The sequence below is a fragment of the Leptonotus elevatus genome, chromosome 9, assembly GCF_054856555.1.
Source record: "Leptonotus elevatus isolate MCC_2025b chromosome 9, RoL_Lele_1.0, whole genome shotgun sequence".
NCBI classification, from domain to species: Eukaryota; Metazoa; Chordata; class Actinopteri; order Syngnathiformes; family Syngnathidae; genus Leptonotus; species Leptonotus elevatus.
In genome coordinates this window covers 16,024,667-16,168,845 of record NC_141247.1, presented here as the reverse complement: position 1 = coordinate 16,168,845, position 144,179 = coordinate 16,024,667, and the positions used below count along the sequence as shown (strand labels likewise).

Below are 144,179 nucleotides of genomic sequence, written 5' to 3'. Positions count from 1 at the left end.
ACCTAAACAGCATCCAAATCACAAAAAGTAAAACTAAACTGATAATATGCGAAAAGGGCAAAAGCTGAAAGTGGTACTCTAATATTACTATAAACAAAATCAGCTCCATAAATAAGCACTGATGTTGTTGCCATAGCGGTTTTAACAGAATTGGACATTAAAAGAAAAACAAAAAAGAATACTGCAGGCTACATATTTGGTAAGGTCTCTATTTAATTGGTTCCTAATTAATGCAACTGAAATAACTTTCACCCACTCGCCACGTGTGGCTCGTTTCTGACATTCAATAGTTGAATTACTTAAAAATCATAAATTATGGAATAATCATTGTTCCTTTCAATGTGGAAGTAAGTAAATCAGCAGATCAAAGATGCGTGACTGTAGTCAACTAGTTAACTTTATTTGGCAGCTAACTGAAAAGTTTTTGTTGTTGATAAAAGGTAATCCAAATGTAGGCTATTTAAAGAACCAGCTAATTAGAGTTGCATTTTCCCGCTCGTCTTCCAGGCCCGCAAAACAGCTTGTGAAGAGCGATAATTAAGTGTTCTGTTTTGCCCTCCTATTTGTAGTTTGCTCCAGACTTAATTGTGGCTAATTAGGCAATGGTGAGTATTGATAAGTTGTGAGGTGACCTTTCTGAGGTGATCAAAAGACGCATCAGAAGCATCACGAATGTGCACAACTAATTTAAAATCTGCTATAAATCCTAATTTCCTTCCTATGTCACAGCCATCCATACGTCCTTTCAGTTTCGAAAGTGTTTGTCCCCATTTGAGATGCAGGGGAGCAAAATTCTGGGATGAAATGCAATAGTTAATGCCATCTTTACAGATTCCACATATGCTCTGTAACCAGTATTTTGTTGTGTTTATATTAGAGCTGTCAAACAATATATTTTTTTTAAAATCAGATTAATCACATTTTAGAATTTTGATTAATCACGATTAATCACTTAATAAAAAATGGCTTTTTTAATTAATATTTTTTCCCCACCAAATTGGAAGAGCACCGGTTATGTGTTAATTCTTTTGACATTTAATGTTATGAGGACGTCTTCATCATTTTTTGATCCATTGCACACACTCATCCTCCTCTTTCTAATCAATGAATTACTTGCATAATTTAAAATGGGGAAAAAATGACTTTGACATAAACAAATATTCTAAATGTCATACGCAAACATTTATTAAATGCTTTACTTCAATGCATGTAATTATGTTTATTGCTCTAACAACCTGTGCTACCTTAAATGTCATCGCCATCCGCTGTCACGCTAAAGGATAATCTATGGTCAAAATTAATAGTGCGATTAATCTGCGTTAATTCATGATTAATGCGATATTTTTTTGTGATTAATTAATCAGTTAATGCTTTGATTTTGACAGCACTAGTTTATATATATGATGTACTTTGCTAGGGTGACCAGATTTTCAAAATTAAAAACAGGACACTACAATTTCACAGAAAATCAAATATGCAATACATTCTCAGCAGGAAGTACTTATAACAATTTTAATCGCTAGTCAATCCGGTGACCTGTCGATGTGTTTCTTTAGCTAATGCTAAATGCTATCACTAAATGTGTCAACGCACTCACCTTTATCCAACCTTTTTTGCTAGGTCTCGGCAGCTATGGAAGCTGACTGTCATTTACCTCACGATCCCAAATTGTAAAAAAAAAACTGAAACGCGCCGCCAGAAATGCTCAGATTGTGTTCGTAAGTGTAGCATTAGGCTAGTGGGACTGCATTTCCCATGATTCTTAGACATGGAAGCAGGAAGTAGTTCTAGTTTGGGTATGGTGAAAACATGGGATGCCTGCATCCTTTTAAGTGATTTATCGTGTGAATTGGGCCAAACAATTGGCTTGCGGACTGGACTAAATGAAAAACGAGGACGGGATTTGCGTAAAAGTGCTGGCTGGCAAAAAAGGGACACAAGCCTAAAAAAACGGGACTGTCTCATTTAGACCGTAACATCCGGTCACCCTTTACTCTGCACAATGAACAAAAGCCTTACACTGTGATTTCATGTATTTTTTTTTTTAATAAGAGTCGATCATAACCCACTATCCACTTCCAGTGTATCACAACTTTGGCACATTTTTCTACTCGCCCATGGAATGTAGGCGGATGCACCTGAAGACATAACGGTTTGCTAGTGTGTGTGTATGTTTAGTTAGCTACCCCGGAGACGATCCATCAGCACAGTGCTGTGTACGTTGATGTAAACATTCCGCCATAAACGGGAGACTAATTAATAGACAGACAGGATGTTGTACATAATCTGACGATGTACAAGGCAGTTCCGTACAAGATAGATGGTGGATGATACTTGGGGGGGGGGGGGGGGGGGGGATTAAGACTCTAGGTCTGTTCTCCTCATTATGTAGCAAATTCCCCATTATACTATGGACAGCAATATTAGACTGCCTATACATACACTACATATATTTATAGATAAATGCTGATATAACAAATACTTTTTCTGCAGTAAATTGTTGCCGTCTTCTTAAGGCACCAAGTATCCCAAAGCCCACTGTGTGTTGCATCGGCTGTATTCGATATGTGCCCACACCTCCCTCGTCAGAAGGTTAGCATAACGCCACTGCCATCCTCCACTTAAGATCCCGACTAAAAGTGGGACGAAGAGGGTGGCAAGGGATCAATGTTTACCCACCTGGCCAATTATAAGACAGAGAAAACTACAAGATGCAGCAGCCTGCATCCAGTAGTTGGTACTGTTATGGCACTCGGCAGTTGCTAGGCAACACTATCTATTATTGAGCAAACTTGTTGTGGGTATGGCTATTATATGTATAAATCACTGTAGTAATCTGCAGTTAAGATAAAGCGCCACAGTTGTTTCTGTGAGGGAGAAGAAAAAAAACAGCAGTCTGGTTTTGTTTATTCTTGAAAAGCGGCCAAAATTGATTAGCACGCACAGAGACGGATCAAGTTATGTAAATACATTCCTATTTTAAAAGCCAAAGTCGTGGGGAAACGGCACGTTTTAAGCCAGTGTCAATTTATCAACTATTTGCTAAGTTGTCCTGCGCTCCCCGTTTAAAGCATCAATCTTGTTTGAAAAATTCGGCATTGTGGTTAGCTCGGGGAAAGATGAGCTATGGGCCTCTGTCAGGAGGTGATCTATGCACCGCTCGGCCGGGGGATGCCGTGTAAGCTGAAATCACAAGTGCATTGACACTTTGGCATGCACGGTGAGAAAGGTAATAAATGTGCAACTGATTTCATATTCTCTACCCACTGTATGTATTTGTGATGACAAATGAACTGAAAATACTACAATATGTCAAGCTTTTACTTGTGTACGCAATTTATATACTGTAGTATTTGTATTGTTTAAAATGGGATCCCCATTAGTTTTCACCTTCCTGGGGTCCCTCACAGAAACTACAAATAAAACATCATTCGATTCCAAAATCTGAAATTAGCATAATCAACATAATTTACCTAAACAATCCCAAGTGCATATATAAAATTAAATAAACAGAAGGAGCCTGTAGCTAACATCCTAGAATCACACTGTACTACCAATTTTCATCACATAATTCATTTATATACAAAGTTATATAACATCATTCATAATTTCTTTTTCAATTATTGCGTTTTTTTTATTTGCTTTTAAAACTTTGCGTTTTAACCATAACAAGCAGGTATGGGGAAAGATGGTTCCAGTATGAAATTGCTCTATACATAACTGTTCTTTTAAGTGCATTAGTTATGGAAATAGGCAAGGTTAAGTTATTACCCAGCGATGCTATGTAAAAACAAGATGCCAGGTTTACCCAAAATGTAGATATTTCTTAAAAACTAAATAAGTCGACATGCCAGTCTATCATCCAAGACAGTCTGATATGCATGCTGTCAACACTGCATCTAATGAAACAACGGAGGGCCAAACGAGCCGCTCTATTCGGAATCATTTGAAGCTTTGTAAGATCTTGTTTTGATGCACTCGATCAAACTGTTGGGCAGTAGTCCAAATGAGACAGGACTAAAGATTTCATTAACAATTTATCTAAAGTTTCATTTGACAAGTAGGTACTCCTAATGTTTGAGATATTTCTGCTCATTTTAGACACAATGTCATTGATGTGAGCGGACCAAGATAAAGTTTCATCAACAGTAACTCCCAACAGTTGAGCTTTCCTCACCTGTTCTATGACAGCTTTTAGCATGAATGGCATATCAGTAACACAGATGGAATAAAGGAGAGGCCCAAGGCACTAAATCATCAGGCACAGACACCGGTTTTGAACATTTGTCATCGTTTTTTGTAAATAAATAAATACATAAATAGTATCTTGTTTGTGCACTGCATACAGAATTTTTAAACATCACAGTGCCGCTTTAAAGAAAGCATGTGTTGTAAAGATTTTTGCTGCGATACATCGTGGTATCAAATACTATAAATCTTGTGAAAATGTACATTGCTTCATTATATTATGGCCCGTTAGTGGTGCTTTGCATATGTGAGATATTTTCTCCATTGGACTTTGTCATCAAAAGGAAAAAACACGGAATGTGTTGAGAACATGCTGGCTCGAAATATTGTTATTTGCTCTTTGACTTGATCACTCTTGCCAAAATGAGCAAGCGAGTCAAATCATTTTCAATTGACGGTGTTTTGAAGAGCTCAAATGCTGATTTTATATCTTGAATATTGCCGACAGCGTATATGCAACCATTTTAATGACATTAGCAGCACTAAGCTTACTTTGCTGTTAGAGTGAAGTGACAGACCACAATAAAACTTTGCATTATTGTAAAGTTGTGGTAGGCGTTTGTCAGGAGACGATAGGAGTGTCAACACTGAGGGTGTTGGTCTCATCAGAAGACGATGTGTCATTGTCCTCTGTCGCTTTTATTGCCAAAAAGAAGTAACAGCACCTCGCTGATAGAAAACCTTTCCTTAGAAGTCGTTTGAGAGAAAGTAGGAGGACAGAGCAAATAGAAAGAGAAATGGTCAAGCAATGCGCTTGTGAAGAAATTGCGACTTTTCCCTTAAACAACAGCCGGGTTAACATTTTTCACCATCTACCCTGCTATATAAATTTCTCATATGTAGGACCATACATGTCGTAACTACTCGTATTTATGATACTACTAAACCTTAAAAAGCATGTTTATTTGATCCCATTGGAGTAAATAAAATGATGTATAAAGAGAAAAATCTGCTCATTTTTAGCTTGCCTGATGATAATCTTAGTGACTCAGCATCTTAGCTGTGGCTTAATTGTTTCAAGTGAAAATTCACATCTATGATATATATAAGTGCAACATACAAAAGTTTACTATGCCATTCTAATGGTGCTGACGTTGCACTCATTTATAACCGGCTCTTAAAAAGCTGGATTTATGTTCAGCTTTTATTATTGGAGTCAGACTGTAAGAATGCATTACAGTGAGGGCAACTTGCCAAATTGTCTATTAGTGCATTTTCTCAGATGTGCAGCATATACGGCGCCCTCTCCTTAGCCCATGCATATAAAATCATCACTAAATATTATATAATCTGGTGTCCGTCCTGCAGCCCACAGTGGTTCAAAAGGAGTTTGGTATCATGGCCTTCAGCCTCGACTCGAACCCACTCTCTTCTCTCTCTTTGGCAGTCCAGCGGTGCCAGCTCGGCCTGAGGCTGACTGATCGCAGGAAGGAGTAACATTTTCAAATTCACGGGAGGAGTGAGTCACACAAGCCCCGGCATCAGTCTCTGCCCGGCTTTGTGCGTTTTTTTCCACCGACACACCACTATGATTCAAATTGAATTTTAATGGTTTTCTCTGCTAAAATCATATCGCTGTCTTTCCCTGTTTGTCTCTGGATTTGTCTCCAGCCTGATAATGCTCTTTGTGTTCGTTTGGGGTATTTGCTTTGCCGACGCGAGCCAGGTATGCCGGTGGTCGTCTTGTAGAATTTACTTTTATAAGACCCGGGAATCTAATAGTGCTTTTTGCCAAGTAAACTACACTAAGCTGCATCCTGTGTATTTATAAGCTGCACATACAAGGATGAGCTATTCAAACAGACTCAAACCAAGATGGATATTTCCTTTTTCGGGCTGTTGATTTGATTATGAGTGCAGGACCCCAAAGGAAGGCAGCATTTGCCCTGCCTGAATTGAAATCCAAATGACTGAATGGACACAATTTCGCATGTGCAAGAGATGTTATTACATGGGAAATATTTATTTTGGTCTGTGAATTTTTTATTTTATTTTTTTGATATGCCATCGCCAAACAAAAGCATTTACACTCTACTCCAAAAGTATTGGGACAGCTAGGCCAATTCCGGTATTTTTAGACTGGAAAAATAACATTGACCAATTTTACACTGGCTGGTTTAACCAACATGAACACAAGAAAGTTGTGGATGGGTGGAGAAAAAACTATTATGAAAATAAGAGAAAATGGAAATTAATTTGCACAAACATTGACAGATAAAATATAAACGAGACTTTACACTGATCTGATACTGGATTGGGATCAAATGATATTTAGCATTTTATGCAAAATTTATGATCGACTGTATTGCCATAATTTGCGTGGTCGATCAATGATGTCATTGATCGAATCCGCAAAATAAGACATTACAGCAATAACAAACAGCAAAAAAAACTGAATGACCAACTATGTTCATGCATTTTTTTCCCCCCATTAAAACTCTTTTACTGCCAAACGTCATCCAAAAAACAACCTCTACAGTGCCAGCCAATTTCGAGGATTTTCACTCAAACAAAATATTGTATGCTATGACTACATAAACATGGTTTTGATACCATATGAAAGATTGGATTCCATTCTTTCATTAGAAAAAAAAGGATGTTTATATTTTATTCCGTTCTTCACTATTTGAAAATAGGTATTTTGAGTGACATAGAGTGAAAATGGAAAAAAAAAAAGGAAAAAAGCTTTTAGTAGAAAGTTACATTTACTGCACAACAGTGACTTTGACGCAAAAACAAATTTGTGTGTGTGTGTGTGTGTGTGGGGGGGGGGGGTTGTATTTTTTACCGGTAATTGTTTTTTCCAATGCATTTCAATGGGCGCCAATTATATGTGGATTTTCGCTATGGCAGAGATCAACTGTAGAGTAAATATCTAAGTTATTTAAATAGATATATTTCACAATCTTTGGATCAAATCGTTTTTAGTTTTTTTTTCAAAGTCGCTGCTTGCCTCCAAAAATCTTGATAAAAAAAACCACTTAGTTATTTAAATAGGCATATTGCTCCATTTTCTGATGGGATTGGTAAGTTATCGTTTTTCTTAAACCCGCTGATTCGTGAGCTGCCCCAAAAATCCTGATCATGTAAAGCCAAATATAAACTAAACTATACAATTGATTGGTCACATTCAATCCCCTAGAGCCCCAATTTAAGTTGACCGCACAGTTGAAAACATAGCCGCTAACGTGCCCCATTATAACCTTTAGAAAGTAACCATTCTCGTATATTATGCAGGTATTGACATTCTCAACTAGCTGCCAGGCCTGGATGAGGAGTAATACCTGGAGGAGCTCACCTATTTATATTCATAGATGTTCCCATACAGGAAAGGGGCAGTGCAGTGAACCTCTCTGACATCAGCCAGCGAAGGGGATTCAGAGAAAACAGCAGATGGATAAAGTGAAGGTAAAGCCCTCCTGAATTTGTGCACACAATGACCATAATCCCGGGTGAATATCACCTCGAGATGCTTCATTTAATTCCCCGCCCCGCCTAAGGTGACCTTCACTTTCTTTGTGGGTCACACAACCCCATACACAGGGATGTGTCAAACAAGCAACTCATTCGCAAGGTGGGTCTCGGTAAACAAGCGCGGATAACTGACATGATGCCGGGTGATTCAGTTTATGACACTCTAAACGGACTTTGTTCACCTGTGTTACATGTTTCAATGCAAAGTTAAAGAGGGGCATGCAAAGTAGTGTTATGCAAATTGTGCAGTGATGTCTAGGACTCCTCCATTACAAGACGCCGTATGAAAAACACTCGGGTTTTGTTTATACAATGTTCCTCTTTAATGTCACAACGACAGATTACACTGTCATTATTAGCAAAATTCGAAAGGATGTCAAATGCAGAGGTGGCAAATCCAGGTCTAGAAAGTAAAAACCCTGCCACAGTTTGGTGCTAGCTAGTAAGTTCCCTAGCTAGCTCCCCGGGTTACCTGCTAGGGAGTTAGCTAGCTAGCACCTGGCGCTAAAGCCAAACTGTGGCAGAGTTTTTACTTTCTGGACCTGGATTTGCCACCTCTGGAGATGTAATGTAATTTGTTATCACTAATATGTTGTGAAAAAAACACATTAAAATAGTCACCCAAAGTAAGATCCAGTACACTAATAGTGGACGTTAATACAACATACCGTATAACATTTATAAAGAAGAAAGTCTGGCCCCATTGTTAGCTCTAAATATTTGTTATTGTATAATATTCACAACTGCCCACCCTCTGTTTGCTCGAATATGGGCCACGGCTGAGCTCATTAATACGACCCCACAATCAAATCAGGTCAGATGGACGCACGTTTTAGCCTTAAGCAGGAGCCCGCTTGATAGCCAGCTCCAAAATGCCTTTATAATCCGTTAATTAGACATTCACTTAATGGTCCTGCAGCTATCATATCACTTGATAGTGCCTCGATAAGGTTTCGCTCCTGAAAATGGAGTGGCACAGAGTCCTCACTTTATAGTTGGTGATAGACATTGCTAATGGTATATAACTACTCCACTACTGTCCAAACTACTTCAGGATGAGAGCACTTGCCTTGGGAGATAAAAAAAATAAAAATAAAATAAAAAATGCTAATATTATATTTAAGTCATTGTGAGGACAGAAGCATGAATCAACATGAATGGCAATGCCCACATTAAGTAAATTTTGCAGCTGTCGGCTTTATCGCATTTAAGGGTAAAGATGGCGGGTATGTTAGTCTGTGTGAACGCTCAAGCTGTTCAGTTTGATGTGTTTAGGTCGCAATCTGTCATCACTCAAATTTAAGATCACCACCTGTTTTCACTTGAGATTGTTTCATACAGAAAATGATCTTTTTTTTTATGTTTGTGTAACAATTGTGACATTGTTGGCTTTAAATCCCAATTATCACTTTTAATTGCAGTTTCCTTCTATTTTTGTGTATGTTTTTTGCTTCATCTAAAGAAAAAATCGACTCCTAAAAGAAGATTGGTGAGGTAGCCCAAAGGCAACACGCCACACGCTATTCTCAATGTTCTCCTCAAATATCCAGGGATTATTTCTCCCATTGCTCTTGAATGATGGGTGAGCCGAGACGCATTAAACTGGTGTCAAAGGTCATTGAGGGCTCTGACAATTTTCAACTGATTTTCTTCGCTGCTAATCCATAATCCCTTGTTGTCTAACATGGTTATCCATTTATTTGCTCAGAAGTAACTCTTTTTGAGTCTTTGGGTCTGACCAGGCTTGTAGAGGAGAAGTACATTTAAATGGATTGCTATTAAATTTCAACTGTCATTTTAGTTTCTTGTTCACAAAGTCCAATATAAGGATAAAGGAAATTTGAGTCTTCAATAGGCACCACATCATGTCTGTGCCATGGTAAGAAATGTACTAGTATTATTTGTAAAATAATGCCATTGTAGCATTTCGCTTTAGGCCTAGTTACTATGAGGGTGCTAGCAAGCTTAGCTAACGAGGCTAGCAACAAGCTCCTGTTGGCAGCATTTGTATAGGCCTGCCGCCTGCTTTGTGATGATGGGATTCTTAACTAGAATAAACTAAAAGCTAGCAGTTTATTTTTTTTGCTTGGTTATAACTGTGAGCATTAGAGTGTTGTTTCCACATTAATCAAAATTCCATATTATGCTACTGTCATGAGGGCTATCTTGCATTGGCACCCAGCTAAGATAAAGAGGTTAGCTACATAAAAGTAATTCAAGGTTTTAAAAAGTAAACATTTGGTCTCATTTCATTCATATTTTTCATAATTTAGGAAGAAATAAAGTCACTAATTAATTGAACCCCTTCTCAGCCTGCATAACTATTCTTTGCTCCACTGGAAAGTTGTCCAACATTTTAATCCCCACAGCAGGTCCCTAAACTCTGCAAGCGCTTTAGGTCCGGTCATCCGGGGCCCATCCCTCATGGCTCCCATCTCGGGGGACGTGCCCAGACAAAGTGGCGCCCGTGGAAGTACAGGACATCAGGGGTAACAAGATAACTGTGTGGAAATAGGAGCTGGTAGCTAAGTTATTGCAATGGTAATGATGTAATTGATCACACCAAAGAAACTACACTTAATGTTTTAGCCTTAATATGTTTGCTGCATAGTGCCAAATCAATATAAATGTAATTTTGTTGGCCCTCTTTTGCCTTTTGAATTCATCACAGACTTTTACAGTAAAAATGCACAACATTGTACTTTATGTGATAAATTTGACTGTAGCTCCAAGACTGATAGAAATATTCATTGATGCAAAATATTAATAATAGATTTACATATTCTAAAATGTATGTAAATATTCGACAAAAAAAAAATACACATATATAAACACATATTTACTGTGAAAACATAACATTAAGGATGACAACATCATTATTGAAAAAAAAACCAGAAGACTGTAAAATAAAGTATAGTGAAAGTAAAGCCATGTATTGTTGTTGTTATTATTATTATTATTATTATTATTATTATTATTATTATTATAATAGTCATTACAATTATTATTAATCAATTACAATTCCCAATATACATAGCAAACCACTTCAAATCTAAAGTAAATAAATAGATTACTTTACAAATGTTACAAACAAAAGATTTAAAGGAAATAAGTCAATATGAAATAATGAATTAATACTAAATAAATAAATAAATAAAACTAATAAATTTGCTTTTAAAAGCCTTAACTAAAATACAAAAAAAAATGTAGCAACAATAATGTTTTTAGTATTCCATTAAAAAAAAAAAACTAAACAAAGTACAAAACAAGAAACTTTAAAATAAATATATTACCTAAAGTCTTTAGAGCAGATATATGTATTTTTTAAACTGTCTAATTTACATTTTGTTGGTTTAAACTTCTGTTTCCCATTTTTGAGCTACGGGTTCGTGGATACTTCCTAGTTTGTTTGTTTTTTACCTGTGAGGCGAGATTGATAATTGCTGGTGTGTTCAATCTGTTGAATACACTCTCCTACTTGACTGACACATTTGATTGGAGTTGTCATAAGCTTGTGGGCGTATGCACACGCATGCGATTTGCTATTATTCAGCATGGGCAAACAAACCAGTTTTAAAAGTGAATAATTTTTACGTGAGTCAAATTAAAATAGCTATTTCCGTTGCTATTTTCCCATACTGTCACATACTACATTACATTTCATTCGGTTTAAATATCACCTAGCTTTATTGATTATTTCCCCTTATTCCATTTGACAAAAAATGTCAAGCCCACCTGAGAGCAGTGACAAGGTCAAAGGAGATTCAGAACCCACCTTTTCTTCAGTGGCTTAAAGGCTATGCGACTTATTTGTAAATATTGGGAATCTTGCAACCTCAGGGGCATTTCGTTGTCTAAAGGAGGTACAGAAGATGGATGGATGGATAGATGGATAGAAAGTTGGCAGAACCATAACTACATTATAGTCTCGTGCCACACACTTCTCCTACTCATTTTTTTTTAAGAAAACAAAAGTTATTTTATTTCAGACTGACATTAACCATATGTTTGGCTTCCAAAGCAAATTCCCAAGCAGATGTATTATAACAAAACACAATTTCACTTGATCTACCTTATTTTTGGATTGCAACATTTTTTTTTTTTAAATATCTTTGAGAAATGGCCAGTTTATCCAATGGTGTGGATGTATTATATTATGGGTGAAAAATGGTGGAGGATAAGTTTGTTATGGCCGTCATGCCGTCACTACTTAAGCTAACATCTAGTTTATAGCTTCATGAATTCCTTCTCTCTCTCTCTCTACTTTCCTTTTTGTATTTTACGTCAGTGTGAATGCCTTGTGGCACACCACTGCCTCTCACAGGTCAGTTTTGGTACTACAACAGACATTTCGAAACTCAGGATTGCGGCGAAATTATTTTGTGTGTGATGTACGGTGTTGGTAATCTTGAGTATACCACACATAAGGTCTGTCACATTTTAGAAATAAATATATATATATTGTATTGGGTATGTATAGTAATATAGTATTTTTTTTTTTAAGTACAGAGTGACAATAACCTCAGTTCAAACCCCAACCTTTTTGAAAAGAGTGAGCTACTTCTTAGGTAATGAATAATGTGCAGAGATCCTTGATACATAAATTTGTTCAAATATGTCATTATTAATAATTCATTATATTCACTTATGTGAAGACACTTATCATGTCAATGATTCCTCAAGGAACAAGGTAGGAAGCAGATGAGTAGCAATAGGCAAGACTCTATCTTTATAAATCTGACAGTTGTCTTTGCATGATCAAATGATGACTTTGACAACATTCCTAGAAAATGTTGCATGTCCCATCGCTGTTGAGCTATTTTTTTTTTTAGAACAGGCCAGCGAGTGCCATGTTGGTGACCCCTGCTTTACACCCACCAGTAGTGGTGCAGTCATCTCCCCTGAAAAGTATTATAGATGTTTAAGTAGCATGAAAATAAAGTACAAATAACTCCAATTTGTAATATCAGCACTTGAGGAAGTGTAATTACATTCCCGCAATGGCTATAGAACACATCTGTCAGTAGGAAAAAATGTTTTATAAGAAAATTAATCACTGACAGGTTGTTGTTTTTTTTCCTTCTCCGCCAACTGTCATAGAGAGAGCGTAGGAACCAATGCCAATTTGGGGACCCAGCTGAACACAGCCATGTTATTGCTTGCTATTATGCCGTTTCTGAGCTCAGACTGCGAGCAATCACTTTGCTGTGGCTGCACTCAGTCGGGTGATTTGAGTTCACCGCTTAATAGCATTTTGGTGTCAATAGTGCTGGCGCGTCCAACGAGCCACTGCAAATCCCTGACGTGATTGGCTGATGATGCATAATACTGTAGATTTCCATTGCAGGAAAAGAAAGATTTGACTTTTGTTGTGCAGTGCAAATGCATGTTGCCTTTATAAACATACAGTAGCGCTATACTGTTCATCTTTTCTTCTTTTATGATATGTTTTAGTGTTTCTTTGGTTCAGACGATGGTTGGACAATTATGGAGCAAGGTAAAAAAATATATATATATCTCTTTACTGGTTGTGGGGAACATTGTCTGAACAGAAAATACCTAAAACCTTTATACATAATTCTGCTTCAAACTACACCTCTTTGTTTCTCTGTTGAAGACTAGCAAAGACCAAGTCCAAATCTGTTCACTGCTATTTTGTCTTAACTGAGTGCTGCTAACATTGGATGATGAATGTCATGTTTTAGAGTAGCTTGATGGATGCAGGTCAAAATCGTGTGGCTGAATAAGCAAATTAGTCTCCGATTCTTGCTGATTCCAATACACACTATACAGTAAATGCAGTGAAATAGATATTTGGCATGTCCTTTAACATCAAATGCATTTGAAATCAACGATGCGAACTTTAAATGTAGCTATTAGTGTTTGTCATTTGAGAAATGATTTTCAATAATCAGCTGAAATGTGAAGTAAAATATTGCCTTTATTTAGCAGTTATTGCCTTCTAAAATAAAATGAATAAAGTAAAGAAAAGTGGGTATTGCTTTGGAATTGTGGGCCGACCAAATTTGACAAAAACCAACATTATCTTTAAGTCAATATTTTGGTCCCATGACCAACACTGAGCAGAGCACCTAATGTGAAACTGGAGACATTGTTACGCTCTGGGGATGTTTTGCTGCACAGGGTGTCTTAAATCTCATGTGAATTTAAAAACCGCATTTGAAATGCATCCAAGCAAACTGTGAAAGCAAAGCATTGCGGGGTTTCCCCCCCAGTCTTTAATAATGATCTTTCGTTGTTGTTGTTTATCATGTCATTGGGGAAATTAATTCCAATGATCAATTGAGTAAAGTAAAACATTGCCTTTCTTTGGCAATCACCCAATGTAAAAAATGAGGCGCTCATTAAGACAGCCACTGCAATTGTTGTGCTGGTGGTTACACTGTGATTTATTCTCCTCGTTGAATAACATACAATCACAGATATTTGATTATGCTGCATTCATTAGTCTCGAGCAATGAGAAGCAATGCGTAATTTAGTAGACGCCGTCATTTCGGAAAAGATTAATCTTTTTATTGTTGTATTTTTTTTTTTATGGGTTTTCTTTATCACCTTACAAAAAAAGTCCGCAGTAGCTGTGACAGTGAGGCGCACATCTCCCAACCTTTGGTGTGTGCCTGCTGCAATCAAGGGCTGATTTTGTCACCCAACGTCACGATTGTAAAATTTGGGCAGCAGCTCAAAATCGAATGCCAATTATTGTTTTGTTGTTAATGGGGCCATGTTTCGTACTCGGCGAGAGGCTGTAATCTTTCGAGTGCGAGAGCTTCCCTGTTTCTGCTGTGTGCACCGATTTGGACAAAACAGCTGATTAATAGAAAGATAGAGTGGTGCTAAGCAGATAGCTGGGCTATTGTCCTTTTTGAAGGTCAGCACGACGCTTGTGCATTTAACTTCGAGGTCAATGATGAAAACATTGTGCAGTATGGTCACCTGATTACGATTTTGAATTATTAACATGAAGAGATGATCTTTGTTATCCTGCACGCACTGTTAATTTGTGCGTCTTAAAGGTGTATTCAAGGATTTTCTCAAAGAGTACAACACAAATGTCCGTTTGTCACTTTAAAAAAAAAAGTGCATAAGGAAGACAATCCTACCCGCTCTCTTGCTCGTCAAGGGGAAACTTTAAAGATTGATTTATTTATTTATTTATTTTATTTCAGGTGCATACCATTTTGTTTGTGTGGATCCATTTACTACTTTTAAATGACCCATACTAGTGAAGTGATGCAAAACAAGACGTTTTGGATAAAGGTTAAATAAAACAAAATAAAAAACAATACAAGTGGTCATTTTAATTGTGTTCAGCACAGTGTATTTTCCTAATTTTACTCATCTAATTTCACTACTTTTTAGCCCATAGTTTCATAGTATTAGTGGTAGTCTGCATAGTTTTTGGTTCAATTTTAAAACACACTAAAGATTTTTTGCAAAAAAAAATAAAAAATTCTAAAGCCACAGTATCACCATCAATTTAAGTTGCTCCATCCTTTTTAAACATGTCAGGAATTACGCTACAAGCTTCAAAATCCAATCAAAGTTCAACGTACTATAATCTTAATTGTGTTCATTATTAATTTGTACATACTTTTAAATAATTCAAAATGTAAACTATTGATGGTTTTAAAAAGAGCTGCTATTTACATATCATCGCTGTCCTGTGAAGAACACTTATGTCCATTTTTGTCATTTGTAATTTTTACATTTATGGGATGAAGCTAAATGCAGACATGCCAAAAAGTAAAACGTTAAAATAAGACATAAGTTAGTTAGCGACTAATGTTAGTGATTAGGCGACTAACAAAATAATCGTTTGTGGCAGAAATTTTATCATAATCTGTGTGTTTGCTGACTTTGTTTTCAATTGGATTTTTCCATGTGTTGTCATTACTCATTACTCATGGGTCGGCGTGGCTCAGTGGTCGAGTGTTTGTCTCCCAACCCAGAGGTTGTGAGTTTGATCCCATGCCATTGTGACCACGTTGAAGTATCCTTGAGCAAGATACTGAATCCCCAGTTGCTCCTCAATTTGGTGAACGAGTCGTCAAATGTGCTCTGAGGGCCTTGTTAGGTAGAAAAGCGCTATATAAATGTTTACCATTTACCATTAGGCTTTCATATCCATCCACCCTCGTCGGTCTCTTTGCTATCGTAGTGTTACAGAAGAAACCTTATTACAATCGCACGTACTGTAACTCGTTCGGATGCAGACATTTTGGACAATTAAACACTTCAAACATGAAACATAATAGTACATGATACAGTGACAGATTACATTTCCTGGCGCTAAACTTGTTTAATGACAATCATTTTGGTGTGTTTTATGGAGACACTTTGCTATAATTGTTTGTATTTTTGTTTTTTTATTGCGTCTGGAAGAAAACAGAAATATGGCATGCTTAGTCATCAAACAGTGACTCCATTCTCTCTGATGCCCCTTTTCCCAAGGACATTTCATTGGAAAATTACAAAAAAATAATAATCAAAATCTAAAGCAGGGTTGTGAACCCTAAGAGTTGACCCCTCTCTAAAGCATATGTAGAAACTGGCTGGTGGCTATAAATAATACTTGGAAGATGAGAGGCCTGTTTTCGTCATGTTTCTTTTATTGAGGTGGAACTGAATCAAAGGCGAGCCACTGCATGGCTGCTTCATGGTAGGTGAGGGATGAAAGTGATGTTTTTAAAATACAAGATGATATGGTTATTGTTATAGTTTATGCAGCAGTTTTGCTTTAATGGAATCCAGGTTTGTTTGGTTGGTTGTAAAACTGTTCCTTTTGTAAAGTCACTCGCAGGCAAATTTGTGATTTGTGGTACAGGGTGTCTCGCATGCACATGAAATAGACTTGACCTAAGAGTGTGAAAATGTATGATGGCTGTAATGAATAAGCGCTCACTTTGAACCAAGATCAAGAAGTATGACCAAGGCTCATGTCATTGAAATACGTTGCTTGTCATTTGTCGATGCTGAGACATGAATTTTCCTGCACTTTAAAAACTCTAATGTGATTTTCAGTTGTAGAAATATGGATGTCGAAGCAACACTGACTGTGCAAGGCATAGAAATAGAAAGGACCAATGATGAACATGGAAAGCGCATATAGAATGTGTCAAATTTAAGGCGTCAGAAACCGTTACCGTGTTACACAAAGTCAAAGAATCATTGAACAAGAATGGTTTGTTATCGTTATATAATTCATTGATTGTTCCATACCTGACCTATTGCATTGAAGTGCGGGGGTGTGCAGACAAAACCTACACTGAATCCATCTTTCTTTAAAAAAAAAAAATTGATATTTGCGTTGTTTGCGGTTGTGAATACAAAGACCACACTAATCTATGTCTGTCGAATAATTTTGATTGTAAAACAAAATCTTCTCATTCTATTTGTATTTTTTTTAAATGTATAAAAGCACAATTATTGCAAAATATGTATAGCACAAGGACACACAGTTGAATTATTTTGAAGAATTGTTATACTGAAAGCGTCATTCATTCATTCATTCATTTTGTGTTTTTTTTTTTTTTGGTGTTGATCAGGAGCAGACAAAACAAGTTTTACTTCTTTCATTTCTTTTACTTTTTGAAATTAATTTCAATCTTGCTTTATTTATTTTTCTTTTAACAAATAAATGAAATCAATTGAATTGAATTAATATCAATTTAATCATTTAAAGCCTGCTTGGATACAAGTATGCCAAACTATCCATCCATCCATTTCCGTCGCACAGATCTGAAGCCTGCCCCATGAGCTACATTCCGCTCACTACTTTTATTTGTATCTATAGTTTATTCAGAATAGGCACACCATCTCTGATCTTATGTTCAGTCTGCTTACTTTCCAGAGTATGAAAAACAACATCCGTGTCATATGTTGTTATGCCTAAAAATGTCCACATTTCAGCCTACAATAATTCCACTTGCAAATGTTTGTGATTTACTATGTCATACTTACATGGTGAGTCTATTAAAAACAGGATGTACTTGCCGAGGGACAATTATCGTATAGATGAGGGATTCACGAATTGTGGTACGGGCGACATCCGGTACGTGCATGAGATTCAAAATGTAATAGCAGTCTGAATTACACGATACATTGCTATCAATGCCCAAGAAGTACTAACTAACCAGTTGGCCCGTCTTCTTCTACGATGAAAATCATAGTAGCAAATTTCCACTACTACTTTTGCATAACTTTTTAGTAAAATAGGAAAACTGATAGCGGAAGAGAGTTGGTGCACCAACTCTTGTCGGGATGTTGAATAGATCATATTCCACTCGTTACACTTTTTTTATGACTATTTGATATCAAAATCAGAATATATATTTTTTTGCTGTATACTTATCCTCCCACAAACTGAGCTGCACAAAGCAAACACATCTTGCAAATAACATGCCACGTGAATTTCAATAGCTTTGAGTGGCTTTTTACCACAAAGCCATTTCCATCTCGCTGTCAACGCAGGCAGTACAAATAGTGTCATTAATTTTTTGGCCTTGCGGAGAGGCAACAAAGAAAGGAGCTTGAAAGTAGATGAGTTTTGTTTTTATTAGAGTGGTGGAGGGGAAAAGTTGACTATCAAAGTTTTATTTCGGCAGTGATGAAGAATAAATTCAAAAAGTATTTTCCGGAAAACATAATTATTTATTCGTAAAGCCTGTAACCCACTGAGGGGGGCGGACGTTTGCGAGTGTTTAGGAAGCTAGCGAACGTTTATTTTGATTTGAGATGTTTGCTAAACATTTTTAATGTTTTGAACATATTCGTACATGTTCGAACATTGAGCGAACACGTTGCATATTTGAACGAACCCTGGCAAGAAATCAACATTTGCTAGCTTGGCTAAACACATAGGCTACATTGCATTTAAGGTCGAAAAAAAAAAAAAAAAAGGTTAATTGATCATCAGAAATGTCAACACTAACAAGACTTACTCTCGCTGCTCTAATTGCATTTTGCCTTTTGAATGTTCTCATGCTTCCTGTACTTGTTTATCCCATGTTGATTTTAGGAAATGTATTGCTTTTATTATGTAAGATGTAATTTTAACTTAATAGTATTTTTGTGAATGTATTGTTATTGTTGTGCATTTTAGTTTTTTAGGGTGACATTTACGATCTGTCTTGGAACTGCAGATGAAAATTAGCCTTTTGGCTAATTCTGGCATATTTACTGAAATGTTTATTAATATGTGCTGTACCTGATTCAAATCAATCAATCAAACATTCACCCCCTTCGTGGGATATGGTCGTAAAAAACGAGATTAAAAGTATAATTTTCTTTGATTTTGTGAAAAGGTAGAAAAAAATTGCATTGTGTTGTTTGCCTTTTGGCGGCACGCTAATTGAGCGGTTAGCACATCAGCTTCAAAGGTCTGAGGTTCCCGGCTCTGGCTTTCTTGTCTGGAATTTCCATGTTCTCCCTTGGTACTTACTCTGGTTTTCTTACACATTCCAAAGCCAAGTTTTTATTATTATTATTTTTTTTTTTTGAAGACTCAAAATTGCCCTCAGATGTGAACCGGTTGTTTGTAATAGTAATAGGCTGGGCATCAGTCGGGAGTTTAGGGGAGGTCAGGATAAACGGCATAAAAGATGGCGTAGATGTTTGGGTGTTGAGTAAACTGGTGTTGAAAATAGATGAGTGGATTTTCGGCTGACCTCAGACACTACGGATATCCTGTTGGTCTTGGCAAAGATCTTGGATCTACAGAGCCACTACTATAACCATGACTGCTAGGCACCAGAATCAGTGTTTATTGTTTATTGTGACCAGACAACCACAATTGCCAAAAAAGGCCATCGGTTTGGAGCTCCTACAAAAACAGTGCTATAACATTGTTGAGGTTGTCTGCAATGATTTTTGTTTACTTTTGACTGAAACACAGAACTTTGGAAGTCCCAATCAAGATATTCTGTGTGAAAAACACTGTGGCGTCCCTGCATAGTCATGGTGGCGCAACAATTGTTTGCTGCTGGTGACTTTTAACGCATGTCACATGTAGACGCAGGTCTCTAGAAAGCTGTATGACCCCCCCCCCCCTTTTGTCCTTTTCACCCCTAAAGCCCAGGAACCGTTGAGACCCCGGGGATAATGAAGCAGCGGCACCAGTGGGAAAAGCCTCGTATCTCAGTGGAACAAAGACTGACTGATCCTGGTGGGGGTAAATCTGACCTGCTGCCTTCTGTTTCTATACAGAGAAAGCAGCAGCACTGAGACACTGACCTTTGAGACCTCGTCTTCTATGTCACCCTCTTGTAGAAACGTTCTACTTTGAACCCATGGCTGTGTTTGCCGCCCTACGCAAGCGACTCGTCCAGTTTTAGCATTTCATTCATTGCTAGAAGTCACATGACTTAAAAATAAAATGCATCAGTTCCGCATGCATGCATGCTTTTAATCTTTTGTTTGTACACAAACCCTCTGAATCTGGACTGCTAGTGTGCTGCTCTTGAAATAAACCCTCTCTTTGAAGTCCAGTTTACTACGCTATTGGGTAACTGCCATGTTCCTCAGTTTGTCTGATGATTGATGATGAAGAAGCCAAGAAAGACACAGTCAATTAAAAATAGATGTGTGTGTGAAGTCAGCAAAATATGCCAGTTGACTTCTTTTGAGAAACAGTTCTTACACACATTAGAGGTGTTTGATTTCTCGGGAGGAAAAAAAAGCCCAAATAGTTGTAGTTACTGCAGGAATGACTTTGGTCATCACATCCCACAATTGGATGTTCCATCTCCAATTCTACGTTACAGATTTTGACATTCTGGAAAGAAGTATAAAGCAATCTCCGTCATATTGCACTGCCCTATAAAACCTCTATATTTTCCCTGCTTTCCTCCACAAAAGATGGATTTCAGTTACTCAAGTGATTGAGTGATGGCCATCTTGGGAAATGAATTATTTGATCAAACTCCCTGCCCTTGAAATTTAATTCACAAGAACATGGGCAGAGGGCCGATGGTGGAAACCACAAAGGAGACCAGTGATATTCTGTCCTTTTTTATTCGGTCTGTACTTCCCCCACCAGAACTTACAGTCCACTTCTTTGCTCATTTTGCAGCAACATCCATTTTAGAATCACAACATTTGTGCATTTTATTATACACTTATGGCCTATTTCTCAATGTACCCAATTATGTTTTATATGCTTTTCAGTATAAATAACAAAAACTCAATACTGGAAAAATTACTAAACCGTGTGGAAATCGTACTACTTGTTAATACTTTGAACTACTAATAAATCTCTGGTGTCGGGCCAGAACCTTGTACCTCAAAAATCGTCACATTTCTGGAGACCCAAAAAAACGGCTTGTTTAACTATTAACATTGCAACATCAAAGAGAGCAAACCATTTTCAACACTGGTCAATAATTCGTAAAAATGACACCCACTGACCAAAAGTATAGATTTTTGAAAAATATGAAATTTACCAAATTGTGACATATTAGGTTTCGGCCTAATGAAAATAAAATGATTATTTTTATTTATTTATTTTTAACTATAATAATTATATAATTGCACAGTTAACTGAACATGTGGTGTCTAGAAAAGTGCTATATTGAGGTGATTTATTATTATTATTATTATCATCGATGCTTCAACATAAAATGTAATTAAAATATATATATATATATATATATATATATAATGTACTATCAACGTTCATATTATTATTATTATTATTACCATCATTATCATCATCATCTATGCATCATAACAATGGAAAAGGCTCAGAATGTAATTATTTTCATAAAATGATGTAATTACAAGCCAAACTCATATACTCGTGATAGGCATAAACAGGGGAACTCTACCCCAACGGTTTAGAATTTGTCTTCGCATATACTAATATTGGAATTGAAGAAGCATTTCAATTACAGGTAAAAAGTCTTCAACAACCAAGCAGAGTCCGGTTGCCTTGATTACTTTTTGTGTACCATCAATTTCTTAATACAGACTTTCGACCATAGCAATACCTTTTCTGAGCTAATAAAGCCTTCCAGATTTGTCCATCCTAGTCGTACATGTTCACTTTTTCAATCAAACTGTCATCATAATGTAAAACGAATCAATATAGTATACAAAAAATGCATAATCCATGTGAAATATGCATTGACGTCTACATAACTGCTATCTGCAAAAAGGATGGATTTTGATTAGTGAAATAGGAACAACACTGGCAGAAAAAAAAACACAGTTTCCCTGAAGAACACTGATGTTTTTGAGGAGGCTGTGTTGGCGAAGGGCTCATCCAGCTCAAAAGCAACCTGACAAGACATCGCAGGATGACAATCCAATCTCCATTTCTCAGTAGCAAACTACAGAGAATGTCTTCTACAAAGGCTACAACTTGGAACGCTTTGTGACCAACAGATGTATATATCCTCTGTTTGCTTTGTGAATGCCAGCTTGAGGAAAAACTAATACAATCGCAAATCTCTATTTGCAATGGGTTTACAGGAATAAAACAAAATATGATGAAATTCACAATCGTTGGACCTCAATAATGTTTCTCTTGCAAACCCTTTTCCTCCTGTCAGACACGAACAATTCACCCCAAAATGTCAATAATAAAGTTCAACCATTTTTTTTTATTCTTTACCTTCTTAACTTATTTGTTCGTGGACTGTGGGAGGAAGTCAGAGTGAAAGCTTTTCACAATGACGCAACAGTACTATTCGCTATACTCGACCCTCTTGTAACAAAACAAGGCAATCAAAACATGACAATATAACAGTATAACGCAGTTCAGTCCTTCACACTACAATCAAAATATTCACATTGTTATAATAATAATAACACAACCATGAATGGTGACATTATACCTCAAATGTCACTCAAGTCTCACATCCATTGATTATATTCTGGACAGCCATTTTAATGCTCCTCTTCATATCTCAATGACTACCGCAACCCTGTACTATTATTGTATTTAAGCACTACTTCAGCTATAGTGCAGCAACAAAGGCAAAAGGCTTTCAAGAGCAATCAGATCAACTTCCGTGCACACCGGTGGCATTGACACTACTACTACAGGCAGGTTATAAAAGCGACGTCTCAAACAGACGAATCCACATACGTTCCCGTATGCGAGAAGCACAAGCAACCTCAACAGAAGCTTGCCTCGCTAACCACTCACAACAAAATTATGTAGTCTTTCCTTGAGAGAGCCTTTTAGCTCAAATTACCAATACTTCAATTATAATGGTCTCATAGCCTTGACATTTAGATTACACAGACAATCATAACAATGTACCAGTAAAACAAGCACACTCAATATAAAGATTTAGAAAATGTTCCAAATGAAACATTTTAACATTCACTACTCTCAGTTCCTCCATATTACGCTCACACTGTTATGTCAGTTTTTGGACCACTTATCTCTCAATTTTTCATTAGTACTACTGAACTTCCTCACCAGATGTATGACAAATAAGCTATTTTAGATATGGACAAAATATGTGCATAAGTGAAAAATACGACATGCTCTTAATATATTTCATGTTTCATAATACATTTCTCAGTGCATGTATAAAATATATTTTTTGGTTTGCAGTGCAAAGGTCTCTCTCAAAACTGCTGACGAAGAAACCAACATTAAGTGCAAGAAGTCATTTTGTGCAATTTTTCCATAGAAATCAACTCATTCAAAATGTTAATATTATTGAGGAACTATGTTTGTTCTGCATACCATTCCAACTACGCAAAATAAATAAATAAATCCTACTCGTGTTGTAATTTAGTTCCCTTATAAGACCCGGTATAAATTAAACTTAAAACTACAGTGGATGCACACTTTGGTGCCTGCAAATTTGCATATTTGTGGACCCCCCCCCCCTCTTTTTCCAATATTTCTTAATATTTTTGATATTTCTTTCTTTTTTTTTTCTTTCTTTTTTATAGTTTTCCCCATTGTGTCCGTTTAATAAAATCAGTGGTGACTGACATTGTGGCAGTTGCTCAGTTTTGCGAACGGAAATTGTATTTGAGGGATTTTTATTTTAAGTCTTTCACCTGAATTCTCCATTATTTCTCTGAGTCTGCACCACAGCCACAAAACCCTTCCATTACATTAGAGGGGCTTGATTTTAAAATGTGCACCTAACACAGGAGCGAGAGCGCTTTTCCCCGTGGGAGAATCTTTCTCTGTACTTTTCAAAGAGACGGGTGTAAAAGCTATCATTAGCATCTCCTTGGTAGGAGTTGTGACCAAGGATACTGTGCCTGTAAAAATGCTACTTACGATGATATTGAGTGTTTGATTCTCTTCAATAATCTTGACAAGTCATACAGAATGTATTCTAGTCATGCCACTCTTGTCCTTCCCCGGAATTGTATCAGGCCCACTGTGCTATACTACGGGCCAGATTCACCCTGAATACCAGCCAAGCTAAATTATTTTTTTAATTTTTTATTTTTGGTCCCCAGGGCCCTTTTGCTATCTGCTGTCTCTACTCCCTCCACCCTTCAAGCAGGCTCATCTTTTTGTATGCAAACACAAATCTGGTCCTCTTTCTACTTAGAGCCTTTGTTTACCACAATTTCTTCATCTTTCATCCAAAGTTATGTTTAACTGATGCAATTTTACATGTAGGTGTAAGACATGGCATAAATCCAACATTTTTTTTTTAATCTTATATGCAAACAAGATCTGCTGCTGCCATCACATAATGATGATAAACTCCTCTTTTTTACTTTTTGTTACGTGACTGTTGATTAGGGAATAGCAATGGAAATTATAACATGCATCATAATAATATGCATCGATGTTGTTGTCTACGATAAAGTGGTTGTAACTGAAAAAAAACAACACTACAGATATAATTTGAACTAGAATTGTGGCATATTACATCAAAATTCATTATCAGTAAAATGGATTTCATTGTCATTGGGCATTGATATAAAAGACACGCTAAGAACTTGTATCTGATCATTTCATCACATGTTTTACACAGCTGTCAGTGGCAACATGACAAGTGGGCGCCATATCTGTGAACTTTTCCTCCTAAAAAAAATCTCTAAAAACACCTCTAAAATCCTGCAAAATATATTTGATTACTTAAGTACCAGTATATAACATATTCTTCTGCCCACACCGTTTTTTACTAATTATGTTCCAAGTAGCTAGGCTATTTACAGTAAATTTGACTCTTTTTGTCGTATAAGCTTATTGGCAGATATTTTAAACTGAAATTTGTCAGCCAATCAGAGAAGGGATTCCCCAAGTAGAAGATTTAAAGTGATTGAGGAAATATGTTGAAGTAATGAAGTTGCAGTGTTTAACAAGAATTTGAAGACATTTATGAACAGATTTTCTCTAGATCATACACAAATGTTGCCCCCAAATTTTTTTTTTCCCCCCAACAAAAATCAAAATTTCTCCAGAGAATATCGTATGATTTTCAATCAAAAAAATAAAATAATTGCGGCATTGTACTCGGGTTGACGTGACCAAATTTAACCAGACTCAACAGGCAGTCATTTATGGGAAGTCTTGTCACATTGAGACTGTCAGTGGCCATATCTCATTAAGACGAAGCTATTTGTCCCAAAGAACTGCACTGTAATGATTTTTGTCTCCCTTTTGGATTAATCAAGTAAGAATGTAATTTGGACAATATGATGGCGTTCTCATATAAAGTACACTAGTAACACAACTAACGGTCTCCTGAAATGGCTTCATAGTGTAAACGTGCCATCTCATTTGCCTCTGTCGCCCCTTCGCATTTGGCACCAGCTTGTGGTGCTTCTTGAAAGGCATTTGTTTTCATCTGTTTTCTGCCGCTTGCCTCGTTTAGAGTCACAAGTGAGCTGGAGCTTGCCTAACTTTTGGCAAGAGGCCGGGAACCAATCCCACTGCACTACCAAAGAGCAGAGTATATTAAATGATTCATATTGTCGACTTTAGCAAAGGAGAAGCACATCAATAGAAAAACCTTTTTGCTGGAGGTCACATGAGCACACTCCACTAAAGGTATTGTTTAATAACAATACTGTATGCATTCCACTGGTCCTTGTCTGATCGGAGCTTATAGTCTCCATTTAAAGTTCAGTAGTAACACAGCAGCTGCTGACTCCCATTCTAATGAGTACAGTGATGCTACTAAGTCTGCCTATTCAAAGAGCCGTGGCGGCTGCTAGGATGCCAGGCAGGTAGTGCTCGTTTCTACTTCCTCAGCTCTGTAATGCACAATTAATGAGGCATCTCACGCGGGTTCGACCGGGCCTTTGAAATGAGCACTCGCATTCGGAGTCTTTTGTCATGCCACACTAGCCGCCTAGAGTATGAAGTGTAATATGTTTATAATTAGTGTATCATGAGATCTTTATTTTCAGCAGAGGTCCAAACTGTTGACTCTTGAAATTTTGTGTTTCAGTGAACAATAATAGAGTGTTTAAGGTGGCCACAAGATGATATACAGTACTTATTGAAGTCAATTTTGGTTGAAATTGTTCAGGAGCTTTGTTTGAAGGTGAATTGCCAAACAATTGTGATAGGAACAGATGGAAACAAATGTGCCTATTTTGACCTGGTAAACTCAGAAATGTTGACTGATTTGACTCAAAACTCAGATGGTTCCTACCTTTGCCAAGGGAAGATCCCTGGAAGTTTGAAGATTTGTTCTAAGTGTTTATATGACCAAATATTCGGGTTAGTTCTAGTTTTTAAAAACCCGAATAAGAGCATATTTGTGTTTTTTGTTTACATATTTATTTATATTGGCAATATTTGGGTTTTGATGGGGTTATTGACTGCATGTAAACGTATTCTTTGTCAAGTCCGTATTGTATGTGAGGAAATAGGGTCATTGAATGTTGTTCCTTTGAACGTCAGTTGTTACATTATCTGCAAAGCCGTACACTACCTTATAAGGTATCCCTGCATATCTTTTGTCCATGGCAGATGATGTATGTGTTGCTCATGTAAAGCCATGGTAACTTGGGTGGAGGAGGGGCGACCGTGTACAGCGGGAGGTTGTCTTGGACCAAAGGCATCTGTCTGGGAGTGTCCGTAATTGGCTGCAGTGTGGCATTGTCTCATTAATATGGAGCCCAGAGGAAGGAGACATCCAACTTATTTCCTCTGTGTTTGCTTGTTTGACTGTATCGCCATTGATGCTAAACGCGGCGCTCCCGGGGCACCCCATGCCTGTTGCCTGCTTCGTTAAAACCAGGAAAATTAATATTAATGTCATTCAGAAGAGACGCTGCAGCGGCAGAACGGGGTCGTCAGTCTAAAGGGTACTGCCACTGATTCTTGAGTGAGCTTAATAGGGTCTTTTCACAAGGATCCATTCCAGCAGGAATACATGTAGCATGTAAAATGCTGTTGACGCCTTATTTACTTGTCTACATTGGATTGTGGCACATGCAAAAGGGAGGGGGGGGGGGGGGGAATCCTACGTTCAAGGTGTACAGTCCATGTATATGCTTCCCACCTACACACTTCACAAAGGCATGGGTGCCAATATTTATTTATTAACCTTCTTGAACTAACGTGACAAAACAGCATGGGCAAGGGCAGGTGGAGCAGCTCTAAGCATCCAACCTTGATCTCTGGAACGATTGTAAATAGAGTCTGTAACCACAAAGGTCATATTTATGACAGCTTCCACAGCCTGCTTTTAATTTCTTTGACATCAGTCGGCAAGCAGGCATGTCAAATCCACTCCTGGAAAGACGTAAACATCCAGCATCTCAGACAGTTTCTGACAGATGTAAAGACCAGAAGCTAAACGGTAGCTTACACATGTTCAGAAACATTTCTGGTTCAGGTGGCCACGCCTTTGTTGCCATCTGACAATTTGACCATGTAGCCAATTGATTCAATTTCCAACATTTCCTACTGAAAATCTCAAAATTCCAAAAAGAACATTTTGTTCTGAAACAAACGCAAATACTTTTTGGGGGAAAGAATAGCCTTTGTTTTGCAAGACAGAATCAGTATTATGGTCAACTATCTCCTTTCAATTTAAATCAACAGTCACAAGATGGTTAACGTAACGCGAGCCCTGCCCTGTGAGCATGCTAACCAGCGCCTCTCTAAGGCTCACTTTTGTCCTGCTCAGCTGTTCGGTGATGCACGTCCTGGGTGCTTTTAGCAGTGACGTTAATGCACCCCAGACACATGCGATACTTGTCATCCGATCACTCAGACAGCATCTGAAGGAGTCCCCGGATGGTGTCTTTCTGGCATATGACCATATTTTTTGTGTGTGGGAGGAGTGTCTTGGGCTATCATAAAAAAACAGCACTACATAACATTTGTCACAGGTGTGTAATAAATGGCATAAATATTATAGTAGTGATTGCGTTTACCTGATGACATACGTTCGTGTACGAATGTTAGGTACTAAAAAATAGCTTTTTGCCCCTTAATGATTGCTATAATAAATGGATTTGCTAGCAATCTTTACAGAACAGTGTTGCTCCTGAATATCATCGTGTGATGCTGTACTGTATATGTTGGTTTTGACTTAGTCAACAGAAACTGCAGAGTGGAAGTGCTATGTTGCTTCTGAAAGCTTCATTGGACTGAGGAACAATAGGTGATGACCACTGATCATATTTTGATTAAGAAAAAAAAAGTTGCACCGCCAGAGCTCAAGATTGGTAAATGCTACTCAAGGTTTACTCAAAGATGCCATACATTATAACTACTTTAATGCATGCCTCTGTATGGGTAGAAAATTAAACAAAAAAAATTGTGAGCAATCCGTAAGAACACAGTGCACGCTGCCTCCAAATTTGTCCCGCAATGAAAACCGGATATTTTCATTAATTCTATTACAGGGAGTCCTTGAGTTACGTCGTATGCTACCTACGTCGTTTCGACTTTACGACGCCCGGGCCTCGACCGTAGCACCTCCTTGTTAATTCATTTCCCACAGTAATCTCGCCATTTTAAAGTAATTTTAAAGTTGTGTTGTTGTTACATCCAGCAACGGACGTCCATCAGCAGGTCGGCTATGTTTTTTTAAAATTACTGTACAAAGTATTTTGATGTAAATATCGACTTTAATGGGGTTACATCGCCAGCGTAGGAACGGAACTCCGCCGTAACTTGAGGACTCCCTGTATAAAATAATAATAATAATGATACAGATGCCCAAAAATGATCTAAAAAAGTGGACCAAAAGAGGAGAGTTTGGTCGCATTTAGCAACAGTAACTAAGGATGTTGTGTCTTTGCAAAAATCCAATTCACCATTGTTCTTTTGCCATATTGTCCACTAGGCTTCTGATTGACTCAACTATTCTTAGGTGTAGCTCTGTCATATGTGCTTAACATCCTTTTAATGTGCACAGATCAAAATTTGAAAAAAAGAAACTAGCTGTGTCCACGTGGAAGGAACCTGGCACTGCCCTGCCTCAGCACGTGTGTTGCAGCCAGTAAAAAACAGAACATATGGTCTTTGTAAATAGAGACGATAATCATTTGCATTGACTGTAGCGAAATGAGGTCTATTCACAAACGCTCACTGTTGACCCATATTGAGATACTGTACAATGTAAAGCAGCATGTCTTCCCGCTTATAAAGAGCAACTCCTCTGGGTGATCAGATTAATTGGGATGTATTTTTAAAAGCCGGCTGCTAACAGGACCTGCTTTGTTTGTTTAATTGTTCTTCACCACCATACACACTTATCAGTGTCCAATGTTGTAGTAAACCATTTACATGTGTGTTAGCTGATGATGATGGGGAGGGGGAAAAAACATGGCAATGTGGGATGTAGCATTTAACACCGCGCCAGGCTAATCACTCACTGACAGCAAAAGCGATATGATCTGAAAAGATAATGAATTTGGATTAATAAGCAATTAGAATGTCATTCTTTTTGATCAAAGCAGATGCAAAATACTTTCTGAAAATGTATTTACGATTCTGGCACAGTGGTCAGCAATGATGTTGATGGTTGCACTGATGTAATTCAAGCAGCTATGCATGAGTATTCGTCAGTTTTGAGGAAGGAGATGGACCCACCCGCCTACTGTGTGTTTGGCACGGGGCTGATAAATTATTAATTGTACAATACATAGACTTCTCACCAGGGAGCTACATACCCTCAGTGCGGATAACTGCAGAGGGATGTTCAAGGTCAAATAAAATGGGTTGCAAGGATAAGGACACAGGGAAATTACCTATAATTGGTTTAAAAAGACTGCCGTCTTGAAGGCTGCGCACACTCGCCCTGCAGCCCCTCGCTTCTTTTTCCGGTTGAATTTCAACACCAATAATCAAACTTCACTTAACCATCGGGGGTCCATCTTACGTTCAATCAAAGGCTTACCTTTCTAATCTATTTTCGAGCAGTTGAGAATCAGCAGAGGTAATTTATTCCACTCCCGCCTCAGCAGCCCATGAATACCACATGGCTGTCGTTTCGGCGGCAATGTCCTTTTATCGCTGAAACCATTTTTTTTTTAAAGGGGGATACATGTGACCCCGCAGTAAACGCATCGTGCTGTGTTGCTTTATCTCTTTTTTCCTCCTTTAGGCTTTCTTCTCCATTTGTAGCATCGCAAACAGACGATAGACCCGAGGTTCTGCTGGTTAATGGGATCTGACCCCTGATGGTTAAATTATTTGAAGAAAGAAAGGCAGCCAGCTTCCCTAATTAGTGTGGCCATGCACAAACACACCGACCACGGGGAAAAGGGTGCGCGTACCCTCACGACTGCAGCAGCAGCCTTGTAGCTTCATTGTCATACTTCTCCAGGCACAGTGGAGCTTTTTAATGAGCGACCACCCTGGTTGTCCAATATTATGTGCGGCACAACTCGTCACAGCTGGACTAACATCAGAAAGACCTTTTCAATAGAATTTCCCAGTCAATTAGACACGCCACACTGTAATACGTTTCCTTTTTTGGCCATCAGATCAGTTCTTATTATGTTTTTTGGGGGGGGAAACAAACTCTCCTGAATTACTTTGTAACTGAATATGTCCATAAGTCCATCAAGCCAATTCAACAGGAACGTGTGGCGTCAAATATGGGAACATCTAGACAAACAAGCGTCCTGCATGCTCACGTTCACACTTATGGAAAATTTTGAGTATTCATTCAACCTAACATGAATGCTTTTGAAATGTGGGAGGAAATTAGATAAAACCCACAAGGCAATATGCTGCCACTTTCCAAGGCAACATGAAAAATGTTTGTAAAAAAGAAAGAAAAAAAAAAAAGAATAGAAAAAGCATAGAGTAGGTGCTCACCAGCATACTTTATTATTATATAATGTAATGTTAGTTATTTTTTCTTATTAACTCATTCACTGCCATTGACGGCTATAGACGTCATAAAATGTATTTTAACTATTTCTATTAGCAATTTTTTTTCCACTTCTGTTAATTTATTTTTTTTAATATTTTCTTTTTTTTTAAAAGAAGAAGAAAAGATTATTAAAAAATAGGGGCGTCAGCCAATTACAATTTTTAATTGTAATTAATTGCATGTCTTCACTAGTTAACTCACGATTAATCACAAATGTTATCTGTTCTAAATGTACAATAAAACAAAATTTCTAGGTTTTCATTTATTTATAGAAATGATTAAAAAAAAAGAAAAGAAAAGATTACTAAAAATTAGGGGCGTCAGGCGATTAAAATTTGTAATCGTAATTAATCGCATGACTTCACTAGTTAACTCACGATTAATCACAAATTGTATCTGTTCTAAATCTACAATAAAACAAAATTTCTAGTTTATATACTCTTGTTAACAAAAGTGGGGAAAAAACAAATAGAAATAGTTCAAATAAATTTTTGACGTCTATAGCCATCAATGGCAGTGAATGAGTTAACGTTTAAATGAGTGGCACACTGTTAATGTAATGTATACTCTATGTATAGACTCTATTGACAGAAAAGTACTTTATGTATCTATATCTATGCTTAAAGGTGTATTCAAGGATCTTTTGTCGCTGCGTCTTCCGGGTTGATCATCTTAACGATTAGTTCTCGATCCCGTCAATCTATCTGGCGTGACAACGTCGTGCGTGCTCGTTCCGAGCTGCGCATGCGCATTTTGAATGTTTGTAACATGCAGCCGCTGCGCTTCGGACTCAGCCATCGATTGTCGTAGCTCCACTGAGCCCCAAGAGGATATCTGTCTATGAAGTGAGGCCGGCTGCAGAGACTGATGGAGATGATGATAAAGGTGAGCCCGCACGTATCCGACATTTGATAGGCGTTTCCCCCGGACGAGCAGGTGAGCTGGTAGGATGGTCGTTAGCATTCGCATTTTAAAAACTGGATATTTGACTTCTAATTTTCGAGAAGATCCTGAAATACACTTTTAAATAACAATCGCTGTTTTAAATTGCATAGTTAAAAGACTACGGTTTCCATCGTCTAATTTCATCTAATATGCCACTTAATTGGTTTCCCAATCATTCAGAATCGACATGAAGTATTTGACCAGTCATTGGTGAGCTGAACTGTCGAGCTAACATTAGCTAGTTCAGGCTAACAAAGTGTGTCAGACAGACAAAAAGGAAATGAAGACGTTGCCGCTTTTAAGTTCGAGTTTCAAACCTTGCATGTTGAGTCTGACTCGAGTGTAGCCATATGACTCAAGTGCCCCATCTCTGCTGGTAACCATGAGTTGGCAAACAATTCTCCCCCCCCATCAGAATGACCAGATAAGTTAACAGTTTGCGTTGCTTTGTCTTAATTTTTCTGGCTGCGGTACATTGCTGCCTCTCACAGGTCAACATGGGTACTACATTCTGGGTTTTGCGGGCGAGACTGTGATTGATGGTGGAAAGTCAGAGGTGCGCTGTGTTGGTTATGCTGTCAAGCATACCACACACTATACGAACAATAAGATCTGACTTGAAGACACTGTGTGACTAAATTGACTATGACGTACATTAATATATCATAATGTGTCCTAGCAATCCTCAGATTCTATGTTAATATGCACTGTAGGAGTGCCATGGCATCATATCTTTTCTGCCCTCGACTTCACCTCTCATATTCTTATTAAAAATCCATCATTTTGGAATCAATGTTTTTGGGACAAGTAACTCATCCAAGCGGTTGAGTTTAATAATCCTTTCATTGCCTTTGGCAATGATAATATGCTGAATTAAGATGAGTGGATTCATATTTTTCAAGCTCATGTTTAAAACAAAACAAAAAAACAAGTTATTTCATTCCGTATTCAGGCAAACAGTGAAGCTGCTAAATTATTAACCATAGAATTCCCAACAATCTCATCGTGCGATTATCTAGATTTTTGCCGGACTAAATAAACATCTAATGACTTCAGTGCATTCCACTGCTGTTCTATTAAATAGTTTTGTCGTAGAAAAGTGAAGCGCGCTGAACGCGGCGATTGTTCCCACTTGAAAGCTGCATGATCTCATCAACACTAAATCTAATTAGTCTGACACCACACTGTTATTCCGACTGATCGTTTGTCCAGATGAAACACTCACCAATGAGCGGCAAGCCGTAGTGAGCCAAATGCTATTTGTGAGCTCCTTGGTGCAGAGGTAATAACATAATAGCATAATTGCTACAATTTGGGGGTGGTGGCGGTGGGGGGGCGAGCGCAAATGATCGCAAATGCCTTACAAACAGCCCAAAACACAATGTGCACATTGTTGTGTTTTAGTGTCAAGTGACTATTTGTGGCATTTAAGAGACCGGTGTGCAGTCTTCAAACTTAAATACTTGATGATGACTTACAGTATATAGAAATATTTTTAATCATCTTGGATCACTGTAATGTCTTGTTCTCATTGAAATCATTTAATGTGTCATTATAAGCCTTTCAAATCATTTCTTGATCATATACCATGAAAATCTACGATACTATTTTTAAATATATATGCAACTCATTTGACTTAAAAATGTAAAACAAAAGTTACCAGCTCTGCTCTTGAAAATGATTAAAGTTAGAATTTTGTAAATGTAAAGGACACGTTTTTTAATATTAAAATCTGTAGATGAAAATGTATCATTAATAATGCTTAATTTTCTGTAAAGCCCAAGTACTGTACTTGGATATATTTTAAATTTGTTACATCAGGAGGTTGGCTAGCCCAATTCAAATATCTCGTCTCCCAACTCTTCTTTGTTCTCTTTCCCCTGCCAACTGTTTCCTGCAGCGTGGACACTTCCACCGCAAACCGACTCCCTACCATCAAAACAACTGTCACAGGCAAATTTGCTTTGGTGCAGGATTATATTAATTATCATGGAATTATCGCTTCATTAAATCAGACGGAGCTAAATTATCCCTGATGAAACAAATGCAAAATAAAGACGTGAGGACTGTGCCAAAAAAAGGAAAATGTGAAACATTGCAGTGCATTGCAGGAAATGAAGTCAGCGAGTTCCAAAGAGTTAGTCCCTGAGAGACATTATAGCACAGCACATGACAGAGCAAGTTGGGCACTACAGCGAGTGAGACCACCTACCTCTTTTCGCAACTCAGACCAATTATCCTCCCCAAACTTCGAAAGAGGTTGTACATTTTCTTCACCCAAATTGCAACAATCATTAATCATGCCAAATACCAGTTTTAATGAATGTCTACATCAGCGCAGCAGTACCACCCTGGCGCCAGGCTGCACCACTGCCGAAGCAGCGTGTGAGTTCTACAATGATAACGATTAAAACCGGAGGACCAAAGCTAAAAATTAACCAACATTTAAAAAAATGAATAATTGACTGGATAAATAAATAAAAATGGATATAAAAAATATAATTCTAAAATTAAATACTAATTATATATATATAATTTTTGAATTATATTTTGTATCTGTTTTTATTTTCACTTTTAGTCATTTATTTATTTTTTAATTCTGGCGGTTTTGGTCTTCCGAAGAATCTAGTTTCATGCGTTGTTGCTGGAAAAGCGCATTTGTGCTTGGGAGAGACATGAAGTCAAATAAGTCGCTCATGACGACAGATCTGCACAAACGACACAACAACTCTCTCCTGCGTCGCTATAAAACTGTACAAACCAGGCCTCCTGCTGCCCCTATGCCATCTTTATGAGCAAACTGGGAACAATGTCTTTGGGGTGTTCAAGAAAAATGACTCACTGTTGCACATAAAACTGTTTCTCACTGCATTCAATTGTTGGTCTGATTCCAACTAAGTATTTCCGAGCGCTGTCTGCTACAGCACTCTGCTTTTAGGGGTCCCAGCTTCTTGGAATTGATTGTAGGGTCCAACCCTCTGTCAGTTTGAATCAATAGACTTGAAACATTATTCTTTTGTGCACACCTTAAAGGAGGCATGCTATCTTTTTTTTTTTTTGCAACCCACCAATCATTTATGAAGGGACATCAAAACGATAGGAACTTCGATTCGACGAAATGGGGCATCCGTATTAAACAAGTGTTAAACAGCCAGCGGCTATACTGTATATCGACAGTAAGTTTCAAAATATTTCGGCTGCATTATGATTATGTGTTTGCCGCGGGCATCCACTGTACTTTGCACGACGCTGATCTCATGCAAATGAGCCATGGCCCACCCCGGAGCTATTTGTTGAACACCATGTCTGAAAAAAAAAGAAAAAAAGTGCAAACTGAAAAATCATACACAAACTTCCATAGTAGAGTAAAAGCATTGATTTTCACCAAGTTGTCAAATGAGTGTATTTTAAATTTCAACAAATTGGTGTTAAAACAGCATCTGTGAGATTTATATACGGGTAAAAGTTATAAGTAACAATTTGACATTTGATTTAGCAATTTTTTCCAAAATGCGCCCCGCATTATGTCTCTTCACAAGATGTTTTAGGCAAATAAAAGACAAAAGGCTGACAAAAGCCAGATATACGATACATTTCCTATTTAATTTTTCTACCCCCAGTCTCAATAATGATGTAACCGCCTGCAGCTTGGCACCCCTTAATTTTTAATCATTAGAATAAATATATTTCGATGGCAACATTATGCAGTAGCGAGGGGGTCTTGCTCTCCATTGCTCAGCATAATCCACTGATGTGCAGTCGGAAATAAAGTGCGCCTATTAAGGCTCAAATACTGCTTGGAAGAGAGCATTGTGGGGGAATTTTGATTTGCATCTTTTTTATGCAGCAAATTGTGCCTGAGCTTTTATCTCCTGAATAATGTATTCCTTGGCCACATTCTGTGTCGTGTGACAAAAACAATGAGCTTTTTCCCCACCAGCCATTTATGTTTGGAGCGTTTGTTGATTAGTTGCTTAGATTTTTTCGAGGACTGTCAACGATGTCATGCTGATTGACTTAATGGGGTCTGACATTTTTTAAGTGGTAATATTTGTCTCTCTGTCTCAATAGTCGCATCATACTGTCAAGCAAAAGCAGCAAATCTGGCTGTTTAAATTGCTTGTTTGTATCACATGAACTGTTTGCAGTATCAGTTTTTTTTTCTGTAAAGATTTTCAATACTTTTCAGTTACAGTTCTATTTCGTCCCTCCCGACCGCCAGATGGCGGTGTTGACATTTTGTCTTTTTCACTTTTAAAAATGATGTGTTAGATCAAGGCATAGCTGATTTTTTTTTTTATGTAGTAATCCACAAGAGTTACATTTATTTATTAACTCATCTAATTGCTATTAAGTCTGATTCAGCAGCAATACAATCAACTATTTTACTTTATTCATAGGGAATTGTCTGCTTTTTTGACTTGCTCGTCGTAGGCCCAGCAGTAGAGGGGACAGAGTGAGCAGGAGGCAGGACCGCCCCCCTCAAAAATAATGGTAAGTGGGCCAAAAGTGTGCTAGAATTCCTGCCCTTTGTTTTATTTGGATATAAATTGGGTGGCATGGATCAGTCATATTCAAACCCAGTGGTTGTGGATTCGATCCCCTGCCATTGTGCCAAGCAGGGTGGCAATGGGTTCCATTTTTATAGTGTTTGGTATGGCCCGGGGATTGAACCCACAACCTCCCAGTCTCAGGGCGGACACTCTACCACTATTAACTATTTTATCTATAGTGGTATCAGTACCTGGCATCAGAGATGGCAAATCCAGGCCCAGAAAGTTAAAAATCCTGCCACGTTAGCCATTGATGCTAGCTAGCTAGCTCCCTAGCAGGTAAACGAGCACCATGGGCGTTAACGAGGGAGCTAGCTAGCTAGCACCTGGGGCTAAAGCCAAACTGTGGCAGGGTTTTTACTTTCTGGACCTGGATTTGCCATCTCTGCCTTGTATCGATGATTACTCAATATCTGAGTACTCATAATGGTATCGATCTGGGGGGAAAAAATGGTATTAAACATCCTGCACTGTAAAGTGTGAAACCAACAAAATCGACTACCTTAACAAGTGACGTGTATGTGGCTCATGCCATATCATGCACAGACTTAATCATTTGAAATTTTCTATTGATGTCAAAGTATTTAGCTCAAATTCAGAATTATACGACTGTTGGACTTTTCCCCTGTAATACTGCACTTAAAGTATTCTTGCCCAAGGGTTACAACATTATCCCTGAAGATTTAAAAAAGATCAATTGGAAATTGTGACCGATTCCACCTGAACTCCTTCCTCAGATCATCCTAGATCTCATTTAAAATGTGCTGCTTTGATATCGGTAAATAATTCCCCCAAATTTCTGTTGTAACTTGTGTCCAACCGTGTGTTGACTCGACGATACATAGCATTACACTGCAAGAACTACAAGACCATAACCTCCTTCTCCGCCTCCTCCTCCACGGATTGCAACGCGCTGCTAGTCCTCTGCCAGTGCGCCAGTGGAGGGTTGTTATGAAGTGCACCATTGAAGCTTGTGCAGCACTAAATCCCAAGAGGACCTACTCGTTATGGTGGCATAAAGCTTCCATAAATATGCTCCTTGGCTTTGGAAATGTTGCAAGCTGTACCTTTATTACAAGCCATCCTGTTGAATTTCAGAGGCTCCCCAGTGAGTCGGTGAGAGCGAGGTTCACTGTGACTTACATCCCCCCCACCGTCCCCTATTGTTGGCGCCATTACTAATGCCTTCTATTGTTGAAGTTTTCAGGAGCACAACCTCACACCGGCCTGCTTATTCTTCATGAGGTCATCACAAGTATTCCCTAAGGCCGTCTCTTGGACTCCTCAAAGAATTGGATGGTGGGGCTGAGTTGCAGTGTGAAGGCAAGTGAGAATGCAACTTTTCAAAAGCCATGGAAAAAAAGGGACTTCTTGTTTATACCAGAAGTGCTAATTTGCATGTCTTTTTTAACAAATAAATCGACAAGTAACTAGTTTTCCCCACACTTAGAGTTTAAAACACCTCTGACTTGACGAAATGAAATTTGGCCATATAAAATGGTGGATAAATAGATAGACATACGGTATAATACCGCCACAGTATGCATAGTATTTATTAGAGAATCAGAATGTATTGACACAGAGGGAATTTAAGAAAACGAACATTTAGCACAGTTTAAGTGTGCTGCAGTGCCCAAAAATGGCAAGTGATGTGGAGAGTCATAAAGCATAAATGGAGTGAAAATAAACAATTAGTTACAATAATTAGTGCAATAGTTACAATAATTACAATGCACTGGCAATTGTACAGATGATGTGAATAATTGTCACACAATTTAAAATGAGCTGGAAGGGGTGGTGACTAGGATGTGGAGGGTTGGCGAGAAATTTGCCTGTGCTTGTCTTGGTTCTTGAAGCATGCAAGTCCCCAAGAGTGGGTAAGTGGGTACCAATGATTTTTTTCCTCCCAGCAGTACAAACTGTCCTTTGCAGCCAGATTTTTCAGACTGTGATGGAAATACAGTAGATATTTTATCAAAGAAGGAATTCTGACAACAATTCCCATCTTTAGTTACATGCGCATGATAACAGCTTAATAAAATGGACATTTTTCTTTGTTTGTTTTCTAAAAGTTTCAGACATAGGTGCAACCGGAGCTAGTTGTATAACTTTTTATACTTCTATATATTTCTTGGAATCAATACAACATACAAAAACAAAATGTGTACCAGATGAAAGACCAAAGACGTAGGTATATTTTTGTATTTATGTAATTCTCATACTTTGTGTCAGTGTAGAGTTACAAGCCATCAAATAGAGGTAGTGAACATGTGACACATGCCCCACCAATGGGTAAGTTGTCACACTATATGGGGTAAGATGTCACATTGGATTTTGCAACTAATAAAACAAGGATACAATTATCCTTGTTCTCCTGTTTTGTTTGTTTGTTTTTACAGCCAGAGAAATTGTTTATTATTGATCTAAGAAAATTTGGCATAGTCATTGAGCAAACTTTAACATAAAATATTACAAAATGGATTAAAGTCCTTAGGAACTGCTGACATGTCATAGCGCTCAGTCTCAAATGCCTGTTTTGCCCCCCTTAAACTTTGTGATTAAATTGAAAAAAATAAAAATAAAAGCATTTCGGTTAACGAATGGATGTTTCATCATGAAACTTAAAACCAGTCCTGACATGTGGGCATAATGTAGTTCCAACAACTGCAAAATCCATTTTTAAACGATGAAAAAAACCATGGCAAATTAATTTCCTCACTCATCAGACTCTATAATCTGAAGAACAATTGGGGCATACGTAAACAGAGTTGCCAGAGGTGCATTTTTCATTGGCACATTCTTTGGATATGTGACAACAAAGCCCAAAAGGACTGAGACAAGTTGCCCCAAACTACCATGTTGACTAATACTTGCTCTAGTTTAAAGTTAGCATAAAACAGAGCAGTGATGGAGGCATGACAAGATGCTTGAATCAAGTCCACACAATTTACTGCTAGAAATTGTCTATGTACGACGCCTGTTCCAAATTATATGGAAATTTTACTTTGGGTTGTGCATAACAGATAACTGGTCCTCAACTGAGCTCACAATGTGTTTTTCTCTTCTCAGACAGTACAAAACCCCTGACCATTTATACAAAGAAAACTAGTATTCCACTTTTTCATTGCACCCCCTGGTGGAGAAGAAAATTGCAATGTGACAACTTACCCCGGTCTCCCGACACTCAGACCTACAAAAATCAGACTGAAATATATGTGAAGCTATAGTAGTTATTGATATTACTCACCAACTTATCTTTTGAACCATTTTTGCCAGCCTTGGACCACAACAAAATCTCTCTGTCACGTGAAAAAATTTGCTCTCGTCAGATGAGTTCAATCTTTTTTGGGGGGCCATAATTCCCAAAACTGTTTGGTGTAAAGCTGGAACGGAATTATGAACAGTTCAAGATAATAGCATAAAACCTTAATGTTTGTACTAGAAAGCGAAAATAATATCAGGAAAAGCCTACTAGAACAGCTGAAATTCATCAGGAGTTAATCAGAGGCACTTGGAATGGTAGAAGATGTTTGCTCACTCTCATTTAACATGAGTTTGAATGTGATTGGTTAATTTTTAACAGACACGTCTGCTCACTTGCGCAACTACATGATATCTGTTATTTATTTTTTACTCTCCTTAAAAAAAAAAAAAAGTGTGATGAGTATAAAAAGAATGTTGATCCTTGGCATGACACATACATTATATTAAGATACCTTTATAAATTGTGGAAGATTTTTTACAATATGTCTGTTTCAAAGCTCATCGTTGCATTCTGCATTATGCCAGACTGGATTAAATCTTAAATGACTTAAATCACGTTACATCGTAATTGGCGTGAATCGCATCGCTCCAGCGTAGCTGGGCCATCGTCATTTAGAATAATGTGATGGGAGCAGAATTCAAACCTTCAACCCTCCCTCACAGACTGAGCTACTGCCGCCCCCCAACTTTATCCATTTTATGCCCAAAATAGCCATTTTATACCAGACTAAAATATTTAAACAACACAATACTCAGCAGGAGGATACAGACGCAATACTGTGCTATGTCTTGTAACAAATTACATAAACCGCCTACAAGTGAGCTCGTGAAGATGCATTTGTGCTGATGCAGCTTTAAGCCACCGTGGCCGGAGTGAAGTTGTTCCCTCACAACACAATTCCATGATTTCCCTTTTGTGTCGTGGAAAACAAAACAAAACAAAACTGTCTTGTACGATTTGGACAAGTTAGGCGAAACAACAAGCATGTCCAATTTCTTCCACCAGCTGCACTCGAAGCATACACACACACACACACACACACAAACACACACATACAAACACCTGTAGTTGAAGCAAAGCTCCGGGCAATCCATTCACTTTTGTTCAGTGATTTAAATAACATAGAGAACAATAAGTTGCACGCTTTCAACGCACACGCTGCTCTAGTTTCTGCATAGCGTAATCTCTTATTCTTCTGCGCAGAGGAGTGAAACCTATTCAACACTCTTTTTCTTTGTCACAGCCTCTTCTAAAGACTACAATGGCAGTTATTTACAGAACTGTTGTATGGTTTGATTTTACATGCAAATATGATAATGTTTGCATTTAGTGTTTTTGTTTTTGTTTTGTTACATCACTTCACTTTGGAGAATGCTATCTTTAGATGGGATCATTTCAACTCATAGTTCCTTTGTGGAGTGTATAATGTATGCTACTGAGGGACGTGTAGGCCAATGGTCAAGCCATTACTAGCTATACATCTCATTTCATTTGCTCCATTGTAAGGCCTACAAGTTTTTACGCTACCCTACCCCAAATGGTCAAACTAAGGTTACAGGACAGGTCCTTACTGTAAATGCATGTTTATTGCCAGCAACCCCACGTGTTATAATTTTCTCGCTATGTCTGGACGTCTTCATTTTTGTAGCAGGGCAAGTCTAGTTTACTGTTTTGGGGAATTTGGCAGACCGCGGTGTGCTTTGTTAACAGAGGGTGTTTTCTATTAGGCGCTCCTGGCACACACAGAATTTAGACCAATAAAAGCAGGTCTAATTTGTGGCGCAGGTGGTGTAACGCGAATTTGGTGGATTTGATCGAAGTACAAGGGTCATCACATTTCATTCATAAATATTAGAGATGGACCGATGCTTTTTTTCAGAGCCGATACCAATTAGGCTGATAACCAATATTTGGGGCCGATATTCATTTTCACTAAAAAGGAAAATATTGGCGTCAAAAGAAAAAAATACAACTCTTTGCTGATTTTTTCAAACGAATGTTCATGTTTAAATGTTGTTTAAGATTTGCTAAATATTGGAGTTTTTTTCCCTTTCTTAGTCAACAGACATGTTTGTTTTCAAATTCTAACAAAAAGTTGAGGGAGTTCCCAGGGTCATTAGCATGTTGTAAATAGTTTAATAAAATCTTAATCAAGTACCTGTATATAGCTCCCCATTGGTTTCTACAGTAAATATAGTTTCCCAACGCTTAGTCTTAATTTCAAACAAAAGCAGAATGTGCAGAAAGTTCCAAGGGTCAGTAGCACCTTCTATCACATTAACAGAAAATTTCAATTAATAGTTTCCTGAAATTAAAATAGTTTTAAATTGATCTATTATCGACCTCAAAAATGGCAGATGCCGATATTCGTCAAAATGCTCAATTATCGGTCCGGCCGATAAGTCTATGCCTAATACATATAACAGTGTGAGAAAATCACTCTGAATCATTGTAGAAATTAAGTCAATTTAACAAATTATTATTATGATCTTCAAATATTTTTTTAATAGCACCCCCTGACTGCAGCATAACTATGAGTGGGTGGCTCTACATTGAATTTAAAGGGAATGAAGGGAGCCACTTCCACTGGATGTTAAATAAAGCTGGCAATATAAATGCCCCCTTCTACCTGCACAGATCTAGTAAAAATACCAACAAAAAAAAAAGAAAAGTCCACCCATCCGCACAGTTTGGATGCAGTTTGTGCTAGAATTAGTACCAAAATAGGGCCCATGTTGTTGCTATAATATTCAAACATGTACACATGCTGTTATTCGATCCCCTAAAGGTAAAAAAATGTGCGGAAAAAATAATAAGGCTGCTTTATAAACAAAACAAATGATAGCTGAGCACACCGATGGCCATGTTTATTGTTTACATTTGACTGGAAACTTAAAAGTGCCTAGAGAGATATTTAAGCAGTCTTGGAATACAGCATCAGTATCATAATAGTCGCCATTTTTCACAGTTTTAAAATGTTGTCCTACTGAGAACCCTGCTTGTTTTGAATATATGATCAAATATGAGGTCTGTGATGGTTGAAATCACATTCTTCTACTTTGGCTGTTCAAATAATGAAGCATATGAATTAAAGATGTGAAGCAGATATTGGTCTCTCTGAGTAACTCTTGTCAGGATAAGTCGCGACGCCTACCAAATACGCATCGGATGTTTTGTTCCCAAAAAGCTCCCGTGTTGTGTAACAATGGAACATCACAGACAAAGTAATAAGCTGACATTCATGACAGGGACGTTGGTGTGTTTTTTTTCCTTCTTCTTTTATGCATCCACACTGTTTTCCTTTCATCTTGCAGCTGTCTATATCAACTCTTTGTTTCCTCTGTCAGACGGAAAATACAATTTGTCACTTATTAACCAACCCTATGCGTTGCCTAGTTTTCTTCCCATAATGAGGCAAGCGCAAACCAGCACCCATGTACTGTGATAGATGCGTGGAACAGAAGAATACTGCGTTGTATAGATGTATGGAAACAATGAGGATGATGATAAAAGAAAAAAAATGCTTCACCTGGTCACCAAGGACACACATCTTTAATTATTCTTTTTGGGGGGGTGGGGGGGGGGGGGCATCATTAGGTTAAGCAATTCTGCTAATTCTAAAGATTGATATTTAAATATGTATTTATTATATAATTCCTAATTGGGTGCACTTAAAACAGACATCCCCTCAAATAAACGGCAACGAAAACGTCAGTCACTAGACTTCTGTTATGTTATGTCTCTTATGTTATCACAAAACGGACATTACAGTGGACCGCTACACACTTGTGGGTTCGGCATCTGTCAATTTGCATATTTTTTCTATATTTCTATTTATTTTTGTTTAGTTTTTTTGTGTGTGAAAAATGCTTATTAAATGTTTATCAGTGTGTTTTTTTAAAAGATGTTTCTTTTTTTCGCTATCTTTTTTTGTGTGCGTGCGTGCGCGTTCCAACAAGTGAGGCAAGTGCTTGCATGTGTCTATTTCACCTGAAACCCTTCACCCAAACCGGATACTTCAGAGTTCCATCAGAGTCTTGAAGTTGTCAGGAGACCGGAGGAAAGATCAAAGGAAGGAAAAGATGAAGCAAAGTGAAATCCAACACCAACCAGGCATGACCCTCCATCCACACAATTAAAAATCCAGAATCATTCACCAACCCCAGATACATCTGAATTCCTACAGGATTAGAGAGACATCAAGAGACCAGAGGAAGGACTAAATGAAGGAAGGAAGGATAGATGAAGCAGAGTGAGATCCACAAACGCCAACCTCCACTGATTCAGTGTTCAGTGGGAGAAGCTAATTCTTTTTGAGTTTCAAAGTTTTCAAAGATTTTTCTTACTCCCAGTGCCTTTTAATAGACGTCAATTATACACAGATTTTCACTAATAAATCCCTGCAAATAGTGGGCGAGCTTGTTTGAACTCTATTGTTAACCAAAACAGTAGCACCAAAACACAAAAGGTCTTCTTATTTATGACATGCACAGAGAGCAGTAATATATTATAGATGATACAGTATGCTGTTGAAGCTATGCTTTTTCTTTTTTAATTTCCTCTCCGAGGATATGATTCACTCATCACATAGCCTGGTCAGCAATGCTTATTATATTTGTGTCAGGGCAAGATATGGGACTGATCCACTTTTCGTGGACTAGGACTTTAGATTTCCTAAAGGCGTGAATATGCATGGTTTGATAGGTGTGATTATTTGTTACACTTTTAGTTCGAATCCTACGCACTGTTTGATAAGGCTCCAGTACTATAAAGCTAATCTTCGAAGATTGTGCAGATGTACCGAATGTTCTGTTTGAGTGCATATCCACCAGTGCTCTTTTTTCTCCACGACAAGCCGCAAAATAAGGGCGAAGTGGCCCTGAATGTGTATTCACTGATTTGCTTGGCTGAACAGGCGACTGCAAAGCTCTCTCATTGACTCTCCCGGCGAGTAATTCAATTGAACACGTTGAATAGGCAGGACGACTGCTGATGAGGGCCAGCTACAGCCAACGCTGTCAAAAAAAAAAAAAAAAGAATGTAAAAAAATTGCCTTGTGATGACCTTGAGCTCATCATCATTGACGGTATTAGCTGTGTGCCACTGAATAGAGATTTACCATAGAAGAAGCTTTTTTGTTGTTGTTTTTGTTCCGGCACACTATTTAATGGAATAATTTTTATGGCAATGAAAAATGTGAACTGTAAGATTGATTCATGTCATAATTTGTACAATAACTCCAAATTCAATGTTATATTTTTTTCTAACTTTGGGACCTTTCACCATTTCAATATTTTATTATGTCTGCAGCTGGCATTGCGCTTGTTTAGCTTTTATAGAGATAGTTTTGCTTTCAAATTGTAGTACAAAGCTTTTTATTTGTATTTATTTTTTTATTAATGTGGCTATTTGAGTTAAGATATTATCCACATCGATCCAATCACAATAAAATTAAACCTACAAAGTCAAACTAATCTGGTGCAATTTAAAAGTGATTTTCAATTTTAAAAAGCTGTTCTAGTGACATTGCTAACCATATTAAAATGCTAGTGTCAGGTCGATGCCAGTTAAAAAGCCCGTGGTTTGGGACCCAAACCAAGCATCTAAACCAGTGGTTCCTAACCTGGGTTCGATTGAACCACTGGCACTCGGTGAGTCATTGGCGGAAGTCAAGACGCACAGAATCAAACGATTCGTTATTATACGCCCCACTTGGCCACATTGCTCGGCCTATCTGTGCTGCAGGGAATTTGTTGCACTCAGTAGTCGACTTACGGCCGCGTGATGGTACGTCGTGTGATTTCTAATTAATCCTTTCATACAAACTATGTCGAGCAAAAAAATGAAGTAGTCGGACGAACATGTGCAATATAAATTCACATGTATAACGGAACGTATGTTGTTCCGCGGGGGTTAATTTGGTCAAGGCTGTTTGTTACAGGTAGCCTAATGTCCCTTTAGTTTTTTTTAATAGCACCCCCACCCTGCCAAAAATTCCACCAGCCACCACTGATGAATACTGTATCCAAACAGACAACAAACTGATACACTGTGATATTGACATTTTCAAAGTGCAATGCATCTCTGTTTTTTAGAGCAAAAAGAGCATGTACCTGCATCAGGGTGAAACAAATCAATGGTGGGTCCAATCATCACCAGTCCCATAATATACGCCCATGGGGAGTTGTGGTGAGATCCAGGGCTCCTGTTGACAAAAACAAAGGATTTCAAAGGCCACACTCCCTTATTTCTTGTTTCTATCAGCCAATTTATCCTGGGGGGGGGGGGGGGTGTTATACGGCACCATATCCGGCATCCGATGTCAAAGCAAGATGGCTGAGGTCAGGCTGGCGGCCTGAGGGGCCCCGATGGGCTCGTCGGACCCATCTCAGACAAAGCTGCTTTTAGGTGCCGTGTTATCAGGGCATCACTAATGGTTATGATATGATCTGTCCAGCATCACTTCTAATTAAAGACTGCTGGGGGAATGCGGCGGCGGAGGCTGCTGCTGCTGCTCCCCCATTCCAGCGATATTGGCGCTCATGTGTGAATGAAGACTATTGTCTGAGTAACTAATTTCACTGGTGATCAAAGATCCTTTGTGGTGGCCACAAAAGGAAGTGGTCAGTGACCGGGATGGGCAGATATGTAGCTGTGGTTGGGAGATGGAGAGCGTAATCAGTCTTCTTACTGATAGCAATGAGCAGGCCACTTCTCAATGTGACAAAGACTAACCTTTTCAATACAAAACAAAGCTCCGACAAAAGGCAATTCTTCTTGTGTGGAAAGTCCTGCCTGTCGGCCAGGAATCATCCATCCCTAAGAGTCTTCATAATTTCTACCAACTTTCTCCTCTATCGCCTAATAAGTCATCTTTAGTCATCCTTTCTAACCACACGGATTGGAGCAACACTGCGGGAGTGACAAAGTGTTGTCATCACTTGCCGGTCCAGACTCGATTGGGTCTCAGTGTCGGAACTGTGCAGATGAAGTGTGAGGATTCAAGCAAGGCCAGAATGTCTCTCAGGAGCTCCTTTGATTCCCATCCAGAAGGGATGATAATCGCTTCGCTTAAAAGGTGTGAACATATGATGGCTGAAGAAAACTAAACTGTCTTTTGGGCTATTGCAGTTATATCCCGAGTACAGCTAGTAGCCTAGCTGCAAGAAAATAATCTTAGATAGGTTGCTCATATGTTATTTGGCAACAAGCTAGATAGCTAGGTTTGTACTTTGCACAGTTAGCTGAGGACTTACTGGATATTAGCTTCAACAGGTTGATAGATTTTGTTACCTTGCAGGAAATGTATTGAGAGTCCCAGAAAGCTAGCAGGATAGCTTGCTTGGTTCTTCCTGTACCACAAGAAAATCAGCTTAGATAGGTTGTTGGGTAACTAGCATAGACACTGCCTGTTGCTGGGTAACAAGCTAGATAACCAGGTTTGTACATTTTTCTTATTAGCAAGACAGCTGAGTACTTACTGGATATTAGCTTGGCTAGGTTGATGGATAGCTAGCTACGTTGGTGCTTTTGATATCTCGCAGGAAATGTGTTTAGATTCCTATGAAGGTGTAGCTATGTTTCTTATCACACTGGAAAAGATGAAGTTAGTTCTTAAATGTCTTAAGCTCTTTGTTGTTAAATGCTTTTAAATATTGTACGTTTAGTCATGTAAAGCTTTGCCTAACCTTAATTTTCTGAAACTATCACTTTGATATCTGGATTAAATAGGTTTCTGGGCAGAAAAAGAAGAAGAAAAAAAAAAAGATGAAAAAAAAAGGTTTCTGGGCAGCAAGCCACATAGATATACTTTTTTCACTCCTGTGTAGGAAATTAAGAAATTGGGGGGTTATGTGTTGGTATTTAACGTTCTAATATATATTTAAAATATAGTATGTAAAATTATCATTTGGATGTACAGATATTATTATTATTATTATTATTATTATATGAAATCATATTGTTGACTTTTTGTGGTTTATGTGATTGGCCAAATGGCAAAAAGTCCTTATTTTATTTATGTATTTATTTATTATAGGAAATCTTTAGTGGGCTCATGAGGAACAAGAAAACTCGTTTTCACAAAGGCTCTTAAATACTGAGCCTTTTCATATCGCACTAAGACAGCAGCGGTATCTCTTTCAAGTCGCCGGGCGGACTGTTCGGAGGTGAGTCGGGTTGCTGGATAATAGTTTAATGTGCAGCGCTTAAAGAGTCTTCAAAGAAATGGCTGATGTGCTTAAAAGTGGAGGAATCTCACATCCGCTCAGGATTTAGAGCTCGCCCGTAAATCTCCACTAATTAATACTCTTCAGTATTTTTTTTGTGATATGGGCTGAAAGAACGAAGAATTGGATCGGTTTGGGGAGGAGAAACTTTTTGTATTCAAAACTGTGTATGGTAAAATGCATAAATGAGAGTTTTCTTTGACTAATAGTGCCAGTGGTTTTCTTTGACCAATGGTAAATAAGCAGTGCAGTAGTGCACCCCTGGTCAAACATGCTGTTACTTAAATCTGGAGTGAACGGCCACCAGTATTGAAAAGAAGTTGCTGTTCTGTGAGGAAGGAGCAGCTGCAAGGTCTTTTGAAAGAATGAGGTCACCAAAGAGGCAGAGTTCACTGATTTGAGTAAGGGGGGGGGGGGGGGGGGTTGAGTTTTTAGTATGTGGGGTCTACTTCAAAAGAACCTTCAATCTATTCTGTATTGAAGGAATGCCAGGCTGCAGCAGGCTCTGCTTGCACTCGTCCTGGTCGTAAATAAATCACCCTAATTGTTCTCTGATTCCCCCTCTTAACACGTGATAATTGAAACATTAATAGGATGTGTGTCCCGGTAACCTTTAATATAAATCTCGCAGTAATGGGGGGAATATTCTATTCTTCATGACCATTGTGAATCAAGAGCGATTAAAAGGTGCTCCAACAAGCAAGGTTTTGTGCAGGATTTCCATAGCTGCCGCGATAAGATGAGGACAGACCAGACCAGAACAAGGTGGAAAGATTGCATTGTGAAATATATATATATATATATGCAATCAAATGTGCAAAATGTGTCAATAAGGCAGAACCGTGTGCTTTCTAGGCCATGTGCTTTCCATTTTCCGCTGAGAGCAAAATGGTGGAGTAATAATAATAAAGTTACTTTTGGTTGTTTTTTTGGTCCTTTGTACAATAGTTTGAAATGACCTTTGGCTTATGGGTGTGAAACCCTCAAAAAACAAAAGGCACCACGAGCACACCTTTGTCTGCTTGAAGTTAAACATCAAAAACCCAAAAGCTAGCCTGCTAACCAAAATGCTACGGTTATATTGCTTACCTGAGACTTTGCCACCATTTGTGCCGCTAGCATGCTTAGCTAAACCAGCTAAGCTAATGACGAGGTAAACTACATGCTCCTGTTGTCATGTTTGGATTCTGTTTGATTTTGTCATGTTTCTTTAAGTTTCTGTCATGATCATGTTCTGTTTTTCCTTGTGTGTCTCCCTTGGTCTTGTTAAGTGTAATCCTGCCTTTCCTTGTGTCAACCAATCAGTGCCCTCAGCCACTCTTGCCCCAAGTGTGTCTTGTTTTGTCATTAGTGTGTGTGTGTGTGTGTGTGTGTGTGTGTGTGTGTGTGTGTGTGTGTGTGTGTGTGTGTGTGTTTGGGTGTGTGGGTGTGTGGGTGTGGGGGGGGGGGGGGGGTGTCAACACACAACTCTTTTGACTAAACCTCTGCCTTCTCGCCTCGCCCTGCTTCCCCGCAGAGGTTTGTGATTTGGGAGGGAACTGGAGTCTAAACATCTCATAGCTGTGAGACATATGTGATGCCCTCTGAAATATCCCCCAAAATTTGATGACATTCCTGCAGTGGAAGTGTCTTTTCTTACGCATTAACATGAACTCAACGGGCACATTCTGTGTGGGTAAGTTAGTTTTCCAGCTAGTATTAATGAGATTTTTCCGATGCACATTTTGCCCTTTAGAAGGAGTCAGGGCTATATATTAGTTTGTTCTGTCTACTCGGGACTTGGGAGTCTAAGCCCCCCCCAGTGGTAATTCATCTGTGTGGTCCAATGCTGCCTGCAACTTAGCTGGAAGAAACAAGATCCTCCTTATGGATTTAATGGCCACGTTATGGCAAGAGGGCTTTCAGACCAGCTTTCATGTTGGCTCCACCAGAGGCTATATAGAGGCAATGGCAAATTAATTATAGAGATGAAGACAGCCTCTTATCAGACAGGGCAGCTGCGCGTTTCCTGTTGCTCGTTCTCTTCCCTCGTCCACTCACTTGCGCTGGAATCTTTCTTCGTACAGTATCCTTCATAAGCTCGCTCGCTCCGTGTGTGGGAGAGAGGTGAAACTCAGAGTGTTTATTGAGTGGGAGCATTATAGAAAAGGTAGCAGACTCCTCCACCCTTCCACTCAAAGTCAACAAATAAATCAATAGCGTACACGAGTCATTAATGACATCATACCGCTGGCTGAGAAGGCACATCAGACTGAACGCAGCACATCAGTTACGATGTTGTTTTTTTTGTCACAGAAATGGCACCTTGTGACCCACTCTGGGAAATAAAAAGAACACTTCCCACCAGAAATAGACACATGCAAGCACTCGCCTCACTTGTTGGAACTTCCCCCCAAAGGTCCGCTCAGGAAATAATGGGAAATGGCAACAGCGAGTGCTGTGAATATTAATGGTGAGTTGTGGAGCCAGCCCACTCCAACTGTTAATTTCCATTTTATTAGACAAGGATGATGGCCTATTTCACCATTGGTTTCATCGTGGCGCACCTTCACATCATGTTACACATTGTCAATAAATTGTTCGTTCTTTTTAGGCAGCGTGTATGAATATTAAAATTGCAAATATTAATGGAATCGGATTGCCTAAAAAAAAAAAGGTTTAAGCTGCTTAAGTATCAAAATAATGCCATACCCTGCACGCTGTCGTGTTGGACATTTTTGTGTTGTTAACACATTTTGTTTTTATTTTAGACGTGTTCCCTGGTGCATTGTGCTATAAAAATGCCATATGGTGTCATGAAATATTGCCATAATAGAGACGACACTCTTATCAATCTCAACTTTCATATTCTTCCTTTGAGAAAGAAAATAAAGAAACAAAAAAAATATAAGTATAATATTATTGAGACTAATGCATAATAATCTGGTGATGGCGTATAATACATCCGATAAGTACAATATATATCAAACTGTAGATTTGCGTACATAATTATCAGGCCAAATCCTCTTGGCCCTCTTCCCTCCACCAGGCAGCAGGGAAAAATGTCGCTAACATTTTGCTAGTCTCTCTTTGGAAAACTAGGGGTAAGAAAAGTTGGCAACATCACAGACACAAGTCGTAGTTCACACATGTACAAAATAAATTAGGGGTGTCAGGCGATTAAGATTTTTAATACTAATTAATTGCATGATGACAATAGTTAACTCACGATTCATCTAAAATTGTATATCTTTTCTAAATGTACAATATTTTTTTCCCTAAGTTTTCATACTCTTGTTAACATAAAAGTGTGGGGGGGAAATGTTGAACTAATAGAAATATGGCTGCATCTTTTAGTCATTGATACAGTAATTTCATAATTCATAAAATTGAGTTAAAATTAAAAAGATGTACTGTACTGTAAAAAAACGAGTGTAAATATTGATTTGTGTTGAGGTTCATTTTTCTGCCACTAGATGGCATAATGGCATTTGCAAGATGATGACAGCTCAGTGCATTTTTCTTATTAAGAGCTATCTAATCTTTAACATGAATTCTTCACTGCAGTCTCCACAAATATATGGCTTATTATTACTGCAAAATTTTGACGTGGACGTGTCTGCTGCATTGCGACTGGAATTCCCCCAATACAGGCTTTCCAAGTAAGGGTTGCTTATTAATCGTGTGTTAAAAAAAATGTGTGGTGTTAAAGGAACGTTAAATTAACTCAAAATTAACACAGTATGCAATTTTGACAATCACTACATATATGTTTTACTTCGACTTCATGGTCACTGTGGGCCCGGTTAGAGACTGTGGGCGGGCTATATGTGCCCCTCAGGCAGTGTTATACCCGGGTCTGACTAAGACCTAAGCCTTAAAAACAAAAAAACTGTTCTTACTTTCATATGGAACTTAATGTAATTCCCAATAGAAGATGGGAAAAAAAGTAGACACAATCGCGGCCATTTTTTTTTTTGGATGGTCTACAAAGCTGTGATGTCATGATGTGAAGTAACAGAATATTTGTATGCATTTAGTTACGAGTAAACAGTGGGCCCGCTGTAGGTCCAGCCTTGCTGAGATGCTTGAATCACAACACAAAGACACCAACAGTTTTCAGAGTTGTCAAAGTGAGCTTCTTGATCATCCTCACAATTCGGGTTCCTTTTATCCCAGTTTGTCGGCGATGCAAATTCCATGCATTGCTCGAGCATAACGCCACCAAATTTGACTTGAGCTTCTTCCACGATCTGCTCCCTTGATGTAAATCAAAGCGTTGCCAAGCCAAAAATTGGACATTGATTCCTAATGAGCAAATTCAGTTTTGGACGTGTGTGCAGGAAAGATCAGGCAACAAGACAGAGCACATTTAATAGTTTAATTATAAGCTGCTGTATACATTCAGTGATTATTCTGATGTTCATTTTTGCCAGAAGCCAAGGGTGAGACCAGCAAAACATTCAGTTACAAGATCTAGAGTTTTTTTTCCTTTTTTGTTTGTATGCAGTCTGTCCACTTTCATTCACACGATCCACATTGTACATAGTTTACTGCAAAGCAACATAAAACCACATTGCTGATGTGCCTCAGACGTTTGTCGTGTCAGACACAAGACTGCTGCTTGTCGGGGCCGGGGGTCCCTCTTTATACCACTCTGATCAAAACTTTTGTGTCAGATCAATAGATGTGTGACAAAAGTGCTGGGTGAGCCCAAACTCTCAGTGAAAGATTTGAAAATATAAAAGCTTTTTTGTCCCAGTAAGGCGCCAGGCGGAAACCCCAATTATCAGCTTGTCTTTAAGATTGTGCAACATCTATTGTTTGCATGGTTATCTTTTGGTTGCTTTTGTGATCTCACTCTAATGCTCATTGAACGGACACACTAATAATGTTGGTGCTGAAATAGTTTTTTTTTTGTAGTTTTTTTTTTTTAGGTTTTTTTGGAAGTTTTCTAGTTGTCCACACAGAAACTTGATGGCACAAGAACTGACCAATAAGAAACTCTTTACAACAAGGTAGACTGCAAGTCAACAGTTGCCAGGGAACACAGTCAAATAAAAATAAAAATCCAAGTTCATTTTGAAAATTAAAAACAAAAAACAGCTTCAATATAAAAGCAAAAGACAAAAAAAAAAAAAGAACAAAAGCAAGTTAATTTCAAGTATAACTTACTCATAGAATAACTACACAGCATTAAATATTCTCATTATACATTTTTAAATTATCTATAAAATATATTTTGGCATATGTTTTTTTTTTCTTCCATTTTTGTGTTTGTGTTACAAACGCTACTGTAGCTTCAGTTGAACACCAATGTTTATGTTTATTTGTATTTTTTTTTTAATCTGTTGAAACAAAACATTAAAGGGATTGTCACATAACAACAGGTTAATAAAAATGATAATAGTAAACTCTATACAGAGTTCCACATAGCAAGACAAGAGTGACGATCCCTTCTATCCTAGCCCCATAGTCAAAAGTCAGAAAAAAGGTACAAGACTCCACGGAGCACAGGATCCTAACTTGTGCTCCGCTGGCTACAATCAGGGTTGGGCGTCGCAGACGCGGCGTCGTACAACCGGGTGTAAAGTGAACACATGGCTCTGTCTGTTCCACTTCCAGTTTTTTTTCCCCCGTTTTTTTTTTCTGGAGAGGCTCAGGCAGATAGCCACAGTTCACTTCGCTCCATCTGTGACGAAGTATAAATACTGTAAAGAGCTCACAGTCTGGCGACGTCCTCGCGGATGCAGCGAAAGCTTTGGGGATGAGTGAAAACTGGACGGATAGGTCATCATTTTACATCTCCCCCGACTGCTCAAGTACATTTTGAGATGAATCCTGTGTGTCTTTCTTCAATACACTGACGTAGCTTCACTATAAAAAGGAACAAAAAGAGCGGATTTCGGCAGCTTGAAACAAACCGCGAAAACCAAAAGAAGGCAAATATTGAATTGTGATACAAAAAGTCGTCGAAAAGGCAAAACTGTACTCGGGTGTTGGCACCTCGGGTGTCCAATGTGTCCCGCTTTGGCGTGAGAGCTGGAGTGCTCCGCCTAGCCATGTTCGTGCAGTCAACAGTAACCTGCCTGTCCACTCGCTGCTTATTGAAAAAAAAAAAAAAAAAGAATAAGAAAGCAAACAAGGAGAAAGAACTGCGACTATAAGAAAGCCACATCCACTACCTTGGCATGAGCACACAACTAGCTGCAGCACACTCTTGAATATTGCATACTGCAAATGGGTGCGCCTGGTCAAGTCCCACGGCCGGACTCTTCTTGTGTGTACGCACAGCTATTGCAGGATATACTGTATATTTATATATGGTACGCAAGTTTCACGCCGCATGAGCTGTAAGCGGAAAAGCTCGCTAAAGCACAATGTCCTTCAAGCGCTTGCTGCTGGGGGACTCTTTGTCACGGCCGTCGTGCAGAAGCGTGTTGAACTCCCGCACCGACGGCTCACTGTCTTTGCCCTCCGGTTGCCGGAGCAGACTGTGGTTGGCGATGCGCTCTGCGTCGCGGCATTTCAGTGTGTTGTAGGCGGACGGGGGCTTGGACATAGGGCTCTTCAGGTGCACGGGGGAAGTGATGGGGCTGGCCGCCTCTCGCCCGTTGCCGGATTCGCGCACGGCACCGCCGTTAGCCTTGGGGCTGCACACCTGAGACTCATGAGTCCGCTTACTCTTTACGTCACCCCGCTCCGCGTCCTCGGGGCCGTCCTTGCCGAAGGTGGCAAAAGTCCTCTTAGCGGTGCCGTCCTCATAGTGCGGTACATCCACCGTGGTGGCCTCGATTGACAAAGCGATGACATTGCGGGTGTGCTCGGGCGACTTGACGCGTGCCGGCAGGGGGACGCGAGGCATCCAACAGCGGTCGGAGTGTCCAAGAATACGGCACTCGTCTTGGCAGTGGAAGCCTTCAGCGGGCTCTCCAGCTGGAAAAACACAAGATAATTGATTGTTAGAATTGTTCACAACTTACATAAATCAGTTGAAAAAAAATGTGAAAGGTGAACTCTAGCACATGTCATATTTCATGACTATAACAAAAACGTGTTACCTCTCTACAATTTCAAAGTTAAGGTGTATCATTTTCTTATTAAAGGGATACTTGACTCATTGAGAGATTTTGAGCAGTAAAAAGTAGACCGATTATCGGCTGGGCCAGAAACAGAAACAGAAACAGTCAAAACTTAAGACCTCACCTTTAAGTTTTTATTTAACATTTGAAGACCTAAAAGAGTCCTGAATTTTTAGTTAGATTTGTAAAACCAAAGATGTCTATTGACTAAGATTTTTTTCTTAACTCCAATATTTTACAAACCCCAAACTTTGTTCAATAAACATATGCTTGAAAAAAATAAGAATTTGACTTACTGTATTTTTTAAAAATTTTGATGCCAATATTTTCCTTTTTAGTGTAAATGAATATCGGCTCCAAATATTGGTTATCGGCGTCCTTGACTACTAACAATCTGTATCGGCCCTGAAAAAACCCATATCGGTCTATCGCTAGTAAAAAGTTTATATTTTGTCCAGAACTAATTTGATAACTTCATAATTTTTCATTTACAATAAATACATTAAAAACACATTTTTCCATTTGCTGTTGACTGAAGATGACATCACCTGTGCTGAGGAAATAGGTAACGGCCAATCAAGGCTTACCTATTTTCTGGGTTTGCTCAGCAAATTGAGCCATGAATGGTCATTACCCGTTATCACATTAGTTATAGACAAAATATCTTCTTACTGTTGAAAATGGCTCAATAAGTCAAGTATCCCTTTAAGTGATAAAAATACTTTTTTATAATACATATTTTGGTAGCCGTGTAGAAAACAAAGAACGGTTCAGGTCCACTACAATCTCTGCAAAATGTTCAGAAAGAACCTACGCCTACTTCATGCCTCATTGTCATAACCTATTGAGGACTGCAGCAACCCCTAATTAATTTATGTATTGTTAATAAAAAAGTCTTCTAACCTCTATGTGTAATTACTTTTGGGGCGTGGCAACACTAGATCATCACAGGCCACTTGAAGCAGTGTGATCAGATACCGCACAGAGACACCAGACAGGTTCCGGTGTTGTTGCCCCGGTTCCTCCCTTTCTCTGCGCCTGTCATCTGGCACCGATTCATAAATATGTAATGATGTTTTACTCTGTAGTGAATATGAGATTTGTCTGCAGTCTGCGTAGACGCACTTTCTCATTCTGTTTATCTTAAAAAAAGGGAAGGACTTTCAGAACAGCTCTTCAACACGAAAATGTCATGCTCTCCTGCTGTCTACAGTATAAATTACCTCATAGGATTGATTACAAAATGTTGGCCGCAGCACGCCTTTTAAAGATGATTGAGCCCTATAATAGATGACAACACGTCCTCTCCAGTGGGCTGCGGTAGGCCGTCCTGCCACACAGATATGCGCTGACACGTTTTTGCGCTGCGACCTGCTCATTGAATATGAGCCAACCTCCATTTGAAGAGGCCCAAGGTGACAAGACAGGATCTCAGAGGGGAGGGGTTGTTTGCAATCGACCCAAATGCATACGCTTACATCTGGCAATTGCAGCCTGACAGATCACCTAATTAAAATCATTAATGATCTGTTTTTCTTCCGTCGTTCCTTGCACCTCAGCGGAGGCTCCGGGGATCGATAGTTGAAGATTGGAGATGTGGCTGGGACAGTTTGCAAGAGACCTCCCTCTTACATTACGTTCCAATCAAACTGACAATGTGGGAATTTGCAAGCAAATCCTATATTGATGGAAATGTCACTTGAATAAGTTACCTGTAAAAGGGTGACCAGATTTGCAGAATTAAAAACTGGAACACTGCAATTTCAAAACTACTTATAACAAATGTAATCGCTAGTAAATCTGGTAATCAGTGTTGTGTTATTGGTTTAACTAATGCAAAATGTTATCTGGGCTGACACGCTAAACAAGCCAATGCGCTCACCATGATCCATTATTGGAACCTGACTGTGCCATTTACCTCCGCCCCGGTCCCTTATTGTAACATTAGAAATATGCAACTGCAGCATTTAGCTAGCAGGACTACAATTCCCATGATTCTTAAAAATGAAAGCAGGAAGTAATCTTAGTTCCAGAATGATGGAAACGCGCCTGTTAGCGATTAGATGTCATTAGATTAGCTGTATGAATCGATATGACGACTGTGTGATTGACATACACATGTCCTAAACAATTGGCTCACTGACTGGACTAAAATAAAAACCTGTACGCCGGGACAGGACCTGAGTAAAAACGGGACAAAACAATGGGTCTGGCGAAATCAGACGAAGATTAAACTGGGATGTGTGGTCACTCTACTGTAAAACCACCCACCAACAAAGCAAATCTCAAGTGACCATACTATCATGTCATCTTTATGTCAGCAATGCATGCAGCACATAACATTTTACCCCCCAAAAAAGTATGACGCCATTTTCACCTAAACCTAAAAAAAAATCATTCCTGAATGAGAAAATTAAATCTATTTTTCACAACATGCACTCTTGCATTTGCATGGATACTGATTGGAGCTGCGGCACTGGTGCCAATCAAGCAGACTAAGGGCACAAAGCTGGGAATGTTGTTTCAAGATGAGGGATCCAATCAGAAGATACAAATGTAATCACAGTCAAAAGTCTCTCCAGTGTTACCTGAGCTACAATAGCGGTTGATTCCTAAAACCTTGATCACGCATTGTCTTTAATTGGCTACCTGACTCAAAATGGTTGCTTGGAGGGAGGTCTTGCAATTTGTCTATGGGTAAGACCAGTCACCTACAAGACTGGAGTTAATAGGAAGAGTAAAACAAATTGTAGTGGGGAATAAAAGTAGATTAAGCCCTGGCAATGTAAAATGTTTGTTAGGATGTTCAGGCTGTGTTGGTAAGGCATGAACTAGGTAGTTGTCTTTATCATTGCAAGATTCTTTCTTGATCATGTCTTGGGTTCAGCATGACCTGGAATCCTGAATATACTCCAATGGCTAAGGCCATTTTGGATGTTACTGCTACAGCGGAAGGGCATCTCGACTACCATCCACCGCTTACTGCGTTTTAGATCTCATACAAAAAGCAGGTGGTGGGTGGCATGAATGAGAAATGACATGCTGACATTGATATCACCTGATTCGTTCTTTTCCCCGATTCAAGGTCTCTTTAATTATACAAAATGTCTTTAGAAAAGTCTCCTGTGACACGGTTGACAAAGTAAATCTCTCAACTGATAAAAGATTTGCAAGCTTCTTGGTAATTAAGACCGCTTCCGCCGACTATTTCGTCTTTTTTCTATAGCCTGAAGCAATTTCAAAAGCATGAAAAGCCTTTGGGGCACAAAGGGAAACACACAAGTTGTATGCTCCCTACTTAGCAGTGCATGCATTTCCAGTGAAAGTTTTATTTTTATTTTTTTTAACCCTCGCTCCCTTCGGGGTCTATGGGAGAGCAACCGGGGCTGTAAATGGCATTGTTGTGAAAGCCAAGTGCCATTAACACTCGCACATCCTGCCTCTGCATGGAGCTTCATAAAACGCAGATGTTGCCCTAAAAGAGCCGTGACAAATTTGAAGAGGCAGAATTTTAATTTAAAAAGTGACCTCTGACAAAGCACAATTTTCTCCTATTCTCACCCAAAAATGTGCTTGTCAGAGATGAATTTCAGGATTCATAGAGCCGCGCTCAACTTTTTCGAAAGCCAACTAGTGCAGATGCAAAGACGGTGAAGGCCGTTGTGCTATGATTTTTCAGAATTAAGCTGGCAAATCAGCTTCAAGATCCCTTTTGGTAGGCAACAGAACAGAATCTTGGAACTGTATTAACCTCACAGGGATCTCTGAGGGGAGTAGAGTGTTTGTTGTCTAATGGCCAGTAGTTGGACACTGTGCTTTATTTCAAGTAAAGTATCAAACTTTGAAACATCTAGCCTATCACAGTTTGTTCTGATGAAAGGCAGATTTCACACTGAACTTGTCGTTAGTCAGTCACGGGGAACGTTGAGACAGAAGGCCGATCGCACTCACAGTCACACCATCACTGAGAGGGAACTAATCTCATGCTGTTTGCACCAAAGTCAGACTACACCGTCAGTGACACACTAAGAAATACCTCAATGCCAATTGTAATCTTAGTTCTGGCCTAGCATAACTGTTTACGGTCTCTTTGAAGAGTATAACCCGAACATTCCAGACCATTTCCTCCTCATAGTTTGTCACCATGCTCATTAAATTCTGAGCCTCCCACCGTCTGATGAAGACGTCTTAACTTCCTGGCATAGAGATTTGAGGAATCCCTCAGTCCCGACAAGCTCATCGCTAAATTTGACGTCGCCTCATGCGCCGCACATAATGATCCCCTCTTGTCATACAGCTGGAGGTGATGCTTGTGTGTGGTTAATGGAGAGAAGAGGGGGCAAAGAAAAACCAAATCAGCGAAAGACTAAAAAATCCCCCCTGACGGGAACAGGGAAGGGATGCGTTCACTGTCAGGAGGAGCTCGTCAAAGAAACTCCCAGTTTTGGCAAGTTATTTCGCATCAACTTTGGCAAACACACTGGAAGATCTTAAGCTGTGATGTCATCCTTAGAAATATGCCAAAGAGACGGGTGGTCATTCTGAAGGTCGAGTTGACAAAACAAAACTTTATTTTAAAAGGATCCACAAGGCAAGTGGGTGATGCCGGATGACACACTTTAGTCAGTCTGCTATCGCAGCTTGATGAACCCCTAAGGGAACCTGAAACAGCGCTGTGGTGTGATAAATCACTTTACGGGCAGAATGGCTGCCACTTTGGGCTCTAAACTATCTTTTTGTATTCCCCACTTTGCACTGACACTTTTGTTGTCAGTGTGGCGAGTGTCCGCATTGTGCTTGTCATATGAAAATACCTGCTCCACAACTGACAGGCAGACATGTTGATGCCACTTGATGTTGGCGCTATGAAAGGGAATAATTAAGAGCAATTTACACCTTGATATGTTATACGTGCGGCTAGAATGAAGCGGCACTTTGCTTTGATACGCCACTTTTCTCTTCCGCCGTCACGGCCTTTGAAATTAAACTCTATCACATCAAACTGCTTCGACAAATCTATCGGAGTGTTTGAAAAGACAATCATTTGACAGAGAGAATAAAAAAAGCTACTCTGTCAACAGGTAATGGCAAATCGGCTGCATTTAAATAGTACTTTTTGACAAACAACCTCATCATGGACTGACGGTGGCTTTCTTGAAACAGGACGTGATGGTAATGCGGAAGATTTGGCCACATTGATAGAGACTTCTGTTTGGCTGCTATTTTTATCTTACCTTCTGAAATTCTAAATGAGTGAACATTTGTCTATGGTAAAGGGAAGAGGTGGGAACCTCCGTGTTTGCGAAGGCCTCATCGGCCACATTTTCGGTGAGTGCCCACATTCTGGGCCAATGCATTATGACCTGAAGCCTTGAAAAAATACACGGACTGGGAAAGACCGTCTGTGCTTCACTTGGTGCTCAGTCTGTGTATTTTTTCCAGGCTTTGCGTCATAAAGCATTCGCCAAAAATGTCGGCATCCGTAAACGACGGGGTCGACAGAGAGATGGAAGTGCCGTCTCTGGTAAATGTTTTTTCACTAGTATGGCGCTTTTCTACCTCAGGTACTCATAGCACTTTAACACGGTCTCCTCAGTTTACATACGGATGACGCAACATCAGGAGCAACTGGGGCTTTACTCTTGCTCAAAGACACTTCGACATGGTCACAAGAGTTGATGAACCTGGGGATTGGGAAACTACCACCTGAGCCACCCCCAAAGTCTATGCTACGGCAAGTTTGATTTTGATCCCAAACATAAGATCACTGAGGTTAACCATTTTGGTACATGTTCCTGAGCACTCAAAAACCAAACCAAACCAAACCACAGCCCTCAAACTCTCAGGGTTGATTGTTTCCATTAGATTTGAGGGTTTGCTGACACAAGATGTCCAACACTTCTAAGTTGATGCTCAATTACATATGGCTGTAATCTCTTTTGCCGGTGTCGATTTTCTACTTAGACTCAGGAATGATCTAATACTTCAACTCAAATTGCACCAAACACAAGGTGGCTACAGTAGTTAAAGTCAAAGGACAAATCGATCCATATCACATCTCTTAAGATTCTTACATATACAAACTGTGGTACTGCACATTAAAAGTGTAATGGTGGTCTGGTACAACCAGGGATATTATCCAATACACACAGAAAACTTGGATATTGCTAGTGATTAAGTTTCAGAAGCTACAGTAAGTGTTTTATTGTTTCATTTGCAATGTATCTAGGGGGGCGGTGAGAGGTGCACCATCTCTGTCGTGGATGTGGAAGTGGTGCATGCCTTAAAAAGTTTGAGAAAGGCGCATTTCATAACTCACATAAAAGTACTTGAACAGGCTTGTATTCAGTATCTGATGTTTTCATTCGACAGGTGGCAATTTCAAACACATTTTCCTCCCAAATCAGTGAATACACTGGGACTGACTTCACCCTGTTGTCTTATTTGAAACTGTGTAGAATCCCTAAATATTTTCAAAGAGCATGTCTTATGGCGCCCGTGGTTGTTACAAGGACAACATGGCAGCCGACACTCGCTGCCATGTCTCCATGAAAGGGGTAAAATTTGCTGCTCGACAGCATCCACTAGCTGCTCTCATCACAGAGCCGCATTGTATCTTTGACAGTGAAATGGCTGTTTTGTAATTGCACTCCGTATTAATTTTCCGTTCTGGCAGCCACACGGCAAAGATTGATTAAATCCAAATTGTTACTACAGGACCTTGATGAAGCTGTTGCCACAGAAGCGGATAGAAAAATCATATGGGAGAGCAATTCAGGGGGAGAAATGGCACCAGTAGCACAGAGACAGGAGAGAGTGTTAACCAGTTTTGGAAGTCCAGTACATGCTCTCACGTGTAGTCATCACGTCAGTCCTAACCACAGCAGTGGAACGGGTGCTCCGGCCAGCTTAGTCTCGGACAAAGAGCCTCATCCACCACTCACCCGAGAGAGTCCGAGCCTTGCTGTCATCCCAGCGAGCCAATTCAGTGTGTGCGCCATAAATCAGCCCGCAGGCTCGGCTCCAGCGGGAGCGGCAAGATGGAGTGTGATGGTCTTGTTTTTACAAACAGTAGAGGGGCACCCTTACTGCGCCGGGCAAGCCATCACTCTCCGCACAGCATCGAGTCCTCTCCTTCTTCCCACAGCATCTGCTTCTTTTATATGAAGTTTAACCCACCACCAAAATACCCCCTGGATTCATCCCTTGCTGCTCCCCCGCCATAGCCCATCCTTTATACGTCTCCTCCTCCTGTCCTCCCCTTTCATCTCATCAGCGGTGCTGTCTTGACATACATTTCTGTAATTAAATCTATCCCTCATCCAAAATTATTCTCATTTCTGCCGAGAATGACTTCAAGTCTGGCAGTCAAATATTAATTGTGAAAGAAAATGGAATCACTGGGCGGTCTTGTTAGCTCCTTGATACGTGCGGCGAAGCCAGAGGTTCACGCGCTTTGCGATTTGCACGTTAGCACCAGTCAATTTATGAAGAACGGATTCAACGTTGAATCCATCACGCGGCAGAATCTCTGACAGCTTGTCACTTGCATCACGCGTGGCTGTGCCCTCCCCACGGCTATTAAAATATGTCACTTCAACTTAATTCTAGTATATACATGCCATTCTATAGCCACACTTGCTCGATTATTTAAAAAGGAAGCGGGGGAAAACGTACTCCAGGTTTTGACCTTGGCCGCTGATGTTCCCGAGCTAGCAGGTTTTGATGTGAGGAATGAATTACCTAACCAGTGTTAACAAACAATGCACTTGTGTCTAAATTGGTACAAACAGCAGCTGTTTAACAGCTGTGTAACAGCGACGGGTGGGTGGAACAAACACCCAACAATGGACTTGCTGTTAATAAATCATTATATCATTGTTAGGTTCAAAGGCAGGACCTGGCTATTGAACTGCTATGTACAAATGAGACGGTTTTCGCAATGATATGTGGGCGGCCGCTTTCTAATGTCCAGGCAATGACAGGATTCTTCCACATTATTCTACCTAGTGAAGACCATCTGAAACTTAGGCCAATAGCTTTTATTCTTTGTTTGGCTTGGTAGTGTAATACTAAACAAGGTGCAGCTAATAAGAATGGTGTATGTCATGTAGGTATTGGAATTTTCAAAAATAAGATGTTAATTATCCTAAACTCATTCACTCCCAGCCATTTTCAGAGGCGACCCCAATTCGCTCCTGGCTGTTTTACTAAATTTTGACTGATTTTGCAGGGGCCACAGAATATTCTGTTCTATTGTTATAAAAACATGGAACCTACCAAAAGAAAGATTAGAGTTTCATCATTATTCACAAACCTGTTAAAAACACTGGGGAAAAAAAGCTTGTTGCAACATGGCCCTTGCTGATCTCTTATACTCTGCTGCCACCTGCTGGCCGTTTTTTGTAATAACTACCATTGCTTTAAGCGACCTTTGCATGTCAGAAGCTGTATCAAAGCCTTCTGTATGCTCTATCACAAAAAAAAACCCTCTAACAAACGTATAAACATGTTTTTGGGAGTGCAGGATAAAGTATTAAAAACGTATTCGTACGATTTTGGGTATGAATGAGTTAAAAAAAAATACAACACTTACATCCTTCACTGTTCATTTGTCTTAAAAAGTTGTCCAATTGTGCCAAGCAAAAGAAGATAGAAAGAAGAAAAGAAAAATAATTAAATTCAGTATAGGGAGTCCTTAGGTTATGAATGGTGCGCAATGAGGTGCGATGAGTGGTACATCTTGGACTGGTCTCCAACTATAGTTATAGCACACATAAACAACATTAACAACTATGAACAAGAGGGGAGAGCATGCAAACTCCAAACAGGAAAGCTGTAGTCCATATTTGAACCTGCAACCTTACAACTGTGAGGCAGACCTGCTAACCACTATTAAACATGCTGAAAAGGAAATCGAGAATAAGTTGGTGGATGAACTAAAATTTACAGTATAATTGACAATGGAATGAAACACCATTCAAGGTGGAATATTTAAAAAAGTAGGATTTTTCGTTCTCTTTATCACAATCTTGGCAGTACGAAGAAATGCATAAAGTTTCTATCTGACTTCAACCTACAAATTCTGTTATTAGACATGTTCTGTTATCATCAGCCCTGCTGTGTTATTGGCCTTAAAGACACATTTAGACGAAAACTCCTTCTTAAGGTTGAGAAAAAAAACAAGAAAAAAACGGGTTTGAATATAAACGTTTTCTGTGCTTTTTAAGTACAAGTGCACAAAAGATCAATCAAATCCATCAAGGTTAACGGTAAAAGCTTTCTATAGACTATAATTATTTTCAAGCTTTTGCAATGCAATATGCAGTGTGGTGTTCGTTACTGTAGCAACACAAATGTCACCCTTGCCAGTTGTCAGCTTTTCCAAATTGCCCTCCTAAAGGTAAGCTTCGCAGTTGACCTGTGTTCCCGCTCTCCTGGTCCATGTCGAGAATATAACGCCCTCCCCAAAACTCCACACAGCGGGTGCCTGGCATTCCAGCTGTGCACCTGCTAACCCCACCATGACAGCAGAACGGTCCGCCAGCCCCGCACATATGTGATTGACTCGTTTTAACTCAGCACAGCTTTTAGCAGAGGACATCTTTAAATATAACCAAAATGAAAGCGGCGATTCAGTGTTTAAGCCTGACCGAGCTCACAAACGAATTTGCTCCTAAGCCCCTGAGTCTGAGGGGAACCATAAAGGAGGGGTAGAGGCAGAATTTCAGTAGTCAGCGTTGAGATGGAGATGAAAGCCAAAGGGGGGATGGGTATATGGGCTAAATCACCTGTGAAAATGTTTCACATTCAGATAACTTTGACCTGTGACATGCGTTTGAGACGTTGGTAATGTCACTTTGAAAAGAAACGGTTCTAATCCTAAATGATCTTTTGAATACCCTTTATTGGCGTCTGCGTGGCTTTAGTAATGCATGTTTGTTGTAATATAATACAATCAACAAGCACCATGTCTATTTTCTTTCCTTTTTTATTATTTCACCGCTTAGTAGTTCTGGTTTATTTTTCCAGGTGGAACAGACAAACACAAAACCTCGGTGCCGCTAAATGTGTCTGGACTTCACACTATGACAGCACTGCAAATATCCAAACCGTCTTTCTCTCTCTCTCTCTCTCTCTCTCTCTGCTTCCGCCTCAAAAAAGCAGTCTTACATAATTAATACAATGTGCCTTCTCATTCAGTCACATTCACTTTGTGTCAGCCAGGCCTATGTGTTTAATATTCCATTTTATCTTGTCACCGAGCCCCGGTGAGGTACCCGCACTCTCATATCCCCCCTCTACCTTCCGCCTTTTCTTTCCTCCCCCTTCCCTTGAAAAGTCTCTTCGAGGTAATTTTAACAACCTCTGGAAGTAGGACATTGTAATACAATGAGTGGCAGTATGAAGTATGAGGGGCAGCTTGAGCTTGGTGTATAGAAAGGCACACAATGACGGAGTGGTTCACAGGGTTAGACATCATGGCTCAGAACGACACTTGTGCTGTTTTCTCAAGGAATGTGATGCAGGCAGTGCATGTTTTGGCATTCAACTGCACTAAGTGCATCGTCTCAATTCTCACCAGCAACTAGTCATAGCAAATCTAATCCCTTGTCAATTTGGTGACCGGTGGTTGCATTATTGCTTTCGCTAATGCTAAACGCTATCTTGGTTAGTTGGTTGATTAAGCAGTGCTAACAATGCCCTCAACCTTTTTTTGAGAGTTAGCTGTGTCGTTTACCTCGCACCAGTCCCACATTGAAACATTGGAAATATGTCACCAGAATAGCTCAGCTTGCGTTGGGTATGACTGTCGACTGCAGCATTAGGCTAGTAGGACTTCATTTCCCATGATTCTTTAGACACAGAAGCAGGAAATAGTTCTAGTTCTGGTATAATGAAAACACGCCTGCTAGTGATTAGATTTGGATAAGAATAAGAATGCTAACGTCAGTGTGAAAGTAAATATGAAGTAATTTAACAGTTACATTGGTTCCTCATATGAATTGCTATGATTATTGTGTGATTGACATGCACATGGCCCAAACAATTGGCTAAAGACTAAAGACAAACAAAATGTGATGCCAGGACGGCTGATCTCTGCCACCTGCTGGCCGTTTTTTTTGTAATATCTACCATTGCTTTAAGCTACCTCTTCATGTCAGAAGCTGTATCAAAGCCTTCCGTATGCTCTTGCATAAAAAAAAAAAAAACATAAAAAAACATGTAAATACGTTGTTGGGAGTGAAGCATTAAGTATTTAAAAACGTATTTACACATTTTTTCATTTGAATGAGTTAATGAAACAAGGATATACTGTACATTATCCAACACTAAGTGCAGACAGTTTTTCAGTTACAATGTGTAACACTTCTTCATGAAAAAGGCTGTTCTTCACCATTCTGCCTGTCAAACACCAACAGCCGTGCTGATGTCTTTTTGGCTCCACATTATTCACCACAGCGAGAGCCGCTCCACGATACCACTTAATATGAGTCAGAATCAATAGCCTTAGCATTACCACCTGCCAGCCAGTGCTGCACTCTACAGTCTCCAAGTCCGCAAAAAGCTCTGCACGTGTGCACGAGAGTGAAGGGGGGTAGCGGCCGGTGGGAGACGGGGGAACTAATAGGCACATCTTTTGTAATTTGAGTTACATACATAAGGACGATGGCAGGGGTCTGACACAGTGGACGTAATTGGATTTCCCTGCGCGCGCCCACTCATGATAACATGCTGAGCTGTGACACGCAAACGTCCTTATGCGTGGCGATGGGTGATGGGTGGGCAAGAAGCAAGGTGCAGCAGAGTGGAAGTGGCAGGTGTCAAAGATCCAATTCCCGCCATCCGCTTCCTTGTCTCGGAAGACGGCGGCCGAGCGACGACCCATCCCCCCCCCGGCAAAGCCCCACAAGAGGTTTTGCGTGGACTTCCAAATGCAATGTGGCTGAACCTATGTTGAGGAATGAAGAGGTCAAGCCTGCTTTATTTATTTCCTGATGCTAATGTCAGCCGAGTAGGTGCACACAACACACAAAAGCCCACTAGACAGGGTGGGGTGGGGGGGGCAGAGCTGCAGGCCTGTCCTCTTCATGCATTTTGGCCTCGTTTTTAACGAGTGCGGCATGAGAAGAGGCACATCATTAAATAGAGCCCCTCTGAGACTTTCCTGTCTGCCATTAAACTTAACAGCCGACCTCTCCCATTACCTTTTATCCTTCCCTTTAAGAGGCAGGGGACAGAGGGGCTTTGAAAAGTCAAATTTGGCCACCATCGATTGAATCCCCAGCTTAGTTATATGAAAGAGAGGACAATAAAGCCACTACAGTGCACTTTTTTTTGCCCCCCCTCTCTATACTCTAAAGCCCAAGACTGTAAATAACCACCAACTGATCTGCCTGATTTTACATGAACACGATAATTATGCTAATGCCCATAAAGATTTGCCTGAAGGAAATATCCCTTTTTTCGTACAAATGGCTATTTGTGAATAATGTTGTTAATGTTGATTAATTCACTTAATTTGCTTACGCAGCACCGCTGGCCACGATGCAGAAAACACATCCACGCGTCGCGCTCAGCCGCTGACCTTTTTTCACGCTCAAGTGGGCGAAAAACAAGCGGAAACTAGCATATAGCACAACACACTTCAGAGTGACTACTGGTAGTAATCATCCAGGGAGTGTTACAGGCATGCACGCCGCACTTCAGATGTGGATCGTTTGCATGCTGCAACACCAACAAGAATAAAAACACTTTGACGACTGAAACTAAATCAAACAAAATGTCTGGTTTGTTCAAAACAGATTTCGGGATTTTTTTGGGCAGGAAGGTGACAGAAAATTATGTCATGGCATTTCAAAAAGGTAATTGCACTGATATTGTCCCTATACTTTTTCCCCTTTATTTTATTAGTGGTTGATTGTTCTGTAAAGATCATAAATGCAAAATAAATGTTTATTCAACAATCATGTTGTTCTCCAATGACAGAAGGAAATAGTCATAATTAGAGATATTCGATGCTGTTTTTCTTTCAGACTGATACCAGTACGAGTACTCAACTTGAGTCGTCAACAATACCAATACCAAGTACTGATACCACGAGCACTTTTGATACATAAAATTACCAAATTATACCCCCCCCCCCCCAAAAAAAAAACCAACAACAACAATGACAGATAATTTTAAAGAAAGATCTATAAAGCCCATTATAGCATTTTGCCTTAAAATTGTATGAAATTAACAGCATTCCTGATTGGCTGATACTGCTATCGGCCACCGTCGCAAGTACCGATACCTTGAAATAAGGCTGATGCTGATACCTGGTAGTGATACTTGCCCATCCCGAGTCATGATGATCCACAATAAAATGAACCACATTTGTGATTTCCCAACTTCAACAACAAAGCTTGGAAATTCAAATTTTGAAGAAATTTACCATCCTTTGTTTTTTATTATTATTATTATTATTATTAAAGAATGTGTTGAAAATATGACATTTGAAGTAATTATTAAAATGTTAAATTTTGGCGATTTTAAGATTTAATGCTTATTTCGGTAAGGTTTCAAGGCTTTTTCATACACACTTTTCAGAGCCAACTCCAATTTCTCGTCTGTGACAAGAGAAGCGGCACAATTCTGAGTCTGTCGGCACCTGGAGTGAACATCCAAGGTCTCTTGATGTAGCCTTGACCAAGAAAAAAAGGTCCAGCCTCATCAATACTTGATATCTGGAGTCACGCGCCGAGCCGCTTGCTGCTGAGACCGAATGTCGAATTAGAGCACGGCTCGCCAAGGTCACATGGGGGACAGCGAGAGAGCAGCAACGGCTGATTGCTGAATGAAAGATGATAGACGTGCGTCGTATGGCTTGACTTTAACCTCCCGTTTATGTCTGCGGGGGTCTGCCTTTCCATGACCTGAGAAAATTAGGTTGCTCAAGTTGCAATTAAAATGATTACTTAATAAATGTGAAGGGAACAAATTACAGAGGTCCTCGAGTACAGACTTTTTGAGCTTTTCGGCGTGCAAGGAATTACTCGAATTATTCGTTTGATCTCGAATTGTTTTTTTTATACAAATATTTGCTGTAATTATGACTTCAATGTTTGCGACTTTGACACATTTCGAAGAAAGAGCACACATTTGCATCTCTACTCACTATTAAGGTCGTAGCAGCATCTACAAGGAACTATTTCAATGGTCCGATGATGTACAATAATGCGTCAATGCAATTAAAGTGACGTAAACTGTTCGTCGATCAACGGTCAAGCAGATTTCTTGTCATCTAAGCCTTTTGCTGTGTCTTAGCCAGAGGCGGAGCTACTGTTCTCTGGCCACCTCCACACCGAGGGGAAAATTTGGATATCTGTCATTTTTCTGCCATTTTGACCCCATGGTACTTTGCCACAAGTTATTTTAATCAACTGTATATTGACCTGAGTGCAAAGAATCGGTCTTTAGTAAAGAACATTTGATTCTTACAGTCGTCAATTAGAATCGTTGCTTTCACACCACAGCAAGCACGCAACATGACCTAGAAGTCATTGTTTATCATAGCATCCACAGGCATGATTTTGTTAAATAAAATGCACACATAACCAGAACTTTGCTCAACACAGTCATAATCATAACACAAGCAGGAGCAAACCTAAGTTAAAAGCAGTGTTTAAAATTGTGAAGAGTTAAGAGTATTTTCTGCCATTGCACTTTTTGATTGGTCGCAGAATGCAAAATGGCGTCGGCTGTCTGTGACAATTGATTACTCTGATTGCTGTTAGCTAGCAATTAGTGTGTGAGATAGAAGTAGACAATTAAATAGTAAAAAAAAAAAAAAAAAAAAAAAAAATGGCCTTATCTAGTTAATTAGGTTCAGCAAAAATATTGCTACTTTGACTTCTACATGCTTGATTATGAGTGGGATTGGCATTGTTTTGGATACGTGTGAATTTTATTTCACCAAACCGTGAATGTGGATGATATGATAAAGAATCACTCAAGTGTTGTATCACCCCATCCACAGACTGTCAACATTGCTGCAGTGCTGCCCTATGTCTCCTCTCGGATAACATTTTTCAAATCGAGGCCTATACTGTATAGTGGAAACTGTTTGCCACTTCTTGTTCAAGTCAAGCTATGCGTGATGGACAGATAAGATGGAAAAAAAACGCTCAAATGGATTAATGAGGATAGAGGTGTAGCATTTTCCCACGGAAAAGGAAAGGAAGTGAGAGGGGTTAAAAATGCCTTAAGGACCCTCCCTTCCCTCCCTCATCGCCCCAGCTGCAGTGATAAGTGTATCTTTGTATTCTGGACAGAAAAGTACAAGCTACAATGTACTTGTCCGCGGCTGATTATTCCCATTGATTACAACAGAGCGTTGAATTTATATTCTTAGGCGGTAAAACGCATTCCTTTCCTGTGCTTGTGAAGAGTGAAACTGCATGTGCACCGGCTTCTCGTATGTTAATACTGTCCCGCTTTATCTCTGCTTCACGACTACTATGAGCGCTCCTCAATGTGAGTCAGTGCTACAGGTAATGGAGCTGATTATAGCCGGCTGGGCCGCTGGCCAGCTGCCTAGAGGGAGCGCGGACCACCCGGTCGGTGTCTCATATCCTGGGATCCCTGTAATACAAGCCGGGCTTGGCAGTCTCTTGGCGGCTATCCTGCCCACTCGCGGGTCTCCTCTGGTCCATGTGTATATGTGCACGTCTTCATATCAGCTTGTTTACTCGGCCAGTAACAATGATGCCACGAGTCCATTGTGACTCTGTTTACAGCTCAGCGTTGGCTCCGGAGTGAAGCTAACTGCTATTTTCTGTCCGCGGGGGAGGTGTTTGGGGCCTTTTTGGCGCCATGGACCAGTTTCATGAAGCAAATTTCAGCACAAAAACAAATGATTAAAAATGTAACTCGTGATTATGCTGAATGTAGTTGTAATTAGTGGGGTCCCAAATGCAAGACAATGACCAGTGTTATTTATGTCAGGTCTATTAAGTAATTTTGTTTTAGTTGCCATCATTGCAGAAAGTCCAGCTTCACATAGGAAATGGGAGCAGTGCTTTTTATCTTTTTGTTTTTTTTTATTATTTTTTTGTTGCCATATCATTAGTTTGATACCACTTTTTTTTCAGACTAATACAACTACAAGTACTTAACTCCTGAGTAGTCACTGATACCAAATACCAATACCACTATTTTTTTGGGATTCATAAAAAAGTTAATGAAGTTATAGGACGTTAATCCATGGCATATGTGTTTGTTTTACCAGTAGTTGAATGTGTGTCGTATTCAGTTTGTTTGTTTGATTTATGTTGGTCTATGTTTTTAGTTAATTTTTTTTCAACAAACTGTAACTTTAGTTTGTGTGTAAAATAATGACATCCAGGTCTATTCCATTAAATATTGCATTGCTCATCTGAGGATTGCTTGTGAAATTCCGAATATAAATGTTTTGATTTTGGCTGTCTGATCAATCGGGCCGACATGACTTTATTATTTTTTTTACAAAATAATTTCACGGGCCGTATTAAACCCCTTTGTGGGCCTTTGACACCTCTGGTTTAACGAAAGACCGAAACATCCAAAAATAGCATTTTCCCTTAAATTGCATGAAATTTCCTTTAATTTCTCATTTTTAGTTCCTGATCATGAAAGGGCGACCTCGTGAGTATCAATAACTTGAAATAAGGCCTGATATCGGCCCAATACCGATACCTGGTATTGATACTCACCCATCCCTACATATTATATAGAATTTGATGCATGAGAGCCACCTGTAGCGACAAATTTGTATTTTAATTAGAATCACTGTGTGTCTACTTCAAAATGTAAATAATCTTCTTCTTTTCTCTCTTTTGTGACACTCTTTGTAGTAAATTTAACGTGACAAACTGTTTGATCAACCACAAGCTGTTTGGATTTCCAAAGATCTGCAATGTTCATGAGTGTCTGCATTTTGTTAATGTTTTTTTTTCTTCCTATCTTAATGATCAAACCAGATTTGGCCAAGACTTTTCTCCACCCATTTCCATTAAAAAATAAATAAATCCCTTTCTGAAGAAGCTCTCAAAAGAAGATGTTGGCTTATGTTTTAACAACCATATTGTGTGACAAGCATTTTGATTTCAGATTCTGATGCTCAATACGGAACTTCTTGTTCAGTCGGTGTGGCCAAATGTCCGACCAGAGTCCGCAACCTAGTGGTTGGGGACATCAAGTCTTAACAACTTTAGTGGCGTGCAAACAAATAGCACGGCTGAAATGATGAATGGCGGCGACTAATCAGTCCAAGAGACAATTCCCCAACAGAGCTCACCTTCGTGTCTCATCTACGACATTTCACATTTGATTGTGTGCAGCGTTGTTGGGAATGTTATTCCCCCTCCAAAAATTGGCTTAAATGAATCACATGTGTGGCGCTTGGGCCCACCAGAGTGTCACAAAGACAAATAATGCGCTTACAGTACCTCGTGACAAGTGTGTGTGTGCGTGCGTGTTCAGATGGAAGCAGGTAAATAAGAGCAGCGTGACACGGCCCGCCATCTTAACCTCTCCTTATGCTGAATGTGCATCACGCAGATCATGCAAATCACCACCCAGAAGTGGCGAACATTGCTCTGCTCCCGCAATGACCCGGGCTAATGTAATCATACTGGGTGTGCACAAGGCGCTTTGCACGGGGGATGGGGAGGGTAACTGTGTGTATCTCGAAGATGGGGAAATTATAAATACGTTTTGACTTGCTAGGGTCTATTGAATAACAATATGGAGCAATTTGATCAAAACAGAAAGTCTACCCCAAAAAATCTGTGCGCTCGCACTGGTCTAAACACAATATTCTGATTAATATTGTGTTTGTGGAAAATGAAATAAGCAGCTAAGGTATTGACCAATCATGGCTGAGCTTGCTCTTACACGCCCAAACTCAGAAAACAGATGAGCCGTGATTAGTCGTCGTGTGATGTAATTTTAAGTTGACAGCAAATGGCAAAATGGCTGCCACCTTACATAGATAAAAATTGATAGATTTTGCAGCTCAATTGAAATTCCGCAAACACAGTATTAATCAGAATATTGTATTTAGGCTATTGGAACACATACAACATATTGTAAAGAAAGTTTTTGGGTTGACTTCCTCTTTAAAATCATGTTATTATTTATTTATGTGGGTATTTATTTACTTTAAGCCCACTGAGGGGGTAATGTTTGCGACGGTAGCAAATATTGATTTAACGTCAGGGTTTGCTCAAGGTCGTAACAGTTTTAATAGTTCTCTAAACAGTCTTAATGTTTTTCTTGTTGCAACACAAAAAAAAACATTAAAACTCTAGGCAAACGTCCGACAAACCCTGACGGGAGCGCACTTCCGCTACCATCGATAACACTTAGTGGGATACGGGCTTAAGTAAGACTGTTGGACAATTTATGCGTCCATCTTTTGACTTTAGGGTTTAATCTGTTCCCAGACCGCAAATCAAGGTCCAAGAACTTCACATCAACCCCAAAGAGAGCGATAATATGTTTAATTGAACATTCATGTTTTTGTTGATGAATTTGATTTACAGTGGTACCTCGGAGTTTGAACATAATTCGTTCCTGTGTAGTGTTCAAAGTCCGAATTGTTCAACCTCCGAAACATTTTATTTCTCATAGAAAATAATTTAAATGCAATTAATTTGTTCCCAAGCTCCAAAAACAGAAAATTCCTATTTTAATTTCTATTTATGTTTTTTGCATGTACACCCGGTACAGTACACAATAAAAAATACCTCACCTTTTTTGCTGTGGTGTGTTTGCATCAGTGGATAAAAAATGCTACGTTGCATTAATGGTGTATTTTACATTGGGCTTATAGTTAGACTACTATGGGGTCCTTGCGTGTGCTCTTAACGTCAGACACGTTGTTGAACAGTTGTCCCGTGCCAGTATTTACGGAAGTAGTCGGTCACGGTAGTTACAACGGCACGATAATCTCCTTCCGACATCCACTGTGGTTCGTAGCACTGTATGTTTTTCTTTGCTGCCACTGGCACCGCTGTCTTTCTTTGGGGCCCATGTTGAAGAAAATTGTCGTAGAAAAATCTAAATTCGGCATTGCTCGGCTTCACTCGGCTACCCGTTTAAGGTACGTTCAGCTTTGCTTGCTTTGTTTGGGTCTTTAAACTTGGAGACGGAGGTCAAACTCCGAGGCATTTTTTTACTCCGATTTTTTGGTTGAAGTCCGATTTGTATGAGTTCCGAGACGTTCAAACTCCGAGGTCCCACTGTATGTTCAGCTTTGTAATTTAGCATTGCTAATTTATACCTTCTATGTTTAGAAAATAAACAATTTTCACCAGGACACACAAAAGTTGGTGAGTTTTCAGGCATGTACAGGCCCACAAAAGGTGATTCATTTGCCACATTCTAAGAGGGCTCTCAAAACGCTGCATCTCCCAATCCCTAACCATTCCTCTATCTCTTCATCTTTCTGTGATTAACCTTTAAAAACAGACTCTCCGACACTCCAGGCAGTGTTTGCGCAAAGGCCGCTTTAACATCCCGCTCCCAGTTCCTAATTCAAACCACTCCTGCCCATCAAACTCCAGCCCGTCACCCGTTTTAATCCGCCTCCCATCCCCCGATCAAGCCTCGTTTCCCCACCTGCCGTCCGCCGGGGGCCGGCTTGACGAGGTGTTCGACAAACAAGTGTGATTCCCTCTTTCTGGGTGGATTATTAACACACCTAGCATGCCACAGCATCATGAATAAGCAATGGAGATCCGGTAGCCTATTTTCCCTCTCTCTCGCTCGCTCCCTCCTCACACTCGTCGGCACAGCGAGCTGAATACCAGGATTGTGTGGAAAATGAGCTGTCAGCACAGGGCCCTCTATAAGATACATCAGACTCATTGTGAGCCCTAGAAAATAATGAACTATTCCCATTTCTCACTCTGATATGTTCAATACGATATCCATGGCAAGTGCACGGAGATAAGCAGTTTCTTCTTGAGCTGATTAAAACACATGGGCTGTATTCAGGGAAGCTTTGCTTGAATCAGGTGATGCCCCCACCGTGTTTCGACATTCCGTGGCCGAGAGATAATCTACAGTCTTGTCTTGGTTTGTCCGCGTGCGCAAACCCCAGCCACGAAAGGCGCTTGTAAAACTTAACGCAGCATCAAAACATAACAAGTTTATTTAAATCCGTCCTCACATCAATTGACTTATTCCCTACTTGGAATTAAGTAAAGAACTAACAGGAAAAGGAAGAGTGGGGGAGGGAAGGATTCTTTTTTTTAAAGAAATTGTTGATTTACTTATGCAAGTACAGCAAACAAACACTACCAAGAGACCGTGGCTATTTTTAAACATGAAAGCAGTGTACACGCTTGCTTAACATATTCAGATTTGTAAAAACAAAGAGAGTGATGGCAGCCGCTTTTCCACTGGGTAAAATAAGCGCCAGTCAGCTTTTCTTTTTATAACGAGTTGGAGTACACTATTTACACAGATAGATAAGCTCAGACACCTCAGCTCATGCTCTTAGCATTAGCATGAGCTGATGTTACTATTTAGAGTTTCTTGCAATGCTGTACAAAAACATCTATCTAGCTATAAAGCTAGCTTAGCCAATAGCTAACTAACTAACACTGTGCGGTCTCACCAACAAACATTGTAGAAGTAGACATGACAAACAAGGCCCAAATATTATGGATAAGGAGAAAACAATTTGAGAAAAAAATTGATGACATAGATTCAACAAATGTCGAATAATTAAGAGGGTGGGGGACCCACTGACAAGTAGTAGTGGTCCTAGATTGGTAGGCAACTCCCAAGTAATCATTTGATTATATTTGAATATTTGTTGGGTCTGTCACACAGCTGTTTAAATGATACGTGGAGCATGTTGCTTTGTTGCTAACATTGTTTTTAGCATTATCATCATCATTTCTTCTCGATTTATCTTTAATGGTTGACAACAGATGGAAACGATTAATCCTGCCCTCCGCAGGATTTAAGGGGAACAGCACCGACACATGCTCATCAGCACTTTTTGTCTTCTCGGCGATTAAATCATGCAGTGTGGAATTTAAAAAACGACACTTCTCGAATCATGTATGCTCAGCTTAATTCCACTAATTATTCCTCTATGCTTTTTCCTACGATGGAGAAGACTGGAGCACAGATGGACACAGCTTGAAATTCCAATTTATTCCCCTTCATATTTCCTCAAGTCGGACTCACGCTCCGTGGCGCACTTCATCTTCCTTAACTTGTATTTCACCTCCCCACTGCTCTTTGTCACTGTCGGCCATTTTACCTCCATGGCTCCCACATTAGATTAAGCAAATCAAAATGGATGCTCCCTGTATGGAGTTTGGATTGTGGATGTGATCATAAAAATACCATCATGCATGATTTGTTGTTGTTGACACGCTTGATTCAATGTTGTCGAAGTTTTATTCATCGGGGGGGAAAAAATCACTCTTACCTGTCATATAAATTGTTTCTTCTTTTTTTTTTCTATTCTCCCTCACTAAGACTGCTTACTATACCGTCTGCTCATCTCTCCATCTCTGTCTGCCTCACGTTGCCTGCTCCTCCTCCCTCTCTTGCTCTTCCTCCCCCTGCTGTCAGCACGGCCCCGCCGCCTCGCACACTCTGACACCTGTCAGCATTTTCCTTAGGAGATCACAGAACTGCAAACTAGAAATGTTCCCGTGTTGAATTTAGGGCAAGTTTTGCAGCAGAAACATATGAGGTGCTTTTACTTTTTTTTCTTCTTCTTCAAATTCAACAGGGAAAGGGAAGTGCTTGAGTGGCACAAAGTTTAAGGGAAGGCAAAAAAGACGTTTGCAATGAGAGAGGAGAAGTGGGGAGACGCTAGATTCAATTAGGAGCAGTGAGACCCAGTGGATCTCGCTGATGGAAGATGGGAATATGGAGGAATCTGTGGCCCAGGGAGGGAACTTCCATTCCTGGGCTCCGGGCTTCAGGCACACCCCCACAGGGAACCGGCATATAGATGAGAGAAATTCTCCAGAGGTGAGGGGGAAGGCGGGCGAGGAATATGTCAAAAATAAAAGAGGCCTGTTCCTTGCTCGAGCTAATTGAACAGTCTCGCTTTCCTCGGTGTGTAAAAAAGCCACAAGGACTGATTTTTTTATTTAATTCCTCCACTCTAATGAACTTGAAATAACCTCAAAACCACAAAATCCAACAAACGACGCACTCCCCACTTTACTCCTACATGGAGAAATTTGACAAAACATGGATGTTAATCCCTAAAAACACAGCGGCTCATCCACATCCGCCAGGAATTACGTGAGAGAGCTGACAATCAAAATAAGAAGACCACAAAAAAAAAGAAAAAAAGATTTAGCTGTCTGTTAGCTGGCTTCTATCATGACAGTAATGGCTTGGTACCCGCTTAAGCTCCATCCAAGCAAATCCCTCCAATTTCACTGGAAAAATAAAGAATTTATTTGATACGTCCCTCGATCAAAGGTTACAGTTTGAGCCATATCATCCGTTCATATTGCAGTGTTAAAGATAACCCTTCCTTTGTAGATTTTTAAGAGATTGAATATGATTTGTTCCGAAATTTACGTCCTTTAATAATCCAATACGCCAGAGTGAGGTTTTTCAAAAAGAGATCCTCTTAAGATTCTTGGCAGGGATTCAGCAAACGATTAAGATTCTCAGCTGGCGAGACACTGACAGCATGTCAAAAATGAATGAAACTGAACTGATTTCATCTGAATCTGATGTTTGAGTAAGTACAACATACCTTGAGTTTGTTAAAGCAAAAGTGAAGCGTAAATAGTAAATAGATAGATAGAAAAGGACAGTGTTTAGTGAAGTGTTTTTGAGATTTTATATGTCTCAATTATTTTTTTGTTACACCCACCGAGGAAGAAGAAAATATTATTATTATGTATTATATATACTTGTCAATGAAATTTGTACACCTGTGGAGTAGCTAATACTCCTTACGCACTCTGACAATGAGAACACCACAGCCACGAACTGTAGTGGATCTGCAATTACACTATATTCTAGTACCAAAAAAACCAAAAACAAAAACATGTTCCCTCGGGACACGAATATTGCCAATATTCCGTTTTTGAAAGGGTTATTGACTGCATGTAACTATGATGTGGCCCGCACAAAAAAAAGAGTTTTGACACCCCTGGAATAGACCAAAACTGTTTCCAAAAAGGGGGGTGCAACAGCAGTGATGAACAATAATGGAGAACAAAAAGGACTGTCCATTGTGATGGAGAGCAGTCGGGGATTGACTGAGCACAAAGGGATTCCGATTCCCTCATGAAAGAAAGCCTGCATGTTTATGGTGCCTTTGTGCGAAGGCAACGCTCATCTCCTGGGCAAACGGCACCTTTGCATGGCACTGGGAATGGTAAACATTTGCTCTGTTAAAGCCCGGGAGTTTAACCTGCACTCCTTCCTGCTTGCTTTCTTCCCGGCCCTCATCAACACAAGAAAACATGGCAATAAAGGCGCGTATAGAAAGAATGAATCCTCAGCATTGTCTGTCGTCGTGTGCTGCGCTGCAGCTGCGTCTCCCAATAGACATGCCAGCGTGTTTGGTGAATTGTCTTCTGATAATCCCCTCCCTTCAATCAACATGAAATAACTGCTTCACACTGTCCCTTTTTTTATTTTTTTTATCAATTAAACAAACTTGGCATGACTGTTTCTACGTTTTCCACTACTAGCTTTGTTGTTTTTGATGATTTGAAATAAACTGCTTAAGAGGACGAACAACACTGTCAAACTAGACGTGCAATTTTGGGAGAAATTGCGTGCGGATGCTGAAAGATGCATGCTATTTGAATGCTTATGAAGGATGTTGAAAGATAAATTATGTGAAAATTACAAATTATTAATTGTAGCTAAGTAATAAAAAATAAAACAAGTAAAAGAGAACTTAAACTGCAATCAGTCTGAGCTGGTAAGGATTAATACACAAAATTGAAGTTCTGAAAATCTGTTACAACTGGGATACGCATCGCGAACCACAGTCTCAGGCATTGTGCTTAACCACTGAGCTATCGCCACTGTGTAATTATATTGAAAATGGAATAATAAAAAGCTGTGTTGTAAGCTCTGTTCCAACCGTGATTCGAACCATGCTCTCCCTTAGTTAGAGGTATTTGCTTAACCACTGAGCTAACTGATTTGTTAAAAATCATGAAACACTGCATATTTGCATTGAAAACTGTGGTATAATACTGAAAGCTATCATTGCTGAATGGCCATGTATGCAATGACCATGGATAGATTTGCAGTGTACAGTAGGGGATGGGATTCGAACCCCCAACCTCCTTGCCACTAGACAATGCACTTTACCAACCAAATTGGATGTAGGAAAAGTTTAATGATTGTCCCATTGAAAATGAACTGGAGAAATGTGATACTACATGTTCAATTGTGGGAAAACTATAAGTATGTGGAATGAGAACATTTATGCCCTGGGAGCCGTGAATTTTTGGAGCAAGTTGAAATTGGGACGATGTAAATTGGACGTATTATGTGGGAGTTGAAATGGGACGAAAAAGCAGGCAGAATATAATCCTATAAAATAAATAATCTGCATAACATAAGCATGAATACTTACTGCATTCACGTAATGACATGATGTTTAAGTGTGCCACACATTCATCGTACTGTAATGTACATAAACTCTCATTGTGTCCAATGTTTACATCAGATCACGTTAGATTTGTAGGTCGAGAATTAATGCAGTCAGCAAATTGACTGTCTTTCATTGTTGAATAGCATGCAATGCTACTGAGAGTAGCGTTGACGTCAGGCGCGCGTCCCGGCCAAGTTGTTACAAATGACGGGCGAGCGGCCAGGGAAGGCGGCGTTGGAGTCCATTTGCATGGCTATCATTAAGTGTGTCGCCTAATGTTATTATTCCCCACTTACACAACACCTTCAGCCAAAATTGCTCCCAGCTACCTCAACTTTAAGGAAGCCTTATTATTCCTTGACATAAAAGGATATTTTTGTTCTGTCGCGCTCATTAAAAATTTATTTTGTACGTGAACAAGAGGGAGAAGAAAAGTGAGGTGCTTATTATGGTCAAAGTTAAAATAACTCCAGTGAGGGAAGACACAGCTATTAATAAAGGCTTTTTGCCGAGCTAAAAAAAAGGGAAACGCGGGTCACCCTAAAGGTTTTCCCCACAGCGGCCGCTTGCGCACCTGCAGTGTTTTCCTGCGAGTCTCAAATAGCTCCCAGGTGCGCGGCAAACATCTGGGCCGGCTGTAGACGTCTTCATCCGCTTTCTCCAGCGTGAGTGGCAGCAGTTAAGCACCGACACGACCCCTTACACTGACTCCTGCCAGACGACGGGATGTCTTTTTAAACGCTCAAGTCAGATATGAAACATCCGCATTAACTCGCGGCTAAATGATCCCTCTGAATAATGGATCAGGGCTCGTGGAGATATGTAAAAGTCCACCTTTGTGAGCCTAATTGCTGCCACGCTAGCTCATGGGGATTCGACGAGCCTTCAAACGCAAACATAGCTGCTGTCAATCAATGTGTGTTGCCTGAGGTTGCGTCAGAAGGGCACCATGCAGTTTTTTTCTTTTACAATTCTTAAAAGTTGGGAGGGTAGTTTAAGGGTGGCAAAATAACTTATGTGAATAAATGATGGAATTCCTACAACAATATCTAACAGACATCCACGTCAACAAATAACTTTTCTTTATCCAATATTAGAAAAAGACAAAACCTTCCTGTTCAGTTTCCACAAACTGCCCCACAACAAATAGACGACCACACCGACAATGTCTGGCAACAGGCAAGCTACAGCTGACAGGTTTGCAAAAACAACAAGCTATGCCTTTACTTGGGCTAACTACCATTTTGCTGCAAGGGTTATAAAGGCACGAATTGTGTTTGCTATAAAGATTGGCAACATCGTGACAATATTGACACTTGCTCATAAGATTGCTTCAGAAATACAGAAACAATTTATTTCAGGTGGATTTTTTTTTTTTTTTAAAGAGAAACATACTAAATAGATAGATCAGCACTTTTTGTTTTTCATCAAAATTAAAACAAAAATAAGTGAAAATTTACCATTTGAGTTATATTGATATTTTGGGAAACTTTACATACTGTATAGGCTTATTGCATACATAACCTGTAGAGTAAATTTAACTCAGTGGTAGTGTGGCAGTCTCCCAAGCTGAAGGTTGTGAGTTCGTTCCTCAACCCTTGAGTGACTTTTTTCTCTTTATTTTACTCTCTTCTAAGTGTAAACATTACTCTAAATCTGAGTCTCTTTGGTCCCACTCTTAACAGAGTCATATTTACTCTACAGAATTTACTGTGTCCCAGACCAGAAGTTATACCGTTCCGGGTTAAACTGAACAGGCCATTATGTTGTAGTACAACAACACAGATGTGGTCTTACCTTGGTCTGGCAGCTGGCAAACATTGGGAGGGACGGTCATGTTGAGCATGTCATTGACAGCCGTGTCAACATAGTGACCTCGCTGGACGTCGTGTTCACTGTCGGTCTGGTCGCTCTCCTCGTGGCCGCTGTCCTTCAGACTGTTCCCCTCCAGGTCCTTGAACGTTGACGTACTGCGCAAGGGAGGACCCAGAAAGATGTCGATTAACTGTCACGTCACCTTCACTCACATGTTTGCCTTGGAGGTGTCCATCTTTTTCTCTATAAGGACTTTTTTTTTTTAAACTGTCCTTCCCATGCCTCTTTTTTCATTTTCTCTGTCTATTCCAGACATATATATAAAAATTAAAAAAAACATTTGCTTTAGAATAGATCTTAGCAAAACACTAAACTTGAAATCATCCTGATATAAAGAGCTTGTATGAATCTCCGCGGAGGGGGGTGGGGGGGGGCAGACATTTTGGATGGACGTGCTGCCTTCAAGGGCATCTTGAACAAACAGGGAAGTGCTCGCTCACTTCAATCACACAAATACTGCAGTAATCAGGAATTCCGGGAAGGAAGATGGCTGTCGGAAACGCTGGAGGCATGCAAACGGAGCATCTGCTTTGCGCTGGGGGCACGCAGTCGATAAAGCAGGATGGGTGGGGGGGGGGGGGGGACAATCAACAGCTGCACAGTAACAGTAGTGTGATTTCCCCTCATTTGAGTACCATCTCACTGGAACAAATTCACATTTATAAACAACACTAAAGAGCAGGGGAATAAATCAACATGCGTTCTTGGAAGAAGTAGGAGAGAGAGAGAGTGGGGGGTACAAATGAAGGACATTCAAAGGTAGCTGTATCCTCAAACACTGGCCGAACGTTCCCCATTGTGGGGCTGCGGCGGCGGCTAATGCTGACCTTCTGATGTTATCACTGTAATTGCACCTGTACCAGGCCAGAGGGGCTTGCTGGGCTCCTGAGGGGCTTGCTTTGTGGGAATCTGCACTTCAATGCTCTTTGTTTACATAAATGCAGGAAATCTTTGGAGGGGAAATTGTCGTAATGGGACTTGAGGGAGGGGGCAAAGCTGGGGGCAAACAAAAGAAAGACTACATTGTTGAGAGGCTGCAGGTAACAAAAGGACAATTGTGGAATCAAATGCAAAAATATACCACAGCCGAAGGGAATTATTTTGACCCCCGTGCCAATTTCCTAACCCTGCATTCCCACGTAGACGTCCAACTGTCCAAAAATATTCACTCTGGCCTTCTCCCACATTCAGGAACGAACACTAGTCTATACTTTGGGTGCAAATGTCAAAGGTTTGTCTACAGGTGCCTTGAGATTGACTCGCAACGGGTTGTTTGTTTCCCGCCTGGAGCCCAAAGTACCGTAATGAGACGGTTTAAAAAGATCTACTCTGACTGGCCTGCTGTTATTTAGCCAATCAAAAGCCTTAACACGCATCAACAAGTACCTGTTTGATGTATTCTGACACCTCCAACTCGTAGTACAGTGAGATAATATTCTTATTTGCACGTCAGCACTCGTATGTCACTGTGATTCATGTACATGGTCAGTGAACATGTTCTGCTGTTAAATGTAATATGAACCAACATTTTGATTTAAATATCAAATATTCTTAATCTTATCGAATCTAATATATTTTAAAGCAACCACATATCCTTTGTTCTTTCAAGTAACTTAATTACTTAATTTTCATGTTAATGGTCGGTTGACTTCCAATAGGGAGAATATAATCTCTTCTCCTTCTTTAATAAACTTGGCTGGATACTTTTAATATTTGGTGCTACAGTAGATTATTACTGTTAAAAAGATCAATGGCATGCATAGTATTCTGTAGCTTAAGGAGCAAAAATATTACTTAATTTTGCTTCTTTTTTTTTTCTAAAGTGGTTGATGCCATATGTTAAGAATGGAATCTGCTAATGGTAGATTCTAACATATGGAATAGAATCGCTTTCATTGCCATAACAATCATGTAACTGATTGGTATTCCATTTGGCTGTCTGGACAATTCTCATGTTGTGTTAGCGCGAGAGCTACCTAGCTAAATCACTGTATGGTGATGTTGATTTCAAGAAAGTAGCTAGCTAGTAGTATAGAAAGCAGAGTAGTATAGTAGATATAGTAGCTTCAAAGGGACAATAACCATGATTAAAATCTGATCAATTGAAACCATAATGAGAACAGAACATATTTCATTGCCATGGCAACCGTGGATCTCCTTTTCTGTAGGTCCATTATGGTGGACCTGCCTGGAAATCTTCCACATTGCTTTAGTGCTACTCCCAGGACTAACTTGCAAAATACTGTAGCTAATTGCTATGTCATGGTTTCAAGACCCTGAAGGTATGGCTTATTTGAACCCAAGTAACATTGACTTCACAACTACAGGGGAGCCCATGAATGGAAATATGACATACTTCTCCTTTAAATAATCTGATTTGTATCAACTGTTTTTATTACATGACATGATTTACATAAGATACAATTAGATTCTAATAAGGATAATAGAATCGTTTTCATTGCCATGGCAACCCCACATCTCCTACTCAGGCGGGTCTTTACTTTGGTGGACCTGCCTGGACAGGTCAAATATGGCGTTAGCATTAGCGTCTGCTAGCTTGCTGAACCAACAATAGGGAGAGAATACATGACTTTCTGTTGCTTAAAAAAAAAAATCCGCTTTGCATCATATGTTGCTTAAGTATGAAATTAAGATAATTCCTATCAGATAAATGTAAATGATGATGCTATGTCTCATTCAGTAATCTCTATGCATCTTTTTTTCATCATCTTAATTAATTATCGAGAGACTTTTTATTTTTTTGCATACTCTCTTCCAATCCTTATTATCCCCACTCCAAAACAAATTCATACAAACCGCTGCAAGGATTCCTGCGCTCTCATTAGATAAAACAATTACAGATAATAATGGTAACAAGGTGCTTGAAACCAAAATAATAATAAACGTACCTTTTAATGAGGTGGGCTCTGCTGTTCACGTAACTGGAGTCAATTGAATAATTCTCCGTCTGTAACACACAGCGGGGTTGGGGTGGGGTTGGGTGAGGGTTGGTGAGGAGGGGATATGAGTGGGAAGGGGGGGGGGGACAGAGAGAGAGGTACTTTTAATAGGAGAAGAAACTCTAACATGTTAGCAGTAATTGGTTTTCGGAAAGAATGTTATTTCCCCACAAAGGAGAGCGTCCTCTGTGTCTTTTAAAACACATGCACACAAAAACACATTGAACACAAGCTTCATCAAGCCCCCGGTCCGCATTCACGCCCTTGCTGGAAAGCCCACCATCTTCAAAATGGAATGTTTAGGGATGGACGAAGACATTTGAAGATGTTCCCCTCCCCTCTCTTCCTCTCGTGCGAGCAGCTCACTTCTAACACATTTGAGAAGATTACGCATTAATGTGTAGAAAATGAAATAAATAACAGCGCGAGAAGGAGATGAAATTAAGAGCGTACCGGGGGGGGAATCTTAATGCCGCAATTGGAGATGAAAAGGCTTTTTCAGAATATCCATGCGATACATCTCTGACCCACATTACAGCGTAAAGTTCAAAGGCATCCAACATTCATATTTCGCCCAGCGTTTATATTTGGCAAGGATCTATGAGCCCCCACCGCTCCCTTGTGTGGTATCAACTCCCACTAAAAAAAAAAGTGGAGGCTTCTCAACAACAAAAAAAGCATGGTGGTCCAGTGAAAAGCCAGGATGTGACCCTTCCTGCAAAGTGTGATGAGAAGCAGGTGTTTTCCGGCGAAGGAAAGCAGAAGCTTCACTTCAAATTCCAAAGTGTAGATAGCAGGGGGTGATAAGGCGGTGCGGGTCGACCCCTTTGACTTCCGTGTGAAGGCAGCTGTGCAGATACTGAAGCTATGTTGAAATAACAAAAAAAATATTAAAAAAATTAAATAACAGCTATGATGAAGACAATGCAGGCGCTCACACAACCTCTAAACACATTTTTTAATCTTGATTATTATAGCAGGAAAAAACAGCAATTAAAGTCGGATGCAAAGACATGCACTACATTATGAATCAGTGCATTTGACGTGAAGGTTATCATGATTCATACTCCCTTTCTGCTGTTTAGCCCTAATTAAACTTTAACACGCCACTATAAAGAGCAGATCATTCCTTGAAGAAAAAATAAATGGTAATTAATGTTTCATTGTTTACCCCTAATTTGTTTTCCTACATGCATACAATACGTATCAACAAATATTAGAAGAAGCAATCAACATGTTTTTTAACAAAGAGATATGAAAAAAGGTCATACAATTTAGGCAAGCAACACCTTGGAGGAAGATATTAAAATATCAAGTCACACAAAAACATGGGAGGTGGATAATGTGTGAAATAACGTAAGACTCCAGCAAATCCTCCCTTGAGCTCAATTCAGTAAGCATAAAAACAATTATCGTAAAAACCTGAGAATAACACGCACCAGTGGATAACACGCCCCCCCCCCCTTAAAAAAAAAAACAGTGGGTCATTAAAAAGCATTGAAAGTCATTAAATTGATTTTGCTAATGGCATTAAAGCGCATCAATTACCATTGATGAATATAGTACAATTGCTCTGAATTTGAATGAAAAATGTGCTGCTCTCCAACGTCTAACATGAAACACTAATGTCACTTAGTGGCAGAAAAGTACCTCAACGCAAATCTGTGACTCCATGTTTCACAGTCCTTTAAACTGTTAATTATATCTTTGCAACTTCAAGTAACTTTATGATTACTTACTCTAAAACTACTGAATCATAAAATGGAAAAGGTCTACTGCTAAACGTCTAAACAACGTAAAAAAAAAAGTTATGTGTTTATTTATTTATTTGCGTATTTGTTCATTCATTTATTTATTTGTTGTTCTCTCAATTCTTGAAAAATAAACCCGGATTGTGTTCGAAGTTATAAGGAAATGTATGGTGAAACCCCAGGTCTAACAATTTAGTGAATAATTAACATTTTATATATCTAAAAAATATATATACCTAAAAAGTCACATAAAAACATGAGCAACAATACATAATGCAGTGAGGGCAGCGTTGCTTTGTGGTGTTCAGTTAAGAGAGCAACAAATAATGAACACAAATTGTTTTTGACCACTGGTTTTAAGGTGGATCCCAAAAGGAATTTGCATCAAAATATGCATAAAGTCAATAATGTGTGACTTCAACAAATATCATGAGACTTTACTTAGCATTCTAGCTAAGTTCAGCTGGCATCAAGGAATTAACTTGAATAGTTTTGGAAACGTACAGTGGTGCTCCAACTAACATTTTCCAAAAAAATATGCCTTTAAATCCCGGGAGTTGAGCACTCCTCACTCAATTTCAGTGCATGAAAAATTATTTTACTTCAATTATTTCCTATGGGAGAAAATCACCTGGACGAATCAAAGATATCTATTTCTAGCGGAATATCATCACATGGCAATGAAAGATGTTCAATTATCCTTAGTGTTGCAATTTACAAGCAAGCACGACAGTTAGAGGCTAATATAAATACTAATTTACAAGCAAGCATGCCAGTTAGAGACTAATATGAAAACAGAGCATAACTAACAAGAGAAAACATCTTTTAAAAGGCCAGACTGAACACATTCGCATTCCACAACTTGAACAAACATTGCAAATTTTCATCCAATTCAATCACTTGCAAATTTCAAAAACAGAAGGAAAATAAATCTATTACAGGTGGTTATGAACCCATTAACTTTTTCAGTAATTTGTCAGACAGAATCAAAGAATTCAACAGCAAATGACCACAGTCCTCTACTTCTCGAAACAAGGAGTGACCTTGATGAGTCACTCGCTCCGAGGAAGGCAAAGCGCAGAAGCGCAACGCCTCCTCTCACGTTCGTGACCGACCTGAAATCGGAGGGCGTATTGATACGTCTTGCCGCGAGGGGGTCAAGTTGCAGCCGAGAGCGGCCAAGGAGGAGGAGGAGGCCGCAAATGGCTCCTTAATCAGGTTGGACAATGTGTTGTTGTGATCTGAGCGGCCCCGGTTTGGCGGCCAGAGCCACTCTATTCCCATAATTATTGTTCCGTTTCATCTGGAGGACTGCAGGGAGGAATGTGACTGATCACTGTGTCACCGCGAGTAGGTGGGGGGAGTCGAGGGAGTGGATTTAAGATGGGAGGAAATGTTGAGTTGACCTGCGGGACACAGAAGCATCACCCTCCACACCCCACCTCGTGCCTGTTTTTTTTTTTAATTTTTTTTTTTTTAACCTTTGCATCTTTCTCTTCAATAAAAGTGGGGTCACCAGGACAATGGACTTGCCTTTTGCCATGGAGAGAGAAAAAGCAATCTCCTCTAAGATTTGATTTGCCTTTCTCGCGGCGTCGGAAAAGAGTAAGGGTGGGATGGGCGGTGCCAGTTCTTCTACCAGTAATCATCCGACAAGCTCAGCAGATTTTGCAAAAAGATAGCAAGGAGAAAAAAAGATAAAGACAGAATGTCACAGCTGCCTCACTATGAATTACCAAGGCGCGGTGGCAGCAAACTGTAGCGCTTAAGTTGAAGCAAACATGGGCAGATGGAGAAATAGGCACTATTAAGATGCCCCCCCCCCCCCCCAAAAAAAACGGATGCATAAAAGGTGTCACCGCCAATCTGTTCGATTTATAGGTAGAGACTTTTGTGCCGTGTTCTCTTTTGTCCCATTGTGACAATTTACAGTTTATAAATAAAGTGGCCATAAAAGGAGATGTTGTGATGCTGATAAGCAATCATTTGGCAGACGGCATCTCTGCAACGTTAGCGACATTAACCAGTGCTAAGATAACACTGGAGTGAAGGGTACCTATTGAAAATGCAGGTACCACTTTCCTATATTAGTAAGGGCTTTTCAATTGTTTATGAATATACTATTACTACAATAAAATATAAAAAATAAACGACTATGTGATGGCTCACTATTAGGCAAGTGTAAGTCATTTGGAACATCAATATTATGCCTGACAATGTGAGTATTGACTCTCTACATTACAAATGTGGGTCATGAAAAACATTAAATGACCCATTATTAGATATTTTTCCAGAATGTTCCATTGCATGGTGAGAAACAATTGCTCTAGAACTGTAAGCATTGGGACAATATTTGGTAAATGTGAATCTTTGACAAACACCATAAATGCAAAATACAAATTGCCATACAACAGCAGGCGAGCTCACTAGTTACAGTAACGTAAATGTGAACCCAGTTTAAAATTTAAAATGGCCATCAATTAAAGACAGATTGTTGGGGTCCTATTCATGTATGCGCGAGGTAAAAAAAAAAAGGCTAAGGCCCCGCCCACACGAAAGACAGTTTCAATGTATCCTGACAAGTTTCTTACCGTTTAGGCTGTTCGTTCATACAATGGCGCGTTTTCGGAGCTTGAAACCGATCACTTTTGAAACCGGGCTCCAGGGTGGAAAGATTTCAAAACACGCCCCGCACGCGTCCGTCCGACCACCATATGCAGGATACTCCTCCCGTGATGACGTAATGGTCGCAGCTCGATGACGACGCATTGTCTTAGATTGATGACGTAAGCGCCATTTCTCGCGTGAGTGCGCGCGAACCGTCAGTCTGTCAACAACAATGGCGGATAGCCGTGCCGTAGTCATTTTGCGCAGCCTCCTTAGCTTGCTTATGCTTTTGCAGCAAAATATTTTGCTTCTTTATTCCCACGTTCAACAAGCGGCGTTGTACTTGAATCACCCGCCATTGTCACTGTGAAATACAGCTGTGGGTTTGTATGTGGGCAGGCTGGTGTTTGTGTGTGTGTTAGTCTAATGTACATTATTGTTCATAAACAGTTATATTTATTTATTTATTTTGACCAAAAACAGGAATAGAAAATCAGCTTATTTTTATTATTATTATTTAACAATTAGCAACACAATAAAATGGAATCCCATATCGGGAGTATTAACTACTTATTGTGTCTTAATAAAACTGACCTGGGATCTGTTTTTGTCCTGAGTCTACTCTCATGACGTTTACATTCCCCCGTGACTGCGCCCAAGCTTAACTTTGAGTCCTAATGCACATTTTCGCACACACAGACGTTCCCCCTTGTTGAGCTTTTCTTCCCCCGACTTGGCGGGAATGCGCTTTTAAAGAGGCCACCGGCTCACCTGTAGGTCTGTCCCCCGCTGACGGCCATTGTAGTGACGTGAAAGACAAAGACCCTTCCAACTCATTGAAGGCGGTTTATATTCTGTTTACCCTTTACCGCTGAGCTACCATAACCCGCTGCGACCTTTACCCCCTCTGCCCTGGACACCGGCAACTATTCCACCTTCTTCCCGATAAGAGAATTTCCCATAGATCCTCCGCCATCTACTGGATTATAGATTCCCCTCTTCCTTGAGACAGGGCAGGACCCCTCAGGGAGGATCAGTGGTGAAAAAGCGTGGAAGAGAGCTTTAGGCCATAGCCATAGTTGCGGATGAGATTACATTTTCTATTTCTGCTTGCCGCGGGGAGTCAGCCCTGATGAATACTGAGAGTTATTACCATTTAATATCAACGGGCTCCCCCACACGCTCAAATTATATTCGATCAATTGTGACAGAGGGGTACACATGTGACAAACAACCTGCCACGTTCTCTGCATCATTTCACTCCATCACCCATCAATTTAGTCCAAACCCAGCGGCCCAGTTCGGGAATCAATCATGCTACCAAAGTGAATTATTGTGGCTGAGAGAACGTGTTAAAAGTCATCCCCTTTTTCTTCTGCGTGAAGAAGAATTGGAAACAAAAAACAAAAAACAAACCAGTGGTCATCAGTTTGTCCTTGATGGTGCCGTTCATGTTGAGTATTGTCCCAGCAAAACAAATAATGGCCCCCTCTCAAACACAATGACACGGGCACGTAAACACAACACCACGTCCTGCTTGCATTTCCGTCTCTGTCGTTTAGACATCCCGTGTGAAGGTGAACAAATACTTCCCGCTGTTGTCTGAAAAGACAATCAATTGCGAAACTCGTAAAATGGACAAGAAGGGCTAAATAAGTCAACCTTATTTTACCCTCGTACCAAGAGGCAACGTTTCGCTTGTGTCTTTTAAATAGAACTTGCTTGAAAGGGATATTGAGTAGTGCACATTGATACGACGGCGTATTAGGGCCACGCATAAATATATATATATTTTAGAGGGCGGGGGCATACCAACGTAATTTGAATTTCAACGGAGGGATCAATAAATGTGCAAATTAAGCTAATACTTTTAGATACAGACTGAACCAGAAGAGACTATGGGTGTTATGAAAAATCGATTCGGCAATATATCGCGATATTACAGCGCGCAATCGATTTTTTAAACTTCATTTTTTATGGTAATATAACAAAACGTCTTACTTAGGGTTAGGATTCACACAGTAAGCATGGAAGAATGTTATATTAATGGAACATTAAGCCTTAATAATTTGATTTCAGTGCTGTTCAAACATGAAGCAGACTGCAACCTGTTTGTTAAATGCAGTGGCTCAGTTATAAGCCAGAATTTTCAGATAAATAAATACATTGTCATACAAATCTTACAGTGTACATGTACAAGTTTACTGATGAGTATTTTCTAAATTTGAGTAAAAACAACAACATTGCAATAATCAATGTATATATTCGCATCGGGATTAATCGGTATCGAATCGAATCGTGACCTATGAATTGTGATACGAATCGAATCGCCAGGTACCAGGCAATTCACACCCCTCGAAGAGACCGTTGGTCGCCCGTCAAGTGCGTGCAACCCGAGCTTCAACGTGATGAGCTATTATCGCATATAGGTCTACAACACCACAAATCACAAAATGATACAACACTTTCATATAATCAACTTTTAGATTCTCGTTGCACCCCCATTATTTACAGTGAAGTAGGCCACTCAATTTTGCTATTTCACCACCGATCAAAATTCAATTCCACACATTCAACAGAATTCTTTACGATCGCTTAATCGATTAATAAGTTACTACACCGTACCATCCGTACCATCTGTGTAAGCAAAGTGCCTATGATGCCTACACTGTCAGACGCAGACAATAGTCCAGACTTGTCTCCATGTCACTCAGGCCTCGAGGCTCCATAGACTTCCAATTGGAAGACATGTGATTAATTATACATACATTGATAGAAATGGCATTCATTATTCATGTGTTTTAGAGCCATTTCCCCCCCTTTCAGCGTGATGAAAAGATCTTAAATAATAGGCCCCCCTCTGCAGACATCTGCATTCCAACGTAGTCGAGCGACGCTTAAGCAGCTTAAGTGTTGTCCTTTCTGGTCGGGGAGGGGGTCGCCGTTCACCTCTGACATTTTTTCCCCCAAACTTTGGTGGCCGTCTGACTTCCTGCGGTGGTTGTTTTGTGTCGCCTTTGTCCTGAGTGACAAGGCTTGTCGGCGTTAGTTGAATAGTGATCTTGGTACCGCGTCATCAAACTCCTGAAGCGGCGTCAGGGTTTCATTGAACACCTGTTCAGCATTCAAGGCTGCACGTGCCCACGGACTCAATCCATCTCCGAGTAAGAAAGGAGCGTATGAGATAAAGTTATACGGTTTTACATAATAATAAGGCAGGAGGGTTGTGGGGGAAAAATGTATCTGCGCGGTTTCCTATGAGAAATCAGCTTAACAACTCCCCCTTCAGGGCACGTCTTTGGGGATTTGATTTCATTTGGATCCTGGGCCAAAAAGTTTTCAGACATCTTATCCCTACCAAAAAATGAGTAAATTGGAGGAGGAAGGCTTGGATAAAGGAAAAGATGAGCTATGCATCTTTTCTCGAAAGGATTTGTGTTTCTGACCCTTTGGGAAAAAAAACCTACACACATAAAATAATTAGCAGTCACTTATTTATTTTTTTGGTGCGAGAATTACTAGATAGTGTTGATTCCTCTTAGTTGTGCCCTACATTAGCCAGTGTTGTGGAGAGAAGTGAGGCACACTCATTTAGAACATGAGATATTCCCAAAGGTTTACATGGCCTCCCTTGGGCCGGACTTACAAACACACATTCAGAGAGTGTACATTATGTAAACACTGGCGATTGAGTAAACAGCGTAACTTTTGGTTACAGAAATGGGACATAAATTAGCGGCTGATTAACTGAGGAAGCTAGGAAGAGATAAATTAGCCACAAAAAAAAAAGAGCTGCTTAACCTCCCCCCCCCTTACAACATGATGGAGCATCATCAAAGTGTGAGTTCACTTGCACAGTTCTGAGGTCTATTTATGTGTTTTACATTCACGGAACACGTAAATAAACAGAATGTGCAACTATTTAAGTGTCAACAAGCAGTACGGGAGTGAATAATTTGAATGATTGATGTGGATATAAATAGAATGTTTAAAAACACTGACCCTAATATCTGTCTGGGACACAACAACATTTTAAACTAGGGCTGGGCAATATGGCCCAAAAATTAAAATCTCTTTTTTTTTCTTCATTCAGGACGATTACAATTTGAATTGATTTTACTCTAATAAACCCAACAAACGTTTATTTAAAACGTTTCATTTATTAAAAAATAATTCCTGTGCAGACATGTTCAGACAACAGTAATATATATTGATTGTAAATCACTTTTAACATAAACTTAGCATTCCTAGTTTGAATTTACAACTCACAATAGCATGTGGATTTAACGCAACATAAGAATAACAACTTTTAATAATCCAGAAGACAAAATTGGATTTCCGATTTAGAAAATTGTCAACAATTCGATTTTCAAAATGACGATTAATCGAATTAAAGCGATTTATTGCCCATTTAATTGAATTTGTATTTTGCCCGACTTCGGGGGGCAAACTGTTTTTCACCGTGGGGGGATCTGCGGGGGTCGCGGAAAACAGCAACAGACGGTGAATCTGTGCCTCCTTCCCCCTGCGGTGCATCGACGGGGGGAAGCCGAGGTGCTGCTGTATTACCACACACACACGCACGCACGCGCACACACGTATCTGGTTTCCCTGTAATTATGTCTCCATTATGAAGTCTAATCTAGCCCATTGAAATGCATCTTAACACTCCAGCATCCACCTCTCCACAGCTTTGATTTCTTAAAATGAAGTCCTTTTTAATCCTTTTGTTCCGCCACCCTAAACAACATGTAGTAATTTTCGGTGCTTATCAAAAGCGCCGCTCCGTGTTTGTATGTCAGCGTGTGTGCTAAGCCGTTATCTTGCAAGAACATATCTCTGGGCTGGATGTTTATCTGGGCCGATTGGAAGAGTTCGCCTTGTCCCAGCGCCATAGTACACAATATTATCTTTTGTTTTTCATCATTCCATTTCTCCCCATAGTTTGATGGTCGATGGTAGAGAAATCCCTTTCGTCGCCCTCAGGCGTCTAATGTACTTTTACTTGTAATCTGTGAATTTAATAAGTCAAATGGCGGAGGGAACAATCCGTAGACAATCGAATGCTTCAACTCCCTTTTGTACTGCGGAGAGGGGGAGGCATGGCTGTCACTATTAGGCGGAGGAGAAACAGCTGCAGCGAGCAAGTACACAACAAACACAACACGCCTTCCTCCTGACGGCTTTATAGAAAAATAGCACAGGGCTCGGCTATCAAGTCTGCTGCGGACCGAGCCCCGTCGTCCTTTGTTATATGTTTGCAGTCGAAGCAGTGCTGGACTGTTTGTAACAAACAAATCATCCCTATTGTCTTTGATCACACAGTATGTGATCTCACATGTAGCCACAGCCGAAAGAAAATGAGGCCTAATGGATTATACAAGACTTTTAGAAGCCAACAACAGCTGTAAACAAATCATACAGGGTCAACTGAGTGGAATAATGTAGAAGCAAATTACTACATTTTGGACTGGGGTCATTTTGGACTAGCGATGGGCAAGTACTGATATCACATATAACTTTCTGGGTTGTTTTATACAAAATTACCCAATTTTTTGACCCAAGTAAAAGATTTGACCAATATTTCGGAGTTGTTTTATGCTGAAAGAATTTGGGTAAAATCGACCTAAGTAGAGGATCGGTCCAGTTTTGACCCATAGTTTTTGACAAAATGTTTTTAGAGTGTACCAGGTCTTATTTCAGGGTTACGAGTTACAACAGATCTAGTTTAGGAACTAAAAATTTGAAATTAAAAGAATAGAAAACTGCCATTAATTTCATGAAATTTTCAGAAAAGAAATTATATATTGGGATGTATAGGTATTTAAAATGATCCGTCGTTTTTTGGGGGGAGAAATTTTATGTATCAAAAGCACTAGTAGTATTGATACTTGATATCGGCGACGACTCAAGAGTTGAATACTCGTACTGGTATCAGTTCGAAAAAAAATGGTACAATTAATGTACTTCGGTTTGGTGACCAAAATATTTGTTTGCAAAACATTAGTACAAAAAGTGAATTGATTGGAGTTCCATAGGCTGGTAAAGATAGCATGTGAATATTGTCGACTATTTTCTGCACAAAATAATAGCAAGTATAATAGTAAGAATGACTACGTTGACTACAATTGTGAATTTGTATGCCAAGAGGTTAGCTCTGGTCCAGTGGTCCAGGTTCTCCTGCTAATTCACTTGCGGAAATACTAAACAATTAACTATAGCAAAGTTAACACGCTTTAGGTGTTCACACATGTTTCATATTTGCTATTTATCAAAATGTAACACGCTTGCTGAGTTCCCAAATTAACTTCACTGCAAAGTGGTTTAGCCCAGATCTCCAACTTCTAGCACCTTTCTGTTTTACTATTTGCTATTTTAAACAAGGCAATTACACAGTACAGTACACCATCAATCACACACCATTTGGAATTTATGTTAAAAAAATAAACATTGAATGCATTTTGGGGTTTTGTCTTCAATGATCCATTCCGACAGGAAAGCGTAACAGAAAATGTGAGTCGCAAAATCTTATTTTGTCTTAATGCAAAGGCTAGAACTGCCTGTTGAAGACTGCTCTCCAGTAATCATCTCTTTTCCCTCCCCTCCCCCGGCCCCTATCAAAAGATGTTACTGTGCAAAATGTCAGCGAGAGAGAGCGAGGGGAAAAAAAGAGGCAAGAGAAGTAATCTCCATCTCCTTTTTGATCACAAGTGGAATAATTGGAACCCTCTTAGGCTCATTACACAAGTTGCCCGACAGCCAAAAGATAGCTCCAGCTGCCCCTCTCCATTCATGTCGAAGCTTTGAAAAATACTGCTTTCTCCAGTAACAACTCTTTATGAGATGCAATGACAAGAAGTCCTATATTAAAGGGCATTGCCTTTTTTTTTTTTTTTTGGTAAGGGAGATATAACTTTCAACAAGCGCAGTCAAACATCAATCAAAGCAGTGGAAAGAAGAAAAAAAAAAACAATAGAGACGATAAAGGCGGCTTGTTAGCAATGAACCCTGTGACTGATCTGCTCTGTGCTGCTATCAAAACTATGTTTGTCACGATTATGATTCTAATTACTATTACTGTGTTGCCCAGATTAACCTTCGCGGCGGCTTTAAATCACCTACGATGATGGCAGCTCAGTCATGCCTATGAAGAACGGCGCCAATGTCCCCTCAGATAAATCCACTCTAATTAACCGTGTGCCTTACAGGGCCTATGTGCTGCTAATAATTAGAGCTACTGTAGCAAAGGTCACGCAAAACTATTTAGAGAGGATGCGGGCTGCATGGATAATGGAAGGGAGTTCGGGGTGGGGAGAGGACGGCGTTCTTCTTCTTTGCCACCTTTTTAGAGCGCCTTCTAGAATCGATTTCATTTCATGGTACGTCGCTGAACTCCGTTTGGCACAAAAGCTACAGGGTGTGTCTTCGTACCTTTAGGAGGTGAGCTCCCTGGAACCCCCCCCCCCCCTCCCAGACGTTAATTAGCTGCCACCTGCTGTGTTTGAGCTAACCCTATAAGTCCCATTATTAATTGTGAAGGAGCGAGGAGGTTTGTTGCGCCAACCGCGAACACGGCTTAATGAGCTGAGACAGAAACGATGAGGCCGCGGTAAACAAGTCCCTCCGCCGAGGTGCTTCTATTTCCACGCCAACCTCACCTCCCCCGTGCGGGTTTGGCAGCATCTTAACTCCCGGGCTGCCTCCCGAGATAAGAGCTCAGGGTTTTTTTACGGGCGGGATCCGCGAGGAATTCAGTCACCTTGTCACCATCGCACCTCCGACAAAATAAGCAACAGTCTCACACTTACACAAGTATTTCAAGCAACACATATGCTTATGTGTGCCAGATTGGTGTCAGTTCAACTGTTGTAACCATCAAATGCACCTGTGAGGGGGAGTTTTTCTTGCACACCAACTGAACTGTGCGCTCACCGCTCACATGTTTTTTTTCACACTTTTATCACGGATTTTTGTGTTTTCTCCAGGTTCCGTGAAGCTTATAATTGTCTGTAGGTGTGAATGTGACTGGCTGTTTGTCTATATGTGCCTGTGATTTTAATGAGGATAAACACTACATAAAATGGATGGAGGGACTCTGTAACTTACTGCTGGTAAATCCATCAAACTATGAGTCATGTTAAGGTCAAATTTAAGAATATGAAGAGCATAATTGTAAAGGTAGAGCCAAAAACATTTGTGCAAAATGAATCTGAGTAATATAAGGTCAAATTGATAATGATTCTTGTAAGAATCAAGTTTGCACAGTTGTGGGAGGGAATGCAGCCGACTCTCATCAAATCGAAGCGGCTCCCCTCGAATAAAGTGTGGGTATGTTATGATTATTGTTAAACAGATTTTTTTTTTATTGTTATTATTTTGGCAGAAAATTTCCAATTTTCCTCACTTATTAATGACATGGAAAAACATTGTGCTCTAAACCCGTTTTCTTCTTAATAGAAATTGAGCAATAGTTGTATACGTAAATATTTGGTTGTCACAAATTGAAAATTGTAAAAGGAAATTGGGACAATAGTCATATAACTTAATTTTGCACTTGTTTTACAGTTAACAGATTTCCATCATTTATTGTCCATGCCATTCATCTCCTAGCAGGGGCAGTATGCAAACACTATGTAACACAGTTCCAGGAAGTGAGTCCTCTATATGTGTGTCAATCAATGTGTCAACTGTGTGCTAATAAACCCTATGCGAGCACATGCTGTGCTCACTGCTGAGTTCAGTGCATTCGAGTTCAACTGAGATGAACTTTGAACTTTGTTTTTGCATTTTGGAGCTCTGTATTTGCTTTATCTGCCTTGGTGGGATGCACAATGAATGAACGCTGTTTTGTAAGTGGACTATTAGCTTAGCATATAGCAAAAATCAGCTACAGAGACTGATTGGTAGACAATCGTGCATCCATTTTTTGGGTTGCTGGTGCCTATTCTAACAGACTTTGTGTGATGACTGGCCACCAGTCCGTCACACGGCACATATCATCTATAAAACCATTTACACTCACTTTCATACCTGTGGACAATTTAATGTCTTTAGTCATCAAGAAACATGTTTTCGGGATGTGGGAGGAATCCGGTTTACCAGAGAAAATCCATGAAAATAATCAGATATGAACCTGAATCTCCTAAATCTGATGCAGACATGCTAACCACTATTCCAATGTGCTGCCCATGACAAGAAAATAACCGTAACAAGTTGATGCTTCTTCTTTTTGAATCAATTTCAGATCTTATAGTAGCGTCTTCGGGCCATTTTTCTAAAGGCAAAGCTCAATGTGAACGAATTGGTTCATTTCTTTTCATTGCAGCACTCATCAGTGTGTCACATGCTCTGACCATTTCTGCAGTTTGTCTCCACTTTGGTATTAAACGAGTGAAAGGCACTCACCCAGCTCAATAGGAAATCTCATTTTAGCCTCTTCCAGTCTCTTAAAAAATACTAAGTGTAATTCACTTGGGAGGGTGGCAGTCGAAGCATATGTGTTTGTGTCAATTGGGTTGTTGGGGTGTGGGCGGGGTGGTTTAAAAACGGCAACTTGTGATTACCATTGATCTCATTTGTCAGATGCCTAATCTCTGAATCATCTCCACCCCGGCCACATCGGGTGACGCCGATGCGCCTACCCCCGCTTCTTTAAATCTCGAACAAGTGTTGAGGGAAGCGGCGATAAGCGGGCCCTTATCCTTTTAAAGACACTCCCGTAATCCAACTGTGGTGGGATGAGGGAGGGGGCTTCATCCTTGAGAGATTTCGTCTGGATTAGAGCTAGTCCGCCAAATTAAACCAAAAAAGTCTGTTTTCCCCCAGTTGCTCATGCAAACTGGCTCCTGGCTTCCTACCAGTGCTGCTAACAAGGGAACTAACGGAGATCTAGAATTGGAAAAAATTCTCTCCTTCAGCCACTCCTATTCTGCCCCATTTAGCTGACCCTCGGTAGCGATGCCCAAAATGTCTTGCACGCCGCATATACCTGATTCTCATTGCCAAACGGCTTAGCCTCACACAAGCCCCTCAAGCCGAGCTATCCTGTCCCCGTTGACACGACTTCCCATGGCAAAAACAAGGCCAAATCTTCAGCTTAGAGGCTCAAATAATCATCAGCGAGTAGCGTACAGATCAAAAGTCACAACACCACAACCATGTCGTTCCTCCCCCATTGCTCTAGTTATCCATTTTTTCGTGCTTTCAAAGTAGGCAACCACATATAAATGTGGATAAAAGCCTTTTTTTTTTTTCATTCATAATAACACATTCAGATGTTGGCGACTAGACACCATTAGGATTTCTATATTGGACACACACGCTTGTAATAGGGATTTCTGGCCAATACTGGTGCCAACAGTTGGAGAGTAGGTTGTGAACAGCACAGCAGCTAGCTACAACACAATAAATATATATTTACTTTTACTTTTTTTTTTTTGAACATAGCAAATTTGGGAAGCTAATGCTACCTTGCAGCTATGTTGTCTCCACCAAGCCACACAGTTAAATTTGGTTTGCAAAAATACAATGTTTTTTTTGGACAGCACTAAGATTTGTAAATTGATTAAACACATTTAATACCCCTGAACAGGATGAGTAGTGTAAAAAAGACAGAAGTAAAAGTGTGATATTATAAGCGCTAGTGACTTATTAGCATACATGGGAGATGAGTGCTCTACCAGAAAGAAAGTTGTGTCATTGTGAAAATGTGACTATGCTTCACAAGTGTTGAATGATTGTTTTTATTTTTATTTTTTACAGACAGTTAGCCATTTTGGGAAGTTAATGTTAGCTTGCTTCCCTGAAAAGGATAGGCGGTATGAAAAATGGAAGGCAGGAAAGTATGCAAACAAAACTGCTAGTGAACCATAATTGGGTGGAAAAGCTTTATTAGGAAGTAATTATGAGATTTTAATGTGTGATTTGCACAATGTGGAACAACTGGTGTGTCAAACATTTCAGTATTTTAACTTTATATGGTTATAGCGAGCAATTTTGAGACACTTAACATTAGCTTACCGCTAAGTCTTGCCTTTCATGAAGCAATGTTCACTTGTCAAGCACTGATTCCGACACGTGGTACAATTGAGTTCACAGTTGGGTAAAACCTAATTAGGCTTGCATTTCCGTCTGCTATGTGACTAGCGCAGCATCGTAGCATTGCCATTGTCCCTGAGTCAGACTTCATGAATGAAGTTAAATAAATTACCATACTAAATGATTTTGTATTGCAGCTGGTACCAAAATGAAAGCGTACCGAAAAGTGAGACCTTTTGGCAGATATCTTTGAACCATTTTCAATAGAGAAAAATGGTTCAAAATGATATAATGCCCACACTAATAAGAGCCCTTGAACACAGCTCTGTGGCAACCTTCCTGCTTTGGTCGCCAAAGGAATCATCATCTTACATTATTAAAGCCCGGAGATTATAAATTGAGTTTTTTTTCTTTAAGGAGCACCAGCGCTCTACCTTTCTAACTGGAACAAGGAGCAGCTCTCAGGTGGAACTAAAGAAGTTAACGTGGAAAAAAGACAACACTTAAAGCCACCTCGGTGAGGCCAAGTGCTTTTCGTTCATTAAGTTGGCTGTCTGGGCTGTGCTATGTCAAACGTTGGACGTGAGGAGGAAGTCAAAATGCGGCAGCCCATTGTGCGCCACGGCCTGAATATTATTTCCTAATGCCAAAAGCGAGCTGCAGGTGGAGGCGGAGTCATGATCAATTTCAAAGCAAGGCAGTCATAACTATTATCATTAGTGGTGCTTTCATCCTCTGCATGTCCTGAGCCCAGAAAGAGACGATATCATCTATTCCTGGCACACATTCCTGTCTTAGCAACTTGACCTGGTATTACTCAAGCAAAGAAATGGATTCTCATCCCTCTTCAAGCCGCCATTGGGTGTAAATAATACGCCTAGGCCCCTTTCTGGAAACCTATAATCCCAGGAACACTAGCCCGGGCAGAAACCTGCATATCTGCGTGTGAATGCAAAAATGCAAAGCGCTCTTTAATGGAAAGGTGAGACTTTCAAACAACAAATCCCCAACACCAAACATCAGCAAAATTCTCTCCCAGAGCCTTCATTGTGCTGCTTAATTCTTAATGTCATCTCGCAGCTCCTCCGCTTTATGTCAGGCTCAATCACACCGACTGCTCTGAGATTTGCACACACCATGAATGAGAATAGGAGCTAAAGAGTAGGGGGTTTTTTTGGGCGGGGGGGGGGGGGGCACAATGTCTGACAGAAGCGATAAAGGAAGGGGATAACAGGGGTGACAGCGTCTGGGGGTGAGGACGGGAGAAAAAAATGGCAGCCACACAGGGCAGGGGGAACGTGAGGCCTACACACTCGGTCATAGCCCATTAGGCTGGCTGGCTGCAAGCGCTGCAGCTCATTACATGCTCTACCTCTGTTGTGTGGATGCACAATGCACAATTACGCCACCCCGCTGCTCTGACGGCCACGTCGCCCTGCGCCTCTGAGGCAGCTGATTTCTGCCACCGCTACAGCGGAAACCTCCATATATTAGTCCCTGATGCAAATGCAGGTTTATGTCTTGAAACAAAAGCGCCATTTGAATGTCCTCAAATGAAATGAAGGGCCACTGCACCATTGGGCCAGACAAAACAACAATGCAGCATTAGCCTGCTGTTGACTACTTCAGTGGCACTCTTTTAATACCTACTTCTCACTTTTAACTCTTTTGCTCCCAAAAACGTATACACACGTTTAATTTTAAATATTGCCGTGGTCCCAAAAACGTATTTCTATGCTTTTTATGTTTTTTTTTTTAATGCTATAGCATACAGAAGGCTTTGATGCAGCTTCTGACCTGAAGAGGTCGCTTAAAGCAATGGTAGTTATTACAAAAAACAGCCAGCAGGTAGCAGCAGAGTATAAGAGATCACGGCAACAAGCTCTTTTCACCAGTGTTTTCAACAGGTTTGTGAATAATGATGAAACTTAGCTTTATTCTAATGCTAATTGCTGCAAAACGGAAACAGATACAATTATAATACTATTTTCCTGATAAAAGAAGAGACTCTAATCATTCTTTTGGTGGGTTCCATGTTTTTATAGCAATAGAACACAATGTGGGCCTTGCAAAATCAGTCAAAATCCAGTAAAGGGGGTTGCTTCCGTGAAAATGGCTGGGAGTGAATGAGTTAAAAAGCATGTGACACAATAATTCAAAATATTTTAAGATACAATAGTTTCATAGCACACATCCAAACGTAGCGGCAGTGGCGTGGCGTAGTCGTTAGTTAGAGATTGTTGGGTTTCTTCCACCCGTGCCGGCAAATTGTTTGACAAGTCTTCCTACTTACTATTCTACAATAATGCATGCAGAAGCTGACATTTAATCCGATGGGGGGAAATGCTAACTAACATCCTCCCGCTACCTCCTTGTTTCAGGCCTCCGCGAAAAGGTCACTCTTCCCCGGTGTCAGAGCTGGCTACTCCAGGAACTTTCCATTCACGGCAAGTATTAAATAAATGTGTCTGTGCTTCTACATTGTGTGGTAAAAAAAGTGATAAGACCATTTTGCAACAAGAAATATTGCAACAACAAAACATTAACTTTCCAGGTGCTATTTGCCATTGTAACCCCATTCGTCATTCTCCATGAACCAAGTAGCAAGAAAAACACTAACTGGCAATTTCTTAAAATGTTGACATATAGAAGGACAAATGTTAATGGTCCCACCTTCGCACTCGCAGGGTGTTCCCCAGAAAGGTTTCTAGGTCTGGTGGTCAGGCACTGACTGGGAGCAAAATATTCGTCAGTGGGGGGTGATGACCAACTTGCTCCGAATCTTACGATTACTATCTGTCGCTTGTTGACTGGGGAAGGGTTGTGCCGGCGACATTCGGCGGCAAGGGCAGGGTCGGGTGTTCGGGAGAAAAGCCTGGCAAGCAGCCGGGCTTACAAAGCACTGTGGGAGATCTTGCATAAGGATTTGCGTGTATGGCTTTTCATTGGCTGATGATGATGTAAGATTTTTTACTTGCCTTTACTTCCTTCTATTTCAGTTATGAAACATTTTAACAAAGTTAGTTAGAGATTGTTAGTTCATAAAATGTACAAAAAAGCTCAACAAAATGTTTTTTTTTTAAGTTACTAAGCATTTGTTATCGAAAATATGACCAAAATGAGCCACACAAAAGTTGCCACTGTACGGATTGCAAAGACATTTCTCCCTCGGCTATAGCAAAACTTTGGTCTTGTGTTTTTACATATGCAAGCTGACCTTTTCTCCCCTATACAAATGTAGGCCATTCTCAGGGGCTCGACCAAGGCCCATTACTGGAAGATGAGCTTTTTCTTTTCCCATAATATCCTCCTAGAGTCATAAGTTTTCTTGAAAGCTTAATAAACCTTCGCAGGAAACAATGCTGATAATTATGCGCTTGATGGTAAACATTTGCATATTCATGCGCTCTGTTGGGACTTGAGACAGTCCGGTGATTTCCATGAAAGGAAACACAATGTGTCATATTTATGTCTAAGAGTTTAATTTGAGAAATTAAAAGCGGGAGTGGGGCGGGTGAAAAAACGCCACTGGATACTCATTTAAATGGGTAATTACGTCCATGCAGCATTGCTTGCGGGGCTTAACAAGGTGCATAATGATGTCCTGTTCCCCAGTGATAAACATCATCACGATGTCCATTTCCTTCACTCCATTTAGCCTTCTCCAAATTACATGTGGACCCATCAACCTCGGTCCAAAGTTCTTGTAGCCTTACTGCGTTCACGTCCACTAAAAGTCTTTAGAGAGATTTATGCTGCTGTGTGACTGACTCTGACTCTGCAATAAATCCATTTTTTTAATGATGTATTATACAAAACGTCCACATTTCCTCCTTTTCAGTGGTTTTGAACAAAGCTGGATAAAAAGGAGATGATTATGGTAACCACTTTGTGTCTGCTGAATAAAATATATTGTCACACACAGTGTAAAATCCACTTAAACCACTATCTTCACTTAATGCCACCATCTGTGTTGTTGGATACACTAAAGTAATATTTATCTGCAAAGTACAAAATAATCCTTTCTAACATTAGAAATGTGACATTTTCTGCTATTGCGGTAGTTGGAAATGGTAAGGGAATAATATAAATAAATAAATGATAATGTGTCCTCATTTTAAGGTTAGGTTTTATAGAAAGTAAATAAATAGCGCTCAGTAGGGTGCAGACCTTTGCTAAGGCCAAACTGTCACAAACTGATGGACGGAGAGACGGACGGAGAGACGGATGGAGAGACGGATGGATAGATAGATAGATAGATAGATAGATAGATAGATAGATAGATAGATAGATAGATAGATAGATAGATAGATAGATAGATAGATAGATAGATAGATAGATAGATAGATAGATAGATAGATAGATAGATAGATAGATAGATAGATAGATAGATAGATAGATAGATAGATAGATAGATAGATAGATGTCACTCGGAGTTAGTTACCAGTTAAAATTGGGACCAAAAGCTAGTAATAAACAGTTACCTAAATTGTCACCAATATCAGTTTAAAAAAATATATTAAAATGTGAGCAAAATGTTAACGTAATTAACAAAGGTTGTTAAGCATAAGTTATTCAACAAAACAAAATACCAACAATAAAAAAACAATAACTTGAGTTGCCAAAAGTGTAACAAAATGATGATAAACAAAGTTGATATGCCAAATTTCATCGAAGTTTAGATGCCAAGAGTAACCAGTAGGCAAATTTTACCAAAATGTTTACATCACTTCCCAAAATGTTACCAAAGAATACAAAATATTAGGTACCAAATGTACCTGAAATATCACCAAAGTTTAATTGCCGAATTTTAACAAGTGTTTTTAAATGTAGTTACCATCGTAACCAAAAATTGGGCCAAAAGTTACGAAAACGTACTCATTGTAAATCAAGTAAAATTCCCTGGTGGAGGTAATAGCAGGTTATGGAGAATCAGATCCATCACCCCTGTTCTTTGTGCCCTGCATGCCAATCGCAAATTAAAGACAGCAGATTGTATTTTGCGGACCTTTTTACCCGCGCGTCTGACTTCGACTCCTCAGCGTCCACAAAAAGAGCAGCACCCCAGGTGGGCTCCGAAAAAAGAACAAAGAAAAGAAGAAGTGGAACAGCAAAATTAGCAGTATGTGCGTGCGTGCGTGTGTTCCCGTTTGTGTGTACGGAACCACGGCCAAACTCATTTCGAGAGGGCACTAAGTGCCTCACTGTCACCCACTGTTCATTCATTTCTGACCGCCCGGGCTTTATTCAGCCTTATAAACACTGACACTTGAAAAATAATGCTGCCTTTTGAAAGTCTCTGCCTTAAAAACAACTTCAATAATTAACAGGATCATCTGCTACTCAATCAGGAGGACAGACTGAAGCTTTTTGGGGGAGATGAAGCGCTTCTTTTCCAAATCCCTTTTGATCGGACGGGACTTTAGAGAATGCATCACAAACATTTGTGATGTGAAGTGCAGTAGCACTTTGCTTGGTCAATGACTTGAGTCCATATATATATATATATATATATATATAACAGTAATATAATGCCTAAAGTGATTTGAAGCACTGCTGTTGAGATAAAGCATATATTCTCAATAACGCTGCTCTAAAATACTGAAAAACACTCACAGCGATAACGGCACCATTTACGGCTCAGCGTATATCACACACAAAATTACAACTACAACAGCATTAAAGGGGCACTCTAAATGCAGAAACACTATGATGTCTGATTATTGACAATGCCTCTCATTCCCGAGTCAGCCTCTATAGGATGTAAATGATAATGTCGCAGCTCATGTTTCAAATAAATGAGACGATCCATAGGAGCTGTTTCGTACGTGTCCATTGTGCGTATTCATCACAAGTGTAGAAGGCCACCCGCAACGACGTGAATGACAGCAACAAGTCTGCCTCTCGCTCAATTTGACATTTTTGTCCATAGCCGCGCATCCCAGTGTTATGCTGAGAATCTCATATTGCTATGTCGGCATCAGATTGGTCGCATAATGAATGCCACGATATACAGTATGAGACAGGTAGACATTGTGATTTATCACAGCCAACCGCTAAAGAAAGGCAATGATAACAACAAAAATGTATAGGATACAATATGTATATATACCTCGTTATGTTTTCATCATATTTACCTTTTCTCTGTATAGCCTGTCCTTCATATACACTAATGTGGAGTTTGGTGGTTAAAAATTAGACTCCTGTTTCCGTTATTGCTTGCTTGAGTAGCTTTTCCCCTCCTCTGGGTTCTCTGACTTTCCCCCCCATCTTCCAAAAAACATGCATATTAGGCTGAATGAAGATGAAAATTGTCCAGGTGTGAGTTTGATTGTGAATGGTTGTTTGTCTTTATGTGCACTGCCACTGGCTAAGGATTTACTTTGCTTTTTGCCAAAAGTCAGCTGGGAAAGGCTCCACCTCACCTGTCACCCAAATGACGATAAGTGGTATAGAAAATGGATGGATTATTATTCATTAATATTTACTTATTAGCCCCCCCCCCCAAATAAAATAAATAAAATCAAAAAATGTAATGAGAAAAACGACCAAAATTTTGTTACCAGAATTTTCAGGAAATGTGAACAAAAGTATAGCATTATTTAGTGAACAATAGGTACAAAAAAAACTTGGCAAATGTTAGCAAAATGTGTCAAATTTTTTTACAATTGTTGTTTCACAAAAAGTTGCCAAAACGTTACTACTGTAGGTTAGTTACCATTGTTTACAATAATTTTATGAAATGTTACCAAGATTTGCCAATAAATCTCTTTCAATGGGCCTGCCTGAATAGGTTACCAAAAGCTAGTTATCAAAATTGGTACCAAAAGTTAGATGTCGATTGACTGTGAGAAATCATGTTTCGGAAGTCAACAAATGTGGTATATTAGGTATGAAATCGTTTTTTTACCCAATAACAATATAAGTCAATCCGATGTGTACACTACCTGAAATAAAATTGCAAGGATTGCATCTTGTATGAAATGGTGCATAGTGAATGAGACCTGTATTGATTATCAGTCAGCTAGTGAAGTCCTACTTTCTGCTTCATTTGTCACCCTCCCTCATTAATTACCAGCATAAAATGGGAGGGAAAAAACACCTGACTGAGATTAATCAATACACTTAAAAAGAATAACTTATCTTCGCGCTATGTGCTCATTATCTGGTATCACAGGTGTAAGAAGCCTTCTAACATATTCAAAAACACATTTGTAGCCAAAGGCCATTCTTTCACCGTATAATTGTCTCTCCGAGCAAGTGATAAACTATAATTAAGCCATGGAAGATAGCTCTATGTTCCTGTGAGCATTCATATCCAAGATAGGCGGCTCGAACAAACATCTCACAGCTGACATGCTTTGAAACAATGGACAAGGGGGGGGGGGGGGGTGAGTGATGTATATACTGCTTCACATTCTCACCAGGGAGAATTACAATACACACAGCTGCAGGTATGAGGCCTTCGGGGAGACCTGTCACTGTTTTCTTGGCTAGGTCTGTTGTTAAGAGTACAGGATGAGGATTTGTTTTAGGCAGAAACCTTTTATCTGAAACACGAAAAGCTTTGTAACCTGCTCACATGAGCAAACAATAGAGTATAAGCGCATTGATCACAAGCATTTGGTCGCAATGAATGCTTGTAGCCTCCACGAGCAAAACCAGATTGGATCTCTTGGTCATGTGTGAACTGATCAAAAGGACATGATTGGAAAATAAGCGTGCCGTGGAGAAAAAACGTATATGGTTGCAGTGCTTGACAATATTTTTCACTGCCTTAACTTTCTTATTAAATAATAACATATTATAATTTGTTCGTATAGTATATTGTATTGTTTTTTATTATTTACCTTTTTTCATTGTTATGCTTTCTGATTGGTCAAATATTTCACCAAAAGTGGCATCGAAAGTCAGTTCACGAAAAGTTACCCAAATTTTAACTGAACGTTTGTTACCATAGTTTTTAAACATTGTCAGCATTTTTAACAAAAGATTGCCAATTTATTTATTTTATTTTGCCAAATTTTGGGAACCAGTAAAAAAAAAAAATCTTACTAAAAATTGGAAACATGTACCATAAATTAGTTACGAAAAATATAAAATGTATTTAATAGTGATGTTACCAAAATTTTGTGAAAAATTCGTTTACAAAAATATTGTTAAATGTTACAAAGACATAAAAATTTACCATTTTATTTACCGGAGTTACCAAAATATCACCAAATGTTAGCTTCCATTGATTCAGAAAAATGGCAATTACCAAAATGTTAGCACACGTTTCCAAAAATGTTTCTCAATGTTAGCAAAATCTTATCACTAAATACTAAAAGAATGGTTGCCAAAAACAATAAAGCTCCTTGAATGAATCAACGTTACAGAAAGCAGCTTTCCTAATTATGGAGGAATGTCCAAAGGGTGGTTTCCAATTTTCCAATTTATGTCGCCTTATCAGTACTGATACATTTCAATGCTGTTTGTAAGCGTTACAAATAGCGCTGTAATTATACCTACAACATTTCTTATTTAAGCACGACATTTGTGCGTACTGCGGCACTTCTGTCGACGGCAGATGTCACGGCGGGAAGCAGAGAAAACAACAGCAACTGTGCCGTCGAGGTAAACGCGATGGGAGGTTAAAGCGCGGTCTTGCTGGCATCTCCATACACGGGTGGTGGCTGGCTCAAAGAGATGCTTGTCAAATTCAGGAGAAGTGGCCGGCGATGGAGGCTGCGTGCTAAGCAGGCCCGGCCGCCATCAAGCCAATCAAGTGGCTCCGAGACAACATTGGCCCAGACACCTGGCACTGGCAGTCATTCACCAGTCTTCACTCCTTTCTCCCGTCTCTGTTTGCCCTCGCACGGCTCCATCAAGGCGGCTCAAAGCTTTGCATATAAGATTATCGGAATCAATCGAACCTAATTTGTCTAACTCTTTACTTTTTCATTAGCCCAGGCAAATCAAGGCTGAGCTAATCCGGTAGCAAATGTGCTTTTATTGAATGATTAAGACACAGAGGAAGGATGCTTCAGGAGCTTGTGTGAATTTCGTGCCAGGCTGATGTGCTTTTTGGGATAAAGATTAGAGTTGCTGTCAGGTGACAGCTATTTATAACTGCGTTTCCCAACCGATATCGAGCCAAGGCACATATTTTACATTAGAAAACTATCACGGCACACCACCTAAGAAAGCTGTCACTGAAAGTTTCATTAAGTAATGATGATCTCGTCTAAATGTTACTTCTGGGCCTGGTGATTTGAAAACAAAGATGATTCTGTTTGCTAGATGGCAAAAACTATCTACTAGTTAACTTTTCCTTCTGCCATGTAATGTACACACAAATTTCCTCCTGTGACATCTAGTAAAGAATCAATGACTTATGACATGCTGCTTTCTCCTGTAATGTAGTGAAAACATGACACTATGATTTTTTTCAAACATTTCCACTAAAAAACAGTTTTGGGCATGTTACCCTAAAAAAGTAATTAGTTATCGTTACAAATGACTTTTTATTTAAAAAAAAAAAGTAATTCAGTTAGCAACAGAGTTGCCGTTTTGTAAAAGTAAGTAGTTATTCAACAATGTAACTAAAGTAACTGATATTTTTCTGCTGTCTGTGTCAACGCCATTAGTAACGCCGTTATACTTTAACGCCGTTATTCCCAACACGTTTGATACACATGAATGAAAGAAATTGGTTAGCAAGTATTCATTCGCAGCCCATGTTACACAGGTACAAAGTGATGGCTAGTGGTTAAGAGAAAATTGTCTGGTCTGTGCAATTTGAAGAAAACAAAACACCCAAATATTTGATGACGTGGTTATGAACTAGACGTGGTTATGAACTACATCAGAATGTCTTTCAATCCGGATCTGACCAATTGTTTCAAATACAAACAGGGTGAACCAAACTCTTCTATACTATCTATTAGAAACGTGGCTAGCAGACACTGTCGCTCCGCCAAACCACCGCCAAGCATCATTTCCTATTCCCTATCTTATTCATGCACTGCATCAGAACCAGCTCAGACAGGCCCAGCAATTCAGCATGCCTGTAAGTAGGTCTCATTGACCTCTCTGGATCCATTGGTGCCTGAATATCTCTGGATCATCAGCTCAATACATCAATATCCATCTTGTGTTTCTTGTTCTAAGACCCCCAACACCCCACCTTCCTCTCCATGAATGTCAAAGAGAGATTCGAGTCATCAATTACGACCGTCTGGTAGGGCGTGTGGACGGAGAACCTTTCCTGGTGCTGCCTGTTGGAATGAGCGTCTAACAAGCTCCTCCGCAGACAAAGCAAAGACGTATATTTGCAGTCACTCGCGGAACTGTTGTCTGCTCTCGCAGGATTCGGGAGAAGTGGGCCGTGACGACAGAGAGGTGTGTTGCACAAGAAATCCAATGAAGCAGTTCATACATTGGAAAATCTATCAAATAAAGATCAGCTGGTCTGCATAACGCTGTCAGCTCAAATAGTTTTTCTCGTCAGACCCTCTTTGCTCTGCTGGAGTCGTGCATGGTATGTCAGGATAATTCAATGGCTGGCTGCACAGCGCAACCATGCACTCACACTGCACGCCCGCTCTCCGCCAAATGGACAGTAGGCAATTTAAGCAATGATTATTCTTTCCGCTAGCACCTGAAATTACACGTGATGGGGCTGATTAGCCGGATCAATAGATCATTGCTCAGAGAGGTTCTCTTTTTGGAGCAACTAAAGCACAAGAATAAGACGAAGAGCAAATCGTTCCAGTCATCCGGCCTCCAGGTTGTGCTGGCGAAATGCTTTCAGTCTCAGGTCAACTTCAATATCTCTTGAAATGCCTTGAACATTTCACTCAGATGTACTGACATACGGTCACACATGCCATTTCAAATAGCTTAACCTTCCATCAATGGCGGGCAGACATTTCACTGACAGCACCATCTTCGCTGTGATGGAGTGCTAAATATCACCACAATTTCAGATGTGTTGAAATGTGTCAAATAGCATCTTGCCATCCCAATCGGACCATCAACGGATATCAGATGGATCTTTCAGACACTTTGAGTGATGATGGAAGTCTAAAACAACTTTGCTTTTAGGGTTTGTTCACCCAACACCCATCAGTTTGCTCTCCTACTTCGTCGCCCGACATAATCCAGAGCTACCGTGCACAGTTTCTCACCTCTGGCAGTGGCATGCCGTTGATGATGAGGTCTGGCTGCTGGTGACCCTGCCCGGTGAACGGGTGCTGATAGCCGTGGTTGGGTGCGGCATTGCGCGAGTTCTGGTTCTCCACGTTGAGGAAGGTGCTCTCGGAGCGCCTGCAGCCCAGTGGCAGGCTCTGCTGGTGGTAGTCGAAGTAGTTGAGCGAGGAGGTGAGTGACGAGCAACTCACCACGTTCATCTTGTCCGTCTCCTCGACATCGCGAGGTACCAGGCGGATGTCGTTCTTGCTCAGCTTCTTCTTCTTGCTCGACTTCTTCTGATTGCCGTAGGAGTACTCAGCCACCCTGCGCAAGTAGAAGAAACTGAACAGACTCAATAAAGCAGTGCTCTGTCTTGGCTTTCCTTTTGCACAGTCAAATACGTGCTCCCACCATCATGCCAGCGAGGATGACGTTTGGATGCATGGGTGCCAGACAAATGCTAATTGCCTGTGTCGAGGGGTGGCAAGGCTTACTTAACCCATTAAGGCCTAAAGCGCCTGGCAAAACATGTCTCTGAAACCTATGGGTGACTTTAGAGTCACCCCGAAAACCTCGAGTTTTCCTGGAAATTCAACAATATTGTCAATGCCTACTAAATAATTGATATTGAAGCAGATAGAAACATAATTAGAGCTTAGACCTGTGGCATTCACAAAAATCTAAGTTTATTATTATAAACCTTCATTTATTTATTTTTTAATCAACAAGTACCGGTAATTGTGTTGCATCTGCGGGTATCAACACTGGAGCGCAGTTGTAATAACCTCAGGGGATCGAGTGGTAATTATTCGTCGCCTGTTCCGTTACAAAGCTGTCGAGAATTTCAACATTCTCATTGTCTAAAAACATATTTCTTAGCTCATTCACCTTTAGCCACTTTCACTGAAGCAACCCCCTTCGCTCCCGGATGTTTTACTGGAGTTTGAATTGGTTGGAAATAATTCGTTAGAACAAAACAAAATTTTGTATCCGCTCTCCCGGCTTTAAACGTAGAAAAGCGCTAGAGCGCTCCCGGCTCTAGTGGTAGAAATGCAGTAATGCGCTCCCGGCTTTAATGGGTTAAGGGTCCCCTCACCCTGAGACAGCAAAGGAACTACCATTTTTTGTATGTTTAGATTTGCATGCTCAACATTGCACATGTCACAAACAGGCACACAGTATGCAAACATGCCAAAAACCACAGATACAAAACGACACTAGTTCAGCACAGCACCACTGGTATATGCAATCATATCCAAAACACAGAAACCACATTTTTTTGACTATCAAGCAAGCATTCTAGCAAAATGGAGTATGAGGAGGTGGGAGGGCCGCAGATTCAAATTCATTTTGTCGCCCTGTGTGTTTTCCACAAACTCTCAAACCATTTTTTACTGAAATAAGAGCAAAGAAGCAGCACGCTTGTGCTGTTTCATCAAAGGCTTCTCCAGGATTGGGAAATAGAAAATTCTTCACACAGGCTTGTGGATTTCAACAGAAGAACAGATGCTATGGCCACATGTCACTCAACATGATTGCATATAATTTGTAATATTTTCTTTTCTTTTGCGATACTTTTAAGCCAATTCTGTCATCGCTATGTGGAGCATATGGTTTACATTGTTCAAAGGCGAGTTAGTCTTCTGCAGTGGCGTGTGGAATATCTGTGTGATTGTCGCCCCCACTGGCCTCTGTTTCCTCACTAACGCAGCTCTAATCCTCCCAACACTTCTAAAATCGCGCGGGCTAAGAAGCAGCATTGTTTTTCCCTCACTTTCATTTTTCTCTCAGATTGCATCTTGAAAAGAGCTACCCGCCCTCATTCTAACCCTACCCCCACCCCTTGATTTAGAGGAAAGAAAATGGGCATCCGCAAACAAAAGGCAGAACGTTCTCCACCTCGTTTTCATTTATCATTTAGCATGCTGCCTTCCGCTCTATGTTGCTTCAAAATACAAATCAAGTGGAGTTTGTTCTGAGTCAGACAGGCTGACTGAAAACAAGCAATCAATTGGAGATACCTGCTCCTCATAGTCAAGGTGGGGGACTGAGTGAGAAGGGCACACATCGCATCGCTGCAGATTATAGCACCCAGGGGGGGTAGGAGGGTGGGGTTGGGGGGTGCGGTTTGGAATCTATAGTTGGTAATGATTTCTGTTTCGAGCTAGATTTGTAACTCAGCAAGAGAATGCACGAGTTCAACCCTTTCTATTAGGATTCTGCCAGACTTGCATCCATCTACAGTGCTAACACTTTCTATGTTGCCCTCCTCAGAGGAAAAGCTCCGTACTCAGCAGCCACAACATTAGGTACGCTCGTAACAGCTAGTGATCTCCATTACATACGCATATGTATCGGACAATGTCAATCAAAACTGAACATTATCAGGTTTGTAATGGAAGATGTTTCAATATGTTTTTTTATTTTATTTAAACTCTATTCTTCTTCTACCAAATGTTGTGTCCGGTGAGTGTATTAAACAAGACAATGCACAGCAACAAGTACAATTTAGAATGATGATGGGCCTGGTGCTCGAAAGAACATCCAAACTTAACTCCCAATAATATTTGAAGTAAAATATGATTATGGCTGCAGGTGAAGTCTCAAATCCAATCTATATGTAAATGTATAATGTTAATGTGGCACCGGGGCTGATTGCAGATTGATGAACAAAAACAGAGCGTTCGATGTGCAAAAAAATTAATTATGTGCCACTTCCCAGGAAATTCATTAATATTGCGATTTGAGTTTTTTTTTGTTTCTTGGCTCATCCAGACCAGCTTTGAAAGAATTTATGATTTGTTTAGCCTGTCAAATATGGACGGCAAAATTAAAGGTGGCCTAAACCTGACCAATCTTATAATCATATAGATTAAACCTAATAATGACCAATCTGCCACGGTTAAATAAGAAACGTCTGCGACTGTCACCAAACCAGCAGGGCCTTAATTGTCGGGCAACACGCCCACAAATTGAACATGACACTCATACTTAGGAGCCAATTGGTCACAAAGGAAGGATTAAATCAGTCACTCAAAAGCAACAATGCTCCTCTGATGGACTCATTCTACTTCAAAAGCAGCCTCAAACTAAAGCAAAGAAGAAAAATCTGCAGGCCCAGAATGCTGCACAGGGGATTACAATACACACACACACAAAAGTGGGTCATTACCTGCAGTTGTAGGTCCGGATTTCCTTGTTGTCCCTCTTACATTTAACCGCCACAAATATCATGGTGACAAAGAGGATGGCGGCGATGGAGCCCAGAGCAATGATGAAGATGAGGGACAAGTTGACGGGTCCGATGGATTCCTGGGCGTTCAGGTCCGGCGACAGGTACACCACGATGTAGGCCGAGGCCGACAGCGAGGGCTTGCCGTGATCCCGGGCCACCACTGTGATCTCGTAGGTGGACTTGGCGTTCTCACTGAACATACGGGTGGAGTGCACCTCTCCATTGACTTGGTCGATCTCGAAAAAGGCACGGTCGCCCTCGGAGATGGTGTAGGTGAGCCGGCCGTTCTCGCCTTCGTCATAGTCGTCCGCCTTGACCTGGGTCACCATGTAGCCAGCGCCGGCGTTCCTGGGGATTGACACCTCGGCGGTGCCGTTCACCAGAGGCGGGTTGGTCATGAGGGGCGTGTTGTCGTTGACGTCCAGCACCACGATTCGCACGGTGGCGTTGCTCGACAAAGACGGATTGCCGTTGTCCCGGGCGAGAACTTTAAAGTCAAAAGTCCTCGTGTACTCGTGGTCGAAGGACCTCATGGAGTAAATACGGCCCGATGGGTTTATGCTCACATACGTGTTAACGTCCATGTGCTTAATATCACCAGGCACTATGGAGTAGGACACGGTTCCGTTCATGCCCAGGTCGGGGTCTTCTGCCGAGACTGCCAGCAGGCACGAGCCAGGCAGGTTGTTCTCCATCACCATCTCCTGATAATGCGGCTTGAGGAAGTGCGGCGGGTTATCGTTCTCATCCGCCACTTTGACCACCAGTGACTTGGTGGCACGCAGGGGCGGCACGCCACTGTCCTCGGCCTGGATTGTCAGGTTATACGTGTCCTTCTGCTCGCGGTCCAGCCGTCCGTCCACCAGGATGGTGGAAAAGCTCTCATACTCCTGCAGCCGGAAGGGGACGTTGCCCTGGAGTCGGCACTGCACCTTGCCATTGGCCCCTGCATCCTTGTCGGAGACCCGCACCAGGGCAATGACGTACCCGCGCTGCGCATTCTCACTCACCTCCACCATCTCTGTGTTGAGGGAGAGCAGGTTGATGACAGGCGGGTTGTCGTTGGTGTCCATCACGTTCACGGTGACTTTGCAGTGCGCCGGTATGGAGTTGGGACCCAAATCTTTGGCCTGAATGTCGATCTCGTATATCTGGGCGGTCTCGTAATCCAGAACGCCGTTGACGGTGATGATACCAGTCCGGGAATCAATTTTGAAAGCATTCCTCGTTTTCTCTGTGACGTAACTGTTGAAGGAGTACACCACCTCGCCGTTGGTGCCCTCATCAGGATCTGTTGCATTTAAATCTATGACTAGAGTGTTGGTTGGGGAGTTCTCCATCACATTAACTGTGTACACAGGCTCGTCAAAAACAGGATTGTTGTCATTGGAATCAATGACTTTGATGTTTAACTGAACCGCACCTATTTTTGGTGGGTCTCCTCCGTCCTCCGCGCTGATCTCATAAGTATAGTGGGACTGGGTCTCTCGGTCTAATGATTTTTGCACGACAAGCTCTGCAATTTTGGAGCCGTCACCTCTCGTTTTAATCTCCAGTCCAAAAAGCTCGTTGGGGGTTATGGAGTAGGACTGCACTCCGAAGACGCCGGAGTCTGGATCGCTCGCCCCCTCCAGGGGAAACCTGGTCCCGGGGGACGCGTTTTCCGAGATCTCGATGTCAATGTGGCTCGTGGGGAACCTGGGCGCGTTGTCGTTCAAATCCTCAATTTCAACTTTGATGACGCAGATCTCCATCGAGTTGGACATCACCTCCAGAGAAATAATGCACTTGGGGTTCTGGCGGCACACTACATCCCGGTCGATCTTCATTTGCGTGGTAAGAATCCCGGCCGGGCTGAGTTCCACCCAGCGCGGCTCCGAATTGGAGATGACCCGCAAGTAGGGCGGCTGCGGCGCGATTTGGAATCCTTGTTTGAGCGCGTCCTTTGTCACGTTCCCGATCACAGAGCCCGGCTTTATCTCCTCGTTTATTCCATATTTGAGGTTAATGACAGCCTCGGCGCCGACCCAAAACAAGAGCAGCAGCACAATTAAATGTATTAATTCCATTTTTTCCCGGACCTGTTGAGTTTGTCTTAATAAAAGAGCTTGATTACTCACGCACCTCCAAAATCATGTCATGTGTAAAGAAAAAGTCAATGTTTTTGAGTGCATGCACGTTTGACATCTATCGGAGTCCTTCCTGCAGTGGAGAGCTGCGAGGGGTGACGGCGGAGCTGTGCACCGCGCACGGTGTCCGGGCAGGCTGCAGTGATTTAACCGTGCACGTCTTCATCCAAGTGCTGCCGTGCATGTCCTTACCGAGCAAAACTGCCTCACAGGAGCAAAGTGCATCATTGATCCAAAAAGGAACGAAAATCCAATGAGAGGCAAAAAATGTAAAATAAAAAAAATAAAATAAAAATCTCCCAAGTGATGATGCCTCAAAAGTCCTCCCTTGATATATTATACTTCAATTCCTTACTCGCAAATCTGAAAATAAATCAACAGCTCAAGTCCGATTTTGGTCGCCTGCTCCAAGAATGTCTCATCACATCAGCAAAGTCCAAGATCGGTTTTTAATTCCAGCACATCTTTTCCCTCTCTTACATCCCCTCCTCAAGTCTTGCGGATGCCACTTTCCCCTGCAAAGCACTTGGAGGGTGAAAGCACCAAATTTCCACGTCATTAAAGAATTCCGTTACAAATTAAAAGACGACAAACACACAAAAACGTAGCGTCAACAATGTGAAGCGAGTGCACACTGGCGGACCCAGCAGCTCCTCTCATCCCAAATAAAAGAACTCGGTCTGGAACATGCGCTCCTCTCGCTCCACTGACTCACACTGGCAGACGCGCGGTTGCTCCAGAGCCGGGCGCTCAGTGCGTGCACGGACCCGCAGTCCCCCCCATCCACCACCTCTCCCTTCCACTCCCCTCCTCAGCCAATCAGGGGTTACACAGCCTGGGCTGGAGTCGCTTGTGGGTTGGGCTAAAAAATAAAATAAAAATAAAACACGACGGCCAGCAGATATATACCTGCTCCTCTCCTCTTTGCAATTACAACACGCATGCTCCAGCATTGCTTTAACACTACAACTTGAAACGTGGACCCCCCCCCCCCTTCCTCCAAAAAGTAAACATTCACTTGCCAAAATATTAGGCACAATAAATCAAGCAATCAATCAATCAATAAATACATAAATAAATACAATTATTCATAAATACACCATTTTATATTTGTGTTTAATTGTTACATAATTGATTGAGAACCAACATTTCAATTCTATATATCCTGCATGTTGACAATTTTAAAGTACCTGAATCACTTTCTTATTAAAACGAATGCAGCCTACTTTGCACATCATATTGCATCATGAACCTTGACCGACTTTACTTGAAACTAAGGCCCTAAAATAGAGCAAACATTGGATTTATATGCAATAGGCTTGTAGTGAAAATACAAAAGCACTGTTGCATTATAAACTCTCTGGTCATGGGGCTAATTTGAGCACTTTTGAGGCATGTCAAATGTTAAAACATAAACAAAGGCAAATCCACATTCAGTGCAATCCTCATATGATACCAACGCTGTCTCGTCTTCAGTCTGACTTTGAGGATGGTTAATGTCGAGTTTCACTTGAGGCCACACACGCACACACTCTATACAGAAGGCAGAGCTTCTTCAAAGTCGCAAGGGTGACACCTAGTGTCTGTCCGCGGCTGCATGCGCTGCTACCTCACCCTCTGCAGAGGAAAGAGAGAAAAAAGACAGCCTTCCAAGCCAGGAGAATAACAATGGCGCAATCAATTTGCTCTTTATATTGAAATGGCGTTGGCCAGTTGGAGCGCAATTAATGTGCTGTCCTAGAGGTGATGGAGGACTGAGCCACAGCAAATCATTATTCATCAATGGCGGCGACAGAAGGAAAAAAATGGTTTTGAGATTTTGTATTGTAAAAATGCAAGCAGATGTGCTATCATTAACTTTTGCCTCAGCGTGGTGGATTTACAGGCATATTTAAAGGGGATGTAATAGCGGATGATGTTTACAATGTAATAGAATATCTGAAGAATGGCCCAGCTTTGTGCTGCGGACACACTGTTGAAATCCTCTTGTTGCCAAAAACACACAGGTGTGTGTGTGTGTGTATATATACAGTATTTGTCTCATTTCTTGCGCCACCTCGACAAACAAGCAGGTATCAAAAGCAATTTGTTTGCTTCTCTATAACACTTTTGGAGATGTGTCGCCTCCGCACAGGAGAGAGGGGAGCACGCGGCGCGCTGCAGGAATCTTGAAGCTCATAAATTCTTAACGTCAGCAAGTTAAACAACCATAGGCGGCGGCTGGGGACGTTCGTTTTTTTTCAGGGGGGGGGGGGGGGGGTTCTGCGTGTAAAACATGGTGGCATGATGGAGGTCTTTGGCGTTCACTCAGTGGCTTTCAGTTAATTAATATAAGTGTACACTAGCGCTCCTTATATTTGGCTTAGTGTCAAGGGTGAGGTCGAGTCGGTCCCAGCTGACTTTTGGTGAGAGTTGGACTTGTGGACAATTTAGTCTTGCGTGTGCTCAACGTGCATGTTTTTGGAATGTGGTAGGAAGTCAGAGTAAAACCATGCAAGAATGGGGAAAACATGCAAACACCACAGAGGAGGTTCTGAACCAAGATTAGAATTTTGTACCTCAGGCCACATTAAAGTCGGGATGTAACGACAAAAAGCAATATCATGATATGGTGATATTAAAACTGCCACAATTCATCGTCGTCATGTCATGATATTAAAAGCAGCACATCTGTTAAAAAAGTCAGGGTGATTTCCATTTGTGCAGTTCTGGCACCCTCTTGTGGTTATTTTTTTAGTGCAGTTTAATTTCCACAAGGCATGTTTTGGCCCTTCTATGTTTAAAATCCACGCAATCCAATGGTCAGATGAACGGGAACGTAATATGCTTGTGAACCGAGTTAATATGTGGAGGAACTCAATGTGTGCATGCATTAGTGCCTCAATATTAACTGTTATTAGAGATTTTATGTTGTTTATATCCATTGCTGTTATGTACAAAAGCACAATATTGTTTTTTTTTTGTATGATCTTTTTTTTCTTTTTTTTACAATATTGTGACTTTTTTTAATATCGCAAACCTCCCCACAATATCGTGATAATTATTGTATTGTGATGTTTGGATATCGTTACATCCCTTCTTTAAGTCATAATAACATTCAGTAAGTATTTGTGTGAGAAACATTTGTTGGCTATAAATGAAAAACAATAAGTACTGCAGTAATTGTCAACTTATTTCTTACAACTCAACTTTGTAAATACGAGGATCCTTGAAATTGCTTTCCGAACATTAACAGAAAATATTAGGACTAGGGCTGTCAAAATTAGTGCGTTAATTTTGAGTTTATTTAAAGTTTCTTTAACGCCACTAATTTTTTTTAACGCGCAATTAATGACCACCCCTTGTACTGGGGGAATTCCAATCGCAACGCAGCAGACACGTCCACATTAAAATTTAGCAGTAATACATTTAATAATAATGCATTTATTTGTGGCGATTGGAGTCAAGTTGTATTTTACCATTTTAAATATGTGCAGAATCTCACAGGTTACTTCATGTTCAAGATTAGATAGCTCTTAATATGGAAAGAAAAATACACTGAGCTGTCACCAATGTCTTACAAATGCAATCATGCCATCTAGTGGCAAAAGAAATGACCTCAGCACAAATCAATATCTCACTCCGTTTTTACAGTACAGTACATCCTTTTAATTGTAACTATTTTTTTTTATAAATTATTATGAAATTACTGTATCAATGACTAAATGATGCAGCAATATTTCTATTAGTTTAACATTTTTTCCCACTTTTTTGTTAACAAAAGTATGAACACTTAGAAAAAAATATTGTACATTTTATTGTACATTTAGAATGGATATAAATATACAGTATATATATATATATATATATATATATATATATATATATATATATATATATATATATATATATATATATATATATATATATATATATATATATATATACATATAAATGATTTACAATTAACATTTTTTATCACCTAACACCCCTAATTGGGACCTTCCACCAATGTGTCCAAGTGATCTGAAATTTGTCACGGATGTTCATTATGACAGGATGGATGGAAATCAATACAGGATCTCTCCTGTGAAATGTGTAGAGAGTCAACCATTTTGATTTGAAGGTGCCATTTTTCAGTGGCCCATCCAGGGGTCATACCTGAACGTGCTCTACCGAGAGAATTCATCCAAATTTGAACCGAGTGTACAAAATACTCAATTGTGTATGTTCCATCGTAGAGTGTGGATGCAACGTTTGGCTTTGAAAAACACAACCATGAGCCCAGATCTTGCTCAGAAATGCAGTGGTTGATGGAGTTCCTGCCCTGAGAGGTCCGTCCAAGCGTCAAAACTTACAACTATACTTTTTTCTCATGGGGCAATATTGGCTACCAATACAGTATAAATCACAGACGGATGTTGTTCAATTGTGAGACATGTGAGCTTTGACTGCACACGTTGGGTGTGTCATGAACGGCAAGATCTGGCTTCACCTTTGACCATCAAAGTGGAATCATTTCAGATGATCACATCTCATCACTGGCGGCAAAGTGATTCGCTTGCCTGACATCTCTGAAAAATTATGATCTTGGAGATGCAAGGCTTTAGACTATTTCTTGAACTCCATTGTATCGTCTCATGGGATATTTTTCCGCCTATATTGTATGAATATATTTTCTCAGGTGTTTTTCTCAAACTTCAATCCCGGCAAAAGCTGGGTGAAAGGGTGAATCTTGCTAACCAACATATCTGAGAGTTCATTATCCTCGAGGCCAAACTGTGGTCTGCACGTTTCTACCCAATTTGAGCTGCTCCAAAGCATGAGGTGGATCAAAATGTTGCAGATATATTTACCCCCGCAGTGGAGTGCAGTATGGAAAGAAGAAGAAGAAGAAGAAAAAAGCGGCAGCAGTCTTGCCTGGAGCGGCAGACTCAAACATAAACTAGCGCAATAATTTAGCCACAATGCGTTTCTCCCCTCGCAGAGAAAGTGATGGCATATTTCATTTATGAGCTACAATCTCGCTCGGTGTACTTCCTCCTGTTGACGTGCCTTTTGTGGCCTTTATTGATTGGAGCACAGTCGAGGTCCTGAAATGTTATGCAGAAAGAGAGCGATGTCACGCGGACTCTAGCGCCACCGTTTGATTTCCAGTCACCATCCTTGAAAGAATTTGCCCATCTTTGAATTAATTTCTCTACTGTATTATTCATATTAATCATTTCCATTCCAAGCACAGTGGACGAGTAATTAGCACGTCTGCCTCGGAAAAATTGTGTGGAGTTTGCATGTTATGAGCTTGCGTAGGTTTTTTCCTTGTTGTCGGGCTTCCTCCAACATTCCAAAAACATTAGTATTTTGATGAAGATTTGGGGATTCATTTAACTTTTTGTCACCGTTACGGTCCACATGCAATGGGGCCAAGGTTGGAAATTGAACAACCAAATCCAGCAATTGGAACTGTGCATTCTAAAAACAGTTGGGTCAAAAATAACCCAACTGTGGGTCAAAAATGGACCGATCCTCTACTTGGGTCAATTTGACCCAACTTTGAGTCAAGAAATGGGTCATTTAGTGTAAAACAACAAACAACTCCTTAATATTGGTCAGACGCTTTACTGGGGTCAAAAATTGGGTCATTTTGTATAAAACAACCCAGAAAGTTGGGTCAAATTGACCCATAAAGTGGATCGGTCCATTTTTTTAATCCATAATTAGGTTACGTGTGTGTGTGTGTTTTTAGAGTGTGGTTAAAAAGCTTGTTGCATGTGGAAGTTGGTATCCTTTTATGCCCCTTTTTCATTGCATGGTACTCCCATATGTCATATACCCATTGGTAAAAGCCCGTATGCCACTGGCCAGTCAACGTTTGCAAATGATTGCAAGGTTAGCTATATAGATTTTTCGTCAGGGTCCGTTCAAAGTCGCAAAGACGTGCCAACGGTTTTTATGTTTTTTCATTAAAACTGTTGGTAAACATCTGGCGATCGTTTGTGACCTTGAACGAACCGTGACCACAAATCGACATTCGCTACCTTCACTGCATAGAAAAATAGGGATGGGCGAGTACCAATACCAGGTATCGGTATCAGGCTGATACCAGGCCTTGGTTCAAGGTATCGGTACTCACAACAGAGGCCTCTAATGGCTGTTTTATGATCTGAACTAGAAATTAAAAGAATTGAAAATTGCTGTTAATGTAATGCAATTTTAAGGAAAAATGCTAAAAGTAGTAGTGGTATCGGTATCGCTAACTATTAAGAGTTGAGTACTCGCACTGGTATTGAACATCTCGACCGAAAAATAAGCTGCATTTTGTCTACTATTGTAATGAGACTCACCTCCCAAGCACACACTATACATGTTTGTCACACCATGTTTGTTTTAAAGTCCTTGTTATATTATATAACGGTTTTAAAAAGTTTCTAGCACATTCCTTGGACAGTTAAATGTTTTACGTTGGCCACATTTCAATATTATATTATTTCCAATGGGGCGTTTAAAAAAATATTTCTGACAATAAAAATCACATGAAACAATCTATGGAATAATGTAAATAAAACTTGACCACAGGAACTTGTGCAAAATCCAAATCCACATTATTGTTCAGCATTGGACTGGGAATAAGTAAAACACAGTGTGAAATAACAGGAAGTGAATAATTAATTGCATTTCCTGACACGCATTCCGCATGGCGCTGTGTGCACTTCAGGGTTTGTTCTTTAACTTGAAGGCAACAGGCAGCGAGAGGCTATTGAAGTCCATGGGAATTTCACAAGTTTGCGTGACGTTTGAAGCTATTTGAAGCACTTGTGGCAGAAAACTTGAACCGTTGCAGCTGAAAGTACACACGGAATTTTATCTCATATCGCTTTTTTTTTTCTTGCTCTCCTGCCGAGGAATGGTACACGTGGCTGCGGTCTCGTCCCTGAAGCTTTCTGGGGATGGAATAGCTGAGCCTGTGTGACAGATGCTGGTGTTATCACCCCTGTGGCCCGCCTGGCAATGGAACTTGGCATCCGGGCAAGGGGCATCGGACACACATGGGTGTACCCTACCTCTCGCCCAAAGTCAGCTGTGATGTTCAGCTCACCCGCCCACCATAATGAGCACACGTTGAACAAGAAAATGGCCCATCTGTCCGTTTTAAAAATAAAATGAGGCCCGATGTATTTATTGCAGCGTGACTTTTGCAATTTGCAACAGTACTGAACGATTTGATGTGGAAACGTACCTAGCCCAAATTCACGCGAGAAACAAATGAGTCCGTAGTGCAGGGGCGGAGCTACATGGTGGCCAGGGGTGGCCATGGCACTCTCTGGCCACCCTAAGGGAAAATTTTAGTATCCGTGATTTTACTTCATCATTATGATTATTATTATTATTAATGTTATTAATTTTATTATTGTTGTTTTTTATATTATTATTAATTTTAATTTTTATTTATTTATTAATGTATTCATTTTTTAATTAATTTATTCATTTATTATAAAATCACACAGGCCACTCCAATGAATTTTTTGGGGCTACGCTCCTGCTGTAAAGTTACAGCTTTTGTAATGTTCATTATTATCTAGACTAGTATGGGATCATATCGACGAGATCATCATCTTTTGTGATTGGCTGAGGTCTCCGTTCCACCGAGGGCCGTTCTTGCTCGATATGGAATAGCTGAACCTGCGTGACAGATGCCGGCGTTATCGCCCCTGTGGCCCGGCTGACACTGAAACTTGGCACTCACGAAACAGACACACCTCGTTTAGCCTGAGCCGGAGACGACATTGGTGTTGTTATGATCCTCATCGATACAACTTCTCAAAAATGGATCATTCTTGCGCATCTTTTGCCAGAGGCGTATGAAAGAAAGGGGAAGGACAAGCTTAATCGTCAATGACGATACGCCCTTCGCTCCATTCTATGCCACCACCTTCCATGACGGATCAATTAGTATCAATGCTAAACATCCACTTGGTTTGTTCAGTGTCAACGAGCTGCTTTTCAGCAGCTTTTTATTTTTTATTATTATTTGAATGGTACTTGTTGATATACCATTTTTAATCTGGACATGTTTTTAATCCATATCTCTCCGAAGCGCAAGCCTGATGCAAACTGCATTGGAAACCAAATTGGGTACATTTTCTAAATCTTTGTGTTGTTCAATTGATATCACTACGATTCAACACAGTTTATTTTACTTTGTGATAGTTTTGCCCTGCTTGGGTGAAAACAAGATGGATGTTTGCTTCTTGTTGGTGGATGTCATACTCTTCTGAATAGTGTTAATTTCATCCAGCATTTTTAAATTTAGTCTCAGTTTTAGTCCAGTTTAAATCACACTTGTTAGTTTTTATCATAGTTAGTCGACCTCATCCCAGTTTTATTTAGGCCCTTTTTAGTCGACTATAAATATAGCATTTTAGTCTTTATTTTAGTCAAAGAAAACATAATTATTGTTTTAGTCAGCAAAAACTGTCAACATTTTAGTCTAGTTTTAGTCAGGACAATCAATTAACCCATGTATTTTTTTTGCAGGGTGGTTTCCGTCCCGGCCGTGGAACAGTGTACCAGCGCTACACCCTCGGCAGGGTCCTCAAGGGTGAATGGGAGATAGGGTGAGAAGCTCGGTCATCCGGTCGAGCCGCTACTCCTCCACAATGAGAGGAGCCAGTTGAGGTGGCTGGGGCATCTGGACGCCTCCTGGACGCCTCCCTGGAGAGGTGTTCCGGGCATGTCCCAGGACACGCTGGAGAGACCATGTCTCTCAGCTGGCCTTGGAATCCCGCCGGAGGAGTTGGTTAAAGTGGCTGGGTTTCCCTCCTAAAATTATTGCCGCCGCGACCCGACTCCGGATAAACGGTAGAAAATGGATGGATGGATGGATTTTTTTTTGTGTCAACGATTGTTGAACATTTCAGGTCTAAAACTATTTCACCTAAAATTTTCTTTCATCTTTTTGATGTAAAACAACTTCACACACAATTACAGTATAACAACAAATGAGTACTATGGCTCTATGCTATGAGCTAGTAAATTAGCCAGCATTAGTTAGCGGTTGGATTAAGAATTATTTATCGCCATCTACTGGACTTTAGTGGAACCATATCGTCAATAACATCATGAACTTGACTCAAAGGAGTTGGATAATACATTTTTAGACATACAGTATTGCGCCTTGGCGGAGGTTTGCCCTCCTGTGAGTTACATTCTAGTCAAATCAATTTTCATGAGAGGTCAAGGCTGTTGTACATTTGTAGTAACATTAGAGCAGTTTGCCTCATTCAGCAGAAAAACGATGCAAATGTCCTTGCATTGATTGGCTGTTCCATACAAATGCTAATAAAGCGAATGAAATGTTTGAATGGGCCGTTTGAAGTTGCATGGTTGGTGGAGACCCTGAACATCAAAAGCTCCCTCTCATTTAATATGCAGTTTGTTGACATTTTAAGCAATTAATAATTAGTAACCCAATGTCCCATTTGCATCACCAATGAAAAAGTATTTAGGAGCAGATTATTCCATTTGTGGTTGTTGGCACGTTTGATGCTTTTAAAGGACATTTACCGGTAACAGACATTGCATGCTGCTCACTTATCACACAAGTTCTCGTTTATTGATTCTTGAATCTTTTTAATTTAGTTAAGTTGTATTTTAGGCTTCATGGAAATTGTATAATTTCTCCATTAAAAATGCTACAAAACATTTTCAATTATTTATTGCTTTTGCATGTTCTAATATTAAATATTCAAGCTGGTAGATGGAAGGTTTTTGCAGGGTCATCCCAGGTCTTCATTCTGGCTCTAATCTACAAAAATAGTACTGGTTACCCAAATAAACTAATGAGGCTTTTTTTTCTCTGTTTTGTAAGGTTGCAAATGTACTGCGCCATACTGTAACTGTCTTGGCATTGGATTTAGTAGGGTGGCTCAATTGTTTTGGTCAGGATATCATTCATTCATCCAGCCATCTACTTTCAATATGACTCGTCCTCATTAAGGTAGCGGCTGGAGCCCATCCCGGCTGATTTTGAGGACAAAAATCCCCAATACAGATTAATGTGTCATTATAATTGAAAAAAAAAAAACCTCAGTCACAAGGTTGTTTCTCACTAGGCCCGCTGGTCGGGACCTTTCCCTGCCGGGCTTGGGGTTCTGGGGTGCCGCCTGTCCCCTGGTGCTCCCTCCTCTCTTGGCCACAACTGACAAAAGACAAAACTAACTATGCCTGTTCCTGCTAATACCATTCATATAAAATGACAAATTTTGTCACCACAACTCAATCTTTTGGGTCAGCATCTGACTTAACATTTGGATTTTGAACTAAAATTAACGGCGCACTCACACCGGGCCAGTTCTAATTTACCTGCATTTGAATTTTGCGGCAACACTTCGTCAATTTGTCATCTATTCAAGGTTGGTGTTCTGTTTTTTTTTTTGTATGTTGTCTGATTCACTGGCTGGCCTAATAACAAAGACAACTGATTGGGGACAAAAAGGTAATCAGTAATCTGTATTAAAACTCTAGCATGGCATTATGTCTGTGATTTGGACTATTGTGCTTCACGCCACCTTTTGAGGGTGAGGTGGTGTGGATTGGAGTTCAAATATCATATTTCAGAATGCAGAGGAAACATGTAGTAATAATGTTCACTTCGTACAGCAAAAAAATACGCATATTTTCACAGGCTTGCCTTAAGCGATCATCACATTGGTAAAATATTCAATTTCCACAATTCGAGAATGTTTGATAGAACGCCGTCACGAGGTCAGTTTTTCTCAGGAATAAAAGGTAAAGATGAAGGAAGCTTTGCATAGATTTTGCGAGAGATGGAATATGTGAGAACTGCACTCCCTCAAAATGAAGCCAGTGCAAGGCTGAAACATGAGAAAATTAATGAGAAATTGTTTTGTCTTTTGTCAGTTATGGTGTTAGCATTTTTTGGCTTTAGTTTAGTGCCAGTGATCAACCCAGGCAGTGGGGTTAGCTGTTAGCATTAGCCACTATATATAGAAACGACTGTCCCATTTTAAAGAGGAAGTCAACGTTAAACAAGAATATGTTATATTTTACCCTACTAGTCTAAACATGACATTCTGATTAATATTACATTTGTGGAATATGAGTGATGAAGCAAAATCCAGCCATTTTTATCCATCTCAGGGGGCGGCCATTTTGCCACTTGCTGTCGACTAAAGATGTCATCAATGTTGCTCAGGCAACAACCAATCAGAGCTCTCCTGTTTTCTGAAGCTGGGCTGTGATTAGATGTTACCTGAGACCTGAGCAACTGTGATGTCATTTTCACTCAACAGCAAATGGCAAAATGGCCGCCTTCTGATATTGATAAAAACTGCTGGATTTTGCTGCTTAACTCATATTCCACTACCCAATATAAACCAAAATATCGTATTTAGACTAGTGGGGCTGCATAGCACATATTGTCAATATTTTTTGGGGGGTATTCCCTCTGGACCCGTATAGACATCATCAAGATGGCATCAACATTTATCGACAACTTAGAGTCTTCACTGAACCGATCATGCTCGTTTTCGAATTTAGCAGGAAGCTGTAAAATTATATATTTATATTTCCAAAAGCCAAAACGGTGCTTGCGTAGTTAGTCATGGTTCTATCATTACGACAGCGTGATTAAGTCAATTTAATTATTGCCTACGGGAAAATGACATCCTGGAACAAGTTGTGTTCAAATTTAAAGTCCCCCTGGGGGGTGTGTTCACAGGTTGTGAGGTCACCAAGCTTCGTGTCCATTCGACGTCATTGCTGATTAATCGGCACCACGCGCCCCACTGAATGCCTGAGAATGTAATGCATTGCCATTGTGGGACTTTGTTGCCCCATCATGACAAATGAGTGCGACTGCGTACTTATTTTACTTTATCAGAGTGAAGCGAGCGAATGTTTGTCTGTCTGTCTATCTGAGTGCGCGCAGCCACCTCCTGGCTGTGTGATAAACGCATCGGCATAGGGATGGGGTCGTGTTCTTTGCACATGAGGACATCACTTCATGATTGAGCCATTTAAAATGTTGCACTTCATCACCTTTATAGCACTCAGCAACATCGCATTCTAAGTGCTTGAATTAGCAGGTGTCAACACCTCGTCTTAATTTTTACCCTCCCGTCTGCAGCGAATAAACAGACTGTCATGGCAGATTGTGTCGAAGGGAAGATAAGAGGTGAGAGGTTTCTGCTGTGTATTTGTGTACACGCAGTACAGCGCCGTGTGAGTGTGCGGGCATGTCAGCGGCATGTGTCGAAAAGCCATTCTCCTCCTCGGAAAGATGTGAATCCAAAATAACCGGCAGAAATACAGAGAGAGAGAGAGCGAACGAGAGAGAAAAAAAAATAATCTCATGCTATGTTATCCCCGCAAAAATCCGACAAACCACCCCTGAGACTGCTCTGGCTTAGCATTCAATGCGGTTATGCGCTTGTTTGCGCTTCTATGATTGCAGCAGGCTGGCTAAGTTGGCGTCATAATAGTCCAAGCGCAGTGGAGCCCCGAAGGAGTCGGGCTGCCTGGGGATGGCGCTTCTGCCTCTCTGTCTGGACGCAGCAATGGCAGCAGTGCATCTCCTGACTGGACGCCCCAAATGTTTCCTCCCCTCCCCTGTACAAGGCTTATTAATTGCACTGATGCCGCCTGCGCACAGACATTGTGAATTCCAGGCATGTATCCCAGAATGCAATTAGACCTCAGCCATTAGATCGAGCGACACATGTCTCCCCGCCTCGTGCCTGGTCTGGAATTACAGTCATGGGAGGGAGAAACGAAAGAAATTAGCATGGAAATTAGCTCTCTTCTAGGCCGTTGGCGTCGGACGTGGTGTGAGGCAATACGCGGAGGTGGCGGGGCCGTTTGCTGATGTTCTAATTGAAAATATAGAAGGACTGCTTAGTTTCAGTACATCAGTAAAGTTTCGTAAGTATTCGTCAACGGGTCACTCTTCCGTCATCGTCAGTCCATCATTATTTCAAGCCAAAATAATAAAGTCACATTTTGAACTAAGTTCAAAAGTTCACTAGCTTGTACGGCCTCAAGAAAAATACTGTTTACATATTTGGTATGATTCCATAATTGATATTTTCGTCAGAGATATTTTGTGGTAACCTTGGGGCAATTTTCACAAAGTGGTCATTGAATTGGTTTGCAATTTCCTCTTTATCATAAATTACCAAGTGGTCCGTAATAAAATAGTTTGGAGAGATTGGTTTTGTCTTGCCTTTATTCAAGACTTTGTTGAGGTATTTCTTTTACAAAATTTTTTTTTTTTTTACTTTTCTCTAGTAATTTGGTGAAATAATCAATTTTTTGTCTTCTTAGGATGGATACAAGTGTATTTCTATATTTTTAATTTGTTCTTTGAGAAACATTCTATATTTATTTTTTCTTACAAGCATTTTTCAACTCCTTTGTCATCCATGAATTGTGAAAAGCTTTTTTTCTGCTTTGTGCATGAATTGTAATATTTTTATAATATTTATCATACGAATTTATGAGTGTGGTCATGAAGGAATTATAGGCATCATTTACGTCGTTTGTATGTACGTGATCCCAGTTCTGTCTCTTCAAATCTTCTCTTAAGAGTTCTACTGCTTTTCTGGATGTGTCTCTTATGATGATTGTTTGTTGAGTTTCCTCTTGCACAGTATCTATACTTAATTTTTTATAGATTGTAAATACAGGGAGATTATCACTCATGTCTATGGTAAATGTACAACTTGTTATTTCACCATGTATGTTTATATATATATATATATATATATATATATATATATATATATATATATATATGTACCTAATCTATTGTATTAAACTGTTCAATTGAGTAATAATTGCATTCCCCTTCTGTAAGTAAGTTCTGTACAAAATCAGTTTCCATATCATAGATTTGACAGTCTATGTCATGATTTGTGTCCATGATGTTGTGAGTTTGTCCTTGTTGTAGTGCATCAGATGTTTAGCGAAGCAAAACGACCAAATGCTGATTGTCACGGTCTCTAGTCCTATTTGTCCGAGTCCTGCATACACAACACACAACACGTTTGCCTTCTCGGGTGGGCCATTTCGTTTTATATACACTTTGCAATTTGGTGTCCAGGTAGAGATTTTTGTTGTTGTTGTTTCCTTAAGAAATGCACCCACGCATTTTGCTTTGTTAAATGCTCATTCCCCAAAAACTTTTGTACCTTTCAATTTTTCCCCTTTGGCTTTGGTGGCTTTAGTCCATCCCATTTCAACTGTTTTCTCTGGCACTCATGTATCGTCACAAAACATTCTATCGCTTGTAGCGCAGCACACCTGCTCCACACAATCATCCTTTTCTGGGTTCTCTTCCACCACTGATGTCCACGTAGCTCAGATACGCTTGTAAAAACGGTTTGTCGTGCAACGCATCAATTCAATTCAAATTGAAAACCAAAGAATTTAACTATTTATAAAAGGTGGAGAGTCTGGACAAAAAAAAAATTGTAATAGTATATTGTATCACATTTGACTTTCTAACCTTTATTGGTGAGTGGCAAACTCCAAACCCGAAGAATATCTACACAGCGAGAGTTAATTACAACAGTCCCCCTGAAAAAGAGTGAGAGCATGACGAAATGGGTTAGCAGCGTGCCGCAAATAAGCCTGAATAAAAACACAGTCAGAGAAAAGCAAATACTGTATACTGCACTAAATGCAAATCATGACTAGAAACATTAAATAATTCAGGATAAGGGAAATAATCAGGTCGTTACTGTTTGGGGATATCAACAGAAAAGTAGGAAACGTTTTGGCTGAAGATCCTCCTAAATGTAGTCACTTTTGCTCATATTTACACCACGGCTAAGCACACAGTTTCCCTCCCCTCGGCGTGTTCCTGGCCCGTGTAGATCAGGTGAGTTGTGGTCTATTCTGCGCAGGCTTGGAGGTAGCTTTGCAGCCCAATCAGTGCTGCGCAGACCTTCCCCTTGCCGGAATTCAAGAAAGCTTTGAGCCGCTGATGACTGAAGGGCAACGTGCGCCTTCCTTCCGTCTTTTCCTCTTCGCTATCTATCAACTTCAAACTTCAGGCTGCCGCCATTGAATGCCGCCTTTCCTGATGCATGTGCGAAACACGAATGTGCCTCTCCATCATCCTGGCTTTGATGCTAAACACCAGCATATTTAATATGATAATCCTTGGCTTCATTATCTCTCCTTGCTTAGCATGTAGTCAGTGCGATGGTGCTGCTTATTTTGGCCGCGGGCGATCTGGCCCCGAGGCAGTGGGGATTCCTTTCCCCCGTGTGTCAGCTCATGTTTACCCAGGCCTGAAGACCGAGGGTGGATCACAGCATTTCATAATCCACTGGCCATATACGGCGAAGCGAGGGCGGACAAATAATTCTCTTTGTGTCAACAGTTGTTTCATTCATCGCTGCTGCAGTAGAAAGAGAAAGAGTGAGACGACCATGCCGGTGTAATACCACTTCTTGAATGGCTTTCTGTTTCTCATTCACGGTGTATACTGCAGCTATATACAATGTAAGCCCCACAATGAGTTTGGTGTCTGCGGTCCTGCAAGAAAGGCATCCTTGCACTCGCTATTAAGACTTTGATGCTCTAAATCTCCTGGCCGAATACTGGCTGTTTTTCAAAGAGGTGTTCAAATCAAGAAAGAGCGTGAAAGGTTATATACTATATATTTATGATTTGATTGAGAACGTATTTAATCAAAAGGCACAAATATATAAAGTTAAAGTGGAAGTCAACCATAAACATTTCTTGACAATAATATGTTATATGTGACCTCACTAGCCTAAACATGACATTTTGATTAATATTAAATTTGTGGAATAAGAGTTATGAAGCAAAATCCAGCCATTTTTTTATCCATCTACGGGGGGCGGCCATTTTGCCACTTGTTGTCGACTGTAGATGACATCAATGTTGCTCAGGGCTCAGGTAATCAATCACAGCTCAGCTTCAGAAAACACGTGAGCTGTGACATTTTTCTTTCTGCACCACTTAAATTCTTTGATTCTTCTTCCTGGAACGTAAGGATTGGAAAACGTCAGGATTATAAAAACGGACGACCATTTGCATTCAACGGTGCTGGTATTGTTATTTTTGTAACTAACTAACCTACAAATACAAATAAAATTGATCTTCTTCATTTCATTTGTGTTTACTTTCCTCAGAATTTTGTCGAATTGTACTATCAAATTTTAATAAATAGAAAACAGTCAAATTTGGAATTTGAAATTTGGTTTGGAGTTGCAATCATTTCGTGTATGTTAAAATTGTTTAGTCTTGCTAACAAACAAATCAAACATTTTTTTTCCCAAAATCTCTTATTTCAATCTCACAAGCCACAAGACCTTTCTCACAAGAGTGTAGAATAATTTCGACATTCTGTGCTTGAAGAAATATTTGAGTTGAAAAAGTCCAGTTCAAAAGAAATTATTTTATTTTCATACCGTTTCCTAAATCATACTCTCGACGCCGACCCTTTGCTTACCGACGCAACACTGCTGTTAATCGTGCCCATCAATATGTATTCACACTGCTGTGAATGCTGCATACTGAGTCCACCTGTTCTACGTCCCTCAATAATCATCAGTGTGGAACATTGTTGACGGGAGCCTCATCACGGCTCATTGCCTACATCAGGGCTCACTTTGGACGCACACTTCTGCACGCTCCGAGTGATATCTGCAGGGCGCACGGCTGCAAAGGCGGGATCATCTTTAGGTGGATAAAGGGCGACTTTGCCAGTCGTAACCCTTGTGGATTAACCGCTGCCTTTTCTCCACTGATAAGGAGGTGAACTGAACATCCTGCGAGGTTCATTGTTGGCTAATGAGGATCAACGGGTGACATTGTGCAGCAATGTGTCAGTGTTTGGTTAGTCGCTTTAAATTTTGTGATGTGTATTCAGTTGGTTCTTTGTTAAAGAAAGGACAAACGGAAGCAAACAACTATTGGTTACTTTCTGTAACTTTCTGGAGTCCAATCAAATTAAATTGCACGATGAAGTAACACCATAAATTAATCTGACTAAAAACTATTTGAACGACAAAATTGGCTTGGATTCAAACGATGTGAGTGCACCGAATCAAATTGTATATATATATAAAAAAAAAGGCCACTCTGAAAGGTTTTGTTTTGTTTTATTAGGTCTGGGGGACTCCTGACTTTATTAGGGGCTCCCCCTAATAAAACAAAACAAAACAAAAAACCGCACCTTTCAGAGTGGCCCTTTATTGTGGGCAGTCCAAGGCACACCTGTGAACTAATCATGATGTCTAATCAGCATCTTGATATGGCACACCTGTGAGTTGGGATGGATTTTTTTTAGGGTACTTTTAAGGACAAGAAGGACAATTTATGTTTTTTTTATTGTCACGCCTAGGCTACGATACAGATGCATTATCTTTTATTTCATACATAAAAAGTGAACTATATGAGTAGAAAAATGCCGTTTATGGTGTAAATCTTTGATCTGTGGAAAGACAGACTTGCAGTTTACAGTAGTTAACTTTTTTTTTTTTTACGAGCCAATTTACAAGAACACCAGTGGTGGCCTAAAACTGGGTATGATCAAGGGCTGGACTGGCCGTCTGGCATAGAGGGCAGATGCCCTGTGGGCCGGCATCTTTTGGGGCGGATGTGGTACTATTTAATTGTTTTCCATTTTAGCCCAAGAGATCAGCTCACAATTTAGAGGGAGTAGTGCATTAATCCATTTACAAAATAGACAGCAAAGTGAAGTGGCCCGGAGTTGGGCCGGGCCAGGTCAACGGGCCTAAGTCAAAATGCCAGGGTTGATTTGTTTGTGCCGTGTTTGTGTGGAAATTGTATTCTTAAATAGAAATGAAAACATAAAAATATATAAAATCAGATACATCCACAAATTATTCAATTCTACCCCTGAAATGAAATTATTAATACATCTAATATAATCAATATTTGCTTCATTTTCACTCTACATTACAAATTGTAGAGTTGTGGACTGTAGTGGTGCAGTAGAACAAAAAGAAAAGTGACTCAGCATGCGGTTTTATTTTGCACTAATCATGACTGAATTAAGTCATTTTCATTGGGCCTCCTGCCAGCTGGGCCTCCTTCTGTTCGAGAACACAGAATAATCCTTGGGGTGAATAAAAAGTTGCTGCCGCTCGCGACATAAAACAGAGTAACAACTTTGCAGCCTGCACTTTATCTCCCCTTGAACGTCGTATTTTCCATCAACCTCGCCGTGAATTGCAATGGCCGCCGCTCTTGCTGTCGGCGCGAGATAGTTGTGAAATATAGACAATTTGTGTTGTACGCCGACGCAGAGAGTCGTACGGGTAAAACACGCTCATTGATTTAGCTCCCGTGAACTACTTTTTATTAACATTTGCAACAAAATGATTGATTTTAGCGCTATGAGATCTGGTTCTGCTCATGTGCTCATGGTGGGGAATACATTTATTGGAGGTCTCTGGTTGATAGGCAATTTGTTTGCAGTATTTACACTAGGTATGGCTTATTAAGTGAGTTTTGTTGCTTGCCGTCATGTCTCCTTGTCATGAATCCAAGCAGCACTTTTATTTTTTATTATATATATATATTTATTTATTTATTTATTTTTATGGAGAGCTCAGTATTGTTCATTCTGTAATTTTACTGATTTGACATGTCATCATCATTGCTCTCTTTTTTTAAATACATTTTTATTTTGTATGTGGGTGAGTAAGTGCGTGTGCATGTGTGTGTGTGTGTGTGTGTGTGCATGTGTGCGTGCGTGTGAGTGTGTATTCATTAGTTCACCTAAAACCTATTAAAAATCCCATACCGTTCACCTAAACCGAATACTTCAGAATCCAGCAAGAGTCGTGAGGTTGTCAGGAGACCCGAGGAAGGATCAAAGAAAAGAAAGGAAAGTGAAATCCAGCACCGACCAGACATTACCTACTACCCACCGGGTTACCAACCAGAGTCTTTCACCAACCCCAGAAACATCTAAATTCCAACAAATTAGGGAGACCTCAAGCAGCACTTTTATATTGTATGCAAAAAGGCCAAAGAGACAAATTCACACACATTGTGTTTCCACTGTGTGTTTGAATGTGTGCGTGCACGCCACGTTTATACACTCAGACGAAAAATCACTAACGCGATCATTCCAAGCTGCTGTGCATTCCCACGGACAAAGCGGCCGCCATCCACCGCCATCGGCCTAACAAGCCCTCGGTGTTAGATGAGGTTGTAATGAGATCGAGTCGAGCCTGAGCAACTAATCTGATATTTCAACTCAGCGAGAGATGGGAAAGATATAAAAACGTATTAGGAGTGGGCACTAAGAGGATTAAAGTATGCAAACGGATGTGTGCCGGCATTTTTTAATCCACTCGTGCTTAACCCTATCAAGCTGGCCAAAAAAAATGCCACACAGACAACAATGAATATGTAGAGCTCGGGCTTTTCATGTAGCATTTGCACAACTACTGTTAGATTTTCCTATTGAGGAAAAGGGGAGGAGGCGGTGGGCGAAACTAAATGCTAAATACGATAGTCTCAAGTCGACACAAAAATCAATTCTGACAACTGGAGCTTGGACTCGCACCCAAAATTCGAGTCGCCGCCCATACGCACAACTATTATTTTCTCGAAAAAATTTGAGGATTATATATTTAGTATTAGTAGGCACGAGATTTGAGTGTGCATCATAGTGGTGGGCTTTGTTTTGTTTTTTCAATTAAAACTGTAACTCTCAATTCCCACGGCGTATTAGGGCCACGCATAAAAAAAAAATTTCAGAGGGGGTAATATTCAGAGAAAAAAAACTCGCAAATTGTTACAAATTTGCGAGAAAAAAACATTGTAAAGTGGCAGATTTGCAAGAAAAAACTTGAGAAATACACCTAGCATACTCGGACGTTTGTGCCAATACTTTTTGGTCGGTTTTGAAATAAGGACATAGTAATTAATTGCTTTAGTAGAGATGAACCATATCATGTTAAGCATTCGTTCTTTGAAGTGTTGGGTACTGCCAGCGACGAAGACGCCTTGCTTTGTGAAAATCCACACCGTGAGGACAAAACATTTAAGTTAATTTGTTCAAATGTATATTTGCTTGTATATTTCTTTTCAGAAATATTATTTAGACATTCATACATTTTGGTATTTATTTGTACAATTAGTTAAGTTGATGTGTCAAATCTGCTGTGTTAATCACTTGCATTTACCTAAAGTATGCTAGCTTCTGATTGGTTCGTGTTAGTCAGCTGATAGGGGATCAGGAAGTGTTGTCGCTCTAGCTGCCGTGTGTGACGAGTAAAGTTTAAATTAAGAATAAATCCGTCTCCATCCTGTTTTTTCATTTTATAAACATGGTTCCATAGTGGTGCAATGGATCACAAAAGTCTCAGATCGGATCACGGATTTGAGTCACAGATCGGGTCATTTTTTGGATAACCCCCCCAAAAAAAGAAAAGATAAATCGTTTTTTTATTTTATAAACCGCTTTTTTCGTTAATTACAAAAAAAACCTATACAAAATGTCTAATATCGCCATTTAGGATTTAGGAACACAACTTTTAAGTGCAATATGAGGCAGAAACATTCTTATTTTTACATGGTTTATCTGTAAAATAACAAAGTATTAATGGCTTTAAGTTGTGTTCCGATAATCTAAGCAGCTAAGTTTAACATTTTGAGTTGAATGTTTTTTAATGGGCAAAAATGTTTAATAAAATAAATGAAGACAAAGTTCTATTTATCTTCTTTTTTTTTTGTTAAATAATGAAAAGATCTCAACGTGCAATTTAAGGCACTTCCCTTCCTTTAAACATGGAGAGTGAATTACAAAGTAGCCTTGGTCCAGAATATTGAAAACTAATTAAAGTAAGCTGTCAAATTTATAGACACTCAGTCGTTGGTCATGGTAACAGGTAGCCTCTAGCCACTTACGTCGGAGACTTCTGCCGTGTCATACAATCACAGCGTAATTAATTAGCGGTTTCTTAGTGTTTTAAATTAGCGATTGAACATGTGTTCGGGATAGCGTTGTGTTGATGTTGGTCACAACTATAATTATGATAAGGTAACGTCGAAAAGGGAAGTCAAGCTAGCCATCACGCCACGACGTGGGCAAATTTCAAAGTAAAAGTGTACTAAGGCTATTTGCTATAATAGTATCATACACCACTTAATTTTTTTTTTTAGCTAAACTTCCCACCTACAAAGATCTCAATGTTACTACGCTGCTCTCTTGGCTAATGTAGCAAAGCGCTCAGGAAGACTCCAAGGTGACACGAAGCAGGAGTCAATCCTTCACAAAATAGGAAGTAATTAATAAGGATGTCAGATACCGAGCGCATCCGTGACTTCATTTTTCTTCTTAATTGGGCGATAATTTGGAATTTGGATTGGAAGCAGATCACACGTAATGATGATTGGCACCTGTGATTCCTTCACCTGTCTCCACTACCCGTTCTTATTAATGGCTCTGCCCTTCTGTAAGGTTACCAATGCCTTTTTAACATGAGCTCTGATATTAGGACATATTCTACATCTGTCAAAATGTCAAATCCGTTTTCTCACCTTTTTTGTGTATAGACTGCTGAGCCCAACTGAATGGTTTAGCTAACCAAAACAGCAGCACCTATTCTAGTAAGACACACGTCAACAAATAAATATTTAGCATATCATCCCCATTCTATGATTCACCCATTTTACGCATTTATACGGACATTCCCCAATTGTTCAAACAAAGATTCCTGTTGATTTTGAATAGTATTTTGTCCAAGAAGCGGCACGGTTGTCTAGTGGAAAGCATGTCTGCCTCATAGTTCTGATGTTCAGGGGTTCAAATCTTGTCACCAGATTCCTGTGTCGAGTTTGCATATTCTCCCATTGCTTGTGTGGGATTTCTGCTTCCTTCCACATTCCAAAACTATGTTTGTTAGGTTTACTCAATACTCTAAATTAGCAATAGGTGTGTAAGTGATTATGGATGGTTGTTTGTCTATTTGTGCCCTGTAATTGGCTGGCGAGCAGTCCCAGGTGGACCCCACATCTTGTCTATTTAACTGGGATAGACTCCAGCTTACCTGTGAATAAGGGTAAGCGGTGCTTGAGGTAGCTGAATTCAATCCAATTCAGGTATAAAATTCAATAATCCAAAACGTTAATTTTCACCTTGCTGCAAGTCACACGTTTCGTAATATTAAATTCAAGATGCTTGAGGTAGCTTGCTTCCATCATCAAATGGCGTTCAATCATTGTCACTCCTGTACGAGTTCACAAATCTTAACTTAACCGCTAAACGTTCAAAGATTTTTGTTTGAGATTACAATGACATTTTGATTGATTTTTTATTTTATTCAGCGGCCCAAGTTTGCTGAAAGATCGAATGCCACCGCTTCTTGGATCACAAATTTGAATTGACCTTCGTCAAACCTTCAGGTTTTTTTTGTGCCACGTCAAAACAAGATTCCTATTGATTTTGAATTAAATTAAATAAATAATTCCGATTCTGTTTGTTCCTTGACACCAGTCGATAAGTCACAGACTTCATTTGACCTTTGCCCAAACCTCCTGGGATTTTCGTTCCATCTCAAAACAAGACCGTTGTTAGATATAGTAGCGGGTGTGGCTAATGACGGCTTTTTACGGTGCTGATGCTAGCTTAGAATTGCTAGCTCTGCTATTTTGTTGAAGCCGTTCTCTGTGAATTATCACGATTATTCACTTCGTTAACTTCTGTATGTGTTATAGTCACATTATTGTGCGTATATATTTGAGTAAATGTTTGTCAAAACACGCACAAAAGTGAAAGGGAAAACATCACAGTCATTGCGCATTGGAAAGCTACAACAGCTGCCGAGCTGGGTGACGACATACTGTAATTGGCTGCTCTAAGAAATGGAAATGGACTTTTATTATCAAATTAGTCTTGGTGAATTAAAGTACTGTTGCTCATCCTGTCCTCTCATCTGTTATTTAGTTCCCTGGCGCCAACCACATTGCGGATTTTAACAGGCAATCTGAGTCTCACAATCAATCAGAGACGCATGATGGTTCATCGCAAAATCTTCAGGAATATTCGACAATATATCGTATAAACATAACATATACTTTGCCTCTTGCTGTCCTTCTCCTCACATTCAAATCTCAGACACAATCCTCTTTCCAGGCACAGCACACCAGATTTTTGAATAAATTGGTCGTGTCAGTGGCACTCGTGCCCTTGTGAGCATCATAGTGATAGTTTGCCCCTTTGCAGATGGCCTGTTCCTCCCCAGTGAGTCTCTGTCCCTCACAATTATGTCTTCAACTTGGCTGCTACCAGCTTGACGTACACTTGGAGCGTCTAACGTTGGCGGAATGTATGTCATTCTTGCTCGCCGCCGACTAATACCCTGCTTTCCGTCCGTGCAACTTGTGATTAACGTTAATGCGAGTGAGGTGTCTAAATTTGGGTTGCCCAGCAAGCCCTAGATGGAGTGAGACTGTCAACGTTATTCTTTCTCCTGGACTCATAACTGTGTTATTTTTCATAGATGATTACAAGTAAAGGTCTCTGCTGGATGCTTTATAATATAAATAGTTACACACATGCGGCTCATTCTGTTTTTTTTAATGGTCCGGCAACCATTTACATAAACTATTTATATGATACATTAGTCGTTTTCCCCTAAAGTTAATTTAAAATGTATTTATCACCTTTAATAAAAAAAAACACAAACAAAATGTATCTCATTAAATATTTCGTGAATAGCTTTTAAAAAATAATTATACATTTAACACGCTTCATATATTTTATTTGAATAATAACTATTTTCCTGCCAAGAACGTTAATTATCGTTAACGGAAATCCCAACGAATACCGCCAATAACGTTAATTGACGTCAAGTATGTTTTTTTGTTTTGTTTTGTCCCCCCACCCCCCCCACCCCCCCACACACACACACACTGGGCAGTGCAATGTCTTGTGCAGCTCTGGTTTCATGATTGAGTTGAAAAAACAAAACAAAACACCCACTAACTATGGCCAGCAGATAGCAGCATTGTATCTCTTTTTAATGGGCTCGCGTGGATCAAATTACATGACAACATGGTGGATCTTAGGAAATACGTTTTCAAGGATGTCACGAATGATCAAAGCGTTTGTCACATTAAATCGAATTCACAGAGCGTCACTAAACAAAACATATTAGTGTCAAAGTAACTGTTGTGCAGAAATTGTATATTTTCACAAAAAGCTTGTTTTCTCCTTATTTTTGCCATTATAGCTAGGTGTCACTCAAATGACCTATTTTCCAAATGGTGATTACTAAAAAATGGAATATAGAATCATACTTTTTTTTTTCAAATGAGAGAATAGAGTCCAATCTTTCATATGGTATCCACCATGTTCACGTAGTCATAGCACACAATATTCTGTTTGCCTTGAAATATGAGTAAAAATGCTCTAAATCAGCTGACATGCATGTAAGCGTTGTTTGGCAGTAACAACCCATAACAACGTTTGACAGTAAAATGATTAAATAGCAATAATAAAACAAATGTAAAAGTAAGAAAATGTAACAAAATGAAATGTAATTAATCTATGTAAACTATTGTACATACTAATTTAACTTGCGGCTGGCTAGCGACCAGTCCAGGGAATACCTGCCTCTCTCCCAAAGTCAGCTGGGATTAACTCCAGCTCATGTGCGACCCTAATGAGAAGCACTCTCGATAATAAATGAATGGATGCATCCATAATTGCACTGAGAATGTAAATACCATGTCATTATTAGATAATAATACATGACTATTTATACAAGTGCAAATGTGGTTAATACAAATCAGTAATATAAATTGAGGTAGGTGTCTTAGCATGAATTAAGCATATAACGTGAAATATGAAATTACATTGTTATTGCACATTAAATGATGCAGTGAACCGAAATGTGCTACTACAAATCATGTGACATTGCTCTCTTCTCTTATTTTTTGCTGTATGTAAAAAGTACATTTGGTGTCTGGAGTCAAGAGAGTCAATTGTATTGGCTAACCGATCAGACAACAATATACCAGCTACTAACCGAATGCACTTCAATGAGACGCCTTGCCTTGCGCTAATAAAGAAGACATGTTAAACACATGCATGGTATAAGAAGTGACCCGAACATACAAAGAACGAAGAAGTCAAGTCAAAAATGTTTGACCAACCATGCCTCACTAGTTTTCTGGTTTTAGTCATGTGACATTCGTAAACTGAGCCCTTAAGCACTGTGATGTTATATTCCGTCAACAGCAAGTGGCAAAATCGCCGCCAAAGGTGGCAAATCCAGGCCCAGAAAGTAAAAACCCTGCCTGTTTGGCTTTAGCCCCAGGTACTAGCTAGCTAGTGAACTCCCCGGGCGCTTGTTTGCCTGCTAGGGAGCTAGCTAGCTAGCTAGCACGTGGGGCTAAAGCCAAACTGTGGCAGGGTTTTTACTTTCTGGACCTGGATTTGATAGATTAAAAAAGGACGGATTTTGCTGCTTAAGTCATATTTCACAAACACAATATTTGTTTAGACTAGTCTAGTAGGGGGGCGCTTAGAAGATATTATTGTAAAACAATTTTTTAGACTTAACTTCCCTTTTGCGGTCTGTTTTTAGAACTTCATGTTCTGCCGCGCCTCCTCTCCATCATCCTGCATCCTGGATTCAACCACTCAGCAAATTGTCAGACAACCTGCAAGGAGAATTATGTGCCCCGAAGGGATCTTGGTGATTGCGCACCACCGGCAGTTTCACCGGGGGGCGGGAAGCTGCAGGGCCTAGACAATGGTTCACTTAAGTATGATAACAGACCAGCGGGGATATACCCTGGGCCTTTTTCCCATAGACTTCACAAAACATTCACATCTTAACTAAAAACTCCTCGCCGTTCCTTGCTGACGCTGTCGCTCCAGGCCAAAAAGTCAAGTACTGTATGTTTAGCTTATCTGTTGCCATGACAACAAGCATTTGCCATTTATGGATGTGTTCTTTTAGCAAGGGAAATCAGGAATGTTCCAGTCTACAGATTACTTGCGTTATATTTGGGGCTGAGTAGAGTTGCCAGATCATAACCAATGAAGTATTATGTGGCAAAATTCTCACAAAATAAGTACATGGGGAATACATAAAACAACGGTTTTATCCACAAGATATGTTATTTATTGGGCTCAGGCCTTTTTGATAAATCAAATCAAGGTGGACTAGCTACCTGGAATTCAGCGGACTTTGAAAATTCACCATATTGTTGGTGGCACAATGTACATAGACAGTAATTAGACGATAATATTGTGCTATCTTTAAAATCTAAGTTGGTCAGTACCACTGGTCAGACTCTCCTACTTTTCCTCATTACCAGGTAGAAGGCCAATTCCTCTTCCCTTCTTTTAACAGCTTCATCAGAGGACATAGTGCTGCAGTACTCCTGCCAGTATTTCAAATAGATCAGTTCCCCCATCTGGTGATATCACTTTTGCCATGGTGTTTTCATAAATCCTTCCGACAGCATTAACTACAGGCTGTATATCTGTGGGGACTCAATAAGCTCGAAGGATTTTCACCGTTTACCCTCTACGGATGGTGTCACCTTCCACAGTCAACCTTAATAATTTGTTTTTTATTGAAAAATGCTAGGCGTGTCAAAATCATTGCGTTAATTTTGAGTTAATTTAAAGTTCCTTTAGCGCCACTAATTTGATTCACTCAAGGGAGTTCTCCACAATATCAATATGGGGCTTCTCCACGGTGATTTGCTCAGGAAAGGCGGGACTTTCTGGACAATACTTCGAGCTGATTGGACGATGCGGCGTTGTGCACGTTTGTTTTGACTAATTACGGCCACAGATGAAAATGTCGTCTTCGTTCTTGTCGAAGGGTGGAAAAAACATCTTACCAGCTAAAAATGCACAAAGCGCCTCTCGCTGTTCAACATTCAACAAGGAAACGATGAGTAATTCTGCAAGAATAGAATTAATTGCAGCGTCCATTCATCCATGTTAGGTTTGTTTGTTTGCTTCCTGGTTTCGTCACAGCTGCATTGTCCCGCCCCAAACACAATGTTGCTCTGTGATTGATCGGTGGAAAGGTTATTAATAACCGCCCCTTACTTGGAAAGCCCGTACCGGGAGAATTCCAGTCGCGACACAGCAAACACGTCCACGTCAAAATTTAGCAGTAATAAATTTAATAATAATGTATATATTTGTGGAGACTGTGGTTAAGTTGTATTTACCAATTTACAAAATGTGGAGAATTTCACAAGTTACTTCATGTTAAAGATGAGATAGCTCTTAATATGAATAGAAAAATGCACTGAGCTGTCACTGGTGCCTTACAAATGCAATTATGCCATCTAGCGGCAGAAAAATTACCTCAACACAAATTAATATCACACTCGTTTTTTACAGTACAGTACATCTGTTTAATTTGAACTCAATTTTATGATTTATTATTAAATTACAGTATCAATTACTAAAAGATGCCATATTTCTACTTAACATTTTTTCCATTTTTATGTTAACAAGAGTATGAAAATGTATTGTACATTTTATTGTACATTTACAACAGATATAAAATTTGTGATTAATCGTAACTATTGAAGTCATGCGATTAATTACGATTAAAATTTTGAATCGCCTGATACCCCTAAAAAATTATTTTTTTCTTCAACCTTTATAATTATTATTGTACGTC

General features: G+C 40.0%; 1 protein-coding gene and 1 long non-coding RNA gene across 5 annotated transcripts; both read right to left on the bottom strand.

The window, feature by feature from the left end:
- Positions 1 to 44,395: 44,395 nt before the first annotated feature.
- Positions 44,396 to 47,140, bottom strand: LOC147168571 (uncharacterized). The gene is made up of 3 exons (XR_015096049.1): positions 47,086 to 47,140; positions 45,906 to 45,997; positions 44,396 to 44,807 (listed from the first exon to the last, which is right to left on the bottom strand). It is a non-coding gene; the product is annotated as an uncharacterized LOC147168571 (long non-coding RNA).
- A 5,226-nt stretch (positions 47,141 to 52,366) lies between these two features.
- Positions 52,367 to 117,265, bottom strand: pcdh19 (protocadherin 19). Of its 4 annotated transcripts, none has more exons than XM_086085348.1 (5): positions 114,305 to 117,265; positions 111,342 to 111,474; positions 84,512 to 84,570; positions 81,525 to 81,697; positions 52,367 to 54,935 (listed from the first exon to the last, which is right to left on the bottom strand). In XM_086085348.1, exons 1-5 carry the CDS (start codon positions 116,434 to 116,436, stop codon positions 54,370 to 54,372), a joined length of 3,063 nt encoding a protein of 1,020 aa, XP_085941474.1. In that variant the 5' UTR covers positions 116,437 to 117,265; the 3' UTR covers positions 52,367 to 54,369. The 4 variants fall into 4 exon arrangements, with proteins under 4 accessions (XP_085941474.1, XP_085941475.1, XP_085941472.1 ...); XM_086085349.1 differs by having other exon boundaries at positions 111,342 to 111,456; XM_086085346.1 differs by having other exon boundaries at positions 111,129 to 111,474; positions 114,305 to 117,264.
- Between the last annotated feature and the right edge of the window lie 26,914 nt (positions 117,266 to 144,179).

Excerpts from the sequence above, each read along its gene's own strand:
- pcdh19 (XM_086085346.1), bottom strand. The coding sequence starts at position 116,436 with ATGGAATTAATACATTTAATTGTGCTGCTGCTCTTGTTTTGGGTCGGC. Across the intron at positions 111,475-114,304 it reads ATCCGGACCTACAACTGCAG|TTTCTTCTACTTGCGCAGGG; the intron begins GTAATGACCCAC and ends GAGTCTGTTCAG. Across the intron at positions 84,571-111,128 it reads ACGGCATGCCACTGCCAGAG|ACGGAGAATTATTCAATTGA; the intron begins GTGAGAAACTGT and ends TGTGTGTTACAG.